Source organism: Dermochelys coriacea, chromosome 2 (genome assembly GCF_009764565.3).
Source record: "Dermochelys coriacea isolate rDerCor1 chromosome 2, rDerCor1.pri.v4, whole genome shotgun sequence".
NCBI lineage: Eukaryota > Metazoa > Chordata > Testudines > Dermochelyidae > Dermochelys > Dermochelys coriacea.
Genome location: NC_050069.1, coordinates 63,744,864 through 63,886,849, shown reverse-complemented (window position 1 = coordinate 63,886,849; position 141,986 = coordinate 63,744,864). Strand labels below are relative to the sequence as shown.

Sequence of the window (141,986 nt, the reverse complement as noted above, 5' to 3'; positions counted from 1 at the left end):
ATGAGCATTGTAAGATAGATAGCTAAACAGATGTTCAGTTAAATTTCTCCTGTTTAAACTGTGACTATTCTGCACATATGCTTCAATTCAAAATGCATACTGTGTGTATATTTCATATTGCCAATGTTGTAAGATGATATTGATCATATTTTTTGTCTTATGAAAATGTAGAAGATTTAAAATAAACTTAGTACATAATGTACCATAATCTGTACAGTATGTTACTTTTCACAGGGTGATTTTGCTGTAGAATATTGTAATCAATGTCACTACAGATGGCATGGGTAACTCAATGCCATAGGTGGCGCATGACTCCTCCATTTGGGGAGGCTGGGCGTGCCCAGAGCATGGCCCTGCCCCAAGGCCCGCTCCCACTCAGTCCCTTCCCCCAAAGCCACCTTCCCTGTCTCTTGTGCCTCTTCCCCTGAGGCCCCCCCACCCGCCACTTGAGCCTCTTCACCCCCTCTCCCACACTTACCTGCTGTGCATGCCTCTTCACCCTCTCCCCAGTGCCACCCACCCCCAGCCCGTCGACTGGCCACTCGTGCTTGCCCCTTCCCCAATGCCTCCATGTGGGAAGAGGCAGAGCAAGGGAGGGAAGAGGATGAGCAGGAGCAGGAGCGGGGCCCTAGGGCAAAGTGTAGGTGGGGTCACAGCCCTGGTGCCCTTTCAGTGGCAGTGGCACGCTCCAAAGGTGGTGGGCCCAGTGTTCTTGAGGCTTAGCATCCTCTGGCCTCTTATACCCACTGCCCATGCTCAATGCAGTACATGGAGTAGCCACTGCTCCACCGGCTAGCCTCTGTGTGCACCAGAATTTAAGTGCAAGTATCCTGCTATGTGGTATACAGAAGATCAGGGTCCATATCAGTGCGATTTATACTGTATGTGGAACTGGTAGAACTGCCTGTAATTAAAGTTGCCTGAACATTTCCCCTAATAAGACTGTTTTCCTTTATGTATACCTTTGTCAAACGTCAACTATTTGGCCAGACATTCATGTCAGTTTGTTTGTTTTAGGCTGAATTTACTTTGAAATGTTCAGCCAACACAGTCAAGCTGTGTTAGAGAATGAAGCTAGGGAAAATACATTGTTTTGTCCATGTTAAATAATTCTGATGACATTTTCATTGAGAACCTCTAGCACCCCTGTGTTTTGGACCAAGGACTTGAAATTTGGCAGGGGATTGGCCTTTGTGTCAGGGATGTGCCTTGTGCCCAAATTTGGCTAAGTTCCACACTTAAAAATATCAGTTTGCACATGACAGACTTGTACAGACTTGCTAGATCTTTGGAGCTAAATCTCCCAATCCATCTGCACTGGGCATGATCCAGGCCAGGGCTGATCAGGACTTTCTCTGCAACTGCAATTCTGGGCTGCTGCAGGTCAAGTCAGGGAACAAAAAACAGGGAACGTGTCCCTCATGTGCTTTCAATCCTGACCCCACAAAGGAGGGAACTGTTTGATTTGAAAGCAGATGGGACAAGAGCCAAATTTGGGGGATGAGAGGGGAGTAGATTGACATAAGAAGCTGAGAGGGTAGGGGAGACTGGAACTGAAGGCTGTTGGGGAGGGAAACTAGGACTGGCAATTGGGTAGGCAAGGAGACTAGGACTGGTCTGGGAATTGGTGAGGGAAACAGCAAGAGGGCCAATGAGCTTTCTGGGCTTGGGCTGAGATCACATGAGAAGCAGAAGGTAGAAAGTGGAACTTGTCTGCTCAAGGAGGCTGGGACTGGCAACCAATGCAATGGGGGCAAGGAGAAGGTAAGAGAGGAAAGACAGATCTGATGAGAAGCTGAGATGCAGAGGGAGAACTAGGACCAGCTGGGCAAAGAGATTGGGATAAGTAGCTAAGTGAGAACACTGAATTCAGATGAGGAGCCTGGGGAGGAGGACTGGGACTCTGAGCCAGTAGAACATGGGAAACATGACTGGGGAAGAGAGACAGATCAGACTAGAAGCAGGTAGGGTGAGAACAGGGACTGACTGGACAAAGAGACTGGGATAGGGTATCCAGAGAGGTGAGACTAGGCCTGGCCAGGCAAGGAGACAACTGGGTTGAGAAGCCTGAAAAGAGGAGACCAGGACTGGCTAGTTGATGAGACTAGGACAGGGACAAGGAGTGAGGGGTAGGGAAGAGACAGGACTGGGACTGAGACTGGTTGGAGGGTCAAAGGTGTCAAATTTGTGGGGAATGAGCAGAAGAGTCTGTGCCTGCTATTGAACACTTCCCTCCAAAGCCTAGAATGAAACCCACAATTCCCGAGTCTCACCATTTCTTTGTTGTCAGCAGATATCTGTGAAATCCATTTGCAAATGTGCGTCTCATCCCCCTCTAGTGCTTGTACATCTAGAAGATGACACCCTAATACTGCTATAAATTACTCTTTTAGCTCAAGTGGCAGAGATTGCAGTAGATCTAAAGGTTACAACTCTGCTGAAGAGCCATGTGACGGTCAATAGGTCATGATGAAATTTTGGGGGTTTTTTCCTCTTCATTTTTTTTTATAAACCTAGAAAACTGCACACAAAAAATTACATTAAAAGAATATTAAGGTTGCAAAGTCAAGCCCTTAAAAGTTAGGAATGGATGGATCTACTTCAGGGATAAAATCAAGGTTGTGTAGCGAAGGGGACTGTTGATCTGGGACCCCTACTTCAATTATTGCAGAAGTGGAAAGGTATGTAATGAATGAGGCAGGGGATTGCAGGAAGAGGAAGAAGGATCTCCTAGTTAAGGCAGTGAAATTCTGCCCTGGAGAAATGGATCATAGCAGGGCTGGATTACCCAATAGGCAGACTAAGCATGTGCTTAGGGCACCAGCAAAGCAGGGGGCACCAAAAAAAAAAGAGAGGTTTTTTTTGAAAAAGTTTGATTCGATATTTCAAAAAAAAGCATTGAAGTAGTTATCATGGGAAAAATCAGAACTTTGTTAGACTTCCTTACACTCCACTATACACTCTTCCCCCGTTTTTGTTCTCTTTTACCACACAAGTCACACTCTCCAAGAAAAAGAATTGGATTTGAAAACATGTGCAGACCTCTGTCAATCATTAGCAGACCACTTACACACTTTGAGAAATGATTTTGAAAGATCTGAAGACATCAAAATATATCTTGCCTGATACTAACTACAAAGAAGCCCAGTCCCGCAAGCAAATCAGGAAAAAACAAGTAAATGATAGCAATGCAACAGAAATAGCATTGAATCCTAGAGACAAATTTCATGCATCTATTTACTACGCTATAATTTATACACTTGAAGCTCATATGAAGAGGAGAGGTGACGTGCACAAAGTAGTATCAAGTAGATTTTCTTTTCTAAATATGGACTTATCTGACGAACAATATTCACAAGGTTCCCAAAAGCTAGTTGACTCATATCTCGTTGACTTGAACATGAATCTCCGTGGAGAAGTATGGCAGTTCCACTGTTATATACAATCAAAGTTTAATGAAACAGGAAAAATGAAATTCAGTCACATTGAACTTCATGACACAATACTGAAAGACGGAATACAGTGTGTATTTCCAAATGGAGAGATCGCACTATGTATTTTTCTAACATTGATTACTAACTGCTCTGCAGAACACTCTTTTTCCTCAGCTGAAAAGAATAAAAAAAACCTACAGAGAACAACAATGTGTCAGGACAGACTTGATTCACTTTCCCTATTGTGTATGGAAGCAGACATGGTTCGTCGAGTCAGCTTCGATTAACGTATCTAGAATTTTGCAATCAGAAAAATCTAGAAAGAAGCTATTTTAATTTCAGCATACATTTAAGTTGTGCCATTTCAATAATGAAAATTTTATTTTATGATATAGTATTGTTTTTATTTTGAATTACATATGGGGGGCACCATAATCTTTTCAGTGCTTAGGGCCTCTAAAGGTCTTAATCCGGCCCTGGATCACAGACATTGGAAATGAGGGAGGAGGGACAAAGGGCCATTCCCCCCTTCCCCATCCCCCCATACACACTGTTTAAAACCTGAAGACTACTGAAATTCAGTCTGAACACAGTGGAGAGAGAGCACACAATGGTTCCACTGGCCACCACTTGGGTCCCATTCTCCATTGCAGCTGTATGCCAGCCAGATCCCACTCCATGGGCCCAGTTCTGGCAGCTGGGCCTTCACCTGTTGCTGAATGCTGAAACTGTGATGGCAGCTCATCTTGGTGACAAGGATCAGCTGGGTCTGGGAAACAGGAGGTCTGGACCCATAAACTGAGGGCTTCAGGCTTGCCAGCAGGGAAGGTAAGATAAGGGCAGGGGGAAGCATGGGCTCCAGGAAAGTTTGTCTCATAGCGTGGTGTGCGGCAGTGGAGCAAGGGCTGCAGGATGGTCAGCTGGATTTGGGAGGGACGGGGTGAGGGAAAAAGAAGCTCAGGGAGGTTCTACTGGCTGTACTTCTGGCAAAATGAAATTTTGAGACAGAGGCAACAGTGTATCTCCCATTATGTGGAATAAGTGAAATGGATAACTGACATACTTTCTTATCAAGGAACATGGCATAAACCTATGGTCAGTTTAGATGGATTTACACTGCACTGATTACCTTTTCTGCATTGGTGTCATAGAAGGTTGTGTTAGTTTAATATTGATTTTATATCAATTTAGTTAAATCAGTGAAATTTATAATCCCTGATTTACAAATGATAAATATGTTCTCAGTACCATACATGGTAGAGAGGGGAGGGGAAAATCAAATATGAAATATTATTGTTCAGCTGCTGTTGAAAAGAGTTTGATTTTTGCTACTTCAAACACTGCTCATTTAATACCCTTTTAAAAAATGAAACAATAAACGAAACAAGTTCTACCATTTTTACACTTATTTTTATGGTATACAATGTTCTTTTTTCAACCAAGCACTTGACTGTGCTATAAAATCATGAAACTTTTATGATCAGTATCTATCAGGATTTTAATCTTCTGAGTTGCTTTTATGATAAAACTGTGGCTATGATGGGTTTCCAAGAAGTGTTGTAACCAGTTCCAGCGTTCACAGGACTCCCTAACACCCTACGAGTGTGTTGGGGGTGGGGGGGAAGGGGAGAGAGAGCGTGCGCGGGGCAAGAAAGAGGGAATAAATAAATAAATAAATAAATAATAAGAGGAGAAATAGGGAGAACATAAGAACTGATACTGGTTCCGAACAATGGTCCATCTACCTCAGTATCCTGTCTCCTGACAATGGACAGTGCCAGATGCTTCAGAGGAAATGAACAGAGCAGGGCAATTTGCGAACGATCCATTCCTCTGTCATCCTGTTCCAGCTTCTGGCAGTCGCAGATTTAGGGGCACCTGGAGCATGGGGTTATGTCCCTGACCATCTTGGCTAAGCCATTGATGGACTTATCCTCCATGAACTCTTCTAATCCTTTTTTGAACCCAGTTATACTGGGAGGCAATTAAGGTAATTTATGGCAGTGACCTCTGAAAGGCACTCACATTCTCCTGTTAGTATCAGAATTTAGATAGATAATAAAAGATAACAATAAACAGACAAAGATACAAAGAATCCCAAATTTAGGACTAGATTGTAATACAATCTGTCCTGTGCTGTTCTAGGAGTAGACCAGGGAACTGTAACTCTGAAAGTCATAATTCAGTCCCCGCTTCTCCCCTTGAACTAGCGGGGAAATAATCTGTGCCAACTCTTAACCACGTTCAGATTGCTTCTCCCTCCCTGTCATTTCAGCTATGCTGGCTGACACATTGGAGGGAGAAGTCAGGGCTATACTCATCCCCCAGTTCTGCCCTCCTGAATAGGAGGGAGAGTAGAAGTCCTAGGGAGGCTGCTTTCCCTGCCTATGCTGTCACTGGCAATGTGGGTAGCTAGTGGAGGATACTAAAGGGGAGTCTTTGCCAGCAGGTTGGGCAAGTGCCAGATTTATCCTTTATTTAATTGGTGGGGGGAAAGGGAGACTTTCTATTGTCACATCATTTTTTTTTGACCCACAGGACACAATAAGAAAGTAGCACCTTCCAGCTGGGCTTGTTATAGAGTACTGAACTGATCTAGAAAAAGCCCAGAACCTCCAAATGACTCTCCTCTATATCTAGTGTTATCAGCCATCCAAATGTTGATTTGCATTTGATGGTGCTGTCCTGCACCCTGAAGCCCAAGTCTGCAGGATTTTAAACATTCCCCTAAATATCTGTGGGGTTAACACATCACCATATCAGGTTGATGCATCATGACATTTCTACTTGACAATGACAAGATGTCAAGCATTAGGCGAAAATGAATTAGTCTTGGAGGACAAACTTTAATAGGTGGGAACCTTATATACTGTATATATTAAATTTTATGAAGGTTCAGTTAAGAAACCAAATATACTTTATCAGATATTCCCTCCACCTATTTTAACTTTGAGGATTAGACTTTTAGACCAATCCTCATTTCCTAGATTCTCCCTTGGCTTTTACTTTTGAAGGGACACATGCTATTCCACTTTACCATTATCCTTTCTATCAACCCATGTATTAAGATCTAGGAGTCAAATCTTAACGTTTTTAGGGTTTGTTTTTTAACCTCATTCCTTCATCAAGCAAAACACCCATTCACTTCAAGTGATAGTTTTAGTAAAAACTTCATGATCTGGCTCATGAGCAAAGTATAAGCCTCTGTATTGTATTCAGAATTTAATGTTCAAGTCATGTCCTCTTTATCTAAATCAGGATCCAAAATATCTCCTCTAAAGCTACAGCTGGCTGCCATCAGAATGCTTCATGCATTTATGGCTGCCCTTCAGATCTCTAAAATATAAATATAGTGCTGAGTAAACTAGTTAAGCCCCTCTTGAGTCTGAGTATATTTTCCTCATTCTTCCTTTTCCCATAATCTTTTTAGCAGCTATCACAATCTACAAGATGAGTGAGTGAGACCCAAGCCTTAATAGTTAATCCACAAGAGTCTAGTCTCTGAAGATAAAATTCTATGCCCTCACACTGGATTTTTTGCCTAAGATTGTTGATGTGGCTGAAAGTATTCAGGTGTATTAGTATTCCTCTTTAAGTGTTAAGCTATGTAGTCTTCTTTTACCGTATGTGCTTCAAATGGCATATGACCAGGATTCATGACTGAATTTGGTCCACTGGTTGGATCAATAGGTTGCCCGGCTTGGGCCAGTACTGACAAGGAGTGCAACATGAACACTGATCCATGCCCCCTGCCATTAGTAATAATTAAAAAGTAAACAGCCCCAGTAAAACCATTTACATTGATTGCATTGAGACTTCCTGTCTATCCTTCACTTTTTTTCCCCATCACTGTTCCATCATGGCTATAGTCACATATGGTTTTACTAAAGTAAAATAAATAAATAAATAAATAAACCAACCCTGCACATTTCAGGAGATTTTCTAGATGTTTTGGTTGCTTGGGCTTGCCCATTTTTGCAATCCTCCTGTGCCCATGAAATGGATTCTATCCTTGCCTTTGTCACAGTGGGCAAGAGCCTTAAACCAGACTTTTAACAGGTAGTCAATAACTGTGTCTTCCTCATTTTATGGGTGCCAAACTTGAGTCCTTTGGGTCTGATTTTCAGAAGTAAGGAGCACTCACAGCTGCAACTGAAGTCAATGGGAGTTGTTCTTGATACATATAAAGTGCTATGAAAAATCAGGTCTCAAGCCCTCAGATTCTAGAGTGATAAGCACCACAGAAAAGCCCAAAAAGAAATAAATAATTCTGTGTGCAGAACAGGGTTTGAATAAAGAACAGGTGTAACTGTGGCACCTTGGAGACTAACAAATTTATTAGAGCATAAGCTTTCGTGAACTACAGCTCATTTCATCGGATGCATAGAATGGAACACATACATATACATACACACACACACACACAGAGGTAAGTTGGAAGTTACCATACAAACTGTGAAAGGCTAATTAGTTAAGATGAGCTATTATCAGCAGGAGAAAAAAAAAGAAAAAAATACAACCTTTAGTGATAATCAAGATGGCCCATTTAGACTGTTGACAAGAAGGCGTGATGATACTTAGATTCAATATGTGTAATGACCCAGCCACTCCCAATCTCTATTCAAACCCAAGTTAATGGTATCTAGTTTGCATATTAATTGAAGCTCAGTAGTTTCTTGGAGTTTTTGAAGCTTTTCTGTTGCAAAATTGCCACCCTTAAATCTTTTACTGAGTGGCCAGAGAGGTTGAAGTGTTCGCCTATCGGTTTTTGAATGTTATGATTCCTGATGTCAGATTTGTGTCCATTTATTCTTTTGCGTAGAGACTGTCCAGTTTGGCCAATATACATGGCAGAGGCAGAGGGGCATTGCTGGCACATATCACATTGGTAGATGTGCAGATGAATGAGCCCCTGATGGCGTGGCTAATGTGATTAGGTCCTATGATGATGTCACTTGCATAAATACGGGGACAGAGTTGGCATCAGACTTTGTTGCAAGGATAGGTTCTTGGGTTACTGTTTTTGTTGTGTGGTGTGTGGTTGCTGGTGAGTATTTGCTTCAGGTTGACGGCTGTCTAAGCGAGGACTGGTCTGTCTTCTAAGATCTGTGAGAGTGAGGGATCATTTTTCAGAATAGGCTGTAAATCTTTGATGATGAGAGGTTTTAGTTGGGGACTGAAGGTGACAGCTAGTGGTGTTCTGTTATTTTCTTTGTTGGGCCTATCCTGTAGTAGGTGACTTCTGGGTACTCTTCTGGCTCTGTCAAACTGTTTTTTTCATTTCAGCAGGTGGATATTGTAGCTGTAAGAATGCTTGATAGAGATCTTGTAGGTGTTTGTGTCCATCTGAGGGGTTGGAGCAAATGCGGTTGTATCGTAGAGCTTGGCTGTAGACAATGGATCGTGTGATGCGTCCTGGATGGAAGCTGGAGGCATGTAGATAAGTATAGCGGTCAGTAGGTTTCTGGTATAGGGTGGTGTTTATGTGACCATGCTTATTAGTACAGTAGTGTCCAGGAAATGGACTGCTTGTGTGGATTGGTCTAGGCTGAGGTTGATGGTGGGATGGAAATTGTTGAAATCATGGTGGAATTCGTCAAGGGCTTCTTGTCCATGGGTCCAGATGATGAAGATGTCATCAATGCAGCACAAGTAGTGTAGGGGTGTTAGGGGACAAGAGCTAAGGAAGCGTTGTTCTAAGTCAGCCATAAAAATGTTGACATACTGTGGGGCCATGCAGGTACCCTAGCAGTGCCATTGACTTGAAGGTATATATTGTCCCCAAATGTGAAATAGTTGTGGGTGAGGGCAAAGTTAAAGGTCAGCCACCAGTTTTTCCATGACGTTATCGGGGATACTGTTCCTGATAGCTTGTAGTCCATCTTTGCGTGGAATGTTGGTGTAGAGGGCTTCTACATCCGTAGTGGCCAGGAGGGTGTTTTCTGGAAGATCACTGATTGATTGTAGTTTCCTCAGGAAGTCAGTGATGTCTCAAAGATAGCTAGGAGTGCTGGTAGTGTAAGGCCTGAGGAGAGAGAGTCCACATAGCCAGACAATCCTGCTGTCAGGGTGCCAATGCCAGAGATAATGAGGCGTCCAGGATTCCCAGGTTTATGGATCTTGGGAAGCAGATAGAATATCTCTGGTCAGGGTTCTAGGCATGTGTCTGCACACATCTGTTCCTGTGCTTTTTCAGGGAGTTTCTTGAGCAGATGATGTAGTTTCTTTTGGTAATCCTCAGTGGGATCAGAGGATAATGGCCTGTAGAATGTGGAGTTAGAGAGCTGCCTAGAAGCCTCTTGTTCATATTCCAATTTATTCATGATGGCGACAGCACCTCCTTTGTCAGCCTTTTTGATTATGATGTCAGAGTTGTTCCTGAGGCTGTTGATGGCGTTGTATTCAGCACGGCTGAGGTTATGGGGCAAGTGATGCTACTTTTTCCACAATTTCAGCCCGTGCACTTCAACAGAGACAATCTATGTAGAAGTCCAGTCTGTTGTTTTGACCTTCATGAGTCCATGCAGAATCCTTCCTACCAACACTACAAAAAGAAGGATTCTGTGGGTTAGTATGTTGTTCAGAGGTGTGTTGGAAATATTCTTTGAGTCAGAGACGTCGAAAGTAGGATTCTAGGTCACCACAGAATTGTATCATGTTCGTGGGCCTGGAGGGACAAAAGGAGAGGCCCCAAGAGAGCCCGGCAGAAGAGTCTGTCCTAAGAGCATAGCTGGAAAGAACAACAATGTTGTTGGGTGGGTTAAGGGAACCACTGTTGTGGCTCCTTGTGGCATGTAGTAGTTTAGTGTCCTCTTTCCTTTGTAGAGAAGCAAATTTTGTGTTGTAAATGGCTTGTCTAGATTTTGTTTTGCTTGTTTTTTGTTTTAATTCTGCAATAATGACTTTCACTCTGATAATTCTTCAGTTTAAGACTCTTCTTGATTTTCTATTTATAAATCAGCCTGCCACATGCTAATTCAAACTAGGGTTTGAATAGTTTGCATTAAATAAGACATGGAGCCACATATTGAACAATAATGAGAAAATGAAAAGTTGCATAATTATGTGGGCACCATCCTTCCTGTGCACTGAATATGGTAAGGGTCCTGTGGGGAAAAGTCTGTGATGATGTAATGTAGCTATATCTTAATGCATACATACAAGGGGACAAATTAAGGTTCACAATCAACCTTAATTCTGGCTTTTCCAACTTTTTCCATGCTTGAATTTTTCAACTTTAAAAGTGTTCTTTTAAACGTGTGTGTGTGTGTGTTTTGTGATGTGGTGTTTGTTTGGGGGGTTGTTTGTCTGTTTGTTTTTTTTGAAGGCTTCTTGGCAATAGCAAAGAATGTAATAATTCTACTAACAAATATTTTGAATAACTGAAGAATCTGTTTCTACTACTGTAAAACAAATACACTAGCATGTATTAACTCATTAAACGACAGGTGTACATATAAACATCTGGACAATTTCATTTCTCCTAATTAGTGAGGACAGCTAGAATATGAATGAGAGGACAGGTGACAAAGAGAAACAAAAAAAAAAGGGAAAAGGGACACTAGATATCCTAACATCTAAAAGATGATCCTGTTAACATAATTAATAGGGAAACTGCAGATCTGGGGGATCTTGTTCAGTATAATATGGTTAGGACAAGTAAATGAGTCAACATTAGCATGTGGCGTTTGATTTATCAATAGAAAAATCGACAAGAGTCAAACTGAAGACTTATCAGTGAAAAAAGTCATTATTGCAGAATTAAAACAAGCAAAACAAATTATAGATAAGCCTGGGTGCAAAAATACTGTATGGGAAAAATGCTTAGAAAGTAGAAGCTAAAGCATGAAAACCCAACTTGTTTATTGATCTGATAATTATTCTGTTAGCAATAGTTTTGATTTCCCTCATTATATAGGTTTTATTGGAATTTTAAAAATTTCATATTTAAAGCATTCATTTCCAGCCTTTTAATAATTTTGACTTAAATATATCTGTGAAATACAGAAGTAGATCATAACATTGTAAATTATGAAATTTTAATGTAAAGTCTAAACCATAACTGGTTTAGAGGTGGAGTTAATGTGTAATAAATGAAGTCAATGTTACTTAAGGTTCCCCAGCACCTTATAGGATTTGCTCTTAAAGGGACAAGAACTACTTAACTTTGGGTGTTTTTCTACTTTTCTTACTCAGATGGCCATGTCACAATTTGGGTTGAGAGGTTGTGTCACTGCTCACCTTTTAATCCTAGGCCTTAAATGCTCTACTACTCTGGCTCACCATGCAGACAAGCATGCAGTTCCCTGAATGATCCCTAACCCAGTTCAACACTTGGGCCTCAGCCCCTTACCTGCCTACAACACAATAGACCCATCCTGATCTCCATTAATGTTGGTTAATACTTGCTGGTGACCCCAACACACTCCAAATTTTCTTCAAAATCATTTACTCTGAAATGTCCAGCCCCCTCCTGGAACATTCAGAGGTGTAATAAGATCTACTGCTCTTTTAAAGAGACAAAAGCACAGCAGCTTGTTGTGTTAACTGGAACTAACAATGACTTCAACACCACACTAGGTTGATTTAGATTAAAAGTACAATACGTTCATTAACAAAATGAGGTTTTAAGTGAGTTCAAGCACAAGGGGCAAAGAAAATGTTTATAAACAAATAAAATTAAAATATGCCTTCTCCCATTAACTATAGCCTTGGTGCAAGAGATTTCCTCCCAATCTTTTTCTTCTTTCCAGCCATGGCTGATGCTCTCTCAGTCAGGACCTTCCACAGAAGTACAAAATGCTGGTTTCCCCAGTCTTCCTAAATAAAAGATATTTGCCTAAGCAGGTATTTCACCTATATTCCTTTCCTAGAGATTGCAATCCCCTCGGTTGCTTTCAGCCCCATCCTTTCTCCACTTGCAAGCTCTCTGGCCACTTGTGTCCCTCCAGTGATGGACGTCAAGATAGCTTTGTCTCTCTCCTTATATTTTCCCAAACTCACTGTTTTGTTCCCAGACTCAGGATGACCTCATGCTGGTCTTCCTTTCCTGTTGACTTCACATCCCCTGTTGATTTGTATGTAAATGGGGCTTCTACTGTTTTGATTCCATCATGCTTAATTTACATAGGAAACAGGTTGGTAGCTGCCTTCCCTCCTGTCTGAGGGAAAACCAGTTTCTTTCCCTTTGTCAGGTAAGAGATTTAAAAGCAATATTAATGAGTATCCATAATTCCTCATACTGTTAATACATACTGTAGCAGATCGAGCACAGTGTCTCCTGCTGGTTGCCTCAGGAATTTGCTCAATTCCAGCTGTCAGAGTGTCCTCTGCTGGCCAGTGTCTCACCTGCCTCAGGCCCCCGTCCCTCCCAGACCCCGGTGCCCTTTACCTTAGGATTCTGCCCTAACAGTACCCTCACTCTCTGGATCTCCCCTCCCAGGGGAACCCCCAACCGTTTATGCCCACCTTGCCTCAGTGACTACTGACAGCCATCATCTAGCCCCCTTTCTCTAGGGCAGACTGCAGTCTGTAATGGCTACTCATCATTGGCAAGTGGGCTGACCAGCAGCCTCTGCCTATCACCGGGCTGCACCTCTGCAGCCCCAGTACCTCCTTAGGCCTTTATCAAGGCCTCAGCCTGGGGGAATTGCAGGCTGGAGTTCCCCAGCTCCTCTTGCCCTTCCCCAGCAATGCTCTGCTTCCAGTACCCTGTACACCCAGACAGCTAGGCCCTTCTCACTCCAAGGTTGGAGTGAGTCTGTCTTTGCCTTCTGGTCCTGCAACTCTTTTATAGGGCCCAGCCTGGCCCTGATTGGCTGCCTCCCAGCCTTTTCCTATTGGTTCTCAGCCCCAGCCCTCTCCCAGGGCTGGCTTTTAACTCTTGTAGGGCCGGAGTGGGGTGATGGTCCCGCTATAAAAAACATTTCACAATTATATTAATCGCCAGTTCACATATGGTACCTTACATGATCCCATTTAGATACAGATGATGACAACAGTGATTTGGTGTACACTGGGCTGGTCAGGCCAGCTGCAACTCACTCTGCGCATAGGGGAGTCCCTTGCCATTTGGCATCGGGCTGCTCTCAGGGTCACAAACTACTTGTTTTAGTTTCTTTTGCACTTCCCTTTTTCTTTTTCTTTTTTTTTTCTGGGAATTTCTCTTGCTTTGAAACCAACTTGGTGGTGGTTTGAGTCTCAAAACAGGAAATAAGAAGTACAGTAAATCTGAAAAAAAAGTTGTCTTTTGCTAATGTTTGCCTTTCTCCAGGGGTGAAAGTAAGGCGGTAAAGGCAGGTACAGGGTACGGTGTACCGGTAAAAATTGTCCGCCAGTACCAGCCCGTACAGCTGACTTTATAACTTTGCCATGGCAATTCTTTAAGGACCCTGCTTAAAGCACTTAAAGCAAAATTATAATTAATTTTAAACAGAAAAAAAATGTTAATAGTTGAAACACAACTGTTTTATTTGGGATTTTTTTTAATATGGAAATATTTCTATTGGTCTTTGATTTTATAAAAGCTTAATTTTTTTTCATAATACAAAACTTTGGGACAAATGTAGGTATTGATCCAATAAAGCACTTAAGCACATGCTTAGCTTTAAACTCGAGCAGTCTAATTGAAGTCAAATTGACAATGCCCATTTAAGCAAAGTTCGATGAAGGTGTGAGTAACAGCTGCAGAGAATTTTGTGGTTTTGGAACTGATGCCTTTTAAGATCTCAGTGCAAAATCCAGGATTTGATTCTCTAAGTCCTCCATGTTTAGAACACCTTTGAAAGATAGGGGTAGTCTTCATGAGGCAGAAAGGTGTATTTTACTCACAGTGTAGTCATCAAGATGCTGGAAGATGGCATAGTATTCTATCCACTATTCAGATAAAATCAATACCTTTACAAGTTTTTATTTCAACAATTTTGAAAGCACTGGAGTAAAATCTGAGCTGAAATTGTGAAGCTTTCTTTCTAAATCTTAAAACTTTATACTTATACTATATTGACATTCTGCCTCCCACAGAATGTTTTTGTTATTAAAATTCAGAGAGAGACACGAGTGATAAAATAGTAAATAAAATTCAAGTGATTCATTTCACCTTTTATTTCAGAAACCATTTAAATGGCAGTAAAATAAAGTGCATTTTACATTGTGATTTATCTGTAATGACAATTTAGTAGTTTCTGTGTCTGTCTTTTGGAGCAAAGAACAAAAGAGAATTTGCATGTGTACCCCCAAAATTTAAATATTCCCAGTAAACTTCATTCCCAGTAGACTTCATAACATACAATATAAGCCTTAGTTATCATTGTGGAGTGAAAATATAATTGTGGAGTGAAAATAAAAGAACATATTTAAAATGTTAAATAAAGTGATTTCCCTCTTACCTGGTTAAAGTTCTGACTCCAAATCAAGATCTCAAAAGGATATCATTCCAGACTGAGGGTCAACTCAGCTGATATCTTAGGCCCCATCTACACTACAAAGTTAGAGTGATATAATCTGCCTTGTGTTGACCTAGTTGCATATCTGTCTACACTTAAATTTGTCTCCCATTGATGACACCATTTCTCCTTTACACCAGCACAGCAACATCATCTCCCCAAGTGGCACTGAGCCAAGATCAATATTTTGAGGTTGACACAGCGTGAATGTAGACACTGCATTAAACTATGGCAACCCTAACAGTCCTCCAGCAGCTGTCCCACAATGCCTGACACTGACCACTCTGGCCACAATTGTGAACTTCACTGCCCAGGGGTTATGAAGACTGGAAGTTGTCCCCTCCTCCCCCATTTAGAGCCCCACAAATTTTTGAAATGCCTTTTCCTGATTGTCTAGGTTGGCAAGCACACCTAGCAGCTCTCCACTGTTGTGTGCAACTGCCCAGTTGACCATGCCGGCTACACGCTCCACATGTGCTTTGGCTTGGAGCAGACAGGTGATACTTGATCTCCTGAGCCTGTGGGGACAAGAGGCTGTGCAAGCACAGCTACAGACCAGCCATAGAAATGTGGACATCGATGAGCAGATTGCATAGGGGAATGCAGGAGACAGTATGACAGGGATCAGCAGCAGTGCCACGTGAAAGGCAGGGAAGTCAACCATCAATTGGGTGCCGAACTGCAGACCTGCTGCTTTTACAAAGAGCTGCATGCCATACTCGATGGTGGAGACTCCACCATCATCCCGCATATCACCGTGGATACCTCCAAGGAGTCCAAGTCACAGGCCCCTGGTGTGAACAGCAAGGATAAGAAGGAGGTGGAAGAAGTGGAGGATGGCGGACATGCAACAGGGGGGTCCAACTATGTCATGAGCCAGGACCTGTTTGGGACTCTGCTGTAGCCCAGTTAGTCCCAGCAGCTGAACACGTATGAGTCCAGTGAAGGGAAAAACCTTCGGTAAGCATGTACATTTATTTCCCCTTACATTGATGGTGTCCCCAACTTAGCAGGACATAGCTATTGATTTTTAATTTACTCAGAGGAGAAGAGATAGCGGTACAATGAAGAGTTATAGAGTTGTCATCTGCTTTTCATTCCCTTGTAAAGTTAGGCGGGGTGGGGGAGGAAAAAGGGGGAAATGTGGAGCAGTTTGTTTATGTACACAGGGATGTTGCTTGAATTCTCCTGAGAGATCTCAATGAAACTTTCACGGAGGTACTCTGTAGTTGTCATAAATATAAAGGGAAAGGTAACCACCTGTTTGTATACAGAACTATAAAAATCCCTCCTGGCCAGAGGTAAAACCCTTTCACCTGTATAGGGTTATGAAGCTACGATAACCTCGCTGGCACTTGACCAAAATGACCAATGAGGAGACAGGATACTTTCAAAGCTGGAGGGGGTGGTTAACAAAGGGTCTGTCTGCGTGATGCTTTTGCCGGGAACAGATCAGGAATGCTCTTCATAACTCCTTAAGTTAGTAAGTAATCTATTTAGAAATGCGTTAGATTTCCTTTTGTTTAATGGCTGGTGAAATAGCTGTGCTGGATGGAATTTTTGTTTTTGTAACTTAAGGTTTTGCTGAGAGGGATTCTCTATGTTTTGAATCTGATTACCCTGTAAGGTATTTACCATCCTAATTTTACAGAGGTGATTCTTTTACTTTTTCTTTAATGAAAATTCTTCTTTTAAGAACCTGATTGCTTTTTCATTGTTCTTAAGATCCAAAAGTTTGGGTCTGTGTTCACCTATGCAAATTGGTGAGGATTTTTATCAAGCCTTCTCCAGGAAAGGGGGTGTTACAGCTTGGGGGGATATTTGGGAGGGAAGACATCTCCAAGTAGGCTCTTTCCCTGTTCTTTGTTTAACACACTTGGTGGTGGCAGCATAGGGTTCAAGGACAAGGCAAAGTTTGTACCTTGAGGAAGTTTTTAACCTAAGCTGGTAAGAATAAGCTTAGGGGATCTTTCATGCAGGTCCCCACATCTGTACCCTAAAGTTCAGAGTGGGGAAGGAACCTTGACAGTAGTCCTCTCCCAAAGTTTCTAGGGATGCAGCCTTATTTCTTCCTTCACAGTAGGACACATTCCCACACCAGTCAGTGATAACTTTGACAGGCACATCTGTAGTAGATGGGCTAACAGCATACGGGACATCAGCAGCAGCCGTGCTCTCTGTGCCTTTGTTACCCTCAGGAGTGAGATATCAGCTAAAATCACTACCACCAATGGAAAATGGTGCCACTATTCAGTGCCATTGCCCTATACTCAGTTTCATGCAACTGAGCAATTCCCTTCTCATTTGTCTCATCCCTGGCTGGAGTGGTGAGTGGCACCAGGCACAAGAACACCAAAGCAGAAGCGTCAATAAGCATGTCTTGTTTAAAAGTCAGGAGAGCAAGGGAAGGGAGTTCTGAGTATTAACTTTCACTTTTGTTTGGGATCATACTGACAATGGTATTTCTGTGTGTTTCATCTGTAATTGCTGCCATTGCAGCCTTGAGAGGTTCCCCCTGCACACCTGTGACATGCCTGAGCCTGAGGAGGAGGAGGAGAAAGCGGAGGACTCAGGCTGACATATCCAGAGAGATCCTGCAAGTCAGTGCTACATCAGACCGTGAGCAAAGGGCCTGGGGAATGAATACCGCAGACTGCACGGAGAAGGAAAGAGCAGATAGGAGAAAGACCCAGAAGTCAAAGAGGGAGATTCATCAGGAAATAATGGGGCTTCTCTAGCAGTAAAAACACAGATGCTGCGGACTTTTGTGGACCTACAGGTTCAACAATCATGGGCTCGCCTTCTTTTGCAGGTCATGGAGAACTGCAGTATAGCAGCACAATATCTCCTCCCTCAATATTTCATGTCCCATCAATGGCCTCGCACAGTTTGGAAACCCCATTCTCTCAAAGCCAGCAATACCTCAGGGATATCTTTTTTGCCTACCAGTTTGGGGTAAACCACATGCCTGACTGCTTCAGAAGACTCTGCCATCACTTTACCCACAGTGGACTTTCCAACACCAAACTGGTTGGCAATGGATCTGTAGCCGCCTGAGATAGCCAGCTTTCAGATGGCAATAGCAACCTGCTTCTGGACCGGCATGGCAGCCCTCATGTGTGTGGAGGGTCTTTACTCTGGAGGGTCAGGGCAAGCTGCTCACAAAGCTCCAAAAATATTGCTTTTTTCATGCAAATTTCTGGATTGAATTCAAACCCCAGTTGTATTTTGGAATTAATGATTTTGTTACCTATGTGTAATAGGGTCCTTGGTGGGCCAAGGGGTCTAGGGGTTTGCATCTACTTGGCCATGGGGCAGTGGTAGGGGAGCACAGGCCCGTCCACTCCACCAGGCTCCAGCCCAGAGCCTGAGGAGGGTCAGCAGTGTTTGGCTCCTGGGAGGGGCCCTCTGAGCTACCAACCCTAGGTTACTTCCTACACTGCTTCCCTCCCTCAGCTTCTAGTCCCAGGTAAGGAGAAAAGAAAAATGAAAAGGCAACCAAACTGCCAGCTTCAGCTGGGCTCCACATACAGTTCTGTTCCTTCAGAGAGCCTTCTCCAGCCCTTTGGCAGGAGCCTTCTCCATTCCTCCTCAGCTTCCGCCTTTTGCTACTTTTTCAAACCTGTCTCCAGCGGAGGCATGATCTGCAGGGTTGGAGGGGTGGGGCTTGCTGGGCCCAGTATAGTCCTTTAACCCCTTTCGTCCCAGCGTGGAGTTTGTATTCCCCATCACACCATGGAATACATGCACTACTTTTAAAAAATGGACTACATTTGAATTTCTCTCCCCTCATGCCCATACCGTTCACTCTTATCAGGTAGCTTGCTATATTGCTGGTTTGGTACAGAGTGGTCTACATAGAGGGAAGGTAATGTACGGTTCTTAAGCACATTGGACTATACCAGCACAAATACGTACCTTCCTAGTAAAAAAATCACCTTTACGTGCTTGTTTTACTGTTTGCGTTTCTCAGTCTCCAATTCCACATGGTGGGGGAGAAAGATGCCAAGACACTGGCATGCAACCTGCCATTAGTGCTACCCAGGGCTTATAATATCTTTTGCATTTGTTCATAGAGAAGAAGTCCCTCCCATTCCTATAATAATAAACACAGAAATGGAGCCAGAAACTTTCTCATCTCTGGGGCAGCTTCTCCCTCTTCTATTTCTGCTGCCAATTCCTCTCGGGGGCATCCAAAAGCTCCTCTGAGTCCAGCCCCAGGATGTATGGTAGCTGCTCCTGCAGTAAAACCTCCTCTGAGACTGGTTTAATCAGCAGCATCATTTCATGTGCCTCATTCAGCACCTCCCATCAGTTCCCATGCTGGTGGATAGGTATACCCATGTTAGCTTTAATCTAGCTAGCAAAGGTAACAATGACGGAGTAGGCATGATGGCTTGGGCATCAGCTCAGGCTAGCAACTTGAGTACAAGCCCTGAGGGGTATGTCTACATTGCAGCTGGGAGGATCAGCATATTAAACAAAAAGGTTGCCAACTCTTATGGTTTTATCATAAACCTCATGATATCTGGTGTTTTTCCTAAAGGCCCAGATAGGGACGGAAGTAATTCTGTGAGAATCTCAGTTTCCATTTTAAAAAAATGAGTTTCTAGCCTAAGTTGCAGAAAAAGGTGCACCCTAAGGTCTAAAAAAACAGAAGGCAAATAAAAAGACCCAACATTTATTATGTTTTAAATCTCATGCTTTTAAGACTGTGTTATGATTTTGGGAGGGCCTGCCTCATGATTTTTGAACACCTGGGGATGGCAACATGGGAATGATCCTGTTCTCCAAAAAGCCCAGGTGGATTGACAAAAAATATGAATTTAGGATATTTAGGATACATCCACCCAGGCCCCATCCCAGTGTTCACAGGTTAGTACACTTAGAAGAGCAATAACAATTCTAAACCAAAAATGTCCTCTATTTGCTTACTACATTCAAGAGACCAGTTCTCAGTTGTTTGAAGAATGAAACAGCTGTCTACAAAACAGCTGTTTAAAAAAAATAGCAGATTGTACCATAACAGACTAGGAAAGCTATTTAAATTGAAAAAGATCTAGTGGGCTAGATTTATGTAAGACAATGTTTCCCAAACTTGGGACCCCGCTTGTTCAGGGAAAGCCCCTGGCGGGCTGGGTCGGTTTGTTTACCTGCCGCATCCGCTGGTTTGGCTGATCGTGGCTCCCACTGGCCGTGGTTCGCCGCTGCAGGCCAATGGGGGCTGCGGGAAGCGGTGCGGGCCAAGGGATGTACCAGCTGCCATTTCCCGCTGCCCCCATTGGCCTGGAGTGGCGAACCACAGCCAGTGGGAGCTGCAGGCCAAACCTGCAGACGTGGCAGGTAAATAAACCGGCCCGGCCTGCCAGGGGCTTTCCCTGAACAAGTGGTGTCCCAAGTTATCCAAGGGATAAGTGGAAGGGTTCCCCTTCCTCCTTTTAAATAATAGCCTTCCAAAATAATTTCTGTATGTTAAATTTCTATTTTTGAATGTAATGAATATTTTTGGGTGGTTTCTACATAAACAGTGTGATCGAGCAAGCTAAGCATATGATTTGAAGTCACGACTCCTAAATTCTAATCCTGACTGTGCTGCTAACTCACTGCTGGGCCGTCAGTTTGTCATTGTATCTTCATAGTTTCTTCATATGTAAAATAAGGGAAATATTTCCTCCATTGGAGGGATATTGTACTATGAAGACTAATGTTTGTAAACTGCTTTGCAGAGGCAAAGTACTAAGAAATAAGGTCTTTTGCAAATCATAGTAAATATTGGCGGACTGTTGTTGATACACAGCTTCCTGTCTGCTATTGTGTATACATAACATTGCTGATTAACTAAAAGGTTAGTTATTCTAGAAATAAACTCATCACTTCTGTCATGGAAAATTCCCCCAAACACTCATTTCCCAAGGGGAATTCCTGGCACATCAAATAAAAATTCCTAAAAAGAACATCTGTTTAGTTTTACAAACCACATGATAACATCTTAATAGCAATACAAAGCTATAGTATCTACTTTTGTGTTTTTCTAACCATTAATTACAGTGATTACTATCTCATTTTACTGTGCTTTAAACATCTTGTGCCAACAGAAGAAACGAGGATAGGGTGGGAGCATGATTATATTATCAGGCTTAATAGTTTAGGAATATTAATCAGCTCTCATAATCATCAGTGGCATTCCATGCGTAATTGGCTCTGATGTGCATTTTTTCCCTAAAGTCACTTTTTCCATATCATACCAAGAATATTTAAAGAACATTTAATCAGATATGTGGATTTGTACTATTTCACAGTGCTCTTTAATAGATACACATTTACAATGGTTAACAAAGGCTTATTATGATCCAAGCTGAACCAAGTAGCTTGTTGGTGCATTTGATTTAAAAGCCAATGCTCTTGGACAGCCTGATGACATAATTAGAGTCCTTTACTCTGCATCAAAGAGAGCTAAAATTTAATTTCTTAATTCAGCCCTTGGGTTGTCATGAGCTGAATAAAAGTCAGAGGTAGAATAATCAGCTCTACGAGGAAAGGGGTGACTTGTACTAAAAGTGGTCACAGCCAGCCAGTCAGGCAATATTAATAGGTTATGGTGGGACTGATTGCTTTGTCCAGACCTCATGGTTCAAGCTGGTTGCTGCAATAAGAATATTGTCTGCATTCGAGAGAGGAAAAGCAAGAGATAGTGAAGAGCCACAGGTTCTTTTTTTTTTCCCAAAGAAATCAGCTTCAAGTTCTAGCATCTGCTTTTTTCATTTTTTAAAATTAGCTTAAGTGGTTTCTTCATTTTGGAGAACTGCATTACTTTAAAATGCTTCCTATTACATTGTCACATTTTACTGTGCATTAAACATCTGGTATCAATAGACCAAACAACAATAAAGCATGATTATACTGTCAGACTTAATAATTCAGAAATATTAACCAGCTCTCATAATGTAAGGTGTTTTTCATATGTAATTGGCCCGTGATGTGTATTTTGTACTTATGAGACTCTCTGCATACTAGCGTAAGATAACAGTGTTCAATCTTTCATGTAACTAACAGAGTTAATTTGGTTAAATTAAATCAGTTCATCAGCAATAGTCTCGCCTTGTAAAAAAAAAAATCAGAGTTTGTTCAAAGTGCTATTTAGAAGATGGGAGGAGGTGGGAAACTCTTTCTTTGCAGTAATAGATTAGGAAAGCTATTTAGCCTTAAGCAAACTTGAGAGCTATGGAGGCTGAACCATGTGTAAGAAGACCATAAAGCTCCTTGCCTGTTCAGTAACCAAATGACTGCTGCTTGGTTAGCCGTAAGCTTCAGTTTGAGACCTTTTGCTCCCATATTTAATTAAAACATCATTGTCATCTTCTGTGAGTATTGAGCTGTAATACTGCAGGCCTATTCGAGATCTGTTTCTTAATTGGTCTTAAATAGGCTAATTGCAATTCAAAGAACAAGTCATTACCAGTGGGAAGCAAGTGTATGATGCAATGGGACAGAGCAGTAGCTATTGGCCAAATTGTCTCAAACAGTTTAATTTTTGGGTTACAATTGAAAGGAAATCTGTTACAAAAGGTATCTAGATGGGGTTTTCCTTTGGGAGACCAATTTTTTGAACACAGACTAATTAAATTTAAATTCATTATTGTTCATACAGGGCTTGAAAAATATATATGGGCTTCATTGTTCAAAATGTGCGTAGCCTATTCTATGGGGCAGTGCTAAGCTGCACTCCACAGGGTGAACCCTAGGAGGCTTTGTTCCTCTTAGAACTGGCATGCAAAGGGAACAAGCACTCTGCTATGTGTCTTCATGGGGGTAGCATATTTTCCATGCCGCTGGCTGGCATCCGAAGGGGTGGAGTTGTGTCCCTGTCACCTCTCCTCCCCTCCCCTCCAAGTAGTAGAGGAGACACTCTGCACTCTGTTCTGCATGTAGAGTGGATTCTGCTCAACCAGAACCACAAGAGTAGCACACAAGAGTGGCATTGGTTCTTCATTCCTTCCCACTATGTTTCTGCATAAGGGCCAGATAAGAATCTGATCCTATCTTAAGTACTAAAGGCGAGATCATGGCCTGATTGAAATCAATGGGAGTTTTGCTTCAATGGTGTCAGGATTTCACCCTAAGTACTTTAGTAATCAAAGCATTACAAGGATATTTTTCAGGCATTTTCTAATTGATCTACTGTACCATAACCCTGGATTAAGCATCACTGCACAATGCTAAATTAGCAATTATACAAACAGATGCTTTTAAAATGTAACACTACCATGTTGTGGCTTTAGATAGATATCTTTTTCATATGTGTTCTGTTAAAATGTTACATATATGAAGATATATAGTTTAATCATAGAATTGAGAGGGACCTCAAGAGGTCATGTAGTCCAGTCCCTGCACTCGTGACAGGACTAATTATCTAGAACATTCCTGACAGGTGTTTGTCTTACCTGCTCTTAAAAATCTCCAATGATGGAGGTTCCACAATCTCCCTAGGCAATTTATTCCACTGCTTAACCATCCTGACAGTTAGGAAGTTTTTCCTAATGTCCAACCTAAACTGCCCTTGCTGCAATTTAAGCCCATCGCTTCTTGTCCTATACTCAGAGGTTAAGAACAACAGTTTTTCTTCCTCCTCCTTGTAACAACCTTTTATGGACTTAAACTGTTATGTCCCTTCTCAGTCTTCTCTTCTCCAGACTAAACAAACCCAATTTTTTCAATCTTCCCTCATAGGCCATGTTTTCTAGACCTTTAATCATTTTTGTCATTTTTCTCAGGGCCCTCTCCAATTTATCCACCTACTTCCTGAAATGTGGTGCCCAAAACTGGACACAATAATCCAGTTGATGCTAATCAGCACGGGGTAGAGTGGAAGAATTACTTCTCATAGCTTGCTTATAACGCTCCTGCTAATACATCCCAGAATGATGTTTGCTTTTTTTGCAACATCATTACAGTGTTGACTCACATTTAGCTTTTGGTCCACTATGACCCCCAGATCCCTTTCCTCAGTACTCCTTCCTAGGCAGTCATTTCCCATTTTTTATGTGTATAACTGATTGTTCCTTCCTAAATGGAGTACTTGGCATTTGTCCTTATTAAATTTCATCCTATTTACTTCAGACCATTTCTCCAGTTTGTCCAGATCATTTTGAATTTTAATCCCATCCTCCAAAGCACTTGCAACACCTCCCACCTTGGTATCATCCGCAAACTTTATAAGGGTACTATGTATGCCATTATCTAAATCATTGATGAAGATATTGAACAGAACCAGACACAGAACTGATCACTGCAGGACCCCACTCATTATGCCTTTCCAGAATGACAGTGAACCACTGATAATTTCTCTCTGGGAATGGTTTTTCCAACTAGTTTTGCACCCACCTTATAGTAACTCCCTCAAGGTTGCATTTCCCTAGTTTGTTTATGAGAAGGTCATGCTGAACAGTATGAAAAGCTTTACTAAAATCAAGATATACCACCTCTACCTCTTCCCCACTATCCACAAGACTTGTTACCCTGTCAAAGAAAGCTATCAGGTTGGCCTGACACAATTTTCTCTTGACAATTCCATGTTGACTGTTACTTATCACCTTATTATCTTCTAGATGTTTGCAAATTGATTGCTTAATTATTTGCTCCATTATCTTTCTGGGTACAGAAGTTAAGCTGACTGGTCTGTAATTCCCTGGGTTGTCCTTATTTCCCTTTTTATAAATGGGAAATATATTTGCCCTTTTCCAGTCTTCTGGAATCTCTCCTCTCTTCCATGACTTTTTGAAGATAATTGCTAATAGCTCAGATATCTCCTCAGTCAGCTCCTTGAGTATTCTAGGTTGTATTTCATCAGGCTCCAGTGACCTGAAGACTTCTAACTTGTCTAAGTAATTTTTAACTTGTTCTTTCCCTAGTTTAGCCTGTTCTGATCCTACCTCATTTTCACTGGCATTCACCTTGTTAGATATTCAATCACCACCAATCTTCTTGGTGAAAACCGAAGACATCATTAAACACCTCTGAAGACGTCATTAAACACCTCTGCCATTTCCACATTTTCTGTTATTATTCCCCCCCTCCCGCATTGAGTAACAGGCCTACCCTGTCCTTGGTCTTCCTCTTGCTTCTAATGTATTTGTAGAATGTTTTCTTGTTACCCTTTATGTCTCTAGCTAGTTTGATCTTGTTTTGTGCCGTGGCCTTTCTAACTTTGTCCCTACATATTGTGCTATTTGTTTATATTCATCCTTTGTAATTTGACCTAGTTTCCACTTTTTGGAGGACTCTCTTTTAATTTTTGGATCATTGAAGATCTCCTGGTTAAGCTAGGGTGGTCTCTTGCCAGACTTCCTATCTTTTCTACTCAGGGGGATAGTTTGCTTTTGTGACTTTAATAATGTCTCTCTGAAAAACTGCCAACTGTCTTCAATTGTTTTTCCCCTTAGACTTGCTTCCTGTGGGACCTTACCTACCAACTCCCTGAATTTGCTAATGTCTGCCTTCTTGAAATCCATTGTCTTTATTTTGCTGTTCTCACTCCTACCATTTCTTAGAATCATGAACTCTATCATTCCATGATTACTTTCACCCAAGCTGCCTTCCACTTTCAAATTTTCAGCCAGTTCCTCCCTATTTTTCAAAACCAAATCTAGAACAACCTCTCCCCTGGTAGCTGTCTCCACCTTCTGAAATAAAAAAAATGTCTCCAATACATTCCAAGAACTTGGATAATCTGTGCCCTGCTATGTTATTTTCCCAACGGATGTCTGGGTAATTGAAGTCTCCCATCACCACCAAGTCCTGTGCATTGGATGATTTTGTTAGTTGTCTAAAAAAAAAAAAAAGCCTCTTTCATCTCTTCTTCCTGGTTAGGTGATCTGTAGTAGACCCCTACCATGACATCATCCTTGTTTTTTTTACCTCCTTTATCCTTACCCAGAGACTTTCAACAAGTCTGTCTCCTATTTCCATCTCAATCTTAGTCCAAGTGTATACATTTTTAATATGGAAGGCAACACCTCCTCCCTTTTTTCCTGCCAGTCCTTCCTGTACTCTTCTATACCAGTATTCCAGTCATGCGTATTATCCCACCACGTCTCTGTGATGCCAACTATGTCATAGTTGTGTTTATTTACTAGAATTTTGAATTCTTCCTGCTTATTCCCCATACTTCTTGCATTAGTATCCAGACATCTAAGATAGTGATTTGATTTCCACCCCCAGTTCTGTCTTGTCTCTCCTTTATCCCTGCTATAACAGCTTATGCTCCCCCCAGATTCTGATCCTTCTCCCAGGTCTCCATATTTTTGACTTACCTGTGGTCTTTGGCACCTAGTTTAAAGCCCTCCTCACTAGGTTAGCCAGTCTGTATCCAAATATGCTATCCTGTGGTTAAAGAAGCTGAAGCCCTCCTGGCGACACCATCTTTGCAGCCAGGCATTCAACTCCAGGGTACATCTGTCTCTGCCTAGGCCCCTACCCTAGATCGGAAGGATCGGAGAGACCACCACCTGCACTCTCAACTCCTTCATCCTTACTCCCAGAGCCCTGTAGTCACTTCTGGTCTGCTGAGGGTCATACCTTGTAGTATCATTAGTGCCCACATGGATGAGTAGCATGGGTTAGTAGTCAGAGGGCCGGATGATCCTTGACAATCCCTCTGTAACATCTCAGATATGGGCCCCTTGCAGACAGCATACCTCCAGGATGTCATGTCAGGGCAACAGATGGGTGCCTCTGTCCCCCTCAGAAGAGTCACCAACCACCACTACCCTATGTTTCCTCCTGGGAGTGGTGGCTGTGATCCTCCCAGCCTTGGGGGTGCACGGCTTCTCCTCTTCCTCTGGGGGTGATTCCTCATGGCTCATTGCCAGGGCAGCATATCGGTTTTCCATTACCATGGTGGGTGGTTTGGAAGTAGGGGTGGAGCACTGCCTGCTGCCAGAAGTGATTAGCTGCCAGTGTCCTCCCTGTGACAGAGCCATATCCTCCTCCCCCCAGTGGTGTGACAGCAATCCTGTAGCTGGATAGCTTCCTCAGCCTTGGATGTCTCCATGTGAATACTCTCAAGGAATTTCTCATGGGCATGGATGCTCCTCAGCCTAGCCACCTCCTTCTGTAGCTCTCCCACCTGCTTCCTGAGAGATTCCACCAACAGGCACCTTTCACACTGGATGGTCCTCCCAGCCTGGCTTTCTGTGAGTGGGAAATGCAGGCCACAGTCTCTGCAAATCCACACCAGGATCTGGGTAGAAGCATCAATAGTTAGGTTGTCTGTCTGGATACAGGCACAGGTGGAAGAGACAGGAGCAGCATTGGCACTGGCGATGCAGCCCTTCCTTCCTATCCATAGTGAATATATTATAACTCCCTCCTACACCTTCCCTCTCAAACTCCCCTTTTTGCAGTCCCTTGGTTGCTTAGCCATTGGCTTTTAAAGCCTTCTCTCCTAGGTCAGCCCTGCCCCCTCGTTAATCACACAGTGGAAGGATGATTTTGGCTGTTCAAATTTGATCGATGATCCAGGGAACAAAGGCTCAAACTGTCCTCAGACACACAATCCCAACTGACCCAGTAACTGAAATAACTGAAAATAACCTGACGGAGAAAGAAAAACACAAACAGCCAAACAAACTCACTCACCCCAAAGTTAATACTCGTACCTTGTTCGTTCAACAGGGGGAATCTCCTTCTCTCCCTCTCAAACTCCCTTGTTTGTGGTCCCCTGTATAATCTTAAAGTCAAAGTAGTTAAAGCATTCAGTGAGGTAGATACAGATTTCACATGAATGTTTTAAAAAGAATTGCATTTTTAATCCTCCAACTGACATCTAATTCTGACATGCACATAGAAAATGAAGCATTACCTCTTCAAATAGACAATCAGAGACAAAAGAGTTTCCCCAAGCACTCGTGTTCTAGACCATCCATGACAGGTGTTTGTCTCACCTATTTTTAAAAACCAAGAGGAACTCTTCGTAGCTATTGATGGGAACAGGTGTCAAAGATACTGTTGTACAATCACACAGGTTAGGGCAATTGGGATGAATCATGAAATCTGGAAACAAACCCAAGCCTTCATGAAAACTGTTTTCCTCCTTATATTACCTACCACCTTCACTTTTCCTCATCCCCACAATTTGCCTGCTGTATATTTCCAGTATTCTCCTCTGACAGGGAGGACTGAAACAAATATTGAAGCATAGTACATACTATTTTTATGTGCCTGCAGCAATGAATGCAACTTGACATAAGATGAACCCTTAAACTTGGGGTCTGAACATGCCACTTCCATACTTCTTCTCAGCCACGGCTAGTTAATAAAGCAAGAGCAAGTCTGGGATCTTCTGTTAGATAGAGGACTTGATACTTCTAGGCCAATAAGCTGGATTCTCTGTTGCGATGCTTTAAAGTATATTAAATGTGTATACTTGTTGTAATCCTGAAAAACAAACAAACAAACACCACAATAACTTCCTGCCCTGCCACCAAAAAGAAAAAAAAACAACCCTGTAGAGATGTAAGAGCTTTTCATTGCCAAACCACCATCCTAAATTGGCAGATATATAGTATCTGTTATCAAGTAGGCAAATCTAAGGCATAGTTATGTTTTCTTTTACCTCATCCCTTTATCTCATTTCCTCTAGATGTTGGCAGCATTTATGGTAATGTTGCCTATTAGAGTTCCTTGTCGTGTTTTAGCTGTAACTTAGTTCGCTTGCAGCTGTTGTGATTGAAAGAAGCGATTCCCTTTCCCACTGTTTATACTGATCCTTGTACTTCATAATTATAAAATAAAGTTTAAAGGAGTTCCCTTCCTCCAAAATCCCACATTAAATCAAAATCAATGAAAAGGCCCTGAAGGCTTAGACAAGAATCAAATTATTTTAGTACTGCAATCAGAGCCCTTTAAAGATTTCCCCACCATTAGTTTATACCTCTTTACTACTACTTCATAAAGAGAGCTTCCGTCTGACGAAGTTGTATATAAGGTTCTAAGGAGGACTTCCAGTGGTTATTAGCTTATTATAGTTTACTGCATCATTAGTATGTACAAAAGGAGAGGGCTTACAGAGAAGACAAAAATGAAGCTTAATGTGAATGTCACCGAGTTTATTTTGTGCGGGGAGGGAATAGGTAAGACTCAGAAAATGGAAATTTTTGCTCCAGTGATGTACACCCAATTCAATACAGAAGTAAGTACCATTCTGTGCAGTTTACCAGTCTCCAGAAAGGGCCACAACCTTCTCTCTCTCAATCTCCCTCATTGTGAGAGACACCTCTTCACATTAGACATGCATTTTGCTCAGTTTTATTTGTAGTGATGTCATAAATGTCATCTATGCTTATTTCTGTAAAACTGTTTGCAGCAGGAATGGTGAAACAAAGCATATAGAAAACATTGTGCTTAAAAAATTAGACCAACATAGTCCTGAAGCCTTGTGCAGCAATAATGTTCTTAGGTTTCAGAGTAGCAGCCGTGTTAGTCTGTATTCGCAAAAAGAAAAGGAGTACTTGTGGCACCTTAGAGACTAACAAATTTATTAGAGCATAAGCTTTCGTGAGCTACAGCACACTTCATCGGATGCATTTGGTGGAAAAAACAGAGGAGAGATTTATATACACACACACAGAAACATGAAACAATGGGTTTATCATACACACTGTAAGGAGAGTGATCACTTAAGATAAGCCATCACCAGCAGCGGGGGGGGGGGGGGGGGGGGGGGGGGGGGGGAAGGAGGAAAACCTTTCATGGTGACAAGCAATTAGCCTACCTTGCTTGTCACCATGAAAGGTTTTCCTCCTTTCCCCCCCCTGCTGCTGGTGATGGCTTATCTTAAGTGATCACTCTCCTTACAGTGTGTATGATAAACCCATTGTTTCATGTTCTGTGTGTGTGTGTGTGTATATAAATCTCTCCTCTGTTTTTTCCACCAAATGCATCCAATGAAGTGAGCTGTAGCTCACGAAAGCTTATGCTCTAATAAATTTGTTAGTCTCTAAGGTGCCACAAGTACTCTTCTTTTTGCGAATAATGTTCTTGTGTCCCTTATTTGGTGTCTGTGTCATATTATAACCCACATCTGGGCCCTGGCAGGTGGAGAAGTACAGTTAACATCCTTCAGCTCCATGCCATTACATTGCATTTGTTTTCATTGTTTGCACAGATGTAACTGTAAAAACTTTACTCTAATGAGAGCTGTGAGAGCTTGGGAAAACCCACCTGGAAAACCAGCTTGTTTTTTTATTTATGTTGTTCTGAAAAGCTCAAACTTGCTGGCTGGGAGAGTCATTGGAAAATTTTAAAGTGGGGGAGGGGGTAGTTCAGCAGCAAAAAATCATAATACAAATCCTAGATGAGGTGAAATACAATTAAAGGGGAGCCAAAAGTGGATGGTGCCAGTTATCCCTTTGGTGAGGGATGTGTAAAGAATGGAGAATATCATATAGAAAAGGCAAAGAGACTGCATGGAGGGGAACAGAGTCCCTTCTCACTCATCCATTCTTAAAAAATCCTCTCCTCTTGTGATGAGTTGAGGGTTCTTGGCACCATGAAAAATCGCTTTACTCTGAAAAATGCCTGTAAAATGGCAGTGTGAGGTGGGATATTCACTGTGTCCCATTGATTCTATAGAAACATTTGTGTACAAATAAAGATGTTCTTTCTATGTGTTAGCCCTGCAAACTGCTGGGAGCTCTGAAAGTCAAGGCTTCTTTCCTTCTCACGTATCACTTTCAGAAACAATAGGTTCAGTAGGCCAACCATTGGCTTCAGAGATACCTGTGCAATCCCATTGAAAATTAACAGGTTGCATGAGAGTCTATAAGTACATAATCTGAAGAATATTACTGGTGATGATGTGTAAAAAAGGAAAAAGACTAGAATGAGTTTCAGAGCTCAGACTAAGTTTGCACAACTGGCAGTTAGGAAAAAAATCCCACCTTTTTACTATCAGATCAGTAAAATGCCACAAAACTATCCCGGTGCTGCATTTTTGGAGACCAGCAGCACTTTAAGCATCAGAGTACAATAATTGGAGATGTAGATCATGCTTTTTCTTGGTCACAAATTCCAATATAAGTTGTGATGAGAATACTGTGGTATTGTCCTCTTGTCCTTGTTTGATCTGGAACATCAAAGCTTTCAAATGCACTGCAGATCTGAACAGGTTTCTCATTTGCCTGTGTGCTCATTCTTCTTGAGTGGAAAAAGAGTTGTACTACAGCTCTGTAGAATGCTGAACCAGGCTTCCTCATGGCAGAGTAGATGGGGGCTTTTGCAGCAATTTATTATGTGCTTGCTGTTTCAGAGACTGAAAATGTAAACACCTTGTTCTTACCTTGTTTTGGACCATGAAAAACATTCTAAATTAAGAATAGTCAAATAATCAAATGCAAGCATGTAATTTTTTTAAAGGATTGATTAATATTTTTGAGAGTAGAAGCACTAAGTTTGGTTCACTGTGATTTGTAGCATCATGGTAAATGAATTTCAGCCCACTACACAGTAACTATGAAATGTTCACGAATCCTTGGAGCTTCACAGATTTTACACTTATTGAACTGAGGGCAAAATCGGTCCCCTAAGTCACAATACATTGTTGTTATTTACAGTAGTACAGTAGCAGGAGGCACTATACAAATATCTAGAAAGCCATGATCCCTGCCCTGAAAACTTTCAGAAGGTGAGAAGATGGTACAACATGCTAGGCAAGTTAGTGTGACAATTAATGGTCAGGACTTGATCCTTTAATGCTTTTTTTTTTTCCTTTTTAATATACAAGATGTCCCTATGTGGTGAGGCATCTGCCCTACACTGGCAGAAGAGGGGTTAAAGCAGCCCGGGGAGGCTGTGCAGGAGGCAGCCAATTAGGAAAGGGCTTGTAGAGAGAGCCAGTCGGAGAAGGTTTAGAGAGACAGCCAATCAGGGCGAGGTTCGGCCATATAAGAAGGGCTGCTGAACAGAGCAGCTGCAGTCATTCCCTGGAGTTAGAGGAGGGAGAAGAGATGGCACCATAGTCAGAGCAGTGCTGGGTGGGTCAGGGGAGCATGAGTGGGCTTCTGGCTGACTGCTGCCAGACTGACATCCTGATACAAGGGAAGAGAAGGTGCTAGGGCTGTGGGGTAGCAGCCCAGGGAAACAGATGGTGGGGGTTGGAGGTGACCCAACCTGAGACTGCTGGACACACCCCCTCCCTTTGCCCAGTTGCCACTGATACAGGTGGCTAAACGCTGGACTGCAGCCTGCCACTGAGGTAAGAGGCTGGAGAGAAGACTGCTGGCCCCTTGGAAGGAGGGCAGAGAACCTGTGGGGCACAGCTGGAGGGCTGTGTCCAGAAGAGGACACTGCAGTCCTTAGAGCGACATGGATCCTGATGGCAGAAGTGTCATCGGCAAGACACCACTAGATGAAGGCATACCAGTGAACCAGAGCTAAATTCCCAGGAAAGCCAGCAGGAGGCACTGCAGTGGTGAGTCAAGCCTGGTTACACCCTAATTATTCCTTGGCTGGACCATTATTAGCTGACTAATTTCTTGTAGGCAACATGATAAAAGTAGGTTTTGAAGAGTGACTTGTATAAATATAGTTGCAAGAATAACTCAAGGCAAAATGTGGCCCTATGTTGTGCAAAATCAAAATGAAAATGTAGTAATTATAGGTCAGATTCTTAGCTTGTGCAAATTGTTATATGGTATAATTCCATTGACTACAATTGTACTACACCAATTTACACCACCTGAGGATCTGGCCTGAAGTGTTAACTAAGCAGATATCTGCCCACTTCTGTAAAGACCATACTAACAGTATAGGTTTTCAGCCTTCTATGCTCCCCATTTTGAAAGTTTGGGCAGTTCTATCTTGGTTTTTTTTCTCCCTCCATACTTATCTGGGGTTTTAGTATGTGTTTTTCTACAGAGGCCTTTACAAATTAAACTGTGCTGGACAATTTTTTCCTGTTCATAAACAAATCGCCCCTCAGTCTCTGTTTTCCTGGGCACCTCTGTGACAATCAAATTCTTGCATTTTTGTGGAAGCTTTTGAGTTATTGATACAATTGATTTAGAATGCAGCATACTTGGGATTTTGTTCTATTCATTACCTGGGTTTATTGGTGCACTTCCAGGAAACAATTCTCTAATGGCCTAGAGATTGTCTGCTGTATCTTGAAAACAGTCACAAAGAACAGAACTGAACTTGGAGCAAGCAGGAGCAACTCCCATGGAAGCTTGCAGGTCAGGTTCTGTGATAATATAAACGAAGATGTAGGTTACTTACAGGTTAAAATGTTGTTCAGGAAACAGGTGATAAATTAATGCAACTTTCACCAAATTTGGCATTCATTGTGCAACGTGAGTTTAATTTCCAGTCCAAGGAGGGAAGGTGTAGCAAGAAAAGCAACCTACAGGCATATGTTAAAGATAATATGGGCCTAATAGTAATATCACTTGCACCAAGAGTAACTCCACTGAAGTCAATGAAGTTACCCATGCAAAATCTGTGTATAAGTGACATCAGAATCCAGCCTCTTGACTTCACTTGTATTACCCTTGATTAACACCAGTGTAAGTTAGTAGAATCAGGCACAATGTGTAACTAAGGGCTTGTCTTTATTATGGGGATAAGTCGACCTAAATTATGCTACTCCAGATATGTGAATAACATAGCTGAAATCGACATAGCCTAAGTTGACTTACCCCAGTGTCTTCACTGTGCTGAGTCGATGGGAGACAGACACTCTCCAGTTGACTTCCCTTACTCTTCTTGGAGAGCTAGAGTACTGGAGTCGACTGGAGGGTGCTCTACCGTCGATTTAGTGGGTCTTCACTAGAGCCGCTAAATCGATCCTTGCTGCATTTATTGCAGCAGCATTGATCTCCCCGTAGTGAAGACAAGCCCTTAGAATGAAGTTCAGTACACTAAATTTAGCCCAAACACTCTATTCAAAATAATTAAGCATTAAAGAATATATGCGCTTTCCAGCCAAATGTTTTGTATTAATGAATCTGTGTAAAATGAATTGCACTACAGAACTAATTGATATATTATGCAATATTATTAAGAACCATAGTCTTCCTACAACCTATAGAATGATTAATACATCAACTTTTTCCTTTAACCTTATTTATTTGTTGCTGCCTAAGATAGGGAGTTATTTTATTTCTAGATGCCCATTAAATGATTAACACCAGATAAGGGGGGAAAAAGACAGTTGGTAGTACAATATCAATTATAATGGAAAACATCCTGGTAATACAACATAACACCAGACATTTCAAATGTTTTGCAAGACCCCAAAGCGCTCTACAGTAATATGACTTTTTAACATATTGCTCACTAGTTAAAGGGTATTCAACCTGATCTGTCTTTGTTGATAGCTGATATTAGTTGACATTTTAACAAGGCTCTGTATTTGCAAAAGCAGCTTATGGCACCACTTCCAACATCAGAGTCTATCACAAAAAACATTTTAACTGTTTTGCAAACAAACTTTCTTCCAGTTAATTATTAAACAGAAGAACAGCTTGTGGTATGTGCTTGGAACTAATTTTACTATATATAGTTGGAAATGACAAGAGCACATGAAGATGTGACTGAAGCCTGGTAACATTTAAATACTCAGTACTTCCTCTGTTACCTTGACTAGTGTAAAGTTGGTTCCCAAGGTAAAAACTAAGTGGTCTGCTGGCATATGGTATAACCTCCATTTGAGCGCTAAAAGCTGGATACTGTTTTTGTGAAACAGATGTTGTTGAGTGCAGCAATGCACAACTGACTATCTAACAGCTGGGAATCCTTCGTGACCCATATAGCTAGAAATAAACATGGTCCTATGCTTGGCAAAAGTGTAAGAAGCAAATATTCATTTGTTAAGGGCTTATCAAAATGAAGAATAAATGTTTTTAGCCATAAACTGATTTTATTCACAAGAGTAATCTTTCCAGCAGCTTATGCGATGGCCTCATAATATTGTAGGCACCCTTTGCCAGATGAAGGCTGCAGTTGCACTGACATATAGTGCAGATGGAAAATAAACATCTGCCTCAATCAAGAGAGAAGACCAAAGACAAGGTTGACAAATACTATCTGGCATGACTATCTTTGCAGGAAAGCATATAAATGCTACAGGACCAAAACCACTGGCATCGTCTGGTGTTGTCCTTATGTGGTTACTGACCATGAAGAGAGATGATTAGTATGCACTCTCCGAGGAGTGGTGCAGATGCTCAGAATGATATGATTCCAACTCACTAGTATGTGTTTTGCTATAGCCACACTACACTACTAGCAGCAGAGCAGTTTGCTATTTTTGCAAATGAATCCATGACATTTAGTACCCACAATGTTTCTTTTTGGGGGGGGGAAGGGGGAGAGAAGCAGGGGTTATTAAACATAATTAAAAAGTGAACATAGTTGCAATTTGGAAAAACACACTTTTAAATAGCTTTAGGAAAAATGTCTCTGTGCTGCTGTCTTAAGAATTTGTTTAGAAGGAATTAAATGTGAATGTCATTCAATTGACAAACTATTAAATTTTCAATTTTAGCTTTGGCAGAGACCAAGGAGCATGTGTTTAAAGTAACTCTGCTTGCGCACGTGCGCGCGCGCACACACACAGCGCTCATATGGAGTTCAAAGGATTATATGATGCAAGACTCATGTAGCTTAAAGTTTGTTCTTCTACTAGGATTTATTTGACAAATGAACTAAAACCTGATTTCTCATTTTGCTGGTATCTTTACACTTAATTTTTCTAATGCTCAGAATACCTCCTCCTCTTTCCCCATACCACCTCTTCCAACTCACTCCCTTCTCTAGGATATTCACTGATGCCTTTTCTTTGAGCTTTTGACTTAGAATTAAATACATGTTGCTGTTGAAGCATATCTGAACTAGGTAACTCTGGGGTAAATTTTCAAAGGTCTGATATTGCAACTATAGGTGGAGATTCAGTGCAAACCAAGTAAAAGTACAATGGTATGATGCAGGATCTTTGGAAATGTGTCACAGTTCTAACAGAATGCAGGAGCAATATAGACAACATGCCCAGCATATCAATTATTCTCGAGTTTATGGAAGATGTTTTGAGCTGCATGTGGTACAGAAAATTAGCTCATGTTCCTCTCCTTGGACCAAGTTTTTGTGGGTGGTGCACACATCATGCAAGTATATAATTTCTTCACTGGTAAATGTCCCCTGAAATTGCACTCAGGAACAAACTTGCACCTCCTAGATGCCCCCTGTCCTCAGGAACAAGGAGAGGCCATAAGAGGGAGAGACAAGGGGAAATGTTGATAGCTGGTGTGGTGCACAGTATCCTAAATACTGTTGGAGGAAGTGTGAGGATTTGGAACAGGAGTCACAAGCTGTTTGTTATTGAGACAATAGCATTGTCGTCCATAACAAATGCTTCCACTACCTGTCCAGGTTAAGTATTGTCCCAGATGCTAATACTGTAACTGCATCACACTAGGTAGAAGTAGGCATCCTTCAGTCTCAAGAGACCATGGGTATGAGAGGTAAAGAATTTACTTAGTTGGTTTTATGGCAGCCATGGCTTTGGCTGAAGAGACTCACTCGAGGGAGAGAATTTGTCCCATTTAAAGGTGATGTGTTGACCCTTTGGGCTCTGCCTTCCGCAAGCTCTTTTCTCCTCTGCTAAGCTGGACTGCTTCCTTTCATAATTCGAGTCCTTTAAGAGCTTGTTTCCAAAGGCTGCAGTCTTGAGTGTGATCTTCCCAGTTGTCCACATCCATGTGCATTTCTTTGAGGTCACGCTTGCATACATTCTTGAAATGCAATTTTGGGCATCCTTTGGGGGTTTTTTCCAGATGCCAATTTGCCATAGAGGATGTTCTTTGGGATGTGCCCATAATTAATTTGGCACACATGCCCAAGCCAGCAGAGGTGTCTGAGTGTTTGCATGCTCTGTATGCTGGCTCATTTGAGCACCTCAGTGTTGGTGACACTGTCCCTCCAGGAGATTCCAAAGATTCAACAAAAGGCAATGCATATGAAAGCTGTTGGACCTTATACTCTCATCAGGAAAAGAAGCTCATGTCTCGCTCCCGAACAAAAGTGTGTTGATAACACATGCACGATACACACAGATCTTTGTGTGTTTTCAGTTTGTTGTTTTGCCATACCCTCTTGTTCAGACTAAACAGCAGCTTTTCCAATGAGGATGCTGAGTTCTATTTCAAGTGAAAGCTTGACTGTGATAGTGGACCCCAGGTATGTCAATTCGTTCATCACTTCAAATTCATAGTTGATCTTGATGGAGGGTGCTTCCTCAACTCCTTGGCACATTGTTTGTCTTTTTTTAGGCTTATAGTAAGCCCAAAGCCTTGGTAGGCTTTGGAAAAACTGTCCATTAGGCTTTGAAGATGAACTTCTATGTGGGTTGCCACTGCTGCGTCATCAGCAAAGAGAAAGTATTGGATAAGGGCGTCCCGAGGTCTTGGTTTTAGATCTGAGTCTTGCAAGATAGAACAGATCTTGTGGCAAGTACCTTCCCTCAGCTGAGGAACTAAAAGCTTGTTTCAGTAGCAGGGAGAAGATCCCAAACAGAGTTGGGGCAAGTACACAACCTTGTTTAACTCCGCTACAAATCTGGAAAGCCTCAGACACTAAGCCGTTGTATAGGACTGTACATGTTTTCATGGAAGGATCTAATCATGCTTAAGGGCTTGGGGAATAGCCAATCTTTTCTAGAAGTGCTAATAGTCCACTTCTACTGACCAAGTCAAAAGCCTTTGAGATTGATGAAGGCTATGTAGAGGGGCTTCTTTTGTTCTCTGTATCTCGTAGTTGTCTCAGCAAGAAGATCATGTTAAATCTGAAGCCGCACTGTGATTCAGGATAGATTCGGTCTACAAGGTCTGAAGTCTGTTCAGGACAATTTGGGCAAAGGCTTTTCCCATTTCATTAATTAGGGAAATGCCACGATAGTTGAGTCACTCCAGTCACCCTTGTTTTTAATAGTGACGATGTCTCATTTCTTGTGGTACTTTCCCTTCTTTCCAGCACAGGCAGAGCAACTTGTGAAGATGTTCCAGTAGAATAGGTTTTCTGAATTTTATGACCTCTAGTGGTATGCAGTCTCTTCCAGGGGCTTTTCCATTGGGTAGGCCATCTCTGGCAAGGCTAAGCTCCTCAACAGTCAGTTCATTGTCAAGTTGGTTCATAACAGGCAGGCTTTTGAAGGCATTGATGGCTGTGTCCATAACAATATTTTCATGAGAATAAAGTTCAGAGGAGTGTTCTACCCAGCTATCCATCTGCTTGGTGTGGTCGTTTGTTTCCCCTGTTGATTTCAATGGGGCCGTCTTCTTTGAAGTTGAACCCAAGGCTTTCTTGATCCTATCATACATGTTTAAGATATTGCCTGCATCAGCTGCTATTTGGATGCTTTCACATAAGTGCAGCCAATAGTCATTGGTACGGTGTCTAGCAGTTTGTTGTCCCTTAGTTCTTGCCACTCCCAACGCTTGCAAGTTTTTTTCATTTGGGTCTCTCGTAGTTGGTTTGGGCTGTGCGTTTGGCCTCTGACTGGTGTCAACACACTGGAATGTGTCAAACCAGTTCTTGTTTTCCTTCTTCCCAAAGACTGACAGAACTGCATCATAGATTGTATTCTTCAGTTGCTCCCACTTCAGCTGGGCACTTATGGCACAATCACTGGTGTCATGGTCTTGTTGTAGTATGTACTTGTACTGCTGTGACTTTTCTTGGTCTGCTATGGCACAGAAGTTAATATGAGGACATCCTTTTACTTTAGATCTGTGTATTTTCTTTGGTTTAAGTCTGACCTAGCTGCATACCAGAGAGTGGTGTTTGTCACAATCAGCACTTTGATAACTGTGGGTAATAAAGACTATGTTAAAGTTGGCACACCTTGTGATAAGATCCAGTTGGTGTCAATGGCCAGATCTGGGATGTTTCCAAGACACTCTGTGTTGTGACTTTGTAACAAACTCATTCTTCCAGACAAAGGTCATAATAGGAACAAAATTTTAGCAAAAAAAAGAGTACTTGTGGCACCTTAGAGACTAACATTTATTTGAGCATAAGCTTTCGTGAGCTACAGCTCACTTCAAATGCTAAAATTTTAGCAGTCTCTGACAGTTTCCATTCATCTTACCTGTTCTGTGTTGACCAAGACAATTGGTCCATGCTTCATGGTCTGCTCCCACCCTTGCATTAAAGTTTCCTAACAGGAAAACATTTGTGATACTACTTACCTAGTATCCAACAGAAGATTTTTTTTTTTATGCAAACACTTGTGATTGAGGCTCCATCACTTTGGGCAGGGGAGAGGGTAGGGTGAAGATGCTTTCTGAAATTGGGGAGCTGGGGAAAAGTTATGCCATCTGCAGAATGCTTCCTTCAGGACCCTATTGCTTTCCATGCAGAAACCCTGAGAAGGAGTCTATTTTAGATGAAGCGGCAATGGCTCTCCTCCATACCAACTCTCCTTCTCAGAGAGATGAGTAGGGTAGTTGGACATCCTGGATGGAGGTAATGGCCTGGGGCCAGGCAGTTCATAGCCAACCCACTGTACTAAGCATTGTCAGCCTCACGATATTTGATGTTTTTTTTCCTCAAACTCTAGATCCTGGAGTTAGCTTTACTTTTTATAAAACTAAATTTTGTAGTTGCAGAGAAGCTTGTAAACATGAGCCCTAAAGGCCCAAAAGCCAGAAGGCAAATAAAAAGAACCTCAAAATGTAATCTCTCAGGATTTAAGCTAATCAAGATTTTTGGGGGCCTGACTCCTGAGTGTTTTCAATTGCTAGCATTGCCTCTCTGCCCTTTCTTTCTACTGAATAAAGCACCTCCCTTTTCAGAGGATGATTGGTCAATAACTGACTTCTGTGGGCACAGTTTGGGGTACATGTCTAACCTTGGGCAGGCAACATTTACCCGTAGAGCATCAGAGGTTGTAACTTTCCCCACCCACCTCTTAAAAGGCAATGATGTGTTAAATGGCCTTCACCATATACCCTACTTAAGCCAAAGCCTGATTTTGAGTCTGGTATATTAAAGAAACCTGGAGCTTTTTTAAAAAAAAGTTTGAAAGTGATCATTACATCTTGTTTTCACCCCTCACCTCCCTGTTCAAGTAAAAGTATTCCTCCTTTTAGCAGTCTCTCATGTTGTTTCTATTTTCTGGCCTACTCCTCAAAGCTGCCTTTTCTAATTTAGCCCCAGCAGGCGGACACATGAATGCTCCACTCTTAAAAAATTAATTTGAAATAGACTAAAGTAAGCCTATGAAGGATGGAGCCAGTGATTTAAAGCTCCTTGAGGCTCATTGAAAAATATGCTTTTTTTAAACTATTTTAACTACTGTGGCAGAATGACATGGAAACTTGTTCTTCTCTTGACATTCTGCATGTTCATGTCAACTTGCAAAGACTCACTTCTAGGACAAAGCCCAGAATGAAAGCCAAAGAAAAACCATAATAGTGCAAGGACCTTTAACCATTTTGGAATGCATTTCTTTAGTGTTAACATTGTCAAAGCATCTGTTTCAAGTCTACATTGCTGATGCACACAATTTCCACAACAGAAGTGAGAATTCTAATTCTAAGTGAGACAGAGAAAAACTTGGGTCTGAAATGAAAAAGTTTGAAATGTATGAGTCATATTCTGATCTCAGTCACATCAGTATGTAAATCTAATGACTTCAAAGAAGTATCTCTAGCTTTATAGTGGTGCAAGTGAAACTAGCTTTTGTCTGTATAACTATTCAAAATAGCCTTAAGCAAGTCCAGGAATAAGATGTTCGACAGCACAAAGCCACTTGATTTCCTTCTATCCTGATTGGTTTCTCAGTTTTCTCACTGCAATTAAAGTAGGGAAATTGCCTTTTGGCTTTTTACCAGGCCTCTTAAACCTATTTTGGGCCTGGGTCTATTTGCCGTTTCAATCCCAGGCCAAGGTCTGCTGTTCCTTAACATTCTCAGACTAAGTGTAGGGTATCTGACTACAACAATACATGAATGCAGCATTGTTGTAACCATGTCAGTCCCAGCATACTAGAGACAAGGCGAGTGAGATAATATCTTTTTATTGGACCAACTTCTGTTGGAGACAGACAAGTTTTCAAGCTACACAAGCTCTGTCTGGAGCTGTATATAATGGTCAGAGGCACAGGCACTGACTTCCCCTCTGCCTAGTGGGTGCTCAACTCCCCTGGACTCTGGGCCCACCCTGCCTCAGTTCCACCCCCTTCCCCCAAGTCCCAGCCCCTTCCCTGCCTCTTCTCCGTCTCCTCCCCCTCCCTCCCAAAAAGGCCTAAGTGCCACCAGACAGCTGTTAGGCGGTGGGTGGGAAGTGCTGGGAGGGAGGGCAGGAGGAGGGGGACTAGCAGGGACATGGCATGCACAGGAGAGGAGGGGTGGGGGAGCTTGGCTGCCCTTGGGCACAGAGCACCTGCTAATTTTTTCCCTGTGGGTGCTCTAGCCCCAGAGCCCATGAAGTCTGTGCCTATGGTCAGAGGGTGAGACCTCTGGGGATGATTTGTTTCTTGCATTTGCTCAGGAAGTAGATGTTGCTGTTAAGTTTTGCTTCCTTTTTCTTCATGTTGTGGAAATTTCCATTTCAGATGCCAAAACTGGATATCTTCCTTTGTTATAAGCAGTGTTGTTGTAGCCATGTCAGTCCCAGGATTAGAGACAAGGTAAATATACAGACTCAAAGACCTGAAGAAAGGCTTTGTGTAAGCTTGAAAACTTGTCACTAACAGAAGTTGGTCCAATAAAAGATTCTCACTCGCTTTATCTCTACCATAATACATGTATTTACAACAAAAAGTAAAATGCAATGTTACTTATGACCCAATTCTTCAGTCCTCACTCAGGCAAAATTGTCAATGACCAGAATAGCCTGTATTCAGGCACTGGATTAAGTCCTTCATAAAACCAATTTAAAACAAGAGTGGTGGATGAAGCATTTTTCCTCTCAAATTCAAAATTTTAAATTCAAATTTTGACCATCTGTATAGTTTTTTGATGGGGTAGGGGGTGAGGGATTCATCGCCATTTTGAGTGATTTTGTTCTTAAATTGAAATTTCATCATTATGTCAAAATTTCAGCCTGTCCTAGTCCTCTGTATTTAAGTATCAAACTAATTAAAAGCTATGATACTTCAGTGATAGGTGCCTAAGACAGATTTTTCTCACCCCAAGATGAGAACATAGAATACTAATTTATGCAGAAATAAAACAATCTGTTGAATTACAAGGTCTCTGTTGCAGCATGTCCCATCACAGGAAAATCACCACACTTCATACACTAACCCTTATATTTATAATCCACATTATAATTTTCTACCCAGGAACTGATATTTAAAATTCCCCTTGTGCATGAATTTTTGCTTCTATATAATGGCCTGGTGCTTTGTTTAAGGGGGTAGATAGGCTATATATTTGTATTTCCAAAGGGGAATGTCTACCTGGACAAAGTGTAACATATCTGTGGCAATAGCAAAAGTAGGTCCTTCAATCTTTCTACAGCAAATGTTGAAGAAATCCTTTTGATCATTTTTTTAAATCTCTTTACCTTTAAACAAAATTATGTATATTCTATATGCATGCACGCACACACAAACTTTTAAAGGAGGAAGTGTAAACAGGGACTATTAATCATTTTGCATGTTCCAGGTCCACATTATGTTGGATTCTTTAAAAATTTGGTGTGGATTCATCCAGGCTTTACAAATATTCAATATTTATATTGTAGTAAAGCCAACCAGGAGCTGTGCCTTCATGTCCTAGGTATTGTACAAACATAGGAGGTAGACACAATGCTTGCACAAAACTTCAATTGATGTATTCTCCCTTACACCTTTGTACATAATTTACCTTATCAATGGACATTCTATGCTTGAAACAATATAAGAATATAACCTTTGGTTCTGGAAAACTTTGGACAATGTGGAGGAAGCAATGTGACAATAGCAGCATTTTTATAGCCTTCATATGTTCAAAGCACCATACAGACATTAACTAATTAACCCTCAGACTTCCCTGTGAAGTAGATGGATTAGTATTATTATTCACATTTTACAGATAAGGAAACAGACAGGTGAAGTGGCATGCCCAAAGCTACCTGTTGAGTATGAGCCAGACTGAGCCAGAATTGGAACTCGGGGTTTCCTCACTCAGGACTTCTTATCCTCAAGTCTTCCAGCTCACACTGCTTTACAAGTCAGTGGTTTGTGTGGTTCAGATACAATCATGGGTAATTACTATGTTTTTTCTTAAAACATGTCAAGCCAAATGACAACAAGCATCATATTACACCTCTACCCTGATATAACAGTCCACAGGAGCCAAAAAATCTTACTGCATTATAGGTGACACCGCGTTGCATCAAACTTGCTTTGGCCTTGAGCATTTCAGTTATTAGTCACTTCCTGCCCCCTGACTGACCCCTCAGAACTCCCAACCCATCCAACCCTTTCCTCACACCCCCACCCTCTGACAGGACTCCCACACCCTATCCAATGCTCCTGTTCCCTGTCCCCTCACCGCCCCCAAGACCCTCTGCCCCTTATCCAACCCCTCGGCCCCAGCCCGGCACCCTTAACACACCGCACAGAGCAGCATGTTGGAGCCAGATATGCTAACACACTGATCCACTGGAGCACGCAGACCCACCCCCCCAGAGCGCTGCTTTACCATGTTATCGGGTCGCGTTATATCAGGGTAGAAGTGTATATCAAATACTTTATAATCTGAAAATCTGAGTGAAAAACAGAAGTTAGAACACATGATACCTTCAGTGAAATAACGCCAGAGCTATACCAGATTCAGAAAGGAGAAGCAAAAAGCCCAGTAGCTCACATGGAACCAATCTTTTATTTTGAGAAGAATGGTAATATTTCTCCACAAGTAACACCTGATTAAGCAAACTTATTGAATAAGGTCCATTATGTCTGCTTGGAAAAGCTATAAGTTGAGACATTTAACATAATCAGATTGTAAAAGTGCACTAAATCCTCAACATTAAGTTACTGCACCTTCACTGAATCCTAAATTCTCATTATAACTAATCACATTCCATGCAAAGTAAAAATAATTCAGGTATTTGAGAGCAGAATATACCCCCAGTTTCAATATTCAAACAGAACTGCTATTAGCTGTAATGGGAATTTCACGCACTGACAAAATATATATATATATATATATATATATATATATATATATATATACACACACACACACACACACACACACACACACACACACACACACACACACACAGCCCCCCCAGGTATTTGAGTTTTAGATACAGTAGTAATTCAGTGCCCAGAAAGATCAGAAGGACAACTACTGTTTTTAGAACACTTATTCAATATTCATGTATATTCTGTACATACCACTTTAGACTTAATGGGTATCTTATCTATGTTAGGAACCTCCCAGTGAAAATCTAATAACCTATATGTGGGTAAGACTTCATGCAAAACAAAGTTAGAGATGTTAAATTGTTTTGGTTGTCTGATTTTTAAAGTAAAAAACACAAGCTTTATTCATTTCAAAAGGCTGATGTAAAAAAATAAAGGGGGAGCTGTACTATGTGAAGCTAAGATATGAGCCAGGGCCCTGATTCTTTGAAGACCAACACATTTTAAAGTTTACACACTGAGTAGTCTCATTGATTTCAATAGGGATTACTCAGTGTTTTAAATTAAACATATGTACAAGTTTTTTGCAGGATCACAGCTAAGGTCCCTAACTCTACAACCACTATTCACAGCTGGAGCTGGTAAATTATTCATTATAAATATTAATTTAGCCCCTTTTTAGTTAGCAAATGGTCACAAACTAATTTGATATGAAAAACAAATGATTTTGAAGATAAGCATTTTCCAAATACTTTAATCATAATTTTCCACCTGGCTGGTTGTTTGCAAATGTACGTTCTTTTCTGTTGTCCCTTGAACCAGTGGAAATTTTGCCAAGAATAAGCCCAAATTTGTTAAACTATGCTTATTTCTTACCAGTCTCAAGAATTACCTCACGTTCCTACTAAACCCAAGATATTTTCCATTCTTTTCCTGCCAAAAACCAGCTCCATTTCCTAAAATCCTATTAACTGGATGAACAAAATCCACTTTTATTTTCATACCGAAAACTGGAGCTGGGTTACCTTTTTGGAATGAATAATTTGTCTGATTAATTTATCCCTTTGAGTATTCTTCACATCTTTTTGTTCTGAAATTGGATTGTGCATCTATATTGTAGTGATGGGTTTTTGTAAACTATTCATTTTAGCGAAGTCTCTGAATCTTTACTATTTGTCTTTTGTGATGCATGATTTGTCATTTAAGTCTGTGTTTCTGCTTACGATTGGATGACCTCAACTTTACAAACAAGGTGCAAGCACTTCCAGTGACTATGGAAAATACTGGCTCATGTTTGAATATTCTTGTGCATATACAAATGAGTATTTGCACAAAAGCCAGCCACTCTGGATAAGCACATAGAAGGGGTGTGATCATGACTGGATGGCAGAGTGACTTGCTTGCAAATTTCCCCCAATTTTGTCCCAACAGGACCATATACCGAGCTTTATCATGTATCATTACGACTTCCATATTAGGGTTAACAAGTTTTTTTGTTAAAAAGCCATTTTACCACTAAACCCATTGATTAAGAAACCCTCAATGTGCAGTTGCCTCCTCAGATATATGCCTGCAGTTGGATGGATACATTTGTCCTCCCAGATTTATCTGCTAGTGTAAAGATCTCAGTGTAAACATTAGCACTCAGGATCATTATATAGATTTGGTGCAATCTTGGGTGGGGTTTGATTCCATTAAAAACAAATTAGCAATCTGAGATTACAGTAACGAGATAGAATCCTGTTTTCATATATTTCATGATCTGCAGTACAAAGTAAACTGTAGCCAACTTCATTCCTCAAACTACCACTCCAAACAGTAAAAAGCATTTTGCAGCATGAATAAATGGATGGATTTAAAAATTGATTTGACTTCATTTTAAAAATTCACATTTATGGACTGAGCAAAACGTGTAGTTTTCATGTCTCCCTAATTTCTTTTAATATTTATAATAGGAATACATTTTAACTGGAAAATAATGCATATATTGACTTCAAGATGCAAAAGGGATGTTACATATACAGTAAGAGTAAAACATACAGTTTTCATGTCACTGTGTGCAAATAGCTGCAGCTCCACTGAAGACAATGAAGCCCCAGTCTTGCAAGAGAACCACATGGATGGACTGCTGTTCGACTGCAGTAATTTGTGTTTGAGTATGACATAAGAAGGACATTATACACTTCCTTTCAAAATATGGCATAATACTGTAGCTAGACAGTGCCATACCACAAATAAATAGTGGCTGTGTGTGGAGTAATCATTGCGTAAAGATGTGCATAAGGCTGCTACGAGCTGGACGGCGGAGGCCCCTAGTGAAATCTGAGTGACAGTATTAGCCATATGTAAATCTATGACTGCTCTATGAGCTGGGGTGCAATTCCCAGCTTGTATGGACATACTCGTGCTAGCTCTCTTCTGAATTAGGACACTAAAAACAGTACTGTAGCCATAGTTGTAACTATCTTGGTTAAATTAAACCAGCGAATGAGAGAGGAATAAAACTGGAGAGCATCTCTGAACTGCTGCACACAGCCATAGGGTGTTCCCAGCCCTTAGAACAGGTCATGATATTCCCGACAGAGTGCCTCAGAGCCAGATTCAGTATGGTTTTATAGTGAGAGCACACATTTTACCAAATTGAGTTTCTCACATCTGCCAGGCCTAAAATTGGGGTCACCTCTTGTGGCACTACAGTGAATGGGAGCCTGCACATGGTGTTATGGCTGATAGCAAAGCAATAGTAGCATAGGCAGCAGCTGCACCGTGCTTGCCACCCTGATTACAAGCCCGCCTGAATCTGCGATTCTGTATTTGAGGCTTCTAGCATGTGCAACCGCTGTCAGTGCTACTGCAGCAACACTACCATTTTTAGCATGTTAATGTGGCCATAGCCTTCCCAGCACTGCCCTATGGGCCTCGGTGCTGCCTGGAATCACCACAATACTGCATCCTGTAGACATAGCTCAGCACATCCCTCTGGTCCCCAGCCCTGACCTTGGTGTAAGCACATGCCAGAGTTTGTGATGCAGTTTTTAGAGAGCAGCCATAGGGCCTGCCCTTGGGGAATCCTCCTAGGGCTGGTTAAGGGGCTATTAAGCCACCTTTATTCTACTCGGACCGTTTTACCAACAGGAGTGAGGCTAAGGATCTTCATGCCTTAATTATAAGAACAACTATAGTGTGGTATAACAGTTCTACTCACTGCAGGAGCGCCTCCGCATGGCCCCACAGTATGCCAACATTTTTATGGCTGACTTAGAACAACGCTTCGTCAGCTCTCGTCCCCTAATGCCCCTACTCTACTTGCGCTACACTGATGACATCTTCATCATCTGGACCCATGGAAAAGAAGCTCTTGAGGAATTCCACCATGATTTCAACAATTTCCATCCCACCATCAACCTCAGCCTGGACCAGTCCACACAAGAGATCCACTTCCTGGACACTACGGTGTTAATAAGCGATGGTCACATAAACACCACCCTATATCGGAAACCTACTGACCGCTATTCCTACCTACATGCCTCTAGCTTTCATCCAGATCATACCACTCGATCCATTGTCTACAGCCAAGCGCTACGATATAACCGCATTTGCTCCAACCCCTCAGACAGAGACAAACACCTACAAGATCTCTATCATGCATTCCTACAACTACAATACCCACCTGCTGAAGTGAAGAAACAGATTGACAGAGCCAGAAGAGTACCCAGAAGTCACCTACTACAGGACAGGCCCAACAAAGAAAACAACAGAACGCCACTAGCCATCACCTTCAGCCCCCAACTAAAACCTCTCCAACGCATCATCAAGGATCTACAACCTATCCTGAAGGACGAGCCATCGCTCTCTCAGATCTTGGGAGACAGACCAGTCCTTGCTTACAGACAGCCCCCCCAATCTGAAGCAAATACTCACCAGCAACCACACACCACACAACAGAACCACTAACCCAGGAACCTAACCTTGCAACAAAGCCCGTTGCCAACTCTGTCCACATATCTATTCAGGGGATACCATCATAGGGCCTAATCTCATCAGCCACACTATCAGAGGCTCGTTCACCTGCGCATCTACCAATGTGATATATGCCATCATGTGCCAGCAATGCCCCTCTGCCATGTACATTGGCCAAACTGGACAGTCTCTACGTAAAAGAATGAATGGACACAAATCAGACGTCAAGAATTATAACATTCAAAAACCAGTTGGAGAACACTTCAATCTCTCTGGTCACTCGATCACAGACCTAAGAGTGGCTATACTTCAACAAAAAAAGCTTCAAAAACAGACTCCAACGAGAGACTGCTGAATTGGAATTAATTTGCAAACTGGATACAATTAACTTAGGCTTGAATAGAGACTGGGAATGGATGAGTCATTACACAAAGTAAAACTATTTCCCCATGGTATTTCTCCCTCCCACCCCACCCCCCACTGTTCCTCTGATATTCTTGTTAACTGCTGGAATTAGCCTACCTTGCTTGTCACCATGAAAGGTTTTCCTCCTTTCCCCCCCCTCCCCCCCGCTGCTGGTGATGGCTTATCTTAAGTGATCACTCTCCTTACAGTGTGTATGATAAACCCATTGTTTCATGTTCTCTCTCTCTCTGTGTGTGTGTGTGTGTATGTGTGTATGTGTATGTGTATATATATATATATATACAATATATTGTGTGTGTGTGTGTATATATATATATATATATATATATATATATATATATATATATATATAAATAAATCTGTTTTTTCCACCAAATGCATCTGATGAAGTGAGCTGTAGCTCACGAAAGCTTATGCTCTAATAAATTTGTTAGTCTCTAAGGTGCCACGGGTACTCCTTTTCTTTTTGCGAATACAGACTAACACGGCTGCTACTCTGAAACCTGTCATCTGGGGAATAGCTCTGCTCAGCCTGATGCTCACTTCTCTCTCTCATTCACACTGTGGCCCTTCTCATGCTCCCAAACTTGCAGTGTTTCCTCTTCATGACTCAGGGTGCTCTGTTTTCATGGCTGGGCCATCCAGTTAGGTAACTATGTGGTTTCTCCCTTCTGGGGTATTAGAGTCTCACTCGACTGCCTGTCTATCGTTCCCATTTATCCTCCAAGTCAAAGTATGCCACTTCCCACACTAGCTGGTTGGGGCACCCTGGCCCATCCACTGCTCTGGGTTCCAGCCCAGGGACCCTACAATCAGCTACCAACCTGCCATCCCAAACTTTGCTGCTATTTCCCTGGATTGCTTTCTACTCGATCCACCACCCTTCTGTGTAAACCTCTTCCCTTAGGCTCAGGATCCCAGGGCTTCTATTTTCCCACTGCATTTCCTCCTTTCCCTTTAAGTCCAGAGAGTGATCACAGGCTTCCTCACTGCAGCCCCTGATGTCCTCTCCTCCTAGCCTTACAGCACCCCACCTACTTATCAGCTGGGCTCCTATCTTCAGTCAGGGATTGGCTATCAAGCACCAAAGCAGCTGCACCATTATAAAGTTTGAAGCTCTTCAGTCAGCTTAATTACTCCAGCCCCCATGAGAGGCAGTAGCTGTGTCAGCGGAAGAAACTCTCCCACCGACATAGCACTGTCTACATTGGCACTCAAGTCTGCATAAATCATCACTCAAGAGGGTGGCTGATTCATACCCCTGATCAACATAACTTATGTCAAATTTAAGATGTAGGGTAGCCATAGCCTAACTCTGTTTCAGGTGTAGCCAGACAGGTTACTTAGCCCCTTAACACTTTCCAGGACAGTGTGAGGTGATGTCATCACATGTGGCAGTACCTAAGTAGTAAGACATAGGCAAAAATCTTGTGTGGGACATGTCATTCATTTTACTGATATTGACATGATATTTATACAGTTAAATTCTGCAATTCTACTGCTTTCTTTTGAAACCCTAACCTCTGAAATAGTCCACTTTGAAACAAACATTATCTTTTACAGAGACAAGTTCGGTGAGATATCTTTTGTTGGACCAACTTCTGTGGGTGAAAAGAACAAGCTTTTGCGCTCACGCAGAGCGATTCTGCACATCTCCCAGAACTGAAGAAGAGCTCTGCGTAAGCTCAAAGGCTTGTCCCTTTCACCAACAGAAGTTGGTCCAATAAAAGATATTGCTTCACCCACCTTGTCTCTAATATCCTGGGATCAACACAGTTACAATACTGCATATATTATTTTTTGTGAGCCAGTTCTTCCAACACAAATATACATACACCTCACATAATTTTAGCTATTATTAGGAAGCTATCCTGTGTTTACTGTGGTCAGGGAAGAACAAAAACAATTGTTTTGTGCTTGGGTAGCCAGAACAAGGAACCTTGAACACATAGCACACACTTAAATATAGCGCTTGCCACAGTCTGATCTGCAGTGCACGCAGTGAAGAACTTGCTTTGAGCCAATTTATTCACACACAGAGATCCACAGTCAAGAGACCCAGGTCTCCCCAACAGGAGAATGGAGACCGTAGGATAACAAAATATTCCTCAGCCCCTCTTAGGCAATGAATATTATGTCCCTATGGGGATTGGACATCATTTGTTGATCTGTGCAAACTGTTTGATCTAAACCACAAAAGTATTCATATTTGGACTCTGCCTTCAAGTAATTTCAAGTGTGCATAAAATGATCATATTTGCAAACTCTCCATAGAAGCTTTGGTTCAATGATATACCAACAATATTTCAATAAGGAGCACACAAGTTTTCCCCATTAGCCTATGAAAAACCCTATGTTCTGGCAGCATTGGTGGGTAATGCAATCCCTGATATCAGCCCCTGTGGGATGATTGGGTGGTGGGAGCAGGATGGATTCAGGTGGTAACAGCTCTCTCCTTTCCCCAACCCATGTTATTGCCCTTGAGCGCGCACACACACACTAGGAAAGGACAGAACGTAAGGCAGTCCTCAGAGAGCTGTTTTTTGTGGTAATCCTGGCTACTGGCCTCTAAACTACATTGTGCTGATGGCAAGAATCCAATATATTTTAAGTGAACGTGGCACCTAGTATGGCAGTTCAGAAACTAGTGCTCTACAGGATAAATTGGCTCTGTCGGAATGCAAGATATTAGATCTGTTGCTGCATCAGCTCTGAGAAACAATCCAGTTCCCACTTCCAGAGAGTCAGTACAAACTTATCAAATCTGAACCTTATCTAGGATCGTCACTGAGATTTGACTAGGGAAAACCCAGTGCAGTTATATTATTTTCATATTTCAGGGGCTGAAAACCAGCTCTCTCTCACAAAAGTGTGCAGGCTTTCAAGTGAACTTTGTAGAGGTTTGTCACAGAGTATGCATAAGAACATAAGAATGGCCATACTGGGTCAGACCAAGGGTCCATCCAGCCCAGTATCCTGACTGCTGACAGTGGCCAATGCCAGGTGCCCCAGAGGGAGTGAACCTAACAGGTAATGATCTAGTGATCTCTCCTGCCATCCATCTCTACCATCTGACAAGCAGAGGCTAGGGACACCATTCCATATCCCGTCCTATTTCAGGGTGAGGTGGGGTTGTGATATCACTGCGACTGTTGTCTATCAGATGATCCTTAGGCTGAAGGCAGCATGGCTCAGTGGTCAGGATCAAGATGGCTGCCCTCCAGCGAAGGGCTGTGTGGCCTAGTGGCCAGAGTCAGTACAGCTGCCCTTGGGTTCGGGACTGCATGGCCTAATGGCTGGAGTCAGGGAAGTTGGCCACCACCTAGGGGTGGGTGGCAGCTGTAGTAGGGGGGACCCGAGCCCTCCCTCTCCACTGCATCCACGCCCAGGGCCCTGTCAGCAGTGAGTGTGGTCACCACCCAGTCAGAGGGGATCCTGCTGCAAGACGCTGACTTTCCTTGGGTGAGAGATACTACTCACCCCACCTCCCTAGGTCACTTCCTACCATGAGTCCTGAAGCTGGAGTCCATTTGTCATCAGGGTCTCTGAGCTCTCCGGTGTAGGTAGCTTGTTGGGACCCCGACTCCTGTCGGCTGGTTATAGGCAACCAGCCTCCTGTCTGGGCCTCAAGGTCTCTGGTTCCTCCAGCCAGGGGCTGAAGTGGCTCATGGGCTGGACCCTACACTAAGTGTCCTTCCTCCCTGGCGGTCAGCCCAGAAGGAGCTGGGCTGCTCCCTTTTATACGAGGCAGCAGTTGGAGCATGCCCAGCATGGTCTGGGGGCAGGACTTCCACTGCCCGTAATGTGGGGTTAATGCTATCTCTCCCAGTGCTGGGTATGCACACCCTGTCACAAGGTTCGAACTGAGGTTTTACAGATCTCTGGTCCAAAACCTGATAGCTTACACACAGACAGCTGTCTGGTAGAAGGTAATATTTTCTTTCTAGTTTGTCTTGTTCAAATCATTAGGCTCCATTTTCCTCTTTCTATTTTCATGCCATAATCCCAGTCCTTCATTCTATACAAAGGACACTGCTAGCCACTTGTGCAATTCTCTGTTTACTAAGCTTTGTCTAAAGACTTTCTACTAAATAAGAAGCAATAAGAGAAATGGTGGTGTAGAACTGTAAATTGCATTGTCACATTTTTTATTAATAAGGCAACGATCTCTAAGGGACTAAGTTACATTGTTTTATGAGACTAAATTATTAGAGCTGGAACAGATAAGGACCTTGTATTATTGTTGAAGAGGCTGCTGGGGAACATGGAACTGCAGGGAGCCTTGGCTTGTTGCAGAAATATCTTATTTCTCTATGGAGAACTAATCTCCCAGCTGCTCCAAAGACACCTGAATGGGTACTGGAGAGATGAGGAAGAGCACTTATAGCAGATGGGACCACGTCAAATGGTCAGTGAAATGAGTACATTCTACTAATGCAATAAACATCTCCATTTCACATCAATATTTTAAGACCTAGCGTCAAAAATTTTGACTAGTCATGTTCTTAATACAATATGTGTATTATACCAGTGTTGTGTATTTTATATCCATTAGAAAGATGAAAATAAGTCAATAGGAATACATCAATAATTTATACTGGTTATTTTAGTCAATTTTCTGCCTGTAAAAACATTACTGCAGCCGATTTACTGAATGCAACTGGTGCTTGTATCACAACAACTACATTTTAAAGTAGGTCATTTTAATCTGCTGGACTGTACAGGATGCTTTTATTTATTTATTTTTTTACCTAAAGCACTTTCCTCTTTACAGCTTCCAAGCTGAGTAATGCAGATAATTTTCTGCAGCCTTTTAAGAATCAGCATTGAGTTTACATTACTCATTACACATTGTTCCCATCAGATCCATAGATACATCTATCCTAAATCTGCTCTCATTTAAAACTAGAGTGAACCAGGAATAACCCCACTGAATTAGAAAGTTAGTGTCACTGGGAGAGTGGAAATAGGCCTATGGATTTTTGACCTCTAAAGTGCATTCAGTGGCACATTTCATGATATATGGTACCCCACTGAAAACCCCTCTTGCACTGGAACGTGGGGAAGTCAACACCATTATACTTCTATAGCAACTCCAGAGGGCATCATATGTCAGCAGGTAATCAGGATGCTACCAGAGCCTGTGACAGCACACAGTCAGGAATATGATGCCAGTGTTTTCTAGAAACTTCAGCTGCTGCAGACTATCAAGGCCAGTCTATTGGAAGGGGAAGTCACCAGGAAAGCACAACACTAGTACTCTGTGCAAACCCCTGGTACTGCATACAGTTCAAATGTAATTCAATGTGCTAGTTACAATTTTCAAGCCCAACAGTGAGACCCAGCTGTCTAAGAGTTTCTTTACCCAAGTCTCAGCAGGACAGCTGAGAAGCAGTGGAGCGTCTTGACTGTTGATTCATGGGACTTGGCTTCCAAAGACTGATTGTATCTGCTGCAAGCCTTGAGCATTTTCTCCTCATCACTGTCTTTGAGATGCCTTGTTTGGTAACTTCAGGTCATTCTGACAGGCTTTTCTTTCCTCCCTTCTTTCGGGCAGTCAGTTTTATTGAACATTATTATTTGTTACTTTGTTTGGTCGAATGTTTCCTGGAGAGTTTTCATAAATGAGGGAAAATATTTGTGTGGTGTTTGGTTCTCTGTGTTTTTAGTAATTGTTGTACAAACATCTACCCGCTTAGGTTTTAAATTCAATACAAGACAATGAACGAACAACTCTGTCATTGCTACTGCTATTGAAACAGCAGGAAGAACAGTTTGAATGCTGCCAAGAGACAGGACAGAATGTTGTAATCTGAAGGTGCTAGGGGTCGTGGGAATAATAACTGGGAGTCAAGAATTGGCTCAGGCTTGCTGATAAGAAGAGCTGCTTTAAGGGTCCTCATGGACCAAATTCAGTGATGAATCCTTGTCACATACCACCTGAGGCACATTGTACATATGCAAAGAGGTGGTAAATTACCAAGTAATAATTAGTAGCTAATCCCAGTTTGTTTGTTTTAAAAACCAGTGATGTCAGTTTTTCTTTTAAGAAATGAAACAGACACATGGAGACAAGAAAGAGGATATTTCAAAATGGTGGTGCTCTTAAAGCAGATGATCAATACATGTATTTAAGAACTTGTGATGTCTTGACATTAGGAGACTGGTTCCAGTTGAAAGATTCCTCCATAGCATACAACACAGCAGCATTTCAGTCTCCAAGCACCTGTTCTTTCAGCTGCCCATTCTTTGGCTATTCTGCCATTATGCATTTACAAAGAGAATAAGCAACCTAACTTGATCCTTGAGTAAGAGTGGGAAAGATTCAAGAGTAGCTATTTTAACAAATCGAGATTACCTGTGGATAGGTATGCTTCCATCTGTGCTGGGGACTGGGACAAGGGCTAGCATAAGAGACACAACTGGAACCCTACACTACTTGGGAATTCCCCCACATTGGAAGAAGTTTTGCCTACAGTGTAGCTGTTTTGTGCTACTTTGTGCCTGGTGGGGCCAAGGCATCTGCTCCCATAAGGATCTATTTTTCACAGTCATAAAGGCTTAATTTGTGGTCCCTGACACTCTTTTCACTCTAAATGGTCTTCAGTCACAACCATAAAACCTGACATACTACTTCTGGCTATCTCTGGAAGCTTGTACACCATGAAGCCTAGAGAACAGAACTTCTTGTTGAACCTTGTTCCATCTATCTTTTTTGCTGTTGGGATATGCTGCTTCCCAGAAGTAGTCTTCTTTGTCTTTGTGTCAGGTGTGACCTGATTTTTCACACTCACTGTAGTAACTTCCTTTACTTGCTACAATTCCCTAAACCTATAAGGATGACAAACATGTGCTTCCATCAGTGTGAATACCACCATCATATTCATCAAGGGCAATGCACAGGTGTATTTCCATACAAAGGCAGACAGATTTAAAATAAAGCAGTGATGAACACTTTTGAAACAGCAAGCTAGAGTCTAATGCAGCTCCAAGTTGATTGCTGCTTTCTGTTTACAATAAGATGGTGATGTAAATCATCTAGGATGGGTCTACACTGCAGCTGGGAGCTGTGATTCCCAAAACATGTAGACAAATTCACACTAGCTCTGCTCAAGCTAGTGCACTAAAAATAACAGTGTAGATGCTGCTGCACGGGCAGCAGCTCAGGCTAGCTACCTGAGTCCAAGCCCACCTGACCCTGGATCTGAGCTCCGGAAGCTAGGCTGAGTTGCCACCTGTGCTGCAACATTCATACTGCTATTTTTAGCATGCTAGCTCAATATCTAGCTGGAATCCTACCTCCCAGCTGCAGTGCAGACATACACTAGAGGCCTTTAGGCCTGGATATCCACAAATTAAAATGAATCATTGTTTTTTATTAGGTTGATGACACCAACCCCTGAAATACTTCTATAGAATGGTCCAGAGCCTTGTGACACACAATTTAAATGTGTGTGGAAGATAAACACATCCATGGTTATCGATTGTATTCTCTAGAATGTTTAAGGATCTGATGCATGACCAAAAATGTGCTATGAGGGAGGGAAGACTGATATGGACAGCTGACGCCGCCAAAAAAAATGAACCTTCTTCCATAATAAAGCTTTTTTAGGGATTGAGGGCAACAGATTATTCCAGGCACTATCATGATGAGCCTACTGAAGGGAACCAGCGAACCAACACAACCTAAAGATCAGGAAGAGGGACTCCTAAACTTGGGTTCAGAGCAGGGGAGACGTCACCAGTTTCCTGACCCACAAATATATAAAACCATCAAAGTTAAGTGGGTAAGTAAAGTATGAGATGGTTGTACTAACATACCAATTAACCCAATTCACTTCACAGAATCAATTAATTGCTGAATCAACACTTCGCACACAATTGGGGAGTTAACCATGTAGGGGAAAATCCATGCCTCATCTTGCCACTCATTTATCCAAAACAATTGTCAGGATTTAATCCTAGTTAGCAGTTATTGAGTCTACTGTCAGCTGATTAGGACCATGTGCTGAGTATACACCTAAATAGATTAGGTGGGCAATTGAAATATAATTAAATGGAAATCAACTGTAAGTGAAGTACATTCTTGAAATAAGGTGGTTTCTATGAACACTAACAATTTAAATTAATGTATAGGAGATTTAATTAAATTAGTATTTAAGAAAATATACAAAAATGGATCCTAATTAAAGGGCACTTTTTTCTTTCTGCAAAGCTTTTTCACCTTAGGTTGTATTGACATGAACCACCTTATAATTGCCTACTTTTGATAACCAGTCTTTACAATAAATAATGGTCTTTGCTCTTAGAGTTTTACTAACTGATCTAATTAGAACGAGGATGAAGGAAATAGTTTCTTTTCCCCCAGGGTTGTTTTGCAATAGTTTGACTTGCAAACAGGATTTCAAAATCTCATATCTGTGATACTCAAGTTTTCTGATATGGCTCAGAACTGCTTATTTTTAACTGTTCTCATCCATCACTCAAACATCAGGAAGAGCATGCAAAAATGGGGTTGTGCCAAGTGGTTATGTGAGGAGGTACGACTAACTACTGCGGCGCCTCCTGCTGGCTAGGCTGGGAATTAGATCTTGGTTACTGGTGCGCCTTCTGTAAGGGACTACGGAAGACTTTGTTACGGCCTAGCCAGGGAACTTTCGCTTTCTCCAGTCGAGAGGTTACTGTGGGACATAGATAGCTGCTTCGTTATTGTGGGATAGAGAGTTTTTGAAGGACACAGCTGCTTTGTTATTGTAGGAGATAGTTTTTGAAGGAAAAAAGCTGCTTTGCATGGCCCTTCACCAGGTAGTAGAAAGCCCCCCTTTAAGAAGCACCTAACTTTATATTCATGAGCTGTTTTTGTGTAATGCTTATTAATGCTGACTGTCTGCCCCTCCGTCGGACTCGGTCCCAGGCAAAGCTCTGGTGTGCTGGGTTCCCCGCCTCCGTGACTGCAATGCTTGGAGTCCCCGTTGCGGGTGGGTCACTAACCTTCAATAAAGCCAATAACTCACAGCTGTGAGTAAGCCTAGTTTTTCTCAGAGTACTCTTGCCAGGCCTGTGGTGCTTCGAGCATCTTGGCCCAGAACACCTTCCCACCGCAGTCACTTCTTCCTCCACCACTGGGACCCATGTCGCTCCCTGGACCACAGTGTTTTCTGCTGGACACAGCCCTCTGGCTGTGTTCCACTCGGTTCTCTCCCCCTCTTCGGGGATCTGACAGTCCTCAGTCCAGCCTCTTGCCTCAGTGGCAAACTGCAGTCTCTGGTCTAGGTCACTTGACTCTGGCAAACTGCAGTCCATGCACTGGCCACTCCCTTCGGTGGCAAGTGTGTGTGGGGGATTAAGGGGAGGGACCCAGTCCTGTCTGCTACTCCGGGTCCCGGCCCAGGGACCCTATAGCCAGCAGCCACATACTGCCCCTCCTCCTACTCCACTGTCTGTTTCCCTGAGCCACTTCCCCACAGCCATAGCACCTTCTCAGGGTCTCAGTCTGGCATTTCCCTCTTGCTCCTCTGACCCCATCTAGCACTGCTCTGTCCATGGTGCTGTCTCTCTCAACCCTCCTATAGATCAGTCAGTCCTCCTCCCTTGGCGTCCAGGGAGAGACTCCCTGGCTCTGTTGAGCAGCCCTTCTTATATGGCCCTCCCTGGCCCTGATTGGCTACTCCAACAAACTTTCTCCTAATTGGCTCTCTACAAGCCCTCCTCCCATTGGTTGGGTTTTGTGCAGCCTCCCCGAGGACTGCTTTAACCCTCCATCAACCTATGTGGGGCAGTCGCCCCACCACAGGTTAAAACGTGGAATTGGTTGGGAATTAAGGGCCTTGGGGATTCTATTGCTGCATCTTCTCTAATTTTCTATGTGACCTTGTGATTTAAACCTTCCCATTTATACAATAGGGATGCTGTGAGGGTTGGTGGTTAAGGTTTGTAGGGCCTTTTACAATCTTGATAGAATGTGTGATACTACAAATAAAAGTTCCATACGTCAACATTCAGAACTACTAATATTAGGAGCATAGGATGAGTAAAATTCAGGTAGCCATGGGAGGACTATGCCAGATATTCACTCCCCAGTATATCCTTGAGGAACCCAAACCATTGGCAGGAGCAATTTAGGAAGACCCAAACACCTAACTTCAATACCTATAGAGCATTAATTTGGAGGATGTATAAAAGAACTGGTGAGCAGACAAATAATCCAGAACCTGCCAGGAGCTACTGAAGAGCTTTAGAAAAAAATCAAGAGCCAAGAGCCACCAGAGATATCTTCACTAAAGAAAAGAGGAGTCAAAGACTGGAGTGAAAATGTTTGGGAGCCATTTTAGAGAGTCAGAGACACCCTAAAGTGTCTTGGGACAATTGGCTACATTACACATAAAAATATATTACAGTGATACTCAGACTGAGGCTCAGGAGTCGCAAGTGGCTCTTTAATGTGTCTCCTGCAATTCTTTGAAGCACGTGATATTAATACACTGTGTGGATTTAATTATTAACCGATCTAAGTTATTAACCAATCAGGATGCTTTTACTATGTTATTAACCGATTGTAGAATACTTAGTCATTTTGCTGTGAGAATAATTATATATATGGTAAGTGAAACAATGAATTCACTGTACTGTGGCTCTTTTGGGTAATTTTGATTGTTAATTTGGCTCCTGAACCACTGAGATCCAAGTATCACTATTCTAGATGGCCCCACAATCAGTGATGGTAGGATGGACTTTTGGATTACCATCATCTGGGCAATCAGAACAGGCCCAGACTCAGTGGCGAGACAAAGGCACATACACGCAACTTACAACTGAATGGAACACACCAGCCATCCACCTATTTGAATGGACTTTAGCTGACAGGGCTGTCTCTAATGTGATAAAAAGAAAGGATTCAGGAATGTGAAGTAGACCAACATCATTCTGGGAGACTGAAGGTATCTGTCTCAGGTGGGAGGGTTGACCTGGAAGGAAGAATATATTTAGAAAATAAAAAGACCTGTGAGGCCACAAGCTTTGTTGCTTATGGACTCTTAATTTAGTATTGGTGGGTTGAGTGGCTTGCTAATAGGATATGGAATCTTTCACATCCAGATCACAGGTTCAAATCAAGCAGATTTTTACAGATGACTGTTCAGTGGCTGGTAAAAAATGAATTTGTGCTCTCAATCAAGGTCATAATAGAAGAGCACCTACATTACCAAACCTATCCTGATAATTAGCATTCAATGCTATCCTTGTCATACTCATCCCTTCAGGAGTCCTTCCAGGTCATTCTAAGGTGCAATATCAAGGAAATATTATGAAGCTGATCATTTTTAAATCTAATCTTGTATTTCATTCTCTGGAATACTCTGAAAACACTAAACTTTAATGAAACAGTGCTGACATATTTAAAAGCTTGAGAGCCATCAATATTTGCAAAGTAATGGCACTGTTCTACCCCATGACTGCAAAAACCTGAATCACAAGAACATTGTCAAGCAACTGTGATAAAATGTTTCCTTTTACCTTTGCATGCAATAGTCTGAAGCACATTTCCAGGCAGAATATTTATTGTATACTAAAGAACAAACTGAGTCTGAATCTGCCAGTAATAAGTTGAACCAATTATTTTCCACAAAAGAAGTTCTCATAGATGAATATTATACTCTGCATTAAATACTGCACTTGCTCCAAATGCGCTGTTTTTGGTTTTATCTCATCTGATATATAATTCATCAAAAGAGCATGGCACCAAATAACACTATATTTGGTTTGAAGTCAAGAAAATAAGCAGCCATTACCTTATTTGTGGGGGAATATACTGATTATTGAAAAGTGTAACATGCAGCAACTGCAAACTGCCTTCAAAAGGTGCTGTTAGCTTTTTTAGGACAAATATTGGTGTTCTCTGTCCATTTACACACTGAACTACTTGGGCTTCCCCCCCCCCCCGGTCTGCTCATGGGGAACCGGAAGGGAATTTTCTAAAATCATAACTTTTTATTCCATTTACTCACAGGTTCTTATGAAATTCTGGTTTTACTTCCTTCACTACAGCATGATGTATAAATCTCACTTTTCAAGCAACTAATATGTATATTTTGTAGTACAGATAAATATAGGACTGCATCTCTGTTGTAAAGCTTCAGATCTACAGTCTGGGCAAAAGTAAACTTGTTCCTAAGGCAAATGGCTGTTTCTAAGGATCCTTGGCTGTGATCTAGCCTGCTATTGCACCAACATAATGGGATCAGAGCCTGAAGACTGCTACCAACAGTCTGACACCCATAGTCCTTGGGTAATGCTTATGCGTTTGTGAAAATAAGAGCAGATATAAGTTAGGGGGAAATCTAGACATGGAAAAGGCAGTAGCAGGAAGTGCTCAAGAGAAAGATAGCAGCAGTCATCATTGGCTCTCTCTGCAGTCTCAAATGCTGTTCTTGAGCCTTGACAACAAGAAATCTTTTCCTCTGAGCAGATGGCCATTACTAGGGTCATGGTGACAGCATTGCAAAAGCACTTTTATGTTTGTGTCTGTTGTGAATCTATTTAAACTGAGAGTTAAATGGTTGTGTTTAACTTATTGGTTTTAGAAGTCAATAGTCCAATTGGTAGCAGATTCAGTGTCTCATATGGGAATGAAGGAAAACATTAATGGGCTTTTTTTTTTAATCTTTTCCTTATTTACCTTTGTCACTTCAAGAATCCCACAACACAAACTGCTCGAGAAGTTAATTGCTTCCTCCAGTTTTATCCTAAAATTCCTGAGCAGTCTATAGTCCCTTTGGTACTATGAAAACCCATTTTGTTCACACAAGCATTGTCAGTTTAGACAGAAGTCATTTTAGCAACCCCAAAGCAAACTTGTAAGGCTTTTTTCCTTTATTCCATAAAAATCACATGGCAGCACCTCAACAATGCCAGCTTTGTGAGCTCTGAGAGTGACTCCTGGGATATTTCAGGTTAACACTAATTTGTAAACAAAGATGTTGTTTAAATGGTTCAGGGTTGAAAGGGTGTTTCAGCAGGGTCAGCTAACATCTGAAACTAGGGGGTGATCTATATTACTGGGTTAGGTCAGCTCAACTATATCGCTCAGGGCCGTGAAAAATTTCACGCCCAGTGCACTGTAACTAAGCCAACTCAAGTCCTAGTGTAGACATTGCTAGATCAGTAGTCGAATTCTTCCTTCGACCTAGCTACCGCCTCCCCAAGAGATGGATTTACTGCAGCAATGGAAGAACCCTTTCTGTCACTGTAGTAAGTATTTTCCACTGAATGCATCCGATGAAGTGAGCTGTAGCTCATGAAAGCTTATGCTCTAATAAATTTGTTAGTCTCTAAGGTGCCACAAGTACTCCTTTTCTTTTTGCACTACAGTGGCGCCTTTGCAGCTGTGCCACAGTAGTGTTTGTAGTGCAGATATATCCTAGTATTATGTTTTTAAAAAAATTCTACCACTGATTAAAAATGCAAATATTACAATCATTGGAAATGAATATTTAGGGGATTAGTCACATTCGCACTGCGGTAGAAGCCTTTCCCACTCACTCTGACCCAACCCAGGTAAATCTGACCTGATTTATACTAGTCACCCAAACTTCACTTTGTCCCCATCACCACCACAAAAAATAAAAAAAGTTGCAAAACCATATGCAAAGGTCAAAATAACAAATTATGAGATTATAATTTCCTATTTCCAGTAATAACCTAGTAATTATACAATATATGTCATACAGCCCTGTCATACAGGCTGTAACCACAGAAAACACAAAAGGGAGACAGGTTTCAGAGTAGCAGCTGTGTTAGTCAGATAATGGAACACTCCTCCTCTTACAAAATACCTCATCCTCTCTCTGTAAGGTCCACACTTTGCTCTTCAAAGGCTCTCTTTATCTTAATCTCAGAACTGCCAACTTGTTACAATGGTCTTTCGGGGTGGATTTACTCCTGGGGGAATTCTGTGCCATTGCACATGCACAGAATTCATGTCTCCTGCAGATTTCTTTGCTTCCCCACAAAAAAAAAAAAAGACTTTATAACAAGGAAGCAAAGGGAAACTGCAAGAGCAGTCATGCACCACTCCCTAGCAATGCAGGTGCATTGTTTCAGGCACCTGGAACAGTCAGCAGAGAGGTAAATCACTGCAGGGCTGCAGACACCCCAGCCAGTGGCTCCTACCCTGAGCCAGGATCAGATGCTAGTCCTGGATGGGCTGGAGAGGATAGGACTTCCTCTTCCCCTGCAAGGAGTGGCTGGGGCTGTGTCAGACACACCCCCAGAAGCCTCCCCCAGCTGCATGAAGCTCAGCATCCTCCCCTGCTTTCTGCCCACATTACTCCTCAGCTGCTCCCCCATCTGCTCAACCCTCATGCATCTGGACCTTCCATACTCAGACACCTCTGCTAAGCCTCATCCCATACACCCAGAACCTCCGTAGCACTCCATACTCAAACCCCACTCTGCTGACCCGTCAACCTCTGCATCTGGAGCTCTCCTGCACCTAGACCCCGGCCTTTGGACCCCCACCCCTGCACCCCAAACCACCCCCACTGAGCTCCCTATATTCAAATTGCCACTCTCCTGCAAGACCCTAAGCCCCCACATCCAGACATCCATGCTACTGACCCCCCAGTTAGCTGCACTCAGACCTCCCACCCCACCAAGCTCCACTCCCTCAGCACCCAGACTCCCTCACTGAGACCCCCACACCTCTATGCTGAGCCCCAATCACCTTCACCTGGAAGCCCCTGCAGAGTCCCATTGCACCTGCATCTAGAATTCCCCCACAATGAGCCTCTGTGCATCCAGATCCCCCCCACACCTAGACCCCCCACTGAGCTGCCTGCACCCAGATTGTCCCACACAGAAGCTTCTCATCCCACACCTGGATCCCTCCACACTGAGCCCCTTCACACTTGGATCTTGCCTGCCCCACACCTGGTACATCTGGCACAGAGGGACAGGGCCTCAGTGTGTTTCAGGGCCAGGCCCAGGCTTTGTGCTGTGCCAGGATCAGATGCAGCCTCACCACTGAGTCCCAGAGGTGGGGGTGGAGGGCTGCAGGGTGATCTTCCACTTTTGTGCAGCCAGTGGCCTGTGCTCCCCACTGCCATGCTGGAGCCTCTGCATTTATTTATTGACAAATAAAACTTGCAGAATTTTTCAGAATTTAAAAATATTGTGCACTGTGGAATGCAGCTGTCTAGAGTACCTCCTGGAACAGCTGTGCAACAGCTCCAACTCCTTGGGCTACTTCCCCATGGCCTTCTCCCAACACGTTCTTTATCCTCACCCTAGGACTTTCCTCCTGATGTCTGATAATGCTTGTACACCTCAGTCCTCCAACAGTCCTCATTCTCAGATCCTAGTGCCTCTTGCTCCCAGCTCCTCACATGCACACCACAAACTGAAGTGAGCTCCTTTTAAAAACCCAGGTGCCCTGATTAGCCTGCCTTAATTGATTCTAGCAGCTTCTTGATTGACTGCAGGTGTTCTAATCAGCCTGTCTTAATTGTCTCCAGAAGGTTCCTGATTGTTCTGGAACTTCCCTGTTCCCTTACCCCAGGAAAAGGACCTGCTTAACTTGGGACCAACATCTCTCCCTTCTATTTCACTCCTGCATCCCTCTGGCCTGGAGGAAGAAGGAGGGAGAGGGCTGCTGCCACTAGGCCCTGGGCTCTCCCTGCTGCTCCAGCTGCTCCTCTGGCTGAGCCAGACACCATCCCTCCCCCCGTTCTCTGCTACTTGGTTGCTGGCCGGCTGCTGGACCCCCCCCACCCCCGCATGCCGCTACTGCTCCAACTGCAGCCCCTTGGGGGAGAGTGAGGGACCCCGGCCGTTGCTGTTGTGGACACCACCATCTCCTGAGAGGGGTCCTTTCTGCCTGCCTGGACCACCACCAAAGTCTCTAGGTGCTCCCCTACTTGTAGATGGTCCTCTCCTTCTCCTCCTCGGGGCTTCAGCAGCTCCAGGCAGCAAGCTCTGTAGCAGCAGCTCCAGGAACTCCAGGTGGTGGTCCAGGCAGGCAGAAAGGACCCCTCTCAGGTGGTGGTGGTGTCCACAGCAGCAACGGCTGGGGCTGGGGTCTCTCACTCCCCCATTCTGGGGAGTGGGCCAGGAGCCCCCCGCAAGGGGCTGCAGTTGGAGCAGTAGCAGCACCCGGGGGTGGGGGGGGATCCAGCAGCCGGCCAGCAACCAGGTAGCAGAGAACGGGGAGAGGGGTGGTGTCTGGCCCAGCCAGAGGAGCAGCTGGAGCAGCAGTCGCCATATTGGGATCCAGAAAGTGGGCGGGTGAGCCCATCCACTGCTAAAGGATCCCCCCCAGCCTAACGGGGGGTCCACAGGACCTGGAAAGCCAAATAATTATGGGGGACAACTAATGAACATCGGGGACAAGGGTGCGGTTAAAGGGTCAAATGAAGGGAACCGGACGGGGACACCGAGCAGAGAACCCTGGACAGCGCCCACTGCTCCTCGAAGGTGTTAAGGGAGTCAGCGGACGCCGCCCAGAGGAACTCTGCCCGGAGGGGTGAAAGGAAAGAGGATCGGAAATAGGCCCCCACAGTCACAGGAGACTCCATCGGCCAACCTCCTCACCCTGGTTTTATAGATGACCACTTTAGCCAGGGCCAGGAGGAGGTTGACCAGGAGGTCCTGTGACTTGGTGAGGTCATGGACAGGGAGTGCATAGATAAGAAGGTGAGGGGAAAAGTGCAACCAAAAACGTAATAAAATATTCGTGAGGAGCCGGAATAGGGGCTGCAGCCTGGCGCACTCTAGATAGATGTGCGCCAGAGTTTCCCTCATGCCGCAAAAGGGGCAGGTGTGCGGGATTTGGGTGAACTGTGCCAAGTACATGCCCATGCTCACGGCCCTGTGAAGGAGTCGCCAACTGATATCCCCAGCGGGTCTCGGGACCAAGGTGGAATTGAGGCCGGCCCACCGGGTTTCCTCACCCTCTAGGGGTGGCAGGAGGTCCCACCACTTTGTGTCAGGGCGGGACACGAGGGTGAGGACGTGAAGGGTGTGGAACACGAGGGTCTATAGATGTTTCCTTGGCACGGTCTGAAAACGGACCAGCTGCAGCTCATGTAGCTGGCTCACAGTGAAGGGGCAGGGGGGCCGGTCGGGTCCACGGAGCAGGGGCCTGATGAAAAGATCCAGAGGGCCTGGCGTGGAGGGTGGCTGGAGCATGCCCTCCCTTAGGACCCGGTCGAGGAAAACCCGAGCAGCGGGAGGCAAAGATGCCCTCACCTCCTAAAGTACGCGCAGGGGAGTACAAGGTCTGGAGATCCCCATGCGCTGAGCGAGTGTCAGGGGATCCAGCCAGTCTCCCCGGTTGTAGTCCAGGAGGTCTCCGACTCTGGCGACTTCTGCCAGGACCAACCTCCGGCGCACCAAGCGGAACTCCGCCACCTGCACATGAAGCTGGGGGTTGTGTAGCAGGGGCTCTGCGAGGAGATCTTCCCCCGCAGAGGCTGCCACAGACCTGGTCACTGTGAACAGTTTCCAAGACCGGAGGAGATCCTGGTAGAAGACCGGCAGCTCGGAGAGGTCTCGCGGAAGACCTCTCGGATGGAGATAAAGGAGCTGTCGGTCGTATCGGAGCCCCCGGAGGCGGCGCAGGAAGGTGTTAGCCAATACGCTCCACGCCGGACTACCTGCACCATAAAGGAGCCTCTGTAGGGCCTGGAGGCGGAAGACACAAACCTGAGTGCGAAAACACTTCAGGCCTTGCCCTCCCTCCTCCAGGGGTAGATGGAGGACCCCTGCAGAGACCCAGTGCAGTCCTGACCAGAAGAACTCCAGAGTTGACGTCCGGAGGTTGGCCAGGAAATCTGGGGCTGGGACCAGGGTGTTAAGCCGGTGCCAGAGCATGGACAGGACTAGTTGATTAAGCACCAGTGCCCTCCCTTGAAGGGAGAGACACCAGAGTAGTCCTGTTCATCTCCGGAGCCGCTCTACCACCCTGCCCTCTAAACTGTGCCAGTTCTCTGGCGGAGACAGATGTGTGGCAGAAAGGTAAACACCGAGATAGAGCAGCGGACCCGCACTCCACCGGATGGCCTGAAGTGCGGGTGGGAGGGAGCTCGCCTGCCGCCAGTCCCCTACCACCAAGCCAGAGTTCTTGACCCAGTTGACCTGGGCGGAGGAGGCTGCTGAGTAAAGGGCCTGGCAAGCCTCCACCCGCGCCAAGTCGCCTGGGTCCTGGACCACGAGGAGCACATCGTCGGCGTACGCCGACAGGACCAGCCGCAGCTCTGGCTCCCGCAGCGCCAACCCCGTCAACCAGACAGAGGAAGGGCTCGATCGCCTGACTGTACAGCTGGCCTGAGAGGGGGCACCCCTGCCGTACTCCTCGCCCGAAGCTGACCGGTTCGGTCAGGGTCCAGTTGATCCTGACCAGACACTCTGCGGAGGCATACAGCACCCGGAGAAAACCCACAAACTGGGGTCCGAAGCCAAACGCTTGCAGAGTGCTCAGGAGATACCCGTGATCCATCCTGTCGAATGCCTTCTCCTGATCTAAGGACAGGAGGGCGAACGACAGATCGTCCCTACACCCGAGTTCCAAAAGGTCCCAGACCAGATACAGGTTGTCGAAGATGCTGTAGCCCGGGACGGTGTAGGTCTGGTCTGGGTGGATCACGTCCGCCAACACAGACCCTAGCCGCAGCGAGATGGCTTTTGCTATTACCTTGTAGTCTGTGCTGAGGAGGAGACGGGACGCCAATTCTGTAAATCGCGGAGGTCCCCCTTCTTCGGCAATAAGGCGAGCACGGCTCACCTGCACGAAAGAGGGAGGACCCCGCTCTGCAAAGACTCGGCCCAGACGGTGACTAGGTCTGGGTCCAGGACGTCCCAGAACACACGGTAGAACTCCACGGTCAGCCCGTCCATGCCCGGAGATTTATTAGTGGGCATGCGGTGGAGGGCTTCCGAGAACTCGGCCAGAGTGAGAGGCAGCTCTAGCCGTTCTCGGTCGCCCGCGCTGACCATTGGGACTCCGTCCCAGAGCACTCTGCAAGCATTAGGATCGGTCAGATCCAGGAAGAAAAGGCGTGCGTAGAAAGCCCTGGCCCTCCCGCACATCTCCGCCGGATCCGTGAGGGGAGTGCCATCCTCCACGAGAAGGCAGGTGACCTGCTTCTTGGCCTCCCTCTTTTTCTCCAGGGCATAGAAGAAGCGGGAGCCATGATCCATCTCCCGAAGAACACGGATGCGAGATCAAACAAAGGCACCCCGGGCCTGATGGTCCTCGAGGGCCCAGAGCTCCTCCCACTTCTCCTAGCATGCTCCGCAGAGGGGCGGATCCTCGGGGCTGGCGACCAGATGCCTGTCGTTCCAACTGCTCTATCACTGCATCCCTCCGTCGGCTGGCGCCCCGAGTGTAGTCACGGCAGAAGAACCGGGCGCGCACCTTCCCTAGGTCCCACCACCGCCGTACCGAGGGAAAGGCACGCTGCTGCCCTCGCCAGGCCAGCCAGAACTCCCGGAAGGATGCCATGAAGCCCGCATCCTCCAGCAAGCTGTTGTTGAAATGCCAATAGGCCAGTCCTGGCCTCTCCGCACAGAGGGAGGCGGTCACGGTGGCTAAATGATGGTTAGAAAATGGGGCCGGCCAGATGCTGGAGGAGTGGGCTAATGAAAGATGGAAGCGTGATAAATAAATGCGGTCCAACCGGGAGTGGCTCGACCGATGGGCCTCCACCCGGACAAAGGTGAATGTGGAAGTGTCATCTGGGTGGTGGTCTCACCAGACGTCCACCAGGGAGTGGTGTTCATCTATCTCCTGGAGGACGGCAGCGGCGGCCGGGCTCTGCTCGGTCCACGAGCGGTCCCACTCCTCGAGGGTGATGTTAAAGTCCCCTCCCAGGACCAGGCACTCATGAGGATCCAAGGTGCCGAGGAAGGCAGACGCCTGCTGATAGAATTGCAGCCACTCTGGGCTCGCTGCCGGGGCATAGATGTTGACTACGAGCCCCTCCATGCAGACCCAGAGGTGCAGCAGGTGGCCCGGCACAGCCTCGGTGAGCCCCAGCACCTTGGGTCATAGGTCGGGGGAGAACAGGGTCGCCACTCCAGCCGTACGAACTGTGAGATGGCTAAAGTAGACCCTGTCCCCCCAATCCAGCTGCCGTCTTCGGCAGTCGGATCCATATGGGTCTCCTGCAGGAAAACCACAGAGTACCCCCATCCCAAAGGAAGGAGAGCGCCTGGGACCTGCGGACACCCATCCTACAGCCGCGGGTGTTCAATGTTGCGATGGTAAGAGGTGCCATGTGTAGGGCTGGGGGGGATCCTCGCCAGCAGGGACGCTCGCGTCTCCGGACAGGCCGCGCAACAGTCCGTGACCTACCCCATAGGTGAGTAAGGAGTCACGGAAGAGGCGGACCCGCTGGTAGGCCATAGTGCCCTGCTTCCAGGTCCTTTTGCCCTCCCCCATGAGGGCCCTTGTGGCCCGGAGGATGTGATGGAAGTCCCACCATTGCTGGAGAGTGAGCTGCACCTTGTTACGGGAGCCATGCACGTTCTCAAGAAACTCCCGCAGCTCATCTCGCAGCGTATGGGGGGCCGGGGTCACTAGCCCCTGGCTTTGCTCCGGAGGGACCACCGACACAGCCCCGTAGCCCATCAGACGGGCAGGCAAGGGGCAGACCCCCCCCCGACGTGGCACCCGATGGGCTGGCACCACATGGCCCCCCTCAAACCCCGGCTCAATTGGGGACGGTGGAGGGAAGATAGCAGCCCCTGGTGAATCGGGACTGGGAAATACAGAGGCTGCTTCCTGGGGGCTATCCTCTGGGGGCGAGGAAATGGTGGCCCCAGGGATGGCAATGATATCACGGGAGGTGGAGTGGACAGGGACGGGGTTGACATCAAGAGCAGGGCAGGGATCCAGAGTGGGAGCGGGACTGGGGTTGGAAACAGAGTCAGGGTGAGGGGCAAAGGCAGGATCCTGGGCTTCAGGAGCTATGCAGCTGGAGATTGGCCCCCCCTTGGTGGAGCTCAAGGGACTGGGGGGGGGAAGGGGCCCTCCACGATGCTGGGCTCTGGCACCACGGCCAGCGGAGTAGCCACAGCATCTCCAGTGGGGTCCCCGCCTGGGAAGGAGGTCGGTTGCCCCACGCCCACAAGGGACAGCCTGTGGGGCCTGGGACCCAGCCGCACAGCACCAGCCGTCGCCTCAATGGGCTCGGTGGCCGACAGCAGGGTGCCACCTGCGGCTGGGCAGATGGAGGAGCCCAGGCAACCCTCGGGGGCGGGAGCAGAAGCAGCAGTTAGGGAGGAGGAGCATGGAGAAGGGGAGACCGGGGTGAGGTCGCTCAGATCGAGGCCCGCTGGCAGAGGGTTGTCCTCCCCCTGGGTGACTGGGGTCAGACCCAGGGCCTCGATCTCCTCGTAGATGGAAGGGAGCTCCCCTTCCACCACCCCGGAGGTCTCCCCGCCAATGCCCGAAATGACGCTTGCCTCAGAGCTCACAGGGGCTCCGATGGTAACAGGGCAGGAGGGGCTCCATTGGGGGCCTTGGAGGGAAGGGGCTCCAATGGACGGATGGTACTGCCCTCCCATGCTGCCACGCCCTCCCCAGCTGGCACTGGGGGATGGAACACGCCTATGGGCAAGGCAGAGGGCTCGGCATCGGTGCCCCCTTTTCTGGTCTTCCGGGGGGCTTCTGCATTGGTGGAAGGGAGCAGAGCTCAAGCCTTCTGCTTGCCCCGCTTCCCCTGGACTAGGACCCAGCCCTCCATGGCATCATCAGGGGGCTGGCTAATGGGGTCGGGTCGGGAGGCAGGGGCGATGGCTCAGGGACTGTGGGAGGCAGCGGTGGAACGGCATGAGGGAGGGAAAAATCCCCTGGGGCAGGCCCTCTCCCACGCTCAGTGGTATCCCTGCCGCACCCTCCTCTAGATGCCCCGCTGGACTGCAGGCAGTGGGGGGGGGGCTCTCCCACTTGTCTGGGCATGCTGGGGGGGGCGCCTCTTGGGCCCGAGCGGGAGCAGTGGTGGACTGAGTAGGAGGAGGGGCGGCTCCGGGTGCCGGGCAACCAGAAGCGCCGGTGATGATGGGGCCGGCGCCCCGCTGGGGCTCGGGGGTCCCGGATGCCCCTCCTTGCAGGGCCCAGGGGCAGTCCCTCCGGACGTGCCCCATCGCCCAGCAGCGGTAGCACTGGGCCTCCCCTGTGGAATAGTGCACCCGGTAATGGGCCCCCTGGTAGGGGACCAAAAAGGACCCCTCAAGCGCCTCTCCATCACGTGCCGCCGGCGGCAGTTGAAGCTGCACTTGCCAGCAGAACGAGAGGACATGACAGAGAGCGGGGTCCTTGCAGCCCAGTGAGAGAGGGCTCAGGACGGAAAGGGGCTTCCCCAGGGTCGAGACGGCGGGTAATAGGGTGGCATTGGGAAGGAAGGGAGGGACTGAGGTCAGGATGAGGCGGACACCCAGGTCCTCTAGCGGCTCCAGGGGGATGAACACCCCCACACTGCCAGGCCCTTCTCCACCACCTCCTGGGCGGCGGCCTCCGATGCTAAAAAGAAGACGACCTTCCCGTACATTTCTGAGGACGCCACAATGGCCGTGGGCCCCACCACCCTCGCCAACGCCCGCACGTAGGTCTCCATGTGGGGCGAGGCGGGCACCAGGAGGCAACGGATGCCGTGCTTCCTGGTCATGGTGGGAAAGGGGCCCCGACCGCTATAGGTGATAGCAGAGGCAGTGGGCGGGAGAGATGATATAGCGGCAGATGGGGGGGACTGCCGCCACCTGGGCGTACGCCTTGGGGGCCGAGGGAGGGACACCTGCAGAGCTGGTAGAGGGAGCAGCGGGGAGGGATGCCGCGGCCGGTGGCAGGGCCGCAGCAGTGGGGGCAGCCCCTGCCATGGAGGACCTGGTCTTTTTGGCAGGGCCCTTCCCCTTCTTCTTCCTCTGGCCCTTCCTGCCGGCTCGGGGGGCTCCCCCCGAATCTGAGCGGGGGAGAGACGTGGCAGCAGTGGAGGTCACCCTGGTGCCTGTCGCTGCTGGTGCCCCAGCGGGGGCGGTGGCAGATGGTTCAGCAGCGGAGGTAGAGGCTTGGGGGGGTGACAGAGGGGCAGGTGGGGGAAGGGTAGCTGGGGCTGCTGGAGGAGCCCCACCCGTCTCGTCCCCCAGCATCGTGAGCAGGGAGGGAAGGGGAGACACCAGAAGAGGGAGGGGAAAGGGGAAGCAGGTCGACCACTCCTCCCCGCTAGGCTGCAGGCAGGGGAGGAGGGCGCCAAATGGCAAAGTGCCAAGTGGAGGAGGGTGGGCTGGACGGGGAACAATCAGAGGTTAGGGGGTCAGTCGCCGACACAGGGTGGAATTCCGGCTCCTCTAGCTGCACTAGGGGAGGTGGGGATACAACAACATTGGGGGTGCAGTGAAGAGGGTTGAAACTAAAACGGGGAGTGGCACAAGCACATGGGAGGGGGCATGGGCACACGGAGCAAGGGGCAAAGCGGGCTGGAGTTAGGGCAGGGATACCAAGGGGCTAGCTTCAGAGGCTGGGGTGGGGCAAACAAACAAAGGCTGTAGAGGGAAATGGGTGGGGCAAGCGAACAAACTGAAGCTAGTAAGTGGGGGACTGGGGCAAAAGGGGAGGCAAAAGCTGCAAGTGGCAAATGGGGCAGGTTGCAAGGGCAAAGCTGTGGGGTGGGCAGTCTGAGGAGGGGGGACACGTGCGCCCACGTGCGCTTGCACAATGTCTGTTTAGGCTGGTTGCTGCTTCTGGGCCAAAGGGTGGAAATAGGGCGTGGCAAGCCAAGCAAACAGCTGAGTCCAGGGGCAGGAGCTGAGGCAGATGCTATACAGTCAATGGGGGTGGTGGAGGGGGCAACGGTGGTGGTGGTAGTGGTGGGGGTTGGAGGGGACACAGATGGATCGGGGGGCATACGTGCCCCCCCTCCCCGGACTGCCCACCCCACAGCTTTGCCCTTGCAACCTGCCCCATTTGCCACTTGCAGCTTTTGCCCCCCCTCTTTTGTCCTTCCTGGTCCCCTACCTGGGGGCCCATTACTGGGTGCATTACTCCACGGGGGAGGCCCAGTGCTATCTCTGCCGGGCAATGGGGCACATCTGGAGGGATTGCCCCTTGACCTGGCAAGGAGGGGCATCCGGGACCCTCGAGCCCCGGCAGGGCACCGGCCCTGTCATCGCCGGCGCCCCTGGCTGCCCGGTGCCTGAAACCGCCCCTCCTCCCTCCCAATCAACCATTGCTCCCGATCGGGCCCAAGGGGCACCTCCCCCACTATGCTCAGATGAGGAGGAGAGCCCCGCCCCCCGCTGCTTGCAATCTGCTGGGGCCTGTGGAGGAGGGTGTGGCAGGGACACCGCTGGGCGTGGGAGAGGGCCCTCCCTTGTGCTGCCCCACCATTATTCCCTCGAGTCCCTGAGCCATCGCCTCTGCCCCCTGACACGACCCCTGCTAGCCAGCCCCCGGCTGGGCCCTAGTTCCCTTTGTTTGACCCTTTGACCACACTCCTGTTCCTGTTATTTCATTAGTTGTCCTCTGGAATTATTTGGTATCTAGGTCCTGTGGATCCCCTTTTTAGGCTGGTGGGGATCCTTTAGCAGTGGACAGGCTTCGCCCACCCATTTCTCGGATCCCAATAGGATTACTCTCCTATAGCCATCTGGCCTGACCTTGTCACAGTACCCATAAAAATAATTTACATTTTAAAAATTATATTGGCAAAAATGCTTATGCGAACACTGGCTTATCAAAAGTAGTAACTAAATTCATTGTTCTAAATGGAGAAAAATGTTGCCATTGTATTTTAAAATGCATGATGTAATGTAGTCTAAGGGTCCAATTCATCATTGTCTTACCTGTACATCAGTCCAAAGTGAGTGTAAAAATCTTCCATTCTGGTTTGGATTCACATTTTCCTTTCAGTTTGCACAGTTGTAAGTGACTACATATGGTGTAAGGCAATAATGAATTGGGCCCTTAAAGTGGTCTGAATTATCAATCTGGGGTCAAAACTAGAGAAAGCTCAGAGGTTGAGCTGAGGTAGATGAGTTGATGGCAAAGGTCTTTTACAAATGTATTTCATCTATTTATCCAAGCTCTACAATTTGGTACAAACTGATGAAATTCTATCACTGGAAAATGACAGTCTGGCAGTATTTGGTGATCATTTTAAGTCCTTTATTATACTTTCTAATGGGGAAGTAACATTTAGAAGAACACTAGGATCTTCTAGGCTTATCTTTTCAAGTAGGTTTGGTAAGTGGAGACTCATATTTTAGATAATAATTTTCTTCAAGGAAAGGCCTACAACAGGAAAAGGAAATTCCAACAACTAGAGAAAAGCTATCTGTTATGCAACATTGTATAGCAAACTTTGTGGCCAGTGCTGTATGGCATGTTTGAAAAAATTGAGTTATACATTTGAATAAAAGTGCTGAGATGATTCAAAGAATTTCAGACCTGCTTTCCACCTAACCCTCCTGTTTTTTCCCTCCCTCTTTTCCCTCCTCTCCCTATTCATATATATTTTCTCCTGTTTTATTACTGTTACCCCACCGTAATATGCTATGTCTATGTAGTATTGTCTAGGTTTGTTCTGTCTGGTTTTGCTGCTAGGTCAAGTTGTAATTCCATAATTCTATTGGAGATCCTGTGAAGTGTATTTGGAAACATATAAAAACTGGTTTCAGAGTAGCAGCCGTGTTAGTCTGTATTCGCAAAAAGAAAAGGAGTACTTGTGGCACCTTAGAGACTAATAAATTTATTAGAGCATAAGCTTTCGTGAGCTACAGCTCACTTCATCGGATGTGCATCAGTTACCTTTTTATACTTTTCATTGTCTGTTTCTTTATGAAAAACAGCAACAACCATAAAAATTTAGTCTCATTTTAATAACTTTTATTCACTATTGTGCTATTGACAAAATTATGGTTTGAATTTACCAGAACTTTTTATTTATAGTCAAATACTGAGTCAGACACAAAATCTATGGGCGAGATTCTCAACTGGTGTAAATTGTTGTGGTCTTCTTCTTAGTGTATGTACGTGCAATGTGCCTCAGGTGGCACGTGACAAGGATCCATCACCGAATTTGGTCCACTGGTTGGATCATTAGCTTTCCCGGGTTGGGATGGGTACTGACTGGGAGTGTCACATGAACACTGATCTATGCCCCCCCCCCAGTTAGTGTGGTTACTGAAATTAATGGTGCTGTGCTGATTTACACCGAATATCTGGCCAGATTTGAATTATCCTGCCCTGATCCTGGATCTACTCTGTCAGGTTTACACCCACACTGAGTCCCTTTGACTTCCATGGGACACTGTGTAGACATCCACCTGTGCAGATCACAGGTTTGTTAGCCTATGGTGCTTTCTCTAGACCTTCAAATTCAGATTGCTATCTTGGAACCACTGTTTGGGAGATGTCTGGTTCACTGTTTTCCTCAGACTTCTGTAAAATAACTCAGTTTCTGTTATTATTTACTCTGTGGCATCTTCACTGACATACCTCAGGCTACTGGTATGAAGAATTATCACTTTAAAAGTAATTTAGCAAATAAGTATACCTCCCATAGGATGCAAATAAAAGGAAAAGTTGTTGTAAGTAGCTAATGTAAGCAAAAGGTGCCTTGGGGGAACCCTAAGAGTCACTTCTTTCAAACTAGCAATAACTTCTGGTGCTATTGGTCCTGAGGCAGCCGCAGTCAACATTGTTTAAAAAAGATCCCTTATGGTGTAGTCATTAATTAAATGCACTGTTTGTTGATCCTAGATTGATTCAGTTTGTTCTCTGGAGAGTGTTTTTGGAAACTCAGTAATGCCTTGATGCAGAATTTCATCTTCAGGCCCTAAATTCCCAGGATGCTGCTTTCCTGGGACATATAGAAGATGAAGTGAAAAGGAGAATTGTTAGATAAAAATGATAATCAAAATATTTTAAATTCAGATGTAATTTTTGAAGATTCTCCCTAAAGAGTGAAAAAATTACCTGAAGCAAAGTTTGACTGACAGGCAGGTTTTAACAAACAGAACAAGACAAATGGCATGCAAAGCAGATAGGAAAGTATTTGCTCTTAATTACTCGAGAAAGCATTTTAGTTAAGTCATTTGCCAATTAATTCCTCTTTTTAAATGTTCCATAAATATTTAAACAAGTTTTATAAAAACTTGTCTTCTCATGGAAACACTGCAAATGTGATGGAGGTTCTTGGGGAATTTCTTAATACAATAAACTGTACAATTATTTGCCATTCTCATGAATAAACAAGTAAATAAATCTGTCCTATTACTTCTATAGCTAAAAGCTAGTATTTAAGACATCCTACCTGCATCGACTTCTTTTCTCTCACTTACATTAATGAGAAGTAAATGAGTTACCTTGAAAATTAACTGGAAACAGAATCAGTTAGATATAGAATTTCTTGCTCATGTATCTTCTCCTCCCTTTTTTCTTATTCCCTGATTCTTTCATACAGATCACTCATAATACTTGCTTAAAAATAGTAGCTGCAACCAAAAAGAATTTCAGTACAAGAATAGTATTAACTAAAATTAAAAAAAAAAGAAGGAAGTAAGTGAAAAAAAATCAGTTTTATTCCAAATGGTAAATCCAAAATATCTGATCAGCAACTGGGCCTGAATCTGATTACATTTTAGAAAAATTGCAGAAATATCCTTCGTTCACTGGGGTTACTTAAAACATAGGGCTAAAGCCACCTGAAATCTATTTAGAAATGAAATCTGCTGCACTGTTATAATTGTGTCTGTGACTGGGAACCAACCAATTGTGGCTGAAACTCCACACTACATCCTAGAAAGCCTGTGGGTTTCTAGACACAAAAAACAAATGGCTCTCTTTTCCAGACATTTCATTTTTTTAATAGATCAGCTGATGTTTTATTCAAAACTCACATATTACTTTTGCTTAGTTATTTACTTACTTATTTTCTCTGACCTACAGCTACAGCTACAGCTATAGGTACCTCCAAAAACATTTAATCAAAGATATAAAGTTAAGCAATAAAATATGTTGATTCAAATTAGAAACAATTCCTCATTTTGTAAATTAATTTAATATTCATGAAAAGTGTCAGGATGACAGCCCTGGAAACTGAAGTCTGATAAGTAAGTATTTCAATATTTTTGTTGGCTGCCACTTTTTTTGGCTTAAGTTTTCTTTGGTCAAATTGTCAACAACAACTTCCCAGATCTCAGGACCTCAGTTTGATGTTGTATCCAAAATATGGGAACCTAGGTCCAGTAACCAGCACTGTCTTTATTGTTCATTCTTTATTATCTGTGTATTCTTTAAATACATTAGGAGCAAAAGAAAGATGAAGGAAAGTGTAGGTTCTCTACATAGCAGCAAAGGAGGACTTATAACTGACGGCATCAAGAAAGCTGAGGTGTTTTATGCCTATTTTGCTTCAGTCTTCACCAAAAAGGGTTAATGGTGACCAGATACTCAACACATTTGATATTAACAACAAGCAGGAAGGAATGCTAGCCAAAATAGGAAAAGAACAGGTTAAAGACTACAGATACATTAGATGTAGTCAAGTCGGTAGGGCCTGATGAAATTCATTCTTGATGACCTAAAAAACTAGATGAAGCAATCTTGGAACCATTAGCATTTACCTTTGACAAATCCTGGAGGATGAGTGAGGTCCCAGAAGACTGGAGAAAGCTTTAAAAGGGGAACAAAGAGGATCAGGGGAATTATAGACCAGTAAGGGTAATTTTTATACATGGAAAGAAACGGGAACAAATTAGTAAACAATCAGTTTGTAAGCAACTGGAGGATAAGAGGGTTATAAGGAATAGCCAGCATGGATATGTCAAGAACAAGTCATGCCAAATCAACCTAATTTTTTTCTTTGACAAGATTACTGGCCTAGTGGATAGGGGGAAGCAGTTTATTTATTTGGCATATGCAACCCGGTCAAGCCAAGCCACAGCATTCTTAACAATGATGTTCAAGGCACAAAGACCTCCAGGAAGTTTCAGAGTAGCAGCCGTGTTAGTCTGTATTCGCAAAAAGAAAAGGAGTACTTGTGGCACCTTAGAGACTAACAAATTTATTAGAGCATAAGCTTTCGTGAGCTACAGCTCACTTCATCGGATGCATTTGGTGGAAAAAACAGAGGAGAGATTTATATACACACACACAGAGAACATGAAACAATGGGTTTATCATACACACTGTAAGGAGAGTGATCACTTAAGATAAGCCATCACCAGCAGCAGGGGGGGGAAAGGAGGAAAACCTTTCATGGTGACAAGCAAGGTAGGCTAATTCCAGCAGTTAACAAGAATATCAGAGGAACAGTGGGGGATGGGGTGGGAGGGAGAAATACCATGGGGAAATAGAAAAGGAGTACTTGTGGCACCTTAGAGACTAACAAATTTATTAGAGCATAAGCTTTCGTGAGCTACAGCTCACTTCATCGGATGCATCCGATGTAGCTCACGAAAGCTTATGCGCTAATAAATTTGTTAGTCTCTAAGGTGCCACAAGTACTCCTTTTCTTTTTGCGAATACAGACTAACACGGCTGCTACTCTGAAACATGGGGAAATAGTTTTACTTTGTGTAATGACTCATCCATTCCCAGTCTCTATTCAAGCCTAAGTTAATTGTATCCAGTTTGCAAATTAATTCCAATTCAGCAGTCTCTCGTTGGAGTCTGTTTTTGAAGCTTTTTTGTTGAAGTATAGCCACTCTTAGGTCTGTGATGGAGTGACAAGAGAGATTGAAGTGTTCTCCAACTGGTTTTTGAATGTTATAATTCTTGACGTCTGATTTGTGTCCATTCATTCTTTTACGTAGAGACTGTCCAGTTTGGCCAATGTACATGGCAGAGGGGCATTGCTGGCACGTGATGGCATATATCACTTTGGTAGATGCGCAGGTGAACGAGCCTCTGATAGTGTGGCTGATGTGATTAGGCCCTATGATGATATCCCCTGAATAGATATGTGGACAGAGTTGGCAACGGGCTTTGTTGCAAGGATAGGTTCCTGGGTTAGTGGTTCTGTTGTGTGGTGTGTGGTTGCTGGTGAGTATTTGCTTCAGATTGGGGGGCTGTCTGTAAGCAAGGACTGGTCTGTCTCCCAAGATCTGTGAGAGTGATGGGTCATCCTTCAGGATAGGTTGTAGATCCTTGATGATGCGTTGGAGAGGTTTTAGTTGGGGGCTGAAGGTGATGGCTAGTGGCGTTCTGTTGTTTTCTTTGTTGGGCCTGTCCTGTAGTAGGTGACTTCTGGGTACTCTTCTGGCTCTGTCAATCTGTTTCTTCACTTCAGCAGGTGGGTATTGTAGTTGTAGGAATGCATGATAGAGATCTTGTAGGTGTTTGTCTCTGTCTGAGGGGTTGGAGCAAATGCGATTATATCGTAGCGCTTGGCTGTAGACAATGGATCGAGTGGTATGATCTGGATGAAAGCTAGAGGCATGTAGGTAGGAATAGGTATGTAGGTGGAATTCCTCAAGAACTTCTTTTCCATGGGTCCAGATGATGAAGATGTCATCAATGTAGCGCAAGAGGGTAATCCAACACCACTTTCTACAAGCCATTACCCTCTGATCCCACTGAGAGTTACCAAAAGAAACTACAGCATTTGCTCAAGAAACTCCCTGAAAAAGCACAAGAACAAATCCGCACAGACACACCCCTGGAGCCCCAACCTGGGGTATTCTATCTGCTACCCAAGATCCATAAACCTGGAAATCCTGGACGCCCCATCATCTCAGGCATTGGCACCCTGACAGCAGGATTGTCTGGCTATGTAGACTCCCTCCTCAGGCCCTTCGTTACCAGCACTCCCAGCTATCTTCGAGACACCACTGACTTCCTGAGGAAACTACAGTCCATTGGTGATCTTCCTAAAAACACCATCCTAGCCACTATGGATGTAGAAGCCCTCTACACCAACATTCCACACAAAGATGGACTACAAGCCATCAGGAACAGTATCCCCGATACTGTCACGGCTAACCTGGTGGCTGAACTTTGTGACTTTGTCCTGACCCATAACTATTTCACATTTGGTGACAATGTATACCTTCAAATCAGCGGCACTGCGATGGGTACCCGCATGGCCCCACAGTATGCCAACATTTTTATGGCTGACTTAGAACAACGCTTCCTCAGCTCTCGTCCCCTAATGCCCCTACTCTACTTGCGCTACATTGATGACATCTTCATCATCTGGACCCATGGAAAAGAAGCTCTTGAGGAATTCCACCATGATTTCAACAACTTCCATCCCACCATCAACCTCAGCCTGGACCAGTCCACACAAGAGATCCACTTCCTGGACACTACGGTGCTAATAAGCGATGGTCACATAAACACCACCCTATATCGGAAACCTACTGACCGCTATTCCTACCTACATGCCTCTAGCTTTCATCCAGATCATACCACTCGATCCATTGTCTACAGCCAAGCGCTACAATATAACAGCATTTGCTCCAACCCCTCAGACAGAGACAAACACCTACAAGATCTCTATCATGCATTCCTACAACTACAATACCCACCTGCTGAAGTGAAGAAACAGATTGACAGAGCCAGAAGAGTACCCAGAAGTCACCTACTACAGGACAGGCCCAACAAAGAAAACAACAGAACGCCACTAGCCATCACCTTCAGCCCCCAACTAAAACCTCTCCAACGCATCATCAAGGATCTACAACCTATCCTGAAGGACGACCCATCACTCTCACAGATCTTGGGAGACAGACCAGTCCTTGCTTACAGACAGCCCCCCAATCTGAAGCAAATACTCACCAGCAACCACACACCACACAACAGAACCACTAACCCAGGAACCTAACCTTGCAACAAAGCCCGTTGCCAACTCTGTCCACATATCTATTCAGGGGATACCATCATAGGGCCTAATCACATCAGCCACACTATCAGAGGTTCGTTCACCTGCGCATCTACCAATGTGATATATATGCCATCATGTGCCAGCAATGCCCCTCTGCCATGTACATTGGCCAAACTGGACAGTCTCTACGTAAAAGAATGAATGGACACAAATCAGACGTCAAGAATTATAACATTCAAAAACCAGTTGGAGAACACTTCAATCTCTCTGGTCACTCGATCACAGACCTAAGAGTGGCTATCCTTCAACAAAAAAGCTTCAAAAACAGACTCCAATGAGAGACTGCTGAATTGGAATTAATTTGCAAACTGGATACAATTAACTTAGGCTTGAATAGAGACTGGGAATGGATGAGTCATTACACAAAGTAAAACTATTTCCCCATGGTATTTCTCCCTCCCACCCCACCCCCCACTGTTCCTCTGATATTCTTGTTAACTGCTGGAATTAGCCTACCTTGCTTGTCACCATGAAAGGTTTTCCTCCTTTCCCCCCCCTGCTGCTGGTGATGGCTTATCTTAAGTGATCACTCTCCTTACAGTGTGTATGATAAACCCATTGTTTCATGTTCTCTGTGTGTGTGTATATAAATCTCTCTGTTTTTTCCACCAAATGCATCAGATGAAGTGAGCTGTAGCTCACGAAAGCTTATGCTCTAATACATTTGTTAGTCTCTAAGGTGCCACAAGTACTCCTTTTCTTTCTCCAGGAAGTTGTATCATTTTGCAGTCATCAACAATATGTTTCATGGTTTTTGGCTGTCCGCATTGATGTAGTGGACTGTCTCTAAAATGCCACCAAAATTCCGCTGCAGGATAAATTCCATGTCTGTACGAAACCAGTTCAGAAGGCGTCATTGCCTTTGCAGTAAACCATACCCAGCTTGATGTTGAGTGGGGTCTGAGATTAGATAATAATTTATCACTTTCTTTGTGGACCATGAAAGCTCACCACGTATCCTCTACCATAAATCTCTCACCCAGTAAACTTAACCACAACGGGTGATGTGAGGGTCGATGACCATGTGGTGGATTAAACAAGTCTTTAATTAACAGTAGAGGTGGCATATCAAACGATTTCATCATGAGCTTTGCTACCCTTTCCTCTATGCGAACACTGGGCAGAGCACTGTTGCAGAGAACCAGTAACCATGGTAGCAGAGTAGATTTAAGTGTGCTTGAAATAATACACATGGAGGAATTAAGTTGCACATCGATCATCTTTGTGTGAAATGAGCAAACCCATACTGGGAAGCAGTAGATGTGATATATCTTGATTTTAAAAAAAGCGGCAAAGAGTCCTGTGGAACCTTATAGACTAGACTGTGGCACCTTATAGACTAGTCTATAAGGTGCCACAGGACTCTTTGCCACTTTTACAGATCCAGACTAACATGGCTACTCCTCTGATCTTGATTTTAGTAAGGCTTTTGACACAGCCCCACACTCATAAGCAAACTAGCAAAATGTGGTCTAGGTGATATTATTATAAAGTGGATACCCAACTGATTGAAAGATCAAACTCAAAGAATAGTTATCAATGGTTTGCCATCAAACTGGGAGGGATGTCTAGTAGGGTCCCAGAGGGGTCAGTCCTGAATTTGATACTAGTCAATATTTTAATTAATGACTTGGATAACGGAGTGGAGAGTATGCTTGTGAAATTTGCAGATAGCATTAAGATGGGAGGGGTTGCAAGCACTTTGGAGGACTGAATTAGAATTCAAAACAACCTTGACAAACTGGAGAATTAGTCTGCATTCAGCAAGATAAAATTCAACAAGAACAAATAGAAAGTACCTCATTTAGGAAGGAAAAATCAAATGCACACTACAAAATGGGGAATAACTAGCTAGGTGGTAGTACTGCTAAATAGAATCTGGAAGTTATAGCAGATTGCAAACTGAATATGAGTCAGCAATGCGATGCAGCAACAAAAATGGCTAATATCATTCCGGGGTGTATTAACAGGAATGTCATACATAAGACATGGATGGTAATTGTCCCGCCCTACTTGGCATGGGGGAGGCCTCAGCTGAAGTACTGCGTCAAATTCTGGACACTACACTTTAGGAAAGATGTGGACAAATTGGAGAGTCCAGAAGAGAGCAACAAAAATGAGAAAAAGTTTAGAAAACTTGACTTATGAGGAAAGGTTAAAAAAATCTGGCATGTTCAGTTTTGAGAAAAGAAGACTGAGGGGGGACCTGATAACAGTCTTCAAATATGTTAAGGGTTGTAATAAAGAGGATGGTGATTAATTGTTCTTCATGTCCACTGAAGATAGGACAAGAATTAATGGGCTTAATCTGCAGCAAGGGAAATTTAGGACAATATTAGGAAAAACTTACTCACTGTAAGGGTAGATTAATTTTGGACTAGGCTTCCAAGTAATTCCCATTACTGGAGGCTTTTAAAGAACAGGTTGGACAAACACTTGTTAGGAATGGTCTAGATTTATTTGGCCCTGCCATAGTGCAGGGGGCTGAACTTGATGACTTCTTGAGGTCTCTTCCAGCCTTACACTTTTATGATTCTAAGATTTATACATGATTGGAAATGTGCTTGATGCCTGATAATCAGTCAAAGAGATGATTCCTGTCCTGATGTGCATACAGTCTGGATTCGATATGACACAAGTATTGAGGGTTATAAATAAATGAAAGAGTGGGCAGGGTAGAAGAGACAAGGATGGGGAAGTGAGGAGGAAAATGACAGTTGCTTAGTAAAGGGGATACACTTCTTGAGGGTTTTTTCCCCACTGTATTTTTCCTAAAAGTGCCACTTACTGAATCACCAACACCACTTCTGGCAGAAGTTTGAGTTTCCCTTGCACATCTACCATCCACAACTGGTGACCAGGCCTGACTGCTTAATTTATGAAATCCTGGCAAACTGATGACTCAATGCAGTACGGCTACAGGTAAGGTGTCGTTTATAAAAGGGTTCTAGTTTTGATGGTATTTGTGATATGACCCCTTTCAGCTAGGGGATAAATTGGGACCAGCAGGTCATGAGACATAGCTATCCAACAGGCATCAGATTCTGACATCCTCTTCCCCTACGATGTACTTCTAGGTCCTGTTCCTGAAGGCTTGTCTACCCTACCACACTAATCAAGTTACTCCACAACTGCCTACTGACTCAGTTACAAATTTATACCATGAAAGGGACCTATGTGTGCCTTGGAATGAAGCCTTGGACTTGAATTGTCCAAATATATTGGTCAAATTAGTAACCAGCCCTCCCCCTCCTCACCAGTCAAACAGGCTTATCAGTAGACTTATGGGGCAGATCCACAGTTGGTGTAAATGGTCACAGTTCCCTTGATTGAAGGAGCTATGACAACGTATGCCAATTGAAGAACTGCCCTATACTGTACCCGGCTTTCGCCCAGTACACTGGCAGGGTGAGGTGCTGTCCTCAATATAAATCTAAACGATGTTGTAAACCAGGCTAGACTGTAACTAGTATCCTGACTCATTTATAATTATAACACAGTCAACAATACAACAGAACTGTCCTATAGGCCTGCAGAAACTTTTCTCTAACTAAAACTTTTTTTTTTAACTAAACAGAGGATTTCTAAACACAAAATGCTAGTTAAATTTAAAGAGAAAGAAAAATTTACTTAGCAGGGATCATATCTGAAGAAATAAAATCCAGCTAAGCACAACTCTTAGCATATTAACATTTTGTTTCTTTTCCTAGAATTTTAAAAATCATGGCATTTGAGAAAAATGTACAGGTAAAATAAGTCCCAGAAATGAAGAGGAAAAAATTTGAAATTTGAAAGGTGACAGAAAGCAAAGGACTTGCCAACCAAGAGTTAAGTAAGATGTAGGGTGAGCATGATCACATTGCAGCACAGCGGGGCCTTGGTGCAGATTTTGGGTCTCTGGGTACAATGCTGTAAATATTAAATAACAATTAATAATATTTACCTTCCCCCTTACTGGGTAATTGTGTATTTTTGCTCTGGATCTCTGTTTCTGTCTCTGGAGAACACAGGACTAGGGCCCTATGATAATACAAATACATAAATAATACAGCATTAGCTACTCTTTTACACCACTGCCTCATGGCTAGACATATTGCAGCTGACAGTACAGTGATACAGAAAAAAGAACCACAAGCAATTTTTATTTGATGAAGTTGGGGCACTGGTGCCCATGGTCTTCCATCTCCTGAATTTTCAGCTGGGAGGAAAGTCTTTAAAGGAATAGCTAATATATAGTCAGCTTTTTCCCCATGTCAAGCAGATTTTTATCAGTGGTCAGACAAGCAGGTTTTTGAAGTTAGGCTTTGCCTAACTGAGGTCTAGGCTGTCCCTCAGGTTGTCCAGTTTTTTCCAACAGCTGTATGAAAGGGATAACTTAGCTTAAAGGATTTTTTAAAGCCCCGATTTCTTTGTAGGCAATCACAGAAGCCTTCAGGTTGTGGAGTGAATGATTTTGCATGGTCGTCTGAGCAGAATGAAAAATAGACTCTCACAATATATGATTGCCACTTTTTGATCAAGAATACGTTCAAAGACATAGGTGGAATTCCTTCTGCCTTGAATATTTTCCAGGAACTGTTATAATGGACATTTTTTTACTTTGCTGAGTTTCACAAGCTTCAAAGGATTACAGAGGGTACAAATCTGATGTCATACTTAGTTTAGTTATTACCTGATAATAATTATAACAGGCAAAGCAATGGATATGAGTGAACCTGGAATTTATGGCTGCTTTTGCTATGTTTGCTACTATTGTCTGCAACAAGGAATATAGTATGGGAACTTCGAGATGCTTCAAACATTTGCCAGTTTGGTTTTCAAACTTTCAAAACCAACTGTTTGATGCACCTCCATATTCTCACACTTGCAGAGCTTGTGGACTTTTCACCAGCTCGTTCCATTGGGGTGAAATCCCCACAAGTTAGGGGGGTTGGCCCTCAGAACCCACTACTTTTCTGAGCTGCTCATGAGACTCAGGAAAACTTCAGAGAAAGCAAATAATTAGCCTTATTTCTGGGTGCTTTCATGACAATTCTTCAGTATGAGTATTGTGCTATTTTTGAGATTGAAGATGACAAAAATCACACTAATCCAGAATTGCACATCATACACAGGAAGGGGAAAAAAGCAAATTAAACCAGATTTTCACTCCTGACCATCCAGTACTGCAGTCAGCTGCTTTCAAGCACAATAAGGTCTAGGTATTAAAAGGCACTAGAAATCTGAGAAATTTTGCAAAATTCTGTGGATTTTTTCCCTCTGATACTATGAAAATATGAAGTGTTCTTTATACAGCAAATTAATTCAAATCCCATCTCAAAACACTACAAATTGTTTAGCAAATTATTTGTATTTTTGTTCAATAAAATTTACTTTATATTTAATCCACCTGTCTTAAAACAAACAAATCTCCATCTCTGAGATCTTTTATTTCTCCTTCAAGATTTTCCACTCGGCCAGCTATTCTTATCCCTTCTTGCAAATATCTCGCAGTCACTCTACTCTCTGACCTTAACGACAAAATTAGTTAAATAGTTAATCCAATATTAAATGATTTGCATTCTTTACATTTTTCAATTTTATTCTAGTGGAATTTATTTCAATAAGAATCCCAAAACAGTAAAAAAAGACGTTAGCTGACTATTTCTACAAAATAATCAGCAATGAAATAGTTAATTTTAACATTTAAATTCTCATTTTTGGCATCCATAATATAAAGCCTCTTGAGATCAATAGGGGTATTTCAAACTTTTGTTAGGGCTATTTTTTCAGCCTATGTTTCTGCATCTCAGTAAGGGGGAAATCCACTCTACCTTCACAAAGTCAGAATATTTGGTAGAGCTGGTCAGGAATTTTTCAACACAAAAGTTTTCCATCAGAAAATGTTGATTCATTGAAACTGGAACTTTTCATGGAAAAAATTAAAAAAATTAAAATGGCCAAAATTGAGGTGAAATATTTCCAAATGATCAAAACAAAACATTTAAATTGACACAATCTGAATTTTGGGGGGAGTTTCAGTTCACCATCATTTTCAAAATTCTGACTTTTAGTTATGATTTGGAATGGGAAAAATTTTCAAAATTTCAAATGTTTTCAGGGTATAAGAAAACTGTGTCCCACCCAGCTCTGGTATTGAGACTCCAGGGGTCTGATCCAAAGCTCATTGACTCAAAGGGAGTCCATTAGTTTCAATGGGCTTTGGATCACATCTTCTGTTGGTGGTGTATAAAGGGGCCAGAGAGTTGAAACCCACTGCTGAATCTTGGATCAGGGCATGTGGCATCTGCACTTACAGACTAGAATAGCAGCCCTAGCCCATTTGTTTTCTGTAACATGTAGAAGGGTACCATATGCACCCCTGCATGTGTCTCTCCATCAGGATTCTCCACACATCGCCTCTATGTGGTCTTCCACACTTTAGATGCATTTGATCCCTGCACCATTTCACAACAAGAAAGTTTTCTTAGGAACCAGAAGGCTTAGAAACTTGGAGCAACATGCGCTCTTCTGCTGTGTGACATAGATGGTAACAAAATGCAGCAGATTGGTGGGCAGATCTACTCTCTCCAAAGGCGACAGTGCAGCAGTTCCATGGCTTGCTCCTCCTTGCTTCCCATAGCCTATTCCCCAGACACCATGAAAGCCTCTGCGTGTCTGGTGTTCTGCAGCTGTGGAAACATGCCGCTGGTACAGGGAGTAGGAAGAGCAGAAAAACAGCTGCTCTTTGAGGTATGCTCCCCTTGGGACTAGACATATCCCTCATCAGAAATATGTTGAAAAGTTACTGCTGACTGAACCAGAAGTAATGTCCCATCTGCAGCTGCCAGTGGGGACTTCATGACAGTGCAGATCCTGAGAAATATACCATAGAGGAGGGGCAAGCCAGTGGAGCAGTGTGGGTGCCCTACGTCTCTAAATGGAGACTTTTGTCTTCAGCAGATGTGCTGAAATCTGCTCAGATCTCAGAACACCCATGATTTAGGAGGTGGGACACCCCACCTATTAGCCGCCCTGCCACTACATTACATAAGCTGTTGGGAGAAACTCCACTAGTGAAAATTTGGAATATTTACCCCCTGCACAGGTTTACCTTCTAGGAATACCATGTCCCTCCCTTTTAAAAATGAAAGCTCAATTTCCACAGAAAATACTGAAATCCACAGTGAAACTCTGAGTCCACACTAAGATCTCAGCCTGGCAAAAGTACACATAGTTGAACCACAGTCCCTTTGCAGGATCAGAATCTACAGCTTGGAAGTTACTTGCCATGTATTTTCACTGTCCCTACTAACTGCCATTTGACATGCTAAATTCCAAGCTGTCATCCAAATTTTGCTTTAATATATTCTGACGATGTGATATAAATACCTCATTTGCCAGCCCATTCCACCTATCAACGTTCCCTCTTAATTTAAACCTAAGTCCCCTGGTTCTTGTCATGCAAGAACTTCAGAAGCTATTCAAGATTAATTTTATAACATTTAAATCAGGAAAAAGAAAAGGAGTACTTGTGGCATCTTAGAGACTAACAAATTTATTTGAGCATACTGTGGGGCCATGCGGGTACCCATCGCAGTGCCGCTGATTTGACGGTATACATTGTCCCCAAAAATGAAATAGTTATAGGTGAGGACAAAGTCACGAAGTTCAGCCACCAGGTTTGCTGTGACATTATCGGGGATACTGTTCCTGATGGCTTGTCGTCCATCTTTGTGAGGAATGTTGGTGTAGAGGCTTCTACATCCATAGTGGCCAGGATGGTGTTTTCAGGAAGATCACCGATGGATTGTAGTTTCCTCAGGAAGTCAGTGGTGTCTCGAAGATAGCTGGGAGCACTCAGCATGGCCCCACAGTATGCCAACATTTTTATGGCTGACTTAGAACAACGCTTCCTCAGCTCTTGTCCCCTAATGCCCCTACTCTACTTGCGCTAGATTGATTACATCTTCATCATCTGGACCCATGGAAAAGAAGCCCTTGAGGAATTTCACCATGATTTCAACAATTTCCATCCCACCATCAACCTCAGCCTGGACCAGTCCACACAAGAGATCCACTTCCTGGACACTATGGTGCTAATAAGCGATGGTCAGACAAACACCAGCCTATACCGGAAACCTACTGACCGCTATTCCTACCTACATGCCTCCAGCTTTCACCCAGACCACACCACACGATCCATTGTCTACAGCCAAGCTTTACGATACAACCACATTTGCTCCAACCCCTCAGACAGAGACAAACACCTACAAGATCTCTATCAAGCATTCTTACAACTACAATACCCACCTGCTGAATTGACAGAGCCAGAAGAGTACCCAGAAGTCACCTACTACAGGACAGGCCCAACAAAGAAAATAACAGAACGCCACTAGCCATCACCTTCAGCCCCCAACTAAAACCTCTCCAACGCATCATCAAGGATCTACAACCTATCCTGAAGGACGACCCATCACTCTCACAGATCTTGGGAGACAGACTAGTCCTTGCTTACAGACAGCCCCCCAATCTGAAGCAAATACTCACCAGCAACCACACACCACACAACGGAACCACTAACCCAGGAACCTATCCTTGCAACAAAGCCTGTTGCCAACTGTGTCCACATATCTATTCAGGGGACACCATCATAGGGCCTAATCACATCAGCCACACTATCAGAGGCTCGTTCACCTGCGCATCTACCAATGTGATATATGCCATCATGTGCCAGCAATGCCTCTCTGCCACGTACATTGGTCAAACTGGATAGTCTCTACGTAAAAGAATCAATGGACACAAATCAGACGTCAAGAATTATAACATTCAAAAACCAGTCGGAGAACACTTCAGTTTCTCTGGTCACACGATTACAGACCTAAAAGTTGCAATTCTTCAACAAAAAAACTTCAAAAACAGACTCCAACGAGAGACTGCTGAATTGGAATTAATTTGCAAACTGGATACAATTAACTTAGGACTGAATAGAGACTGGGAGTGGATGGGTCATTACACAAAGTAAAACTATTTCCCAATGTTTATTTTCCCACCCCCACTCCCCACTGTTCCTCAAACATTCTTGTCAACTGCTGGAAATGGCCCACCTTGATTATCACTACAAAAGGTTTCTCCTCCCCCCAGCCCGCTCTCCTGCTAGTAATAGCTCATCTTAAGTGATCACTCTCCTTACAGTGTGTATGGTAACACCCATTGTTTCATGTTCTCTATGTATATAAATCTCCCCACTGTATTTTCCACGAATGCATCTGATGAAGTGAGCTGTAGCTCACGAAAGCTTATGTTCAAATAAATTTGTTAGTCACTAAGGTGCCACAAGTACTCCTTTTCTTTTTGTGAATACAGACTAACACGTCTGCTACTCTGAAACCTATTTAAATCAGGAGGACTCTTCTTAATCATCTTCTCTCAAGACTAATTCCATCAACGTCTCCTCAGATGTGACCCCCCTGCTTTCTATTAACCATCTTTTCTGTCCTGCAATATACCCTTTTCAAGTTAACTAACTATATCTTTCTACAGTAAGATCCCAAATTGGATATTGTGCCCCAAGTGCAATCCAACCAGGGTGCTATACAGAGATAATGCAGTTTCCTTTAATTTAGATAATATAGCCTTCATAATACAAGTCAGCATGTCATTAGCCTTACCCGTGGCTGCTGTGCATTGAATCAGAATTTTAAATTCAATTCACCCACATCCATTCCTTCAAACTTGTTAACTAAGTCAGCACCTACGCATAGCTTGGACATTATTTCTACCCAATGGCATCACCCCACACCTTGGGGCATGTAGGTCCAGTTCCTCAGAAGTATTTAGATGCCCAACTGCCATTGAAATCAGTGGCAGTTAGACTCCCAAGTACCTTTGAGGTTCTTGGCTTTCGAGCTAAAATTTACTTCTGGCATAAATTAGGACAACTACCTTCACTGTAAAAGCCTATCACTTCTAGTAATAAGAACCTCCTGAAAGAAGTCAAATCTCATGGACCAAATCCACAGGCATTGACTCATGGGTACTCCAGGACTCAAGCATCCACCAGAAAAAATAGGGGTTGCTCAGCATCTGCAGGGGCAGATTAATCTTTTGTGGGCACCAGTGCCTGGACTGTGGCCCTGCCCCCCACTCCATCCAGGCTCCATCCAGAGGCCCTTCCTCCACTTGGCCTCTTCCCCCCAAGGTCCTGCCCCTGCTTGGCCTCTTCCTCCTCAGACTCCGCCCTGAAGCCCCCTCCCCACTCAGCCTCTTCCCCATGAGGCCCCACCTGCCACTCGCATGCGGGGGAGAGGCAGAGAGGAGCGAGCACCCACTAGCTAAAACAAAATTCAGCACCTATGGTCAAATACATACTTTGGCAAATAGCTTGCCATAAGATCCAGAACCCCAAGTTAGAAGCACCTACTATAGCACTGATAAATCTAGCAGAACGACCTGCCTATGTCTGCAAAAATTTGGGGGCAAAAAGAGCCCTATAAACGCAAAAAGGATTCTTGGTTTTCGGTATTTCAGTGGCAGGAAGTTTTCAGAATGTGTTCCTAGCATGTTATGTATAAAAGCCAACTGTGGATCTGACTGGACTTTGTGAAGGTTTTAAGGTGCAATAGGAGAAGAGCTTTGCTAATGGCATCTAATCAACACTCTGCGCACGCATGCCTTTGCCACTACCTTGGTTAGTCACCCTTTGATCTGAGGGAGCTGGCTGGCATTTATAATCTTAATTTAATCATTTAAAATTATTTTATCTCGTATTTTATTAGACTGCTTATACTGTGCAGCTCCATCATTATGGTATGATGTTAATTAAAGGCTGTATGGGGGCTTTGCCACAATCCCTGAGAAAGACACAGTGCAGAGACTACATTGTGGAATTACATGGAATTGCAATATGGTTTCCCTTTGTTCCAGATTAACCTGTCATAGATTAATTTCCCCTCCACACAGGCTAAACTGTGCTGGCTACTTGACTGTAGGCTTCTCCAGGTACAGGTATAGAGCCTGATTCTCCACTGTCTTATATCTTGGGTAATCATCTATGCCTCTGTGCCACCTTTGCACAGCTGTAATTGACTGTAGAAGTTGCAATGCACAGAGAATCAGATCCCTTATGTCCTCATTTATTTTTAAATTGACTCAAAGTGCAGTGACTACATAAACAAAATAATAATCATAAAATAATTAGTAATATAGTATGGGGATAGCTAAATCCTTCACCTTTCTCTCGCCTAGACTTGTTGACATTTGATTATGGGTAAAAAGCACTTAAGTGACTTAGAAGCCTAATTCCCATTTTCAAAATGACTTAGAGGCATGATTTTAAAAATCATGTAGGCACCTAAATATGTGGGTAAGCACCAGGCTACATCTTTAGCCACTTCAATGCCTTTAAAAATCTTAGGAGCTTTTGAAAGTTTTACCCTATACCTTAATTTACATAATTATCATTCAGATCTATTATGGAGGAAAATTTGATCCACATACAAGCAGTGAGATATATTTAAGGTCAGGTGAAAGAACAGACAGAAAAGACAAATCAGTTTTTATATCCATTGATTGAGTCCTCTACTTTTGCAAGGATAAAGATCAAAAACCATAATATCCTCATCCTAGCCCTCTTTAAACAGAGATTTACACACAGCTTCATTTCAATTCCATTTGATAATGACTTATACGAATCTTGATTTCTATAGAAAAATCAGCCTTGGCAGTTCTCCATTGACCCTATAGTCAAGAGCACCCTATCAGTTTGAAATGACTAATTCTTGTGCCGTCTAAAAGACAATCCAATCAATCACATATTAGATACATTTAGATTAAATGTTGTTTAAAGTGTTCCTTTTAAATACACGTAGTATAGATTTGGTTTGTTATTCTCGTAAAAGATCACCTAAAAATAATAGTACAATAAATATTTAGCTAATGTTACTTTCCATAAGCTTTGAGGCCAATGGGACTCATATTTTGCATTGTTGCAAACCATAATTTGGATGTGTTTTGGCCACAGAAAGGAGCAGTATATTCATGGAACATCAAAAACTTTCATGTAGTGCAAATTATTTAGAGGGGGAAAAATCAATATTGTGTAGAAAATGACAAGAGTAAATATGGAAATTAACTCCTGGCAAATCCTTTGTTCTGGGCTGTAATACTCCGTATTAAGATTGTCCCTTTTTAATAGCTTCCGAAGGAATTTCTTGCATAATGGTATTTTAGTCATCATGTTAATGTCAACAAACAAGGCAGATTAATGCTTATAATCCTGATCTGTCTTGCACTCGGTTTATTAGAATTGTAGGCAGATCTTCATTAGAATGAATGACATCTGATTCTATAAGCTAGTCACAGCAGAGGCACCTTCTTGCTATGGTGTCACCCTGCAGATGACAATGTCGGCCATTATGAATGACACTCCTCAATTCGTTACTTCCTGCCTCAAATTGTCGTTAATCTTTCATCCAAACTGTACACATGTGCAGCTTTAAGTGGGCTATCACAGCAAGTACCCAGTAATGCTGCAAGCACATGGAGACTGACAGAAGGTAAATTGCTTGTCAGGAGGTCTGTATTTCAATTCACTGCATCTTCCAAACACGTTGTGGTGAAAGCTCTCCACAACAGCTGCTTTCATTGCTAACTATTTTTGATGTAAATGTCAATAAAGCTCCAGGCCCTTTCATATTTTTGGCCAAGACTGTCCATCTTTCCCTATGCAGGCTGGCAGGTTGAGTTCCATTTATCTACTCTTAGGAACATGTCCTATAATAATGATTGTCTCTGGAGACCGTTTAGAGTGATTGAAAGCAGTGACCGGGACAATAGGCTGCTGAATTTCATTGCTGGATTGGGTTGACAGGTGACTGCTTTTATGGTCTTCTAATCTGTAAGAGAAGGAAATAAAAATAAAAGGATTATATCTAATCAACAGACAGGCATCTCCAGATTGTAAATCTATACCCTTCGTTTACCCCTCTCGTCAAAACAATTTAAGCACTGGTCGTTATAACTTGCTCATATTTCCCTAGTGGATCCTGAGATTTTAAAAGGAGGGAAAACTGAACTTAATTCCAGTGGGTTGACATAAATGAGAACTAAGGAAAGAACTTGTCACAGGCCATACAGATCCACCAGTAGAGATGTTGTGTGCAGTACATCCAAACGAGGTATGCAAGTGTTTCTTAATGAAAACTACTGTGGAAATGGGGAGACCCATACCTTCAGTCATGAACAGACTACAACAGATTGAACATGAATCCAGGTATACCACTTGTAAGACATTCCATTTAAAAATCAAAATTTCCCAGTTTTTGAGTAGCCTAGCATGTGGTGTTGGATTTCAAATCAAAAGTTCTCTAAGCTTGCTAAAGCTATTGTGCAAAATAAAGTGTGACAGTGGTGGCATGTCCACTACCTCACCACAGTGCTATCCATAGAAGATGGGGAGATGATCAGGTAAGATTCTTTAAAATGGTGCGGCAAAGAGTAGAAAATAGTCACTCAGCACCAGCACCTGCCTCCTTGGCAGACCCCAGAGGCTGTTGTGTTGGCACCTTTAAAATTCCCTATGAGTCTGTGTAGTTGCCTATGGTTACACTGCAGATGGGTTCTGGCTGGGCTTTCTTGTCTTCTTTTTTTACCATGTTTCCCCTCCTCCATTCACCTTTGGTTCTGTAAAGCATATACACTTTTTTCCATTAGTGATAACCACTTTACATAAATTTCCTATATCCATTTATATGGTGGGGGGGGAGAGGAGAGTTTACCCGTGTTCCATTCTTTTTGTCTAAATGTACCTGTAGGCTATAGTTTTGTCCACATTTTACAGTTTTATTTTTATTTATCTGGATTTCTACAATATTGAAACGCTATCTATAGCCCTAGACAACCTTGACACAACAATCAAATTAAACAGCAGCTTAACCATCCCCAACTCCACAGCCAATAGAACTGTATCCCCCAGAAAAGAATAAATCACAACATTTCCTATCATAATAACTGAACTCTGTGCTCAAAAAAAGGCTTTTAAATGCACATTATTTCACCTAAATGAGGGCATTTTATCAATAGCTTTAATTTAGATCTTTGCTGAAGAATATCTGCCTTGTGATATATGTTATCAATTTGATCTTTTTAACCAGATAAAATCAACTTTTTAAAAGAAGGTCCATATGGGGATTTAATGCAAATTTGCTTTCAAAAGGAGAAAGGAAAACTATTCTCTCCAATTCTGTAATAAGCTCTTAAATAACTACTAACAATGTATATTTTCTCGATTAAGATACTGTAGCTAACATATTCCCTTCAATTTTAAGACTGCAATTCAACTGTAAATATTTATTTCAAACTTGGTTAAAATTGTAAACATTCACATGGGTTACATGGGTTTCCATAATCTTATGAGTATCACTTTTTGTTTAAATAAATATTGAAATCTTTCCATCCGGAATCCCAGGGGGATAGGATAGGAATTGATTTCTGTGAAAGAGAAATAATAGTTCATACAAATTTGTCCTATATAAAAGAAAAATTCTCTTTCTCTCTTATCACTATAGTATTTAAGGGCTCAATCCAGTGAGCTACAATGCAAGGTTCCCACTGAAATCCAGTTGTAGAACCCCAGTATCATGAAATATGGAACCCCTAGGTGACAGACAAACAAGCTCATTAATTTTAGACCGAAATTCTTTGTTTTGCCCAGTGTCTACTGGATGTCACTACAGAGGGCTGCAAAGGAATCAGTTGCAGCTCCTTTATGCCGCGACTGGTTGTTTACCTACCTTTTGCACTTAAGAGCAACCCTTGGCTGATCTAATTTACCCTCAGGATGCTGTCTACCAGCCAAAGATAGCCAGCCAAGAATAGCCAGAGTGCAGTAGTGTTGCAAATGCTTCTACTCACCTCTCACATACACCTTACAGAGGTGGCATAGGAGTCAGCTACCCAGTTGGGATATGACTGGAACCGTGTCAGTTGGGGAGATCTGACAGCTTTCCAGCTTCTTTGCAGAAAAGATCATCAGCCAGATCCACGCAAAGAGGCTAGAATGCAGAAGAGAATCTGGCCTTCCATCTGTAATGAGATTTTTTTAAAAGAAAAATATACATAAAATTTTAGTAAAACACTAAAGGCTTGTTAAATTATCTTCATTGAATACATCAGTAAAACCAAATGACTATCAAGGAAAAGGGGAAGAAAAAAAAAAGAGGTACAAAAGAAACAAAGAGTTGGGTAGAAGAAGAGAGGACGTGTAAGGGTTAGTAAAAAAACACCCTTGTAGATTATTTGTTAACATTTGACCATTTGCTTTCTACACTGCAATAGGTTAGGACTAAAGAGTACTGCACTGTAGAAAAAAAGACTACAGAGAGTAACCCTTCTCACATAGGTGATAACATAACTATCACTCAAACTTTGTGTCTTACTGTGTCTAAAAGTCCCAGTGTATATGGTGTTATTATCCAGGCCTCAGAGCATTTCTTGTTCGTGGTTTCTTTTAAAAAATAGTACAATTTCTCATTAAACAACAATAGGATGAAATATTGATTGCTTTCTCAAGAAACACACAAAGCCCAGCTAATTCACAGTATCTGAAAAGTTTATTGTACCCAAGTTGCTCTGAACTGGAACACAAAATTATGTTTTTAGTAAGTTTTACTCTGTTTAGCTCTTCAGAGTCATTTAGTTCTGCAGAGCCTGTGATAGCATTGGTAATACACAGGTGTATCTAAAAGCAAATCCATTAATGGCAATGGTAAGTAACTGAGGTCAGAATTTAGCACGCAGAATCTTGATTTCTGATGATGATGCACAGAACAGCAGAAACTAAGATTGACTTTCAGATTCCAGGGTAAGTTGGAAGGGCTGGCAGCTAATAACAAGCAGATCTGTTTACTTATAAACAAAACATATTTGCTCTGGAGTCACTGAGACAAAAATATGGAACCTCATATGCCTTTTCTATAGTCACTTCTCAGTGCATAACTTCATTCAAATGATCTTTCTGTCTTTATCAAAAAAAAGTATGCTAATGTATCTTTGCACAGTTAAGTGCAACAGAGAATGCAAGACATATTTCAGAGAAAGAGGTTATGCTACTGATAATCTGAGAGAACCAAGGCTGAGGCTGATTTAAAAATACATAAGACAGCAGCTCTTGTTCTGATGCAAAAAGAAGCACCCTAGCAAGCAGTTCCTTCAATGTAAAAATGAATGAAAGGCTGCCTGTGCAACTCAGTGAAGGAATTTTTGGTGTCCTGCCCATGAAAACCCTAAAGAATAGTCAGCGTACTGTGTAAATGCCTGAACAATACCTCTCCAGAAGCTATTATGATAGGACCCTATCCTGCTTGCACTGGTGTCAAAACAACTATTAATTTCAATGCCAGCAAGATGGGTCTTTATTGGCCTGATTTTAAGTTGCGCTGAGTAACCATGTACACAGGCCTCCCATTGTCTTCAACAGAAAATGAGTTGCTCAGCAGCTCTGAAAATAAAGCACTATTTGTATTTCTTGAGAACTTTCAGGGTGTTCAGAACTTCACAAAAATGAAGGAAGATGGGTACATGCTTGTAAGCTGGTGGGCTATCTTACCAGCCCAGGGCAGAGTCATTCAATGCCAGAAACTGTGTGAGGCCTTTGCCAGAGGGCACAATTTATTGGTTAAACATAAACTTGGGCAAAATATAAAAATAAAGTAGTTCCTCAGTTCCAACATGAGCTACAGTTCCCAGGGCTTTCTGCTCACTTCTGTCAGACCCTCCAGGTCTTTGCCCTAACTCAAGAACTCCTGCATTTTTCACACGCAAGGCCATCTGTTTGAGAATCATCCAATAGTTGGGTTCTTTACTCTTTGTCCCTTGCACTGTGCTTACAAAGAAGCAAAAGGTAAATAAAGGTCCCTGCCCCAAGGATTCGTCTAAGACGAATCATTATAGGTGTGAGTAATTATTAATAGATCACTTTCATATGACTACTAGAAAGTGAAATGAAGGGTATCAGAGGAATAAGACTATGAGGGATACATAAATGTCAAAAATAGGCAATTCCCAATGGAAATTGATCAAATTAGAAAACAATTACTTCTCTGCAAATATAACAATGTTTCAACATCAATCAGGACATTTACACACACAATTTTTAGGGAAGTTCTGCGCTAGTCAGCATGCCTATAGAACTGTCTTATTCGAGCAGCATGAAACAGTTATGAATATGTACTGTAAGAACAAACTGAAATATCCCAATCACAACAGCAGCTTTGTTCATGGTTGTTTATTAAAGCCCTGATCCAGCAAGAACTTAAGCATGTGGTTACTTTAACTGTGTGAACTGACTCATTGACTTCAATCGCATTACTCACATAGTTAAAGTAAGCACATGCTTGAATGTTTTGATGGCTCAGGGACTAGATCACATGTACTGCCTGAAAGTATTCCAAAGAACATAACTTTGAGAGTTGCCAGTGTGAGAAGAATAGCTTATATGGGAATACAGCTCCTACTTAGAGTCTAAGACCCTTGGTGCAGGGACCATCTTTTTGTTCTGAGTTTGCACAGCCCTTAGCACAGAGGGGTCAGGGTTTATGAGTAGAGCCTTTGGGCACCACAATAGAACAAATAATAATAATCAATAATAATAAAAATACAATAATAAAATTGTATGTTGTAAGTGGATTTCATCTTGATAGGCTTTAAAGCCACTTTTCTTTATCTAGATGAAGATTCCAGAAGATAAGCAGCTTGACCTATAAAATAAAATAATTTCAAAATTAAATAATAACAAATACTCAAAAGTTCAAAAATAAAAATACTATTCCTCAGGAACTGGAGGTGATGAAACTGAACATAAATTTGAACTTATTTTTAACTTTGCTGATGAATGAATGCCAAGGGCCTGGTTTTGTTGTTAGGGTTTTTTTTCAATTAACTATTTTGATAAGTTAAATATAAAAATCCTATCCATAAACTGGTGACATAATGTCATTTTAAGACCTTTTACCCAGATAAGACCATACCAGCTTCCTCAAATATGGTCTCGTGTATCCAGATTTTTGATATTTTGGGCAGGTGGAGATCAGACTTACAGTCTCTGTGGTAGACAAAAGAATGAATATTTTAAAAATAGCTGATTTAAGTAGACTTTTTCCAAACCAATGTTCAGTTAGGAGAAACTGATTGGACCAATGTAGTCCTTGTACCTGATCTGTCTGAAGACCTTGGAGGTACTGCAAGGATGAATAGGCAAATTTCACAAACTATTAATCTAGGCTTAGACCAAGAAACCTCACCTTTGGGATCAATATGCCACCTGAGAGGAGACAGACCTTCCAGAATCTCTGAGATTGAGGAGAGGAAGTCACAATATCAACATCCGGCCACTCTAGTTTCTCTTTCCCTGCATCCAAAGGAGGTCTGCTGCCAAGAAGTGCTGAGCTAGCAGAATACTGGGGTCTTGGTCCTTGCCTGACATTACAGCTTTCTCTGGGAACCAAGAGACTGAGGGAGCTGGAGAATTTGCAACTCCTCTGTTATCTGAAGTATATTATTTTTCCTTTTTCCTATTTTTTTTATTCTCTTCCCCCACCATGGTGTGGAAGTAGAAGTGTGCATACATGTGTGTGAGAGCATCTGTAAAGTCCACAATAGGAGGCACTTGAAAGAAATGTTCCCAACATTTAAATAGTCCTAAATGTTGTCTTATAAATTTACTTGTTAGTGTGTGCTCTGTTCTCTATGTTTAAAAGTCCTGAGAGACTTGAGATTGTGGTATGTATTTGTTGGTAAATAAGAGATGTCAAACTTCTGCTTATCAAAAGTACCCTATTAAATCTGTATTATTACAGCTCTGGGTGGAGGAAAGGCTTAACTGCAACTAAAGATTAAAGTCTAAGGAGGAAGCTCCATAATATGCTCTGAGGTTGTGATTCGAACATTAGTTAATAATTTGGTTTCAGTATTAAGATATTGAAACATTCCAATTATAGATTTGATTGACTTTGGTAAAGTTCTATAACTAACTGGACAACCACCTCCTGAAACCCCTTCTTAGATTTTATATAAGGATTGATCATTTTAGGTTTTAATTCAATCATTTAGCTAGTTGGATTATTTAATTTGAACCCAAAAATCAAGACTAATTTTTTATTTGATCTTGATTTTATATTGATTTGGTAGGAGCATTTCTTTATTCTTAGTTGAGTTTAATATTATTAATGGTAACTTGGTTTTGTGATTTTTCCTTTATTTTATGTAAGTGTTTTAATAAAATTCACAAAAAAATACGGATTCACATTTCAATTCGCAAGGTGGGTGCAGAATCCTGGTGTGGATACAAGCTGGTCTGACTAAAAGCCTGTCTAGCAAACCCTACTTAGTCTTCGGTTCTCTCACCAGCCAGACTTGATCACAAAGGAATATGTGGCAAAGCACTTGCAAAAGGAGGAAAATGACTATGTGTCTGAAGAAACAGACTTTATACAGAGCACTATTCACCATAACAGTGTGGCATTTTCTAGGAACCAGCACAGGAACACAGAGCTTCTCTGTTGGGACACCCTAAATGTAGGTGCTTAGCTTCTCACTCATGCTGGCAGCTAAATGTTGCTAGCTCTCAGAAGGATATGAGTGTGGGGATGGGGGCTTGGAGTTTCTCTCTTCACAGAGGAGGTCCTTCAGGAAAAACCCGAAGACCAGACAAACTTAGAGACAGACATGATGTCGGGTAGCTATGGATTCTGAACAGCTGGCATTCTCTTGAGCTAGAGACCACTGTTTTTTACATACATTATTTGCTGCACCAGAGGCATTCTCCTCTTGAAAGAAATTGAGAAGCAACAAGTGGCTGATTTTTGATGATTTAATTAACTAATAAATAAATGTCGAGGAGTTGTTTACATATAGCATGGACTACATAGTAGAGCAACCCTTTTACTCTAATATCTAATGCTGACTAACCTTGGACAAGTACCACCCTCACTTTTGGTTTCGCACAATGTATACTGCCACCAGAAAGTGTTACTTCGGGGACTGACTCACAAAATGGAGAAGTTTACTTTGCTTAGTTTGTCCATTTAAAGGAGCATTATTTCTGAAGGCAGTTTAAGTCATTAAGAAAAGATGATATTCCTGAGAAGGGATGGACATTTTTTCATATGGTCTGATAAATGGGTAGTCAAAATACATGACCTGCTTGTGGTCCTAAAAATTATACACAAGACAATTACATTATATTGCCTGAAAATTCATTGAACTATTTAACTCCAGTTCTAGAAATGTCTTTTTTCTGTACTCAACTGTCTTTTCCGTGGCTTGATGTTGGTACAGTGAGCTGATTCTTTTTTTTTTTTTTTTAAACCTGCTGTTCTTCTCTCCACTGGTTGATGAGGGTTTGTCAAGGCATTACTTCCTTTCTCTGGCTTGATCAAGCCCAAATTCATGCTATGTCCACTGCAGAAGCAATTCAGTGAATTAAATTTTTAACATAGATATTAACTCTGGTATTCCAAACTGTGAATAAATGATATCCTACCTAACATATATTAGAGGATAGCAAAATGTAACATATTTATTAGTGTATATGTGTGTATGTTTATATACACACACAGAGAGAAAGAGGGAGAGTATAAGTAGTATAAGTATAAGAAAAGTATGTATTTTTAGTGAGCATATTTATCTTACGGTGTAAAATGCATGGAATTCTAAACATTTCTTAAAGGGAGTTATGTAGCAAGTTGTCTTAATAAGCTAAATTTGATAATATCACAAGCAGTAATCCAACTCTCTGATCTATGATAACATGAAATACACTGTGTCAGACAAAGGTATATAATAAGGGACTTTTACTTACACATAAAATTTTTAAAAACCCATGATTTTTCATGGTCTATAATTTACCTAATTTAATTGATCATAATGAATGAACTAATGGTCAGAAAAGATAAACTCATATTAGGTGTGCTCAAAAAGCCAGAAGGACAAGTTGTCTTCAGAAAGGTATATCAATAACTAGCAATTCCAGCAAATGTCAAATATACATCTCCTGAAGTCTAGAATCAGCTCACTGAAAACATGCCTACCACTTACAAGATTACAAGAAATCATGGAAGAAGCAAATTTATGTGATAGTGATTGACTGTTACACAATTAAATGCGATGGCATGAGGTATCAGAGTAACATGGAAATTTTGTCCATTGCTCTATGTTACATAAGGTATTCCTTGAAACATCTAATACAAGAAGCACAACTCAATCATCTTCATGCCATCTACACCTCTGACATGATTATTGCTCTTTTGAACACTGCTGATCTATCTTCTTGTGGCATTATTAATTTGTGCTCTTAAAGGGGCAGTGAAAAGAAGTTAGTGTGGAAGTACGTAGCCAGACAAAATGTGAAACACAAATACACTGTTCTGTATATTATTTCAGGCATCAATTTCATCTGGTTAGAACATTTCTTGAAAATAGCATTTATGAAGTTTCCAAATGATGAACAAGTGTGGATTTGTTATGTATTTATGTATTACTATCATTGGCACCATTGTATTATTTAAAAAACTGTAGGACCTGCCTTCTCAGCTATGATTCTAACACACTTTAAGATAGACATTGAGGTGAGCTAATATTCCACAAAATAATTGTTCCAAAACGAATATCAATTTGATCACATTTGTGACCCTTTCACATCCACTTTCCATGAACATTTGATGGCACTGTCTTTATTAACATGGATACTGACACAGGGCCTGCAGTTCTTATTCAAAGCTTCTTCAAGCCAAACTCTCACTGGCAGAATTTAGCCTAAGTTTTAGGACCACAGGATTTAGCCCCAAAAGTCAATTCTTAGCTCTAACATTTGCCAGAAACAAAAACTCTGAACTGTGTAAAACTCTCATTATTATTATTAGTCAAGCTGGACTGGTTAGTTATATAAGTTATCCAATCAGGGAATAGAAATAACAGAAAGATGACTTTGGAATCTAATCAACAAAAAGACAATTTAAAATGGTCAATATTCATAATATATAAATAACTTGTTGAATTATTCCTGGAAGAGAAGTTCAATTTTTGTGAACATATATTGGAGAATTTCATTATTGGTTCACAGGCAAATAAGTCAGGGAGAATTTCAGAGAACAAGGTTCTGCACTGCTTAGGTTCCATTTAAGCTCGGACATAGTCAACATGATGCACAGGCCTCATGCTGGCCCTCTGCACAGGGATGGCTTTCCCCTAACAAAAGACAGCTGTATTTGTTGAATACTTGATTCATGGCAAATTGTTTTCTCATTTCTACTTATAAGGACTTTCCTTGCTTTTCAGTAGATGCCCACAACTCCCACTGGAGTCAGTGGTAGATATGTGCATAATATACTCTGTTAATGTCGCAAGCCATCAGCTATCTTTTAAAGATACTGTAAGACAGCCACACTTCTAAGTGATTATTGAAATCCAGCAGCTGGATTGAGTGCTGCTGAATCCTTCATGTCTCAGGTACTGCAAATAATAGTAATGAATGACTAATTAATTGTGTGCTTACCAATCTTTCTTCCCATTGCTTTAGTCAGAAAACACATAATATTGAATACCATCCAGATAACTGAGAATGTCTCACTGAGTGATGGAAAGTTTGAACATCTTTAGAGGAAGAGCTGCAAAGCTGTAACTATTTTGTCACCATTTAAGTAGATTTGTCACTATACTGTATATTGTGGCTTTTAGATTTCTCATTTTTCATAGCATAGTCTGCTTCTGTGCTGTATTTACCAGTCGTTCCTTTTTGTTTGTCCCCAAAAAGACAGTATTGTTTGGACAGCCAATAGCAGGACAGTAGGTTTGGATGGACAGTGTAGAATACAGTAATTTAAAAGCCTTCTAAAGTAGATCTTGTTCCACATCATTGACACTACTTTGCTTGAGTTGAACAGCAGGTTCACTGAACAACTGAGAACATTGGTGAGAATACTCACTTATCTCATGGCTCCCTTTGGTGTTTGGATCAGATTCTCTTTTGGACTAGCAGACTCTAACACCTCTTCTGAAATCAGCTCCAACTGATGATGAGCTACATCTGGCCTGTGAAATGAAAATAGCGAAACCTTTGATTGAGTCCAAGTTAAGTGGATCTTTATCATCTGCTCAGTCAACTTTTGCCAAGATGAATGATACTATGTCAGTACTCTAATAATTTTTGAGGTGGATTCCCCCTCCTTTGGGCATTTTTTCCTTGTACACAAACACTAAGAATAGTTACTGCAAGGATAATTTTGAGTATTCATTTCTAACTCTCTGTTGGTGCTTCACTGGACCAAAAAGACCACCCAAAATCTTGTACTACTTGCCGTTGAGAAAGAAATCACTGCACTGATTCATTATGTGAAAATAGCTAATATATGTTATTATCATTAATAGTCAGCCAAAGCTTTGACCACACCACAGTATCTAATTCTGTTACATCATTTACTTGTCAGGAAGTTCTCTCTATATTGAGTTTATATATACAGTACTTTAATGCTTGTTTAAAAAACTTCTGTGACCAAAAATTATTTCTTGAGTCACGGAAGGAATGAGTGCTCCCATACTCATTAATGATTACTTTTAGCCAAATAGCAAATACAACAGATTTAGTCACAAACATATTCACATATTAAGTTAATGAGAAATCAGAAATGGTTATTCTTTAAAATTAGTGATTTTGGGAGAGGATTATACTTTGATAATTTTTCAAATGCTGCAAACACATTGGAAAAAGCAAAAATTTTACTTGCCTTGTGGAGTATTAACTTTCAAAATGTTTAAGCTCATTGGAAAATGGACAGACAGTATTTTTTATTAGTAATCTATGATGGAAAATATTTTACAATGATATAAATGACCTTAGTAAACAGAATATTTTATCCATCTTTAAGTGAAATAGTGAGTGTTAGTGAGTGTTTTTCTTTAGTTGATATAAAAATGCTGGTATATCAAAAAAAGCAATGGTGACATTTTTAATTTTTAAAGACTTCTGTGTCATATTTGGCTTCTTCTTCTTGTACCCTGAACCCTCTAGTCTCTCATTAACTTCAGTCATTCTCTCCACTACACAATTTCTTCCAAATTGATCCATTTCCCTCTCCCTCCCTTACCCTCTCCCTGGTTAAATCCTTGTTCCTTCTTTGGTCATCACTTGTCTTCATTACCTCCTTGCCTCCTCTCTCTCTCTCTCCAATCTATCCAAAGTGCTGTAGATAGTCATCTTCTTCTCTGAAAGCTAAGCTCACGTCACCCTTCCCCCAGTTCAGCCTGGATCTAATTTGGTTTCCCTTAAGTTGCTTTATTCAGTTTTGAATAAAGAATGATTATGCTCACCTGCAGTATGGCTTCAACGTTCTCCATAATAGGAGAGGCAGCTAACACAAGTGATTAGGTCTGAAGAATTCCTGTCTGATAGAGGAATGCACTAGTACCTTCAAATGAGGAACTTGCAATTATATACCAACTTCTTCTTGTTTCATTAGAACTGACAGTACCAGCACTTTTGAGTTATTATTCTGGGTTATTAGATCTGGCATTTTTATTTTAATTATTTTGAGGCTGTTTGGTCCCAGTTTGGCCAAGCACTTAAGCCTGTGTTTAACCATGTGCTTCAATGTTTTGCTGAATGGGGATGGACTTGTGCTTACGAGCTTGCCTGACTTGTGGCTTTACTGTTGATGTTGGATACACTGACACTGACTATCCACTTTTCCTGTGTCTCTAGCCATAGCCACCTATTTTTAAAATTGTGTTGTCATAATTTGTGGAAGATTTCTCTTTTTATGATTTTTCAAGCACCAGCTCTTGACACAGAAGACAAATTTTTATTGATGCATAGTGGCCTGTCTTGGACCCCTGCTGTAAGTATGGACTTTTGGCTAATGTATTTGTCACAAGGCAGGGCTTCTCCCTAGCTTGCCAACGACTCACTCTCATAACCATAATTTCTTCTAGGCAGTTTTATTGTCCAAACTTAAGCCAAATCAACAAAAACACAGTTCCTCAACCACCCTGAGCTACAGCTGCCAGGGTCTCCACCCCCGCCCCTTTAATTCTCAGGTTCCTTCTGCCCTCTTCCCAGAGACTTTGGCAATCCTGAGGCTCCTGTTTCACTGCTTCCCCCTCCCAGAAGACTTAGACAGTCCTAGCTCTCCAGGGCTCCCCATTCCCAGGGAGCTGGGAATGTGTGGCATGCTGTACTTCAGAGCAGCACCCTGGAACCATCATATTCACCACTATCATATAATTGTATGTTTTGTACAAAGTATGCCTTGTGAAGTATCATTTGTATTGTATTGTATTGCATTGTATCATTGCCCGTGTATTGAAGATCTTTGACCTGTTTGTAGCATCTATCAGGGTGAGACTCTGAGTTCTATAAACTAAACAGGATTTGAATCAAACAAATTGTGAATTTACTTTTATTTCTTAGGTAACCAACTTTGATCTCTATACTTACTACTACTACTTGTAATCACTTAAAGGTTATCTTTCTGTAGTTAATAAATCTGTTTTATATTTTACCTAATACAGTGTTTTTTGGTTAAAGTGCTTAGGAAATCTCAGCTCAGTTTACAAAGGCTAGTGTGTGTCCTCTCCACATCAAGGGAGGGGAGGACTGGGTAATGAACTTCTGACTGTGCTTCTGACCAGGGCAATACAGTACAGTTCTGGAATGCAAGGCTGGGGAGCTGGGGAGAATTGGCTGGAGCCTCTTTTTTTGGTTCACGAGTGGCTGGGAGAAGCATTCATGTAATTCAGTTGGTTGTGTCCTTGCCTGTGGATGTCTGTGTAACTGCAGTACCTGCCAGAGGTTTGTAGCTTGCCAACAGCACCACAGTGTGAGAGGAAGCCCAGGTTAGTGAGACAGAGGACTCAGCAGTCCGAGAGTCCAGGATGCACACCAGGAACCCCATCAGAGTGAAAGCCCCATGTCCACTGTCTCAATCCCTTTCCTAACTGTCTCAGCCTGACTCACCCAGGCTTTCCCTTACCAGGTCTCTCTCTCTCTCTCTCAGCCCTGGTGTCCTCTTTTAAAGCTCAACTGGGGTCAGCTGACCAGTCATATGTGCACTGGCCCTGCTTCCTCTTAAAGGTCCAATGACACTGTTCTGGGGTTTTCTTCTGTTTCCTTTTCTCTCTTTGTTTATTTTCCTGATCTGTTTTTCCATCGTGTTATTCAAGATTAAATGGTTATACTCCTGCATGAAACTGAACTTAATTTTCTTTTCTTTTTGTGATGCTCACCTTCAGGAAACCTGGATCTAGATAGATAGTGTTGCTTTTAAAAAAAAATTCATAGAGGCGAAGAAATAGCTTAATCTTTTATTGCTGAGTTTCTGTTCCAATCTATTCCAAGCCAGGTTTTAGAGAAAAAGATTAGTCTGAGTATAATCGCTAATGGGAGATACTTCACATTACCAGAACATTTAATGTTTCAGTACAAATGACAAACTGTGTTCAGGAGAGGTTCAAGACTGAGCCAGCATGGCTGGAGACTAAATCACCTTTCCACTTTAAAGTAGATTGGGTTGTCCTTCCAAATCAGGGTTGAGGTCATTGGCAGGGCAGTTTGAGAAAGAGAGCATCTGTCTGAAATATACCTGGCCTATGGATGTATTCAGGAATTCAATTTCTAATGCTGCCAATCCCTTGACCTTAAGAAGCAGAAATGTTTACCAAAAACATATGAAAAAAAAAAGCCCAGATATTTTTATCTCAGTTCAGATTCAGTTTCTCCAAATGGGTCACTGATCAAGATCAAGATCCCGGGATACCGGGAGGAAGCACAGGCAGGAAGGTCTGTGAGGGGAGGGCTCCTGCCTCATACTGGGAATGAGGGGCGATCAACAGGCTATCTCAAGTGCTTATATACAAATGCACAAAGCCTTGGAAACAAGCAGGGAGAACTGGAGGTCCTGGTGATGTCAAGGAATTATGACGTGATTGGAATAACAGAGACTTGGTGGGATAACTCACATGACTGGAGTACAGTCATGGATGGTTATAAACTGTTCAGGAAGGACAGGCAGGGCAGAAAAGGTGGGGGAGTAGCACTGTATGTAAGGGAGCAGTATGACTGCTCAGAGCTCCGGTACGAAACTGTGGAAAAACCTGAGTGTCTCTGGATTAAGTTTAGAAGTGTGTGCAACAAGAGTGATGTCATGGTGGGAGTCTGCTATAGACCACCGGACCAGGGGGATGAGGTGGATGAGGCTTTCTTCCGGCAACTCACGGAAGCTACTAGATCGCATGCCCTGATTCTCATGGGTGACTTTAATTTTCCTGATATCTGCTGGGAGAGCAATACAGCGGTGCATAGACAATCCAGGAAGTTTTTGGAAAGCGTAGGGGACAATTTCCTGGTGCAAGTGCTAGGGGAGCCAACTAGGGGGAGCGCTTTTCTTGACCTGCTGCTCACAAACCGGGTAGAATTAGTGGGGGAAGCAAAAGTGGATGGGAATCTGGGAGGCAGTGACCATGAGTTGGTTGAGTTCAGGATCCTGACGCAGGGAAGAAAGGTAAGCAGCAGGATACGGACCCTGGACTTCAGGAAAGCAGACTTTGACTCCCTCAGGGAACAGATGGCCAGGATCCCCTGGGGGACTAACATGAAAGGGAAGGGAGTCCAGGAGAGCTGGCTGTATTTCAAGGAATCCCTGTTGAGGTTACAGGGACAAACCATCCCGATGAGTCGAAAGAATAGTAAATATGGCAGGCGACCAGCTTGGCTTAATGGTGAAATCCTAGCGGATCTTAAACATAAAAAAGAAGCTTACAAGAAGTGGAAGCTTGGACATATGACCAGGGAAGAGTATAAAAATATTGCTCGGGCATGTAGGAAAGATATCAGGAGGGCCAAATCGCACCTGGAGCTGCAGCTAGCAAGAGATGTCAAGAGTAACAAGAAGGGTTTCTTCAGGTATGTTGGCAACAAGAAGAAAGCCAAGGAAAGTGTGGGCCCCTTACTGAATGAGGGAGGCAAGCTAGTGACAGAGAATGTGGAAAAAGCTAATGTACTCAATGCTTTTTTTGCCTCTGTTTTCACTAACAAGGTCAGCTCCCAGACTGCTGTGCTGGGCAACACAAAATGGGGAAGAGATGGCCAGCCCTCTGTAGAGATAGAGGTGGTTAGGGACTATTTAGAAAAGCTGGACGTGCACAAGTCCATGGGGCCGGACGAATTGCATCCGAGAGTGCTGAAGGAATTGGCGGCTGTGATTGCAGAGCCCTTGGCCATTATCTTTGAAAACTCGTGGCGAACGGGGGAAGTCCCGGATGACTGGAAAAAGGCTAATGTAGTGCCCATCTTTAAAAAAGGGAAGAAGGAGGATCCTGGGAACTACAGGCCGGTCAGCCTCACCTCAGTCCCTGGAAAAATCATGGAGCAGGTCCTCAAAGAATCAATCCTGAAGCACTTAGAGGAGAGGAAAGTGATCAGGAACAGTCAGCATGGATTCACCAAGGGAAGGTCATGCCTGACTAATCTAATCGCCTTTTATGATGAGATTACTGGTTCTGTGGATGAAGGGAAAGCAGTGGATGTATTGTTTCTTGACTTTAGCAAAGCTTTTGACACGGTCTCCCACAGCATTCTTGTCAGCAAGTTAAGGAAGTATGGGCTGGATGAATGCACTATAAGGTGGGTAGAAAGCTGGCTAGATTGTCGGGCTCAACGGGTAGTGATCAATGGCTCCATGTCTAGTTGGCAGCCGGTGTCAAGTGGAGTGCCCCAGGGGTCGGTCCTGGGGCCCGTTTTGTTCAATATCTTCATAAATGATCTGGAGGATGGTGTGGATTGCACTCTCAGCAAATTTGCGGATGATACTAAACTGGGAGGAGTGGTAGATACGCTGGAGGGGAGGGATAGGATACAGAAGGACCTAGACAAATTGGAGGATTGGGCCAAAAGAAATCTAATGAGGTTCAATAAGGATAAATGCAGGGTCCTGCACTTAGGATGGAAGAATCCAATGCACCGCTACAGACTAGGGACCGAATGGCTCGGCAGCAGTTCTGCGGAAAAGGACCTAGGGGTGACAGTGGACGAGAAGCTGGATATGAGTCAGCAGTGTGCCCTTGTTGCCAAGAAGGCCAATGGCATTTTGGGTTGTATAAGTAGGGGCATAGCGAGCAGATCGAGGGACGTGATCGTTCCCCTCTATTCGACACTGGTGAGGCCTCATCTGGAGTACTGTGTCCAGTTTTGGGCCCCACACTACAGGAAGGATGTGGATAAATTGGAAAGAGTACAACGAAGGGCAACGAAAATGATTAGGGGTCTAGAGCACATGACTTATGAGGAGAGGCTGAGGGAGCTGGGATTGTTTAGTCTGCAGAAGAGAAGAATGAGGGGGGATTTGATAGCTGCTTTCAACTACCTGAAAGGGGGTTTCAAAGAGGATGGCTCTAGACTGTTCTCAATGGTAGCAGATGACAGAACGAGGAGTAATGGTCTCAAGTTGCAATGGGGGAGGTTTAGATTGGATATTAGGAAAAACTTTTTCACTAAGAGGGTGGTGAAACACTGGAATGCGTTACCTAGGGAGGTGGTAGAATCTCCTTCCTTAGAGGTTTTTAAGGTCAGGCTTGACAAAGCCCTAGCTGGGATGATTTAACTGGGACTTGGTCCTGCTTTGAGCAGGGGGTTGGACTAGATGACCTTCTGGGGTCCCTTCCAACCCTGATATTCTATGATTCTATGATTCTATGAAAACCCAGTGGGATCACATACAGTATAGATAAGAACAAATAAGGATACCAAGGAGAGAACAAATAAAGAAAGCTTTAAATCATATTTTCACCTTAACTTTAGTATAGATTCTCTGATTTTCTTCAAAAGATCAAGTGTTACTTTGCTAGAAATTAACATCCGTATCCCTTCTCTTGTAAATAATATTATTTCTCCCTCACTCTCCAGCAGTGACAGTTGGATATTTGAACAAACATGGCTCAGACAACACCTATTTAAATCCCCATACTAAAAATACAAACACAGAAGTACCAAATATCATGTTTGATCATTTCCTCTGTAATTTGTTGTTCAGGCAGATGTTTTGCATATGTTGATTAAATATGCAGTTTCAACTGCCTGGGGGAGCCAGGGTCCCTCGCAGCAGACCAGTGTTATCCTATCCCAGGAGGCTACAGCACTCCAGAGGGATACTTTCACATGGGCTACCTGCTTCAGCTTGTCTAAGCAACAATGATAGCCATATGTGAAGCTGCAGGAAAACAGATGCTGTTTTTCCATTTGTGAAATCAAGTTGTTGGAAAGTAGTCAGGTTTCCAATGTACAAAAGCTCATCTAATCAACCTACAGAGACAATGCGAGCGTTTTCAGCAATACTTTACAACATTGCCTATTATTGGTGACTGGAATTCTATATGAAATAATAGTATGGAAATGATCGGCTGATAAATTGTTTCAATAATATTCTCTGTTTTGATTACTGAAAATGGAATAGTTGATTTTCAACAGAAGGAGCATACAAGCCAGTTTTTGATTGCCAAAACTGCTTCAAAGCACAAATCTCTAGACTTCCTGTAGGGTTACTGTAACATCTTGATAGTTATATCATCAACACATCTATGCAGTTGCATTTCTTCTCGTCCTTATTAACAGTTAATAATACTATTCCCCATAGAAAAAAGATGAGATAGTCCTGTTGTCAAATAGGTAGAAAAGATACATGTGGCTACACACACAGAATAAACATCCATTACCCACTTTAAAAAACACCAGCAAAATACTGGTCATTTATAGCATAATACCTAATTCTACTGTTTTTAAAAAATGTATTTCTATTTATAATGAAAAGTGACATGTGAATCATAGGGTTTTTTTTAAAGTCACCTGATAGTGGAGCATAGCTTCATGTAATGTGATGCAGCCAAAATGTACACATTGCATTTTAACAGAAATACATCATCAGCCTGCAGCATTTTAAATAAACTGTTATGGGTAACCATAATCCAGACTGATGGAAAATACCCCTTCTTTGACAGTATTCAGATTAACTTCAGATAACTTAAAATATCTCTAACTAGTTTTGAGGGGTTTTAAAAGCTTCGCACATGACAACACATGAAACAGATTTTTTTTAAAAAAGTAGATTGACCCAATGTTCTAGTTTTAGCAAGACTATGTCTAAGGATTGTGCTAAAATGGCTAGGGTCTTTCATGAATACATAAACGTGCTATACGGTTACTTCAGACTATCCTTTAATTTCTAATCTATAACTATTTAGCTAATCTTCATTCACCAGCACACCCTGTTCCATGAACATTAGAAGGGAAACTATCCCGTGACCTGCTTCAGAAGTTTCTAAAGCCTGATACGTGCTGGCTTTATCCACACTCCTCTCCACCTCTGCCTCCTGAAGCATCTTCACAGTCCAGTACAAAATGTCCCACTTCTGCACGTCGGACAATACTAAGTGCAAATGGCCAGCGCCACCCATAAAGCTTCCTGTTCTCTTGAATCACTTGCAGAGACCAGGATAGCATGTTTCTTTGCTGCCAGAGTTGTGCAAGTGAAATCAAACAGATTAATAACGTGTGGCGCAACCCTCCTTCACTGCCATGCACCTTCTTAAATGCAGCGGATCTGAGCCCAGGCTTGGATGGAGCACTTGGTTCAGCTACTTCAGCTACAGCATTTCCTAGTAAGTATGCAGCAAACCTCCCTCTATGTGCCACACCTTAATAGTATTCAAGGACTGAAGGTCTTTTGGCACAGACTCTGCACACCTTACAAAGTATGCAGATGACCACCCCAATTTCTACTCTGTTTGTATCAGCCCCTAACCAACTCTGTTAATTTTTCCACTGCATAGCTAAGTTTGATACACTCCAGGATGAAGACCGTGGTTGACAACTTCACTCCTGGCATGGAATGGTCTACAGTAAGGGTGAAGCTTGTCTGTGAGGCAGACAGAGCTTTCCCGGGAGCTGGCCCACAGGAATGACCACAGGAAATACAGACCCTCAAAACCTTGCCACCTGCTGCTCCAAATGCAAGACGCATTTCTTTGACCTTCCCTTCTCTAACATAAGTGTATAGCTCAGGGGGAGGTGGGGGAGAGAAGAGACATTCTAAAACAAAACACTCCACTGCCCACAGTTCTTCCCTTGGGGAGAGGATGAGAGAACAAATTCATGACAGGTTAGTCACATTGCTTAATGCATGACTGGAAGACACAAGTACTACAATGATAAGCATGGAATAAGAATATATAGAAATAGCAGTAGTAACCACGTATGGCAAACGTTTCCTCAGCTGCACATTATAAGATCTCCAGAAAAAAATCCCTAGCACTCAAGTATACAGTGTGGTTTTCAATGGCCCATAACTTGATCAGATCAAAACCAAATTTCACCTGACCACTAGTAATTACTTCAGTTTTCATACCAAAATTCCATGTTCTTTCCCCAGCCATTTCAGTTCCTGACCTGGTTAAATTTTTTTTACAAGATTATTTATTTAGTTTTAAAAAGGGGAAGGGAGTGCATTTTATTCATTCTCAAGAACAGTTACTACCCATATTTAAAAAAACCACAACCCTACAGGCATACCTCAGGGGTTTGATCCTGCAAACATATCTGCCAGGGAGAAGAAGTTCAAAGACTGGAAGAGTGAAGCCTGATGACTATGACTCTACCAAATTCACAGCCATGAAAAATACGTCACGGACCGTGAAATCTGGTCTTCCACTGTGAATTCTGGTCTTTTGTGTGCTTTTACCCTATAGTATACAGATTTCATGGAGGGAGATCAGCATTTCTCCAACTGGGGGGTCCTGACCCAAAAGAGAGTTGCAGGGAGGGTCACAAGGTTATTTTAGGGGGGTCATGGTATTGCCACCCTTACTTCTGTGCTGTCTTCAGAGCCGGGCAGCATACCATACCATGCTAGCCTTACTTCTGCGCTGCTGCTGGCAGTGGCTCTGCCTTCAGACCTGGGCTCCTGGCCAGCAGCCGCCACTCTCCAGCTGCTCAGCTCTGAAGGCAGCACCACCGCCAGAAGCAGAGCAGAAATAAGAGTAGCAGTACCACAACCCTCCCCCGCCCCAATAACTTTGTGACCCCCACCCTCCGACAACTTCTTTTTGGGTCAAGACTACTATAATTACAACACCATGAAATTTCAGATTTAAATAGCTGGAATCATGAAATTTACCATTTTTAAAATCCCATGACCGTGAAATGGACCAAAATGGACCGTGAATTTGGTAGGGCCCTGCTGATGGTGGAAACTTTCTGAAATGCTGAGCAACTGAAAATATTCATCCTTAGCTGATGTGGTTGTTGCTCCTACTACTATAATAAAAATATCATACCAGACTCGATCCAGACTTTTTTTAAGGTTCAAAAAGTTATACATATTTTTAACATATTGTTTATGTATATACAGTTTTACTGAATCTGCTGGGAGTGAAGACAGGAAGTACTAAAAGTCTCTCAAGAAAACATTCTCTCAGAAATTCACACCCATATTTGCATACCTCTGATCTTTGCTCAGAAAAACATCCAGTATTTGGTTATGTACCCAAACCAAAATGAACCCGAACCACTCACTCATCAGGAATTCCAATATGTATGGTTAGATGGACCTCCTTGTGCAGTGAAGTTCAAAAATCCCAGCTAATGAGACTGCAGATCTGGTCATCTGGTTTTATTGTACACTGCTCAGGTGGAATATAAGATAGTCACTAACAACATAAGTTGCATCTCTCCCATAATAATACCTTCCACCTTAGCTTAAAAACACAACCCAACCGCCAGAGTGAAACAGTGATTCCATTCTCTTCAATATCTTTCCCTTATCTGAGATCCTGAATTATGTTATGCTGTAGCAGTTTTTCCCAAACCCTATATTCAGCTCAATCTGAGACCACCTAGTTTATATTACTAAGGAACTCATCTTGGATTTGAAATGCAATCCACTCAATATACTAACACAGCCATCGACTCCCCTAGTCTGAACAGACCTGAGAAACCTTTTGCTATGTGAGGATTAGCTATCTTCCCAAAATGTACCTTAGCATAATTTCAGGCGATAAAATCTTTTGCCTCTTTCAATAACTGCAGCTTTCGTAAGTGTTTGTAAATACAATTCTGTGTGTTTTGGAAATATGTTAAAAGAATTCAAAACACAATAATTCCTGAATTAATGCCCCTTCATTGGACTGGGCTAAGCATGACACAATGGACTAACTTTCAGTTAGAACTACAGTCCTTAAAGCAAGAAGTGCCAAGTTACTCTTTTGTGATTAGCTCTGGTTTATACAAATATTCTTGACCCTTAATTCAATACTTAGATTTTGTCCATTTTTTCTTTTCTTTTTTTTTTTTTACTATATGTTATGCCACCATTTTTTAAAATCTGATAAAGAAAAAACGCTAAACAGTTTGAGCCATGTATCCTGTAGTGGGGACCGAGTTAATTAAAAACCTGATGTATATATACAGCTGATACTCCTCACCCTAATGAAGAACATTAATTCTAGAACATGTGTGGCTGTAGTCACATTGCTACAAATTACTGGACTCTTTCCTTTATCTGTTTCCAAGAAAGTCTCCCCCGGTTAGTTAGGAAAAAAAGAAAAATATAATGCCTTAGTTCTAAGCAGCATAAATTACATGCATCAATCAGAGGAAGCTTAAATTAAAATACACATTTGGCAAACAAATATGAATATGTTGATCTCATCTGTGAATCAAAATGATTTAATGCCAGTAGTGACCCCCCGCTGATCAACATGAAGGTCACTGCAAACTGCTTGATTCTCATTGAGAAATGTTGTCATGTCTGTTAAAGATGCAGTTTTGTACATTTTCTAATGCTCTGTCTAACCAGTAATTCCAATGAAGGGGGATTGATTTATTTTACAAAGAAAATACAGAGTTCATTTTTTTATTTATGTAATCCAGAACAGATAGCTAAATTAAAATGTAAAAAAAATGCATGTAGTTTATGGGTCTGGGTTGAGGGTTTTCCAATGTGTTTATGATATTTTTCCAATCTAGAGGAATACTATTTGTTAAATAGAATGCAACACCCTTTCAGATACAGAGTGATCATAAATCAGTCTTCCCTTATCTTCTACATGCTTTCTGGCTATAGGGATAACTACTTGTGTAACACACATTACGAGGTAAGCCTTTACTTTATATGGATAAGCTGAAGGGAGTTAGGTAGTCATTGCATGTAAGGGTCTCCAGAAGCAAATGGGTAAGAACTTGGTCTTATTGAAACTTGAACTGGTCTTTGTTTTTTATGATGATTTTGTTGATAGTCAAAGCCTTTAATATAATTTGTGTTAGCTTGTAGTGGAAGGGTTTTCACAGTCACTTAGGGATGAAGTGTTTTAGAGAAACACCTATTTCTCAATTGTGGAAAAAATATATAATAAACCTGTCTTTGATTAGTAGCAACATTTTATCGTATTTGTAAAAAAATCCTCTTTTAATTCTTGTTTCTTTTTACTTTTATTATTATTTGGAACATTTGTACCATAATTGGGGCCCCTTTGTGCTAGATGCTATACAAATAAATCTATGGTGAGACTACCCACTAATCCAAAGATGGCCCCGATCCTAGTGAGGGGAGTGTTTTGGTATCTCCCATTGATGGCAGAAGGCAAAAATGACAAAATGGGCTGAGTCCCATGAGATTTCCAGCCTTCACTAGACTTCTGGGGTAAGTTTGCGGTTTCATGGGATTTGGCACATGATTTGGAGCCAGAAGATTTCATGGCATTTGGCATGAGATTTGGCTCTGTAATAAGAGCCATGTGCTTAGGGCCACTTCCTGATTGCTGGTTTCCAGCAGCCAGCCCTCCCTCCCTCTGGTATCTAAGTCTCTGCAGGCTATGCTAGCTTTGGGGCTAGGAAGGAATTTTTCCCCACACCACCAGACTGGCCAACCCTTGTTGGATTTTTTGCCATCCTCATAGTAAAATTTAGGGATTAGGGTTTTGGGCAACCAAAGGGCGGGAATTCTCCCCCTCTCCAAGATCACACTTTCAACCTATGTGAGAGTTGTTTAGTTGTCCCAAATTCTGGCAAGTGCCTAGTGCAGAAACTTTCTGATTTAGGCTTCAGATCCAAAAAGATAACATAATAGGTATCCCAAGATCATCTCCTTACGAGATGGGGGCATTGTGTCTAACCCCCATGGGCAAATGCTAACTTGGGACTGGAGCTCTAACCTGGGAAAACCATCCCTCTTGACGGCAGTGCTGGTTGGGGGTCGAGGTCCCTTCTCACCTCAACCTCTGAAAAGGGGAGGGATGCAAGCTGCTGAGTGGAGGTGCCCAGAGACCCTCCTAGTGTGACAGTTGGCTTCCCCTGTAGTAAGAGCCCCAAGAATTAGCAAAGGATCAATGGGGTGTGAGTGGCTGCACTGAGCTGTCCCCCGAAGGGGACACTGGATATAATTTGATTAATAAGGTTGCAGCCAGGTTAAAACCCATACCACATGTCCTTGTCTTCTTCTGTGTGGTGAGCACACCAATAGGAATTTTGTGAACAGACGGGGGCAGAGCTGTGTCTCCACATTCGGTACAGATACTTCCCATAAAGGTCAGTCCTTACTGAGTAACTACATTCTTAAGTATTAAGTAATTAAACAGTCATTTCAAGCTACGGTAAACTGTAAGGCCACTTCCCTCCTTCCCCCACATTCAAATCCTTCCTGATGACCCATTTCTCCTATGAGGCCTACCAGAAAACCAACCAGTGACTATGCCAAGAGTGTTGTTACTTGGAGATTATCTATTTATATTACAACAAAGCAAACCAGACCAAAGGATTTATGAGAGCCATTGTATTACCAAGGCCTGGCCAGTTATCACCCTAGCTACTTTATTTGTATGCTGTACTTCTTTCCTCTGCCCTTTTGTCTTTGAAGCAGGGACTTTGCCTTTTTTTTCGTGTTTTTATAACACCTGATACATTCTGGGTGCCACCAGGAGCAAATAACAATTAAGAAGTGTACTTAATAAAGTAGATATCAAGGGCCAAGTTTTCAAAGGGTCACTACCTAGGCTCTAAATTGAGGTCCACAGTTTCGTGTACTCAAGCATTTGTGTCAACAAGACCGAGAGCCAGATTCAGCCTAGATTGTTGCTGCCATAAACTGAGCACCAGGGCCTCAAAGGCAGAAGGTTGTGTCAGTAGAAAATGGCTCAAACCTCCCCCTGCAGGGCTGTAGAAAGCCAACACAGCCCCAAAAATGGGCAGAGGTGGTAAAGAAGAGGAACAGCCATGGGATGTGCTGTTGGGTGCTTGCTATCAACAGCTTTGGTCAACAAGTCTCCTTCAGAGCCCCAGCTGTAAATAAAGAAAATAAAGAAAACTTTCAGGAAGGCATCAACAACATTACTTTCCCTTCCTCAGGGTGACTGCTCCCCTGTGGCACAGGGGACTAGGCAGGTGCAGGGAGATATGAAGTACATCTTGCTGCATTAACTTCAGTGAACCTGGTCTGGAATGGCATGTAGGCAAACATATTTTGTCTTTTGTAGGTACAAATGATTGTGCATGTTAAATTGGAAGCAAACATTTAGAGACCTCTCTAGATACTTTCACCTAGTATATAAATATTTAATCTGTCTTGAATCACTCTTTGTACTTGCAGACCCGGGTAGTGTAGTAATGAAAATTAATTTTCTCCATCTTGCTAAACTACACATTCCTTTGTGGTTACAGAACTAAATTTTGACATGGCTAAACATTTTTCATTTTTAGATAATTCATGCCAGGCTCCCCTGGTAAGGATTTTTATGACTAGAGAGGATTTTTGCTATTTATTTTTCTCTCTTCTACTATACACCCAGATGGCACATTCACCATTGTGCCACTTTATTCAAATATCTGTTTCACCATCTGAGGCTCCCAATATCCCACCCACTGTCTCCAAATCTTTTAGAGGACACTCAAATGTACACCATTTTCTGGGAAGGACCAGGAAGAGAAAGCTTAAAAATTCAGTATGATAACAATAAGTCAGATGGTCATTAAGGAGAAAAATCCTTTTGAATGTACTTTAGGCCCTGGACAAACCATAATTTATATATCTTTTGGCTTTTGAATGGGGAGTAAGCATTCAGTCATCTCTGGGGTTATTACATATAGCAATAGTCAAAGGGACAATGTTAGATGTGAGCTAGAAATGAACGATTGGCATCCTGGATCTTATTTTACGCTTCACTGGCCTTATAGAAACTCTCACATAAATTATTAAAGAAAAATGCTATATTGAGGGCAATTACTTTTCAATACATGTATTTATACATGCCTACTATATGTACACAGGCTACATATGTGATGGTCAGAGTATGTGATAAATTGCAGCATCATGAGAGCCAAAATAAAGTTCCATGATTTATCGGGCATTTTTGACTATATCCTCCACCTGCCATTTTCCCTGGGACTTACTCTTAACATTCCAAATTTCTGAGCAGCTTCAAGCCTGCCTTTAAATTGTTTTAAGCAACTGGAGAAATAAATGTTTCCTCCATCTCCAGTGTGGAACTCCCGCCCCCACCCCCAAGCTACATTGCTCTCTGGTGCAGGGTGACTAATACTCAGTGTGAACCTGTGGGATTAAGGTCTGAGATTTCACAACCCTAGAGCTAATAATGGGTGTTTTTACTACCTATCTTATCTTTTTTTCTAGGAGAAAGTGCCTTTTTTTGGTGTTTGTTGCAATACTGGGTTGACACTTTGTTCACTTCCTATATAGTGAGTGAATCAGCACCTCACAGTAAGATATTTTTACTCAATAAACTTGATATTTTTCAAATAAGTTTCCCTTTCTCGATTTTGCAGATTTGGTTAGGTCAGTCTGTGTAAAATTCCTCACAAGATAAGCATGACCACCCGCAATATTAATACATTATTTAAATTAACAACAACAAAAAAGAGTGGCTTTACCTATTTAATACATGCTGTTTGGTCCCCAAATTATAAAGAACTTCATCAACTGTACAACTAGAACTGGGTGAACAGAGTTATCTAAACATGTCACAGCGTGTTGAGCATCATGTGTCAATTTAAGGTATTTGGCAAGAGCTATACTAAGACCGTGTCCTTGGCATCACACATTATATTCATAGTGTGGAAATGTTTCCTAGTCCAATACATATCTGCCAGTGAAATATGGGAACATACGAGTGTAGTCAGTCACACCCAAAATATTGTGGAACCCAGCAACAGCATATGCACTCCTGAACTTCCCTGTCTGCTGTGGCACATTTGGAAATGCAGCAAATATCTATCTAGGTTCTAAGATAATATCTAAGAAATGAGACCGACTCCTCTGTGGGGAGTTACTGTCTGGAAACTCCTGAAAGCTGTTAGAGTGAATCAGCTGGCTGAGCAGCAGAACAGTCCCACCAACCAAAACCTGTCTTCTAGCTAGGTTTCCCTTCCAAGCTTTAATTCCTGAGGTTTAAAAGTGTGTTGGTTGCAACAACAGAACCCACACCAACCAATTTACATACACATTAATTTAAACAAAATTAACCCCCCCAAACTCATATCTTGGGGTGCACTGCCACTGTCTAACACTAAAAGGGAAACTCTGCTTTCTGAAAGATGTTCTCTCCTTTTAATTCTAAAGTGCCTGTTTGTGGAGTGCTTTTGGTATATCCTCTGAGTCTCATTTGGCCTTCAATCCCCAGCTCTATCTGATTGATCCACCCTATATGCCAGTCTGAGGTACAAGAAGGAAGTCATCTCCCTGCCTGTTGGGAAATGAACCTGCCACATGTCTCTTAACAAAAAGGACACCAAAGACATTGTTTAAGGTGACTTGGAAATGTTTTTTTTCCAGCTAACTGTAAAGTAGGTTAAATACAGGTAAGATGGTTCTCTTAACTGAAACGTTGGATACACTGTTAATCTGTAGTTACCAATTCTAACAGCCATGGCCTGAAGAGCCCGCTGTCCTGGTTCACTTTAGCCTTTCTACCAAAGCTAAGACATACGGAATAAACAAAGGCAACTAACCTCTTGTCATGACAGTTACAAATATGAACCTATCTACCTATGCCATTGTAACCCCAACAAAAAGAGTTACATAATAACTTGTAAAAAGAAAAGGAGTACTTGTGGCACCTTAGAGACTAACAAATTTCGTGAGCTGTAGCTCACGAAAGCTTATGCTCTAATAAATTTGTTAGTCTCTAAGGTGCCACAAGTACTCCTTTTCTTTTTGCGAATACAGACTAACACGGCTGCTACTCTGAAACCTGTCATAATAACTTGTGGCAGTGTGAAACCTGTGAGTGTGGTACCTTTTAAAAATTATGTATGATTTACTTCGTATATAGGAGAAGCTTTGTATCTATTTCTTTGTTTTTCTCTTTGCCTATTATCAGTGTTTTCTCATCCCTTTCTGTGTATCCCTCACCATTTTAATTATGTCTGTTTTGAAAATCATGTCTAATTAGATGATTTTAAATTCCTCATTATAGCATATTCTCATGCAGAACTTGAAATGGTAGTGATTATGAACTGTTCTAATAAGCACCAGATTTGTGCTCTTTAAAAGACTGGGATTATTGTTTATATCTGTATGCACATTAGTTTACCTCAAGATGTGTTAGATTACATTAATTATCTTTGCATCTGCAACAGACAATGTTAACCCTTTGTGTGAACCTTATTCCTCTGATTTTTTCTGAAAGCTTTTCTTGGCAGCCATTGGCCTGTCTGTTAGGTAAAGTCAAGAAAGAAAGTAAATGTTGCTGCCTTTATGTACAAACATATTGTTTGTCATATTTGAACAGAGCATTGGTTCAACTGAGTCTGGTTTCCTGTCTCAGGCAGTGTCTTCGCCTGATGACTTAGACATCAGGCCCAGAGGGGGGAAAACCCATAAAATGCACCAAGCCAGTTTTGGAGGGTTGAACCCAGGGTGGAAGGGAGAAATTCATTCCCGACTTCTTTGGTGACCTGTTGATAACCTGAGGTATGATGATTGATATCCTCTATATTTAGCCAAGATAGCAGTAGACATTTACCTGCTGGCCTGTAAAGCACCTATTCTACTGTGTAAATAAAATATCTAATAAATAATAATATAAATATTGGTCTTAAAATTATCCAGTCTCTCCACCCCCTCCCCTTTTTCTTTAAAAAAAAAAGGTACAGTTTATTGGTTCTCATATTATAGCAAACATTTGTGTGGGGTGGAGGGAAGGAGATTTGGGGGTGAGGCTTCTCCTGTGGCCTATATGGCTTTCTAGGGAAGGAGAAATGGGGCTCCTCCACTTGTGCGGAGTCTGAAGAGTTGCTATTATTTACAAAAGTTTTGCAAAGGACAACTGTCCAAATAAGCTGGAAGGCAGAGGACCACTAGTGGATTTTGTGTATGTTCCGATGAACATTAGCATTCAGAGCAATTAACAAACAATAATTAACTGTCACATCATACCTGTGGTATAAGGGAAGGGGGTTAACCTCATTTTTATAGATGAGGCAGAAAGGATGAAGCCAACATTTTCAAAAATAGGTGCCTAAAGGCAGGCTCTTTGGTCTTGATTCTCTACTCCTTTCAAGGTCTGCTCATACAGAATGCGGGGGGGGGGGAGGGGAGGATGCAGGAAGCTAGTTGAGACTCCCTGCTCTTGAGCCACCCAGCCCCAGCATGGGCTGGAGCTTCAAAGAGCAGCTCTACCTTGCACCACTGATGTAAAGTCCCTCATGGACCTTCCATCAGTGAAAGATTTGACCTAGTGGAACTCTGATTCACCATGCTCCCCCTTCTCCAAGGGTACAGAAAGCAACTATGCCTATGAAGAGGTCCCCTGAACAGGGGGAATCCCCTGCTGGACTCTTCTGGTCCCTTGATTTTGTTTATGTGGCACAAACTGTTCTAGGCGCTTACAACCATATATAAGCCCCAAAGTAAGTGCCTGGACATTCCCAAAGTATGGAGTACTCGGCCCCAGTTATTCAAGTCAGTGGGAGCAGCCGGGTGCTGAGCACTTTTCAAAGTCAGGCTACTTTTTAAAGCTGATAAGTAAGGACTTGGGGTTTGTCTATGTGGAAACTGGAACCAGAATAGCTAAATTAGTGGTCATGCACACTTTTAGTCCTGTCTCTGGGACATTTTCATATTGGAATAAGTGTCCTCTTTTCCTTTAGCTTAAGTGGGTAACAAATGGACCCAAGTTATATCAAACTCTTCCAAAAGAAGAGTGCCCACACACCAATTTGCACCAAACTAACTAAAGGCAACCAATTTAGTTATTTTGGTTCCAGTTTCCACATAGACAAGCCACAAGGAGCCAAATGTGAAGTGCCTAGTTTTGATAATCTTGGCCAAAGTGACTTAACCAAAGCTTCAGAAGGAGTCAATGTCACAGCCAGTGTTAGGAATTTGGCTTCTGGATTCCATGTCAATCCATTAGACCAGTGCCTCCGTCTTCCTAAACTGTGTCAGGGAGATCTCAGGGACCAGTGCTGGACCACAGACCGGTCACGTGAGAAACACTGAACTAGACCAAGCTCTCTCTCATGCTGTTCGATCTCACCTCCGCGTGTCGAGAGGTCACATTGGCAGGATCAACTGGCAGCCCCAGTGCCATCAGCATCAGTAGGGTTGCCAGATGTCTGGTTTTCGACTGGAACACTTGATCAAAAAGGAACCCCGGTGGCTCCGGTCAGCACCACTGACCGGGCCATTAAAGTCTGGTCAGTGGTGCTATGGGTCCAAGGCAGACTAGTCTCTACCAGTGCTGCACCCCGGAAGTGGCCAGCAGGTCCGGCTCCTAGGCTGGGGGGGCCACGGGGCTCTGTACACTGCTCCCACCCTGAGCACCATCTCTGCACTCCCATTGGCCAGGAACCACAGCCAATGGGAGCAGGGGCGGCAGTGGCTGCAGGCGAGAGCAGCACGCAGAGCCTCCTGGCCTCCCGCCTAGGAGCTGGACCTGCTGTTGGCCATTTCTGAGTCAAGGAGCATGCCTTAGCCCTGATGCACCACTGACTGGGAGCCATCCAAGGTAAGCCCGTGCCCCACCCCCAAGCCCCAACCCCCGTCCCACCCCTGAACCCTCCCAAACCCAGAGCCCCCTCCTGCAGTCCAAGCCCCTCATCCCCAGATCCACCCTAGAGCCCACACCCCCGCCATAGCCCACACCACTGCTGCATCCCAACCCACTGCCTCAGCCCAGAGCCCCCTCCCACCCCATGAGCTCCTCATTTCTGACCCCACCCCAGAGCCCGCACCCCCTGAGCCAGCCCAGAGAGCAACAGAGGGAGGGGGGATGGAGTGAGTTGGGGTGGGGCCTCATAGGAGGGGCAGGGCAACGGTGTTCGGTTTTGTGTGAGTAGAAAGTTGACAACCCTAAGCGTCAGCCTGGTGACTGACTTTCAAAGACATGAGTAGGTCTGGTGTCCTGCCAAAGAAATGGGACATGATTTTAAGGAAGCTCAAAAAACAGCCACAGACATCAGTAGAGGAACCATGGATAACCTGCCATCTTTAACTGACCCTTCCACACTTAAGGTTGGCTTATAAATTAATATATACTTCTCAAGCACAAAGGGCTAGTAACTTACCTCTTGTTTAATGAAAGCCAAGACAAGCCCTTTCCAGGTTCCTCAAGTTGTGAGGTGGGGGAAGGAGCTATTGCCACAGCCCAAAATACTGGTTCTGGCTGCAGCATTCTATTTGTAACTATTATCAGTGAAGTGCTTCTATGCAATACATAAGTAAAACTGTGTTTAAGAGCCAGAGTGCAGTATCTTTATTCACATTAACTAGTACCTTATACCACAAATTGTCCCACTGAAGTCAATGGGATTTGTGATGTGAAGTACTAGTTGGTGTAAGAGTATCACAGTCTGAACCAGAATTAGTAACAAGTAATTTATTTCATTAAGTTCCTTTTTTTTCCCTTCATAAGCTGTCTGCAGGGAGATTGTGATTTTTGCTGAATTTATTCTTCAAAATGATGTGATGGATAATTCCCATAATAATTTGTTGAAGCTTATTGTAAATATTCAAGATTTGAAACATGAGCTGTGTGATCTCTTCCCTAGGTTTGTTATCACCCTTTTAGTGAATGAAACTCTTAGAATCAAGTTTCCTGCATGAATGGTTGCAAAAAATGAATGGAGTGTTGTTTTCCTTGAATATTCTTCAATATTTCCATAAAATTAACTGTTATTATGGATATTTACACCACAATAACTAACAAGCAAACAAACTCATTCAGTGGAATATTCATGAGAGGTAAACAGCTACAAACACAGCTGAAGAAAATTGTTTAAAAATTTGAACATATATTTTGTTTTGCTGCATCTGGAAGGCTAAGTCTTACTACCGTATGTTCCGCTAGCCTACAATCTGATAGTAAACAAAAGGAACAAAAGATGTGATGCGGTGGACTAGGTCCGAAGGCCCCCTGTTGGAGGCTTTGTAGCCCTGCCTCACACCACCCCAGAAAAGAGCAGAGAAAAAGTTCTCCAGGTGGCCTAGAGTGGCTGTGGGGGAAGCATCCAATCAGAGGGGCACCTAGGCCAGCCAGTCAGGGGGCAGGAGGGCCATATTAAAAAAAAAAAGCAGTAGCAGAGACAGAGCAGTCAGTGGCTATCTGGAGCTAAAAGAGGAAAGACTGAGTTCCTGGCTGGTTGGAAGAGCAGCAGGACTATGGACAGCTCAGCGTGGGTAAGACTGAGCCTGGGGAGAGCTGCTGAAGACTGGGGGAGCTAGGAAGGAGCTCCTGGCTGGCTGCAGGGATTGAGCAAGGACTGAGCCCAGAATCTAATCAGACCAAGTGAGGGTACTGTGCTGGGCCCTGCTGGTTGTTAAAGACTGAGGCCAAGGAGGGCTGCCAAAAAGATACCAACTGAGGGTGCTGTGATGGGCCCCGTTGGACTGTTAGAAAAGACAGCATCTCCAGGGAGGAAGGCTTGATGGTATGGTCCCATACGAGGGCTGTGAGAAGGTAAAGACTGTATACCCCCGGAAGGGTGTGTGTGTGTTCGTTCCACCTACAGACAGAGTGTGTGACTTGACCGGAAGGCAGGGCCAGTTCCAGGCACCAGCTTTCCAAGCAGGTGCATGGGGCGGCATTTAGAATGGGGTGGCAGTCCACGTCCTGCGGCGGCAATTTGGCGGTAGCTCCGCCGCTCTTCCTGCCGCGGTGGCAATTTGGCAGTGGCTCCACTGATCTTCCTGCTGTGGCGGCAGCAATTCGGTGGCAACTGCTTGGGGCGGCAAAATTGGTAGAGCTGCCGCTGCTGGAGGGCTGAGTCACTAAAGACATGCCGAAGAAATAATCGGCAGGAGAGGGTGTTTGCGAGAGGTGGGTGCCACCCCATTGCAAACTGAGAAACAGCAGGCTCACAACTGATCCAAAGGGGGTGCCCATGAGAGGTGGTTGCCACCCTGTTTCAAACAGAGACTGCAGATATGGAATGGGCAAAAAGGGGGGTGCTCAGGAGCAGAGGTGCTGACCCTGTTACAGATGAATAGCAAATGTGATTATTATAAAGTAAAGAGATTTCCTTTATTGTAAGTTTCGGTTCACATTTTCTCTCAAGCTCTGGAAAATGAACAGCTATAACCTATAACTCTGCAATAGGGAGATCAGAGCGTTATGTGAACTAGACACATTTGTGGCTTAAACTGCAGTGATCTGAAAGGTAAAGTCTTGCTTTTCATGGCACAGGTCCTCATTTCTTAGTTGCTTTTAAGGTTTCTAGGGATTGCATATTTCTTCACAGTGCCATCTTTTCAACTTTTCACATTCACCACTGCCTTCTACACCATTAGAAAATGCAGTCTGAGTTGGCACCTAGATACTGGCCTGTGAAAGGTGGCAGTCTGAAATCAGTTCTAGAGGACTCAAACATCACTGCAGCTCCAATGACAAAGCCATTTCTGCAGGAATAGTGTTATCTCATGCAATTTAATGAGCCTCTGCTCTAGTGCCAGACCTAGAAGGGAATATGGCCAGCAGCAAACATACTTGCTATGAAATATTGTAGCTATTCATCCTTGAATGTTTATTCTGAAAAGGGCTTTCATGCTGTTGCTTTAGAGGAGATGCATGACCCATCAATAAGTAGTGAGGACACACAAAAATGCAGGAGGTTCTACTATAACTATCTATAGAAGTAAAAGGAATTGGAAGATTTTAAAAAAAAAAAGAAAACTGTCCTCTGGATACTTTGCTTTTACTATGTTTTTATTGATCAGTGGATGATATCACCTGATAGTTAAGCAAACTGAGATTTCCAAATAAGCTTTCATCACTATGCTTTATAATTGGACTTACTTGGGCATCTGTAAATAGGAACAGCTAACTTTCTACGGCCAATATTTTTACTGCTATGACAGAGTGGCCTGCACAAATACCCGCAAAGTGAACTCTAGAGAAGTTCAGATTCATATGCTCACTCTCTCCCCTCAGTTCTTATGGGGTCCCATTACCATGGGATGTGAGTGCCTCACAGTCTTTAATGCATTTATCCTTGCAACACTGAGATAGGGAAGTATCTCCAGGCTACTGGTGGGAAATGGAGGCATAGAGAGGCTAAATGACTTGCCAAAGGTGTGATTTCCCCTATTGAACAACCCAAAAATTCTGGGGGTATTCAGACTTGGAGTTTCAGGCTATGGTTTTGGTGGAGATGGTACTCTGCATAGCAGTAACAGTCACTGCTGAGCTACCAGTGCTATTGAGGCTATATGGCTATTTATACTTATGCTAGATCAGTTTATTACATACAGCACACATAGCAATGCTTAGCTCAATAAATCCTAGATATCACATGAATAATTGACAGCACTTGGTACAAATCAGTAGTCACCCTGTATTCTGTATATTTCTAGAGGTAACAAAGCAGAGTAAGCTACATGATGATGACTTTTAACCAAAGCCAAGATTTTTTTTTTAAGTAGAAGCCTAAAGATAGGCTCAGTACATATGTGGGCACCAAATAAGTGACATTTGTATCAAGGCTGCTGAGCATCCACCCAGACCTAATGGATGACAACAGGACATGTTGGGTGCTCATCAGTCTAGAAAATCTCACAAATATTTCTGGATCTGGTCTAGTATTGTTAGTATGACACTAATCTATACACAGCATGTATTGAATTTCTTGTATTTCCATCATGAAAATGGGAACTCTTGTAGAGTTCGTGACATTTTTGTGGAGAATGGTAACTTTGCCAACAAATGGTAAATTTGCCTGCAGTTTTCAGGGCACCAAAACTATTTATGAATTTGATTCGAGTTTGGCCAAGAATTTCAACTAGAATTTTTTTTAATAGAAAAAAAAGTCAAAATGGCTTGTTTTGACCATTTCAGAACAAGTTCCAACTTTTCATTTGGAAACAGTGTTTCATCTGGATAGTTAGTCAATTTTTTAAAAAAGTGAAAAACATCCCAAATCAACCTGAAACAAAAAGGGAAAATAGAAAAAACCCAACTCATTTTAGATGAAACAATGTTTAGTTCAACCTGAAAAGATTTTTTTTTTCCAATTTGACATGGAAAAAGTGACAATTCAGTTTGAACTGAACATTTTTCAAACTGAAAAATGAATTCATTCAACTTTACTCTTACAGTCAGACACAGGATATGGCTAGATTGCAGATTTAAGCCACTGCCCATGGGAGGGGACATGTAGCAGGACTGTCAGCAGGCAACATCTCCCTGAGGCAAGCACAATGGCTGGAATGCTGCTGGATCACTGCGGGGTATCTGTTATACCCTTTAACACTTGTGGCATGCATACCTTGCTGGTGTGGATGGCTCCACCTTTTCACCCATGCCTACGGTTTCTAGCACTGTTAGAGTTCCACACCTCTTGTTGTCTGTGGGCATGAAGATTAAGAATGGCCTAGGCCTGTGTGCAGGAGCAGAAGCAAGGGATGTCTCCTTGAACTTTCTCCTAATCCTAATGCACTCATGCAGGGTTGTCCACAATCTAGCCCTTACTTTGTGGCTTGAACTGAATGGAATTAAAATTTTAAACACACAATGTCATTGAATTTCTTTTTATGGCTCGAGTTGTTATATTTTGGACAACTTGTTTAATATTTAGCATTTACATGGACAGAACTAGGTTTCAAAGTTAACACCTTATTAAACTGAATGGTGGAAATTCACACCTCCCTTGGTGCAGTGTGTCTGGAGAGCAGTGCACTTTTTTGTATGGTAAAAAACAAGCTCTTCCCTGGGAATGGCTAAAAATACTTCTCTTGGTTTTTTCTAAAGAACTGGATTCTGGATAATCCAGCATCCTCTGAAAAGGCTCTACATCCAAGGCTATGTCTGCATTACAGCCTATGTCAGCAAAATTTATGTCACTCGGGGTGTGAATATTCCACCTCTGAGCAACACAAGTGCTCATGTGCTGCAGTGCTGTATGTATAGACATGGCCTAAGGCTTTTCCTAGTCTGTGGATGTCTTTTGGTGCTAATTATCAGTATTTAGCCCAACTGTGTCATTCCTTCAGAGCTTTTTTTTAAAAAAAAAACCCACCACAAAACTTCTGGTCTTTTGATTATTGCCCAGTTAATTTCTAAAATTTGATATGAGGCTTTTTTGGGGGGAGGGGGATTTAAGCACAGTAGGATGAAAGAACAGATATTATAACTGAACAAAACTATACTGAATTTGTATATTAGAAGTGGGATATTGCACCTCGAACTAAAAAGTATAAAGACTGGGTAAAATCCACCCCTGCACAGAGAGCCAGGACAAACCCTATGCCCCACTTTAAACCTGATATACTTAGGCCCTGATCCTGCAAAGACTTATGTACCTCAAGTCTCAAATTGGGATGTCCAACTTGATGCCTTAAAGGAGTTTGGCTTTCTAAGGGTGGGTGCTTAGCGCTTCTTAATGAGGCCCAAGGTTCAGGTGTTTCAGGCCAGGCACCCAAAATTCTCACCCACATATGAAAGTTATGGAGTAGTCTTTGTGAATAAATTTAAAGATTTTTTTGAATCAAATGCAGGCACTGTCCTGGGACAGTCTACATTAGGAGAGTGCATCAGAGACCCTCATACTCACTTTGTGAGGTTAATTTTGTCCAAACTGTTTTTATTTTGGGTTAGGTTGGGGCAGGTGTGAGGAGGGAACTCTTTTCCTTAATAATATTCTACTTCCATAAAAGATATGAAGCAGAAGATTCAACAGAAAATCTAGCTATTTTATTGCCCCAAGGCATTATTCATTTTCCTGACACATTATGTTTTTAATTAAAATTGTAACGAGTTAATTAAAATGTTCATTCCGCCACTTTTTTTTCCCATGGGCAGCTTGTTACTTTCCTAGCATTTTGGTAAAACCGTTACATTTCAACAAACTACTGGTTTTATCAGCTCAGACTTTGGCTGACAGACTCATGTTCTCTGCACCTTTTTATCTCATATGTTCTAATTTTTTTAAATACCTCCTTCTAGTGAGGTGGGTGGTTTTTTTTTTTAAATTCTTCTGCTACTAGCACCCTCCATTGGTTATTCAAGTTAAGGTTTATTGAGGAGACATTGTCAGGAATGGGCAAGAAGATTTCTTAAACAGGTTGCAGGAATACTATATCGCAACAATCCCATGAAGACTTGTTCTTACAAAAACTACCCTCTTTCTCATACATAGAAAACAACATGGAAAGCAATTCTGTAAAATGAAATAATTTAAGGACAGTTAATATCAAAGTCCTGGAGATGTGGTAGATAGCATAGGCAGGGGAAGGCTGTGCCTCCCCAAACAGCCTGGCATGGCTCTGCGCATGCTCCTCCCCCAGGCCCTTGCTTCAGTTCCCTTCCCTCCGATGCTCTTCTGTGGCAGAGAGGCTGGGGCAGACAGGCTGGGGCTGGTGCACCCAAGGTCCTGGGCTGGGGGCACTGGGATTGAGGCCACGCCACACTACCCATCTGTCCAGCACTGGGACTGCACTACTGGGGCTAGGGGCACTCTGGGTTGGGGGAGCTGAGTCTGTGCCAGTGCTCTGGAGCTGGGGGCTTGCATGGGGGCTGGTGGCTGTTGGGGGTTTGTGCTCTAGGCTTCGGCGAGGGAGGGATGGGGACCTTGGGAAGGGGGGAGGGGATGGAAGCTAGTCTCCCCCAACAGTGCATTCACCTGCCGCCCATGATCTAAACTGAAATATGAAGATACCTTGGATGGCTAGATTCCCAATTATGTGTTTTACCATTTGGCTTGGAAAAAAAGAAACTCATGTAACATATTAATGGACTTCTATCCCTCTTGGGCAGTCTAAACTCAGATTATGTTCTCAGTTACCTCTGGGTAACTCAAGAATTAAGACAATACATGAGCTAGAATATAAATGAACCCCAATGATCTGTAAGTGCCTCATATGTTATAAAAATACATGACACATTTATGTTTAACTATGATGAAATGAAAGCTATTCAAAACAGTCATTTCAATCTAAATAGAGGGCTTCCTTTAAAGTCTATGGAAATGTTGCCATTGACTTCACTGGAAGCAGGAACAGGCTCATAATTGTGGAATGTAGTATGTCCTCAATAAATAAGGCATCTTTGGAAATGACTTATAAATAGCTCAAGGAAACAGTAAATGAGAAGGGCTCAGAGTGAATCATTCTATTACATAGCAGATGCATAATTAGCCAATAAACTACAACAGGACTGAAAGCTAGAAAACTTGTCACAGTTCAGGGCACCTGAGCCTGTATTTCCCCTCAATGGTTCAGCCAGGGCACACACGCTCCTGGCATTCTGTGGGTGGAGACACGTCTCTCTCCCTCCAGACTAGGGTATTCCCAGACTTCACAATTCCCTTGCCTTCACTGTCCTTCACAGCACAGACAGGTTGCCCTAAGGCAGTTGCTTGCTTTCCGTTCAGTGATGGGTAATTGGGTATTTGCTGCAGATCTAAGGCCATGTCTACACTACCACTTACATCCACAAACCTATGTAACTCAAGGGTGTGAAAAAACACACCCCTGAGTGACATACATTTTGCTGGCATAAATGGTTGTGTGCACAGTGCTATGTTGGCAGGACATAGAGCAGCTACACAGGAGATCTTACAGAGGTGTATAGCCTAAGTTACCACACAGCTATTTCTAAACCCATCTACTGTGCTCTTAAGGAGAGAGCAGTACAGAGAACAACATATTAAAAACAAAGAACCTACACACATGCTAATAAGCTCACCAGCATTGATGCCAACTCACACAGGCTTTGGCAAGTGCAGTCTTTTAATACCCCCTTCTAGGGGCAACGTTATGGTTGCAAGTTCATCTGAGCTTCTGCTCAGAACAGCCACACTCAGAATACATTCAGTTCCCAATTACAGTTCAAGGCTTTTATTTTGTGTGTGCAAACAGATTTGCTTGGGCAACAAGCTGACACACATTGTGACCACAACATAAAAGCCAGATTTGAAAGTCTGACCCCAAAAACCACACTTTACAATGAGGTCATGACTCAGATCAGAAAAAAAAAAGCTAAGAAATTCAAAGTCAAAACTGAACTGGAACTCCATAGTGTCATTTGCTTTTATCACAGTGTGAATTAAGGACAGACTGTCAGCCAGAGCTTCTAGTTTCCTGGCTTTTGTTGGTTCATTACACAACCTTCCTATTATTTAAATAGAGAGATCTACATTGTGTTCTCTAACTCAGTTATATTTTAATAAGTCTGATGTGAATCTGAAAGAGGTGCTGAAAGGTTTGAATGTGGTAACTAAACATTTACTAAAGATCCTTAGTCTGAAATATGTAAAATTTATTTCAGTCAGTGGTTCAGATAACAGTTTCATTTTGCAGAAAATTTGCAAAGGTTTCCTTTTATTTTTATCCTGAATTTATGCTCACTAGGAAGCACTTCACTTCAGGACTAGGAAATTATTTTTAAAACTAGTTTAAAATGTTTGGATGTCCTGAAATGGGAGCGAGAGATAAGGAGCAGTATTTTACATCATTATGTCGATAACACCCAATGCCATTCTATTTTCCTGATGTTATTTGATAATACCATCCTTGGATACATTAATATTTCCATGTGATACTTATATAGGCTTAAATCCTGATTACACTGAAGTCTGTGTCAAAACCTCTGTTAATTTCAAAGGGACCAGGTGTTGGCGCTTACCGTTTAACACATTGTTTTATTCATAATACAATTCAACTCAACATCTTACAAATCCAGCCCAATATTCTCATGCATTCCAACCTGAGTAGAAAAGAGAAAACAGTTCACCTTTTTTTGTAGAAATTTCATTTCAATAGAAATTTTCCTGCAGAACTGTAGAAGGAAGAGCTACATATCACAGGCCCATATAGTACACATGCATTTATAAAATGAGTGACAGCTGATTTGCTATCATATCCATCTCCATGAATGATGGCAGTCAGGACAATTTAATCCTGGCTACCTACCTGGCTCAGACATCTGGTCTGCTGACCCAGTCTTTGAGGTGAGGCTCGTCTTCTTTTTTAAAAATCTTTTAACTTTTAAATGTAACCCTTCTGCCAGGTGGAGCCAGCAGCAACCAGGGCCAGGTTCAATATCTAGGGGTTCCTTTCCATTGATATAACACAGAACCAGCTTAAGCCCCCACCCAATAACCTGGGAAATTTACACACCATCCCTGGGTGCCTCCTAGAGGCAATACTTCCCTATTTGCAAGCACAGAGTCTGAGTGCTGAAAAGAGACTTGAAGAAGGGAAGTAACTTGGCACTAATTTGGGAAAACACTGCAAACAGGGTTCATAAACATAAACTAGGAGTAAATGACCCACCCCAAAGCAGCTTAGATAGTGTCCTTTTCCCCTAAAGGTTCTTAAGTTCAGCAACCCAAAAGTCCCTTTCACATGCCCTACCTTTCTCTGCACCCCACTCACAGTTGCTGTCCTTGGTCAGTGCAGACCCAGAGTCCAGAGGTGCATGTGCCGAGTTCACCTCCCAGCACCCTCTCCCCCTCCTGCAGTGGACTAGAGAGGTACCTTCCTTGCTCTGCTGCTTGGGCACTCGTTTGCTGCTCCTTTTCTGCTAGCCACCCTGCTGGCTGTTCACCAGCTGCTCCTGCCAGCTGCCTGCTTGCCATTCTCGCTGTACCTCTCCACCAGCCACCCTGCTGGCCACTCATCGTGGCTCTCCACCTCACCAGCCACTTGTTTACCTGCTAACTGTCAGTCACCTTCGGCTGTGACCGCTGCATATCAGTCTTAGTAATTTTCAGCTCTTTGCAATCTGGGCAGAAATACACAGTCCTACCACAACTGATTTCAGCTCTGATTGAGCATTTAACATAACAAAGGGGCTCCTAATGAACAGTGGCAAGGAACAGTTTAAACCAGTCTAGGGAGGACCCTTGACAGTATGTAGCCTTCTGGCTGGGGATATCTGACATTCAAGTCCCAGCTTAATGAGGTTCTTTCAACTGAGGGTGGCCCCCCTCGTTTGGGACAGGTTAAGCACAGTCCTGCTTTCCTGTATTCCTACAATAATTACAACATTAGTAACCATATTTCACTACCCCAGCATTCAGTATTAAGGTCATTTGTATGGTAACACCAGCCAAAGTTGATCCTTTGACAACTGTATCTGATGAATATGTAAACACAGCAGGAGCAAGCTATATTTGCATGAACACACCCATAGTCTCTTCCCCTCCCAGCTAGCTGTCAGGGAAGCATTCATTCAGACCCTGCTTACATACAAATGACTAACACTGGCTGTGGAACTAAAACAAAAATGCTGGAGTCCTGACTCCAATGAAACCAACAGCAAAACTCCCACTGACTTCAGTGCAGCCAGGATTTTATCCTAAGCGAATAAATGAATACATTCGCTTGTGGAATACATATGGACAGGTGGCTTGTATGGAGTTTTCTAGGAGCCATTCCCCATCCTCCCCACTTTCACTAAGTCTTGGCTTTTCTTCCTCCAAAAGCTCCTGATTTCTCTCCCTTCAACAGCACCCAATATCTTGCCCCCTTGTCTTTCTTTTGCTTCTCTCCCTTTCCTAATACCTTTCTTCTAGCTCCTTGGGAGTCCTCTCTTCTTTTGCCAGTGAGGTTCATTGACCTGCTGCAGTTACCGCCTTCACATTCTTCTGAGTATTACCCACTTTCTCAATAGATCCTCATCCTGCTCCTCCTTCCTTTGACTCCCCTTTTTTTCCCCCCAGCATCTTCCCAAGCGATCCCAATGTCCCACTGCTCCCTGCTCACTTGCTGGCTTCCCTAACTTTCCCCAATGACTTCCTACCTTCTTCCAATCACTCTGTGGCTAATCTCCTTTACTGCATATACCCTGGCTTCTCCTTCCTAAAGCTTTGTTCCCTTTTTCATCAGATCCCCAACTAGCTCCAGTTCTCACCTGACTCCTTTTCAGGATAACTTCCCTTCCCTGACAGTTGCCATCCTTGCTCCAACTTGTATCCCTGTAACTTTCTCTCCTTGCCTTCTCATGCAGCTTCACCCCTTCCCTGTTGCCCTTTTCACTTAAGTCAGTATTCTCCTTATAACAGGGACCTAAAGGTAAGTGAAATAAATATTTCTAAAATACCATTTAATTAGTTAGCAATTTGAGACACTGTGAATCATGTAGAGAGAAATTAGCAACCTATCCAGTTTCATGATCTATATCACCTCTCTCAAAGGTGTGAAATTATTTCCATAAAAGTGCAAACAAACAAACTAGATTTACTGACAATTTGGGGTTCTCAAGGAATGTTAAACATTTTACAGCTGAGTTTTATTATAAGCTTTAGTTTTAACACTTTCTGAATATTCTTTTTAAAAACAGTAAATATTTCAGATCAGGAAAAAACCATCAATTCTATTCAGGTGTGATGTATTTTCAGTAGATATGCAGTAAAACTGTTAACCACAGTTGTGAACTCTGTTGAAGAAGCCACTCAGAGCTAAACTGGCAAGCTATCTGACTGGTGACAGTTCAGTCCCTCAAGAGGTTGTCTAGTCCAGTTCCCTGCACTCTTGGCAGGACTAAGTATTATCTAGACCATCCCTGACAGGCGTTTGTCTAACCTGCTCTTAAAAATATCCAGTGACGGAATTTCTACAACCTCTCTAGGCAATTTATTCCAGTGATTAACCACTCTGACAGGAAGTTTTTCCTAATGTCCAATCTAAACCGCCCTTGCTGCCCCTTGCTTCTTGTCCTATCCTCAGAGGTTAAAGAGAATAATTTTCTCCCTCCTCCTTGTAACAACTTTTATGTACTTGAAAACTGTTAGCATATTCCTGCTCATTCTTCACTTGCCCAGCCTAAACAAACCCAATTTTTTCAATCTTCCTCATAGATCATGTTTTCTAGACCTTTCATATTGTTGGCAAAAAATTGAACTTTTCCAAGCATGACAACCAACAGAGCTACAGACCCACAGGGTGGGTTAGGTAATATCTTTTATTTGACCAACTTCTGTTGGTGAGAGAGAGACACGCTTTTGAGCCACACAGAGCTCTTCTTCAGGTCTGGGATAGATATGCCCAGTGTCACAGCAAAATGCAAGGTGGAACAGATTGTTTAGCATAAGTAGTTAGCACATATTGTAAGGGACCATTCCAGATGGTGTCTCATTAACACTTCTGCAGTCATAGGACAAAAAGACTAGGGGAGGGGGTTAGTGAGTTACAGATTGTTGTAACACACCATAAATCCATACATTACTTCACCCAACTTGTGTCTCTAATATCCTGGGACCGACATGGCTACCACTGCAGAAACACAAGTTAACATTCTGAGGAATCAGCAGCCCTGACCACCCCAGCATGCTGGGACCGGGTCTTCTTGGAGTCGGGTTGCTGAGGAATGCAGCCCAAAGCTGATGGTAAACTCCATTTAAGGCTAAATCTGGCATAAGACCGATAGTCAACAAGGACCATAAGGGGAAAGTTGCAAAGAACCTTGAAGAGAGAGTTCAAGAGGGTGTGAAACTATTAAGAGGTAAATTGGTGGGGTCTGCGCAGTCTGCCCGGAGGATTCCTTTCTTCCCATTTCTACTTCCCAATTTATTCAGTTAAACAGCTACCTTATTTTAGCTCATAAGAAATCCTTTGGTTTCTGTGCTGCTCAGCTCTCTGCCTGCCTCCTTTACTCCCATTATATACTTTCTCCTATTTTATCCTGCTTTAATAATTCTAGAGCTTCCCACAAGGTTTATTTCAAATAGCCACTCAATTTCCTGCCTGGTGCGATGCAAGACGCCCCAAGACTGTTGTCATGTCATACGACCACCCTAACAGCACTCATGTACTGTGCGTGTCAGAGCCTTCTGCCCTTAAAGGCACAAAGATGAACTGGGATTAGGCTGATTTTCCTTCTCTCCAAAGTGAGACTGGATATACCATCTAGGGCTGGCCAGAAAACAAGAATTCTTCAAAAAAGCTTGAGTTTCAAAATTTGTTTTTGTTCTAATGTGGAACAATACTTTTCTAATTTTTTTGTGAAAAGCCACAAGCAAAGAACAAGAAAACCCTGCAGTGGCCACTGTCAGACAGGACACTGGGCTAGATGAACTATTGGTCTGAACCAGTGTGGCTGTTCTTATATTTTTAACCCCAACTCAGAATAGCCAGTGGCCCAATGGTTAGGGCACTCACTGGGGATGTGGAAAACACTGGTTTAAGCCCCTACACTGTCTAGTTTCAAATAGGAACTTAAAGCAGGCTCCCAGCTAAGTGTCCTAACAACCAGAGTTTAGAGTCAGTTCTTTCTCTCAACCTAGCCCTTTGTATAAATAATTAAGCATTGATTTAGGCCAGAGCAACAGTTTCTCTTTCCTGGGTCTGGAGGAAATGGTTTTTCATTAAAACAGATACCTTACTGCAAAACATTTTTGATTTTGACAAAATTGCATTTTTGAGGGAGGAAAGTTGAGCTGAACATTTTGTTACCAGCTCTAGTATAGGCTCCAGCTGATTTCTGGAAAGCAGAAAGCTTCTTCCTTCTCCAACTTAATGGGAACTGAAAACCCAAAGAAGCTCAGAAGAACTCTGTGAGAAGATACAGGGCAGGGAGACACCCCAGAATGGATTTTTGCTGCTAGTGACCTAATTGTGTAAAACTATGTTTTTGTTTTCCATGCCTTAACCCACGCACCAAACTCTAAATTCTTGAGGAGGAAGACTTGAGACTGAAATACCTTTTTCTGTAGCTGAACTAGCTGATCTATTGCACCATCTTACAACCCTCTCCAGCCACTTGGCGAGACAACAGGGCCAAAGGTCTGCTATCATGCCTCAGACTCAGCCAAGGAATGATATCTATCACAGAATAGGCTTGTTGCTGGTATCTGGACATCCCTTCAAGCTTTAAAAAAAGCTAAGGCCAGCCATGGAGAATGCTGGTCCTATCTGCCTTCCTTTTACCAAGGACAGGAGTCAGCTTCAACTGCTCAGATCCATGCAAAAGTCAATCTGGATATAATAGCCCCTTCTTCCCAGCCCGCTTACCTTTTTCAATAATTTGTGGTGCAATATCACTTCAGATAGGCAGATTTGACCTATCATTGCCTGGGATTATCAAACAGAGCCAGGATGGTTGCAGGATACTTCACTAAATTATTTCATGGCACCTATATACAATGGCGATTGAAATCAACATGTCCTATTCTTTGCATATCCACCTCCTACCATCCCAGACCAACCACCCTGGGTTCAGAATAATCTAAAATTTCAGTCATTATCAACCATTATTATTTTTATTTCTTTTAAATTCTCCAGTGACTTTATTAATGCTCAGCAAATTTTACTGATGTGGGGGAGGGACTAGTGGGGAAACAGTTTTGCTGGTTTGGATTTACCCAGTTCCAATTTTAAGACACTTGCTGTATTTTATAGTCCTGTGCATTCTCTATGGTTCTCATAGCTAGGTATGGATTGCAGGTTTACATACTGACTTGGCAATTGTATCTTCACAACAGCTCTAAGTCAATGACATCATTTATTAGAGAGAGATAAATGAGAGCAATTAAGCATCATGGCCATAACTGGTGAAAGTTTGTGGAATTAAAGTGTTATTAAAATGATAGAGTGCTTAGCTGTGTCTAGCCAAGTTATTTAATCTCTCTGCTCTGGCTGGTGGAGTGACCTCTGGTGGCACACCTCAAATGTGCCTTGTTTCTATAGGGCAATATATAACCTTTAGAGTAAAATGCAGTGGGGACTGATTGATGGCCATCTTATTTTCAAGAGCCACCCTTTGCTATATTATTTAGAGTTAAGCTGGACAGCAGATAAAAATTACACTTTAATTCCTGTTTGTTAATCTATTCACTTGAATAACCCACCTCAGATACTGATAAATGGCATATTCAAGAAGAATAGCAATAACCTTTTTCACATAATATACTGCTGTTTGGGGCATTTTATATTCTATCAAGTGTGGACCTTCTCTGTTATTCAAAACAGGACTGACAGTTTATTAACATTACATTTCTTTTAGTCTTGTCTAACTCCCATTTCTCATTGTTTTTTAAAAGCTAGGCAGACACTCGATTGGATGGGGGTGAGGGGGGTGTTGACAGGGGAGAGAAAAGGATCCATTTTGCCTATATTTAAATCCAAACAAAAATCATGGGTTTGAATGTTCAATCCAGATGTTCTTAGGTTCCTGCTCCCCTTAGGAAACGCAGTGAAATAAAGGAGCGGAGAGGATGCAGAAAGGAAAAATCCATGGGGAAAAAAAGGTTAGTGATGGAGAAAGGGGGAATAAAGTTGTGTGGGAAAAGAGATTGTTGGGAAGAGTAGAAAGGGGCAGAGAGAGAGAGGAACACTCTAGTCAAAGAATACAGATCTATACACACACACACACACACACACAGGTAAACCAGCTATGACAGCTCAGCTTTTTAGAAATGTTCTTCTATACTCAATACATTGCACAGGCTTGAATCATGCTTATGAGGATGAGAGAGAGAAAATAGAGGAGATCACATCCCTCTGATCTTGGCACAGATCTCCCACTATTTTGCGAAGGAGGAGGATTTCACTGTTTGCATCACCACACCCTCCTTCCTCCAATTCCTGTGGAGCACTCCCCAGTAGTCTAGGGACCAGACCAAGGGAGGAAATAGTGCTAGGGACTGGCATGGATGCGAGGAAGGAGAATATGCATTTTACACACACACACACACACGGAAAAAATAATCCAACCTGAAGCACTATTATCTTTCCTCAAGAGCTCTGTTCATGGGTTAGATCCCCATTTGAGGGGGTGTCCCCAGGGTAGCTATGACCAGGGACTGGCAATGTGGTTCCAAGGGAGCTGCATTGCCAGGGATGTGTGGGAAGGTGAAATGGGGCCAGAACTGCAGCAGAGGCATAAGGGATCTTTAGGGACCAGTTTCACAACCAAGGAAACCCTATTCCCTAAACAGAATGATGTGGGGATATAGCTGGGGAGAGTTTTCCCTCCTGAGGCCCCTCCCATTAATAATATTTGTGGGAGAGGCAACCCACTTTCTTGGGTTTAAATTACCAGAGAGGAATTATTGGCAAACTCAGGCTAATTTTGCCAACCCAATAAATAGTTTTGGAGAATGTGTAGATTAAACTAGCAGGATTTTGTGACAGTGCCTATGTGGGGGCAGAAGGAGACAGAGGAATCAAACATTCTACCAAAGTAGAGAGCCTGTATAACAAAGGGGATGGTTGTGTAATAGAGAAACAAACTGAGTTAGGGTTTTGGAGGAGAGCAAAGGACTTCAGCTTTTTAACATACTGAGCTTGGGTTAGTGGCTGGACACCCAGGTGGAGATTTAGTGAGGCACTCAGAGATGTGAATTTGTGTGGAGAAGAAGAGGTGAAGGGTAAAGAAAGAAGTCTGAGAAGCAGTGGTATAGATTAATGTTCATGATTAAGATTTCCCAGGAACTGAGTGAAGAGAGAGAGAGAGAAAGAAATGGCTGAAGACAGGCCCATGAGGGACACCAAGAGAGAGCAGGAGGGGAAATGCACCCCAAAAAAAAAAGGCACTGAAGTTAGAGAAAAAACAGGAAAGCACAGACTCTCTGAAGCCAAGGGAGGAGAAAGTTTCCAGAAAGGAATACTCAGCTATATCAAAGGTGGCAGATTGACTGAGAATGGAAGAGACTTTATTTGGTTAAGAAGAGGTTGTTAGCACCCTTGCCAAGGTCTGTGTTTTGTGGAGCAGAGAGGTTAGACTCTAGGGGGATCAAGAACAGAATCAGTGGAATGATATTCCACACAGCAGGGGCAGACAGTACCTTCAAACTACCAGAGGTGGTGAAGAAGATGATGGGATGGTATTTGCAGAGGTCTGTGAAGTAAAGAGTGTTTTTTGAGAGAGGAAAGTCAAGTCATTGACATGTATAAATGCTAAATAATGAAGATGATATAATGGATACAAAGGTAATCAGAAGTCAGGAAGGATTTAAGAGTAGCTATCTCAGATCAGATCAACAGTCTAGTCTAGTGTCTGCTGCTTCAGAGGAAGGTTCAAGAAACTGTATACAAGTTTCTTCTTACCCATGATTAACAGTCAGTTAATGATTGGCTTATGCCTTGAAGCAGGAGGTTGATATCCCTTACAAAATATTTTATCTAATTGCCTGTGCTCAATATCCATGTAAATGACTCATACTTTTTTGAATCCTACTGAGCTCTTGGTCTCAATATTGTGTGAAATGAGTTACACAAGTTATCATAAGCTGTGTAAAAAGGAATTTCCCTTTGCTCCATGTTCACTTTGTTGCCATTCAATTTCATTTATGTCCCCATTTTATTGTTTTAGGGGAGAAGGTAAACAAAAGCAAAATGTACAATTTTTTTCACAAGGCATCAAAAACATATATGGGGGAAACAAACAGATCTCATAACCCAAAATTTTTTTCACCCCTCATTTACCCACCATTTTTGTTTCTCTTCCACTGCTTATTTTTTGTCTAACTAAGGGGTACTCCTTATAGGGTTTTGGTTTGGTTTTTTATTGACTTCAATGAGAATAAGTAAGAGAAGGCACAAAATATGAGTTCCCTGCCTTAAGGGAATTTATCATCATTATCATTATTTTATTATCTAATTTATTTTCAAAGTGCTATCCACATCCGCCATATAATACTATACAATTATTAAAATGTTTATTCTTTACTACATTTAAGGTATATTTAAAAAAAATTCAAGACCCAAAATATCTTAAATCAATAAGATTCCTTCTTGTGTGCCCTTATACTGACCTATTTATCAAGCCCAACATTTTAAAAATTTCATCTATCTTCAAAGTTAAAATTGTGCGTGTTCAGAACTTCTGAAAATTATTTGTGTGACTAACTTAAGATTTAGGTGTTTAACTTTAGGCAACACTATTTGAAAAATTTTAAACAGTTTGTTTTAAAAAATGTTTTAAGTGAATGCTAGAGGAAATTATGTTAAGTTTTATTATGCTGAACATAGCAAGAACTTTGGAAAGAAGATCCTGATATTGTCCTAGCATCTATGTTGCTCACAGTATCAGCATCTTCTGAATGTCTCGGACGTAAATAAAAAAGCATGCAATCTAGATGTTGGTGTCACAGAAGGACATCTTATTCAAGAAAGATCTGCCAGCTAAGGAATAATGGAAAATATGCTCATTATCGGGAAGCAAGCTCCTGCGAATAAGCTCTCACCTCCTGCACTTTCATACTACTTTTCCTTGGTTGGTCCATTTCTCCTCCTGCTCCAGCTGTATTGCAAAT

The 141,986-nt window shown here is 42.8% G+C and overlaps 1 long non-coding RNA gene across 1 annotated transcript; it reads right to left on the bottom strand.

The window, feature by feature from the left end:
• Positions 1 to 95,195: 95,195 nt before the first annotated feature.
• On the bottom strand, positions 95,196 to 132,482 carry LOC122458448. Its single transcript, XR_006278497.1, has 3 exons — positions 132,413 to 132,482; positions 103,234 to 103,339; positions 95,196 to 95,338 (listed from the first exon to the last, which is right to left on the bottom strand). It is a non-coding gene; the product is annotated as an uncharacterized LOC122458448 (long non-coding RNA).
• Between the last annotated feature and the right edge of the window lie 9,504 nt (positions 132,483 to 141,986).